Source organism: Lygodium microphyllum, chromosome 14 (assembly GCF_053477565.2).
Source record: "Lygodium microphyllum isolate KBCC chromosome 14, Lygodium_microphyllum_v1.1.10, whole genome shotgun sequence".
NCBI lineage: Eukaryota > Viridiplantae > Streptophyta > Polypodiopsida > Schizaeales > Lygodiaceae > Lygodium > Lygodium microphyllum.
In genome coordinates, this window is record NC_141148.1 from 139,220,316 (window position 1) to 139,364,494 (window position 144,179).

Here is a 144,179-nt window from a genome sequence, read left to right on the forward strand (position 1 = left end):
GATAATCAAAGGCTTGTAGGAATTCCCTTCCTTTTTCTTTTCCTTTTCTTATTCAGGGGTTGGAAACCTTTTTTATACATCTTTGTATTTTTTATATTTAGATATATTCAGAACTTTCTCTTCTTTGCTATTTTGGTAAGCTTCTCTAACTGCCTCACACTAGCAGGGACTCCTAGGGGACAGTTGCCTAGCAAGCAAGAATGACAAGGTCACAAGGACTACCCTCTATCACAAGTCTTTAATGCCTAACAATTTCCTAATAGGAGATAGATGAATACCCAAATCTCCCCTTGATATACCTAACCAAATCCTAGAACTTCATGCCTTGATTTTCAGTCCCCACAAACGAAAAGAAAATAACCCCCACATACACATATAACATTATCAACTTAAGAGAAAAACTAAGAAAGACAATGACACCATGTGGAATGGCCACAAGAAGCTTCTTTGCAGCAAAGGCTCCCTCCAAGCACTTCATCCAACTTGTGTGATGCAATCACTAAAACAAAAAACCATTAAACATATTTGCTCCAAATAAACGTATGGCCCTATTGGCCTAAAGAGATATAACATTTCACAACCAACATAATGGCCCTCTTGGCCTTATGAAATAAAACATTTTACTTCCATTCAGCATAACATATTGTTGGAACAATCCCTTGGTCCTAACATTATTCTACTAAAGCACAAAACCAACCAAGGATTAGGCCTCTTAGGCCCTACACTAAGTGAATCAAGTTATTAGCTAAACCCCTAGCATAAATAGTAAGGGGCATCCAATGAATATGATGATACACAATCCTATGTGTCCATGATAGAGTAGGAAGGTGCTTACTTGCTACTTGACTCATAACCCAAACTAACCAATGGTGGCCTAAATATGATGTGTCAGCAAGAAGACCCCAAAGTAATCTAGGGCTATTGTTAGGAGGGAATTATAAGGGCTCCCCTGGACTAAAATTGAAAAAGACATCTTCCACAAAAGCATAGTTAGCTAGGGAATCCGCAAAGTGATTCCATTTTTTAGGAACTAACTAACAAGCCATCGTCTCAAAGATATGCAACATATCCAAGGCTGCACAATGGTACATCCATAAGATGGGATCCCGCATACTATAGGTCCCATTTAGATGACTGATTACTAATTGTGAGTCACCTTTAACCAATCATTGAAAGTAGATACCACCACATCGGGCTACATTCAGCCCCATGATCAAGGCCTTCTTTTCTGCCATATTATTAGTAAGATAGGGTCCTAAATAAACTCCCATCTTCATGACAACCCTATGTTGGGGATCTTTAATGACCACACCAACGCTTGCGTGTTTAGTGGCCCCTCTGGAAGCTCCATCAAAATACAAAGTATAAACCCAGGCGGCTTCATTGATAGGCCATGCCATAATAATTAGATCACTCATATTTACGATAATCAAAATCAATCCGAGAGAGGGGATATATAATGGGCACAATCCTTCCTTCCTCGCTGAACTCAATAGAAAGGCTAGTTAGAAGTCGTTGGTAATGGTGGTAGTAGTCCTTAATTTTCTAGATTAAGGATCTGTCCTCGCACTCAGTAGCTTGATATCCTTTGCTCCACCACATCACTCAACCTTGGTGGTAATGTTGCTCAAGGTACGAATGCTCCAAATAGGGAATAATGTGTCCCATCCACTCATCTTGGTACCTACTGCACGTTGTCATGATGCTACTCGGACAGAGTGTGAAAAAGCATGGAATGCATCATCATCGGACTTCTTTATTGATCTAGAGAGTCAATGTGATTTGAGCCATTAGTACTAATGTGAGTTGCATGGATTATCTCCTCCGCAGCAAAGGCTCCCTCCAGCGACTTTGTCAATGTGTATGATGCAATCACTAAAATAACAAACTATTAAACGTATCTACACCAAACAGACATAAGGCCCTCTTGGCCTAAAGAAATCAAACATGACACTACAAAACTAATTGGCCCTCTTGGCCTATAGAAATTAGACATTAAAACGTTAAAGCAACTGGCCCTTGTGGCTTAAAGAAAGCAAACAAACCGGCTCATAAATATCCCTCATTGGAAGAAGGCAGATATAGGAAAATACGCTCTATTCCAAGGAACACAATATTAGTGAGTTTGGGAATCTCCCAATTCCCATATTTTAAAAACTAAAATGGTGGCACCCGGATAACATGCCCATAAGTTTATCAAAACCATATGATGTGACCTATCATTGAAAAGCGCATGAAAAATGGAATCTACTGAGCTATAGAGCGCTCGATTTGGAGTTATAGTGTTTAAGTTATGACAAATCCAAAGATTTGACCGTATGTCCCAAACTTATGGGAAATTCCCATATTCCTCAATATAGTGTTAAGGGGAAAAATAGGGCTTTTTGCCCTAGAATAAATGCATCAAGTTTTGACCCATCCCTCTTGCATATAGAGCAAGAGGTGTACGCATAACATGTTGCCTAACCAACCTATGGGTCCAAGATAGTAGTGGTTGATGGGCCTCGGCTACTCTTCGCATTACCCATATCAACCATCGCCTGCCATATAACACATGGTTTGATAAAACTCCCCACAAGTGACCAGGTCCTGTCTCATTATCAATAACAACATCCGGACTAGGACCACAATTGAAGAAGAGATCCTCCTCATAAGCAAAATTGGCTAATGAATCCATGCAAATTGATTCCAAGAACGTTGAATGAGCTGAAGAGATATGCTCTCAAATTCATCAAGTAGAGTTATAGCAGTTTGATGATACATACGAAGGATGGGATTTCAGACTATATATGTCCCATTTAATTGATTACAAGCAAAAAACTTTAATCTCCCACACAAAGGTACTATCTTCTTACTCAATCACTTTGTATCCTTTGCTCTCCACCAGATAAGCTTCCCCTGATGATATCTTTGCTCTAAATATGGGTGCTCCAAATAAGGGATTAACTGCCCCATTAACCAATTTAAGCTCTCATGTAGGTCTCAAATCAACCCCAGCATGGACCTGTAATGCATTTAGCGCATTTTCATACTAAATAATAATAAGGTTTAATCTTATTAAGATTAACCTTATTTTTAAGTTCCACTCCCTGTAGATTAGCTAGTAAAGCCATGGACTTATTTTTACCTATTCTAACTATCTTGTTTCAAAAGACACAACTGCGTGATCACCAAGACATGCACCTGTATTTCAGGTGAAACCTCACATGAAAGATAAAGTCTTCTTTACATATGCTCATAAACCTTCAAACCTATATGCACACAAATACTAAGGTATAAAATAGCAAATATAGGGTGGAATCTGAGCCCTAACACCTGGCACAGTCCGGTGGATGACTGGGACAGCCATGACTCCAACCCACAAGCATGTAACTAATGACAGAAAAGATAAACACTTGACTATGATGAAGACTAACTCAAAGAATACAATTATACCCTGCTAGAGGCCTTGCACCTCTTAACAAGCCACACCGAGCTACCATGAGAAGAGCCCCTCTAGGATATAGTCCTCTTATGTAGTTTCATAATTGGTCCTAAGTGTCAGTGAATTTAAAAAAATAGCTAAGTAAACATAACAAGCTTAGAACTCATTAAGTACAATGACATCCATACTACATCATAGAGAATAAAGATATAGAACCATGATTGAATCAATAAATCACTACTCCAATGGTAAAGAGTAGGAACAATAATCAAGAAATATGTCGATGATGCTCCAACATCTACATCATAATTAATGTATGGCAATGTACCACACAACTTGAATTTCAAACAAGAAATTGCATCTCCAAAGAAATATACAAGATAATCCAAGAAAACTGATAAAGACAACAAAATAGAACTGCATCTGCATCTACATCATACTCATTCATAGCTTCAATCCGAACCATACCATTTGAACAATATTTATTTGCATCAATCCTAATTGATAAAACCTGTATCTACTGAATTTCTAGTCTATTTTCAGGTTTCAGAAACTCCTGATCTTCATGTTGTTGCTGTACTTACTATTTTTCAGCTTGTTGTAACACTTATTGCTCCATTTCTTGTTGATTTGGTTGTTGCCACACGAAATCTTGCTTTAGGAAACTAGATTGCTAGCGTAGGAACTCAAGTTGCAAAAATTCAGGTTGCAGGGATTCAAGTTGCTGCAATCCATATTGAAATTTTGCCATTGCTAGCAAACTTGAATAATCCTGAGTTGCTGAAATCTACTCTGAACCTAAAAATTTCAGCAAACCTGAAAAACAATCTTATAGGTAAAGGACTTGAACACTTCTTGATAAAGAAAACCACAATATACTTTTGAAACTGTCATCTAACTCATCCAATATCCTTGTAGCCATACTCAAAAATTGATTAATATGGCCCATATCAACAATTTCTTTTATAGCATCAATTGCACAGATATCAACTACTGTAGGTACTTGGATGATTCTATTCACTTCAACTACATCTTCAAATTGACTAGAATACTCAAAAACTTCAAAAATATCAAACTGAACTGAGATATCAAAAACCTGATCATTATCGTGATCATTCACATCTACATTGTTCACTATAGATTGAGATGCTTCCATATCCTGATTTGGGATTTAGCTTGCTACTCAGTATAAAATTGTATAGATCCAAAATTCTAAAATAATTTATCCAATTCCATCCCTAAACTTCCCTGAAATTCAAATAGCTCTTGCTCAACCAAAAATTCTTCAAGATGTTGTCTTGAAGCATCATAAATTGTAGAAAGACCAATTTACTGTGTGTAGGAACTTTATTTTTAGCCATGTTGGGTTGCTCTTGATACCTCTGAATCATGATATCCACATCCATTCCAAACATTGGCACTATGCATAAATTTTCTTGAAGAAAAATATCCTTCTCATAAATACTCATTGTAATAGGCTTGCCTTCTTCCTGCTCATTTAGGTTAACCTTCCGAACTTCATCTTCAACTAGTATTATAGATCCTCTCTTAGTGTGCTCATATCTCTGCTCAACTTGAAGAATAACCTTTTGTATTTCCTCTTCTTGCATATCAGAGTTATCCATCCGCTTAGAATCTGTTGAATGCTGATTTTTAGGTTTCCTATTGAGTTTATTTTCAGGATAACTTGTTCTTAAGTCCTGAATAAATTTATTCTGCTCATTCCCTCACCTGTCCTGAAATTTAGGTTGCTCCTGATCTTCAGGAAAACTGCCTAATTGTTGTTTCTAATCTGTAGGAAAACTATCTGAATCCTGCTCCTGATCTGTAGGAAAACTACCTGCCTGTTGTCCTAACATGTTTTGGATTGCATTATGAACAGTTTGTTGTTCCAAAACTACATTTCCTTCAATTATGGGAAAACCCTGATTCTCTTGAATGATGCCCTCAACATCTATCTCCAAGATAGGGACTACGGAAAGATTTGATTGCATGCATAATTCTTCCTCATCTTCTTCCACTTCATCAATCATATTAACTGTTGTGCATATAGATCATCAAGAAGAACATCTTGACTCAAAATAGGGAATAAGCCAACTAAGTATGCAAGTTAGAAATTTCATTATCTTTCAGCAAAACAACTTTCTTAAGAGCATCAATAACCTCTGAACAATGAGAAACTTGCAAATCCATTGCATTCTTGATATGAGAAACCTCTTGTTGAAGCAATGCTTTCTGTACCTAAAACCGATGAATAGTAGACAAAGCTTCAACTACTGCAATATTTGCTGCATTCCTCTCCTTTTCCAACTCAGAAGAAAGCCATTGACTCATTTAGATCATCATGGAAACCACACAAATTGAGTGATCTTTGTAATTCCTGAATTTTAGCCTGCTATTGTAAACCTAGACATTGCTGAAGAAAACTATTTATTTGCTGCCCAAAAACTTACTAAAAGCTAATCACTTGTTGTCCTAAAGCTTGTTGTCTTGAAAACTGCTCATATAGGAAATTAAATTGAGAGTTTTTAGCAGTAATAACTTTTTGAATTTCTTCAAGTTGAATAATGATATGACCTGGAATAGTATTCAGCATGCTGTAAATATATGTATCCTGCACAAATACATCTTGAAATGATGGATTTTGTACTCTAGGTATAGTGGCATTTCAAGTACTTGTAAAGACTCATCGGTGAAATTTGACTCTTTGATTGCATAATCTTCCTCAAAATGAGTAAGAGAACCAAGAAAATCATCCACAATAGTATCCTCATTGAGAAAAACATTAGCCTCATGCTTGTCATCCATGACAACAACATCTTCTTGAATATGCAACTGATCTTCTTGAGTTGATCAACAGACTGATCAACTTCCTTGATGATAACTTCATCACTTCTTTCTTCTTCAGTAAAATAGATTTGAAATTGATTATAATAGTTAGCAAGACTCCAAAGTATGGAAAATACCTTTAAGTTGTCAATGCAAGGTGTGTGATTCTCCACTCTCCCATTGGGGGTAAGCTCCTGTGTTGGGTTGGGGGCACTAGAGGATCTATGGCTGCTTTGGCTCTTGTCCTCTCTGACTCCCTCAGCCTCAATCTCTAGAAAAACCATAGGTAAAGGATAGCAATCACGATCATCACTTGAACTTGAATCCTGATCTGAATCCAAAATATCATAGTACTTCTCCTTGAGCCTCTCAACTGCTCGAACCTGCTTCAAACTTGAACAAGACTTAACCTTTTGGCCTTCATGGTCATCATGCCATTCATAAGCATCATCAAGGACATTCTCAAAAGAACTCAAGTGTTTCTATCCTTTATCCAGTTTTGAACTAGAACCCTTCTTGATTCCTAAAGAGAACTTCTTACAAATACCATTGAACTATTGACATAGATCAAACATGTAGAAATATTTGCAGGACTTCTCACTTTCACAGGACTCATGGACATATGGACATCATTTGAAACTATGCCCATGCTAAAAGCAGACTTTGCATCTCTTTTTCATCATTTGAATGCTTTGTTGGTAAGAAGCATTATAGGAGAACTCTACCAATGGTAGATATTGGATCCTTTTCTTGGGTTCGCGACAGCAATAAGTCCTAAGGATATCTTCAATGACTTGGTTGACTCTCTCCATTTGGCCATCAGTTTGAGGGTGATAGGTTGTACTACTGAAGAAAAGTTGGGTCCCAATGGCCTCGAATATCCCTCTCCAAAAGTGAGATGTGAAGAGGGAATCACGGTCACTAATGATCCTTCTAGGTAACCCATGGAGTTTGAATATCTCCTTAATGAATAACTTGGCAATGTCTGAAGCTTTATAGTTTGTCTTGACCAGAATGAGGTGTGCAACCTTAGTGAGCATGTCTATTATAACCATATTTGAGTTGTATCCTCCTTGGACTGAAGATAGTCCAACAACAAAGTCCATGCTGATAAATTCCCACTTCATCTAGGGAATGTTAAGAGGTTGCAATTTCCCAGGTATCTTGACATGTTCTGCTTTAATGTGCTGGCAAGACAAACATTCCGTGACATATTTGAGCACATCTCCCTTAAGCCTTTCCCAATGGTATCTTTTCCTGACTGTGTTGAGGGTCTTAACATATCCGAGATGGCCTGAAAAGGGGGAATCATGTGCTTCTCAAAGTATTGTCTGTTAGAGCTTCGTGCTTGAGGGTATGCACAATATTGTCCTAAAGTAGAAAAGTCCCTCATTGATTGAAAATTCTTGATATTTGACCTTAAGTTTGGGGTTTTGGTCCTTTTCCAAAATCTCTTTCATAATCTTCAGATAATATGGGTCATGGCTAGCTTCCTCCTTTGCTAATTCAAGGATTGGGTTGCTGGGCATTGATACCATAGTTGCCAATGATTCTGCCATCGAGGGTTCCTCCATAATAAGAGAGTTGAGGAATGCTTTGCGACTTAAGGCATTGGCAACTACATTCTCCTTGCTAGGTCGATACTTGATCTCAAAATCATATTCTTATAGAACCTCAATCCAACGTCGTTGCCTCATATTGAGGTCAGTCTAGGTGAAGATCCATTTAAGACTCTTGTGGTCTGTGACCAAGGAGAACTTGTTACCAAGAAAATAGTGTCACCAAAGCTTGAGAGCATGAATAACTGCTAATAGCTCGAGGTCATGGGTAGCATAATTCCTTTCATAGGGTATTATCTTCCTCGAAGAATATGCTATAGGAGGACCTCCTTGCATTAGTACACAGCCTAGTGCAAGTGAACTAGCGTACGTGACAACTTCGAATTCCTTGCTCAAGTCAGGGATCTTTAGAATCGATGCTGTCACTAGACTATGCTTGAGTTGATCAAAACTTGATTGTTCGATGGGCGTCCATGCTATGGCAACTTGCTTCTTCAACAAATTTGTAAGGGGTGCTGCAATTAAGGAGTAGTTCTTAATGAAGATCCTGTACCAACCTGTTAATCGAAGAAAGCTACGTACTTCTTTAACAGTAGTTGGTGGAGGCCACTCTTGGACATCCTTGACCTTTGTAGGATCTACGGAGATTCCCTCATTTGACACAATAACTCCAAGGTATTCAATCGGCCTCTTGAGGAAGGCACACTTTTTCTTCTTAGCATAAAGCCTATGAGTTCTCATGGTCTCAAGGACGATGCGAACTTGGGATTCATGGTCCCCCTCTTCCTTGGAATAAACCAGGGTATCATCAAAGAAGACAAGCACAAAATCATCAAGATATAGTCTAAAAATGTTCTACATCAGCCTGTTAAAGGTGGCAGGGGCATTAGTCAATCCGAATGATATTATTGTGAATTCGAAATGACCATATCTTGTGTTGAATGCCGTCTTAGTAATATCTTCTTCTTTGACGTGGATCTGGTAGTATCCTGACCTTAAGTCGCGATCTTCGAGAAGATTTTTGCTCCCTGCAATTGATAAAGTAACTTTTCTATCCTTGGGATAAGATATTTATTTTTTATGGTTACTTGGTTCAAGCCTCTATAATCGATGCAAAGGCGAAGTGTACCGTCCTTCTTCTTTTGGAATAGGATTGGAGCAAGGAGAATTGCTGGGCCGCATATACCCTTGGTCCAAAAGCTGTTTGAGATGTTCCTTTAACTCAATAGCTTCAAGAATGGACATCTTGTAGGGCCTTTTTGGGACTAGTGCAGCTCCTAGTGCTAGTTTGATTTCATGATCCACTTCCCTTGGTGGTGGTAATTCAGTCAACTCTTTTGGGAACACATCCACATACTATTTTAGCCAAGATGGTTCTTCAATGGTGTCCTCTACCTATTCTAATTTGTTTAGCTTGATCACGTAGATGGGTAATCCTTTCCTTATCCCCTGAACTATTCACGTTGCCTTAGCTAGCTGGATTTAAGGTTTACCTGCTTCTCTCTGTGTTGTCACTAGCTCACCCTTAGGATTCCGAAAGGAGACTCGTCCTTTCCCTAAATGGATATGAGCATCATTGGGAACTAGCCAATCCATCCCGAGTAGGCACTCATGGACTTCTAGATTCATTACCCTGAACTTAATAGATGTGGGTTTGTCTCCAAGTAGGAATTCCACCTTAGCAGTTTGTCTTGTGCAAGTGATTTCTCACCCATTTGCTAATTCAACAAGTAGGTAGGTGTAGCTACAGTGGCTATTCCTAACCTTCTTGCACAAGCTGGTGAAATGAAGGAATGAGTGCTGTCACAGTCAATCAGGGTTTTGAATTTCTTACCTTGGTAATCTGATGGTGTTTGGATTACTGAGAATTGGTGGTTTGGTCCCTTTTTATGGAGAGTGGCATGAACAGATGCCCTCTCAATCTTAGCTTCCATGGACGGGTCTTTTTCTTCGTTGATTCCCTTAGTGGAGATATTGGAAGTTTTTGCCCTTCCCATTGCTGCGCAACCGCAACCACGGGTAGCTTTGGCTTGGCCATTGAATTCTCCTTGGCGACGCTCTCCACCAAGTTTGGGGCATTTCCTTTTGAAGTGTCCACGCTCATTATAGTGGAAAATTTGCATCTTTGATCACTTATTTGAGTGGGGACAAAGTCACTAATTGCATTGGCCCTTGGCTTCTTCCATTGGCCTTGACTTTGTCCTTGAGCCTTCTTAATTGAGATTTTAGCATTCCTGGGTTTTGGTCCTTGTAAGCCCATGGTCTATTACTTCTAGGCTTCGGTTGGACTTCTTGGGCAATGGGTCCTGCTCTTATCAATGCATCTTGCAAATCCGAGGGATGCATTGATTCCAATCGAGTGTTCCATGGTGGGTTTAGCCCATCATGTTGGGGGTAAAGGCGCCTCCGCCGTGCCGCCCCGTGTATTACTACACTGACAGTACCCGCCACTGCACACTGCAGGTGGCGGGCGCCCGTCACGTCACTTTATTCTTTATTCTTTTAGTGACAGTTTGAATAAAGGAAGGCCCGGTCACACATTGTGACTGTTGGAGTTCCCATTTCTTGTCTCTCTCTTTCTTGCTCTTGCTCTCCCGCCATAGCTCGCGTGCAAGCTTCGATCCTTCTCACCTTTCAACTGGTATCAGAGCTTGGCATTCTCTTGCTCGAGCTCGACTCGGTGCTTCCCGACCTTCGCATCGACTCGCTTCACGCATTGGGTCTCCATCCCGGCAGCCATAGCCGACCTCTTGAGCTCCCGACTCTCCCCGGCTTCCCGAGCTCCATCCTGGCCTTCTTGAGCTTCATCAGGGCCTTGCCCTTGAGGTATTGCTTCAGCATTTGCAGGCATTTGAGTGTATTCTCAGATTGAAACAGGGCAGGAACAAAGGGCAGCCACTCTTCTTGAGCTCCATAGCTCATATCTTCCCTCCCCTTTGCATTGGGCCTTCATGGCTTGGTATGTGCCTACCTTGGGCCATCATTGAGCCCCCCATTACCCCCTTTTCAGCCCATGTGGAGCAACAGCAAGTTCAGCACCAACAGGGCAGATTGCATCATTTTTTTCCAGGCTGTGAGCACTCATCTACTTCAGCTCCACACTTGGCCATTGCTTCTTGCTCTCTACCTTGATCAAGAGGGCTATAGACTTCATGTTTGATGTCATTCAAGCTTTGGGTATTGGTCTTGATCTTTCGGGGCTGATTTCTTCAGATTTCGGACTGTCATAAACTGTCATAACAGGCTGAAAACAGGGCAGCACCATTGGCATTAGCATTTGTTGCTTATACTCCATTCCGGTTGTGCTATTTGATGCCCGTATGCGGTCTACATGATGCCTAGTGCCTTGGGAATGTATGCACATGATTATGCCATGATTTTGGCTTGAAATATTGGCTGATTTGGGACTGTTATTTACTGTTATACAGTGCTGGAAACAGGGCAGCCACACTTGGCATTGGCATTTAATGCTTATACTCTACTCCGGTTACCTTGTTTGATGCCCGTATGCGGTCTACTTCCTACCCGGATGTATTGGGGATGTATGCATTTGGTTTGACCATGATTTTGGCTTGAATTTGGGGCTGAAATCTACTGTTTAGAACAGTAAATACATGCTGGAATAACAGTGGGCTGAAGGTACTTTACATGCTTTGGCACTTACCTACCGATACCGGATGTATGCTTTGAGCTTTGGCATGATATCTCTGACATTTGGGGACGACTTGGAGCATATGTATGAGATTATGGGATGCTTTTGAGCTTCGCATTAGCTCCGTCTTCACTGGCATTTGGACCGACTCGGCATGCTCGTGGACCGCCTATGCCTCATGTCTCTGCTTGACAGTTAGGCTTTTGCATTACATGCTTTGGTTCGTGACATATGCTATTTGGTTCGTGTATGCCATACCGACATTTGGAGCTTGGATTTGGATGTATTTGAGCATTCCCGGCTTACTTGATCACTGATCTTGGTTGCTATTTGGATGTCATTGAGTTGACCGAGAGCTTATTTGGGCTTATGTATTGCTTCATGGTTAATACGACCGGTGCTTCATGTATGTCATGCTCTCTCGGATGCGCTTGATGCATTGACAGGGTCACTTATCACTGGTGCTTTCTCTTGGGTTGTTTGAGCTTTTGAGCTCGCTTTGTACGCCTTTTGTGCCAGTGGGAGCATTTTACATGCTTTCTTGACCTTTGACAGTTGCATGCTATTGGAGCACTTACATGTATTTGAAGCAGTTTATGTCTTGAGCAGCTACATACACATTGAGACTTTGGGATCATACTCCGATCTTTATGGATATGCATTGATGTACTCTTGGTTCACAGGATGCTTATGAGCTGAGTCTCATATTTGGATCTTTCTCTTTGAGCAGATACCTATTTGTGTCAGGTTTTGGCAGTTACAGGAACACTTTGCCTAGAGTGTCTGGGGGTGTGCCTTTCACTGGCAGATGTTATTTTGACATGCTTGGTGTTGAGCTCATGTTCTTTTCACTGTCATTGGCCTTGCTTATGTCCGTTTCATGCCGGCTTTGGACCTAGCATTGTTTGCTTGACATTGGATCCTATTTTGGGACAGTTTGCTCTCTAGACTGCATACCTGCAATTTATTACAGCAAGCAGTTATTGGTGGACTGAGGTGTACTTTTCATGCTGAAATATCCTGATTTGGTGTACCGCACCTAGTACTAAGTGGGCAGCAACTTTTGGCACACTTTGCTCACCCTTTGGACCCCGTTTTGGTCATTTTTGGGCAGTTTCTGCAGTAAAACAGCAAGCAGTTTTTGGACTGTTTGGGCATTTCCAGCCTGCATAATGGCGTCATCTTCGCATGATAGTGCCATCTTTAACATTACAAAGTTGGATGGTACCAACTACTCTTACTGGAAGAGTCAAATATGGCAGGTTTTGGTGCAGAAATCTCAGATTAAGCCACTTCGGTTGAGTGGGGAGCAGCCTGAAACTATGGACATTGACGACTGGCTTGAACTTGATGAGCTATGCAAGTCCACGATTGTATTGTCTCTCACTGAACAGGTACATTATAATGTATTTGAGGAAGCACAGAGTGCATGGGATCTATGGAATAAGATCAAGAATCTTTATGATAAGAAAAGCCCGGCGAGTCAGATGTACTGGTTGAAGCAGCTTATGGATCTGCGCATGAAGGATAATGCGACTATGTCTGCTCACTTGAGCCAGTTCCATGCTATACTGAAGAACCTGACTTCGCAGGATATCACCTTTGGAGAGGAAGTAACTCCTCTTTTCTTGCTTGGAACTCTGAATGAGTCATGGGATGTATTCCGCACTACTCTTTGTGCCTCTAGTGCTACTCTAAAATTGGCAGATGTTGAGAGTGCTCTTCTTCAGGAAGAGGTGAATCGCAAAAACTTGGATGCCTCTCGTGGTAGTCATGCTTTGACAGTTAGAGGCAGGAATGACAGGTATGACCGTGGTAATGGCCGAGGCCGTGACTCGCAGAAGGGTCGGTCTAAATCTCGTGGTGGCAAGTCGCGTAGTAAGTCGCGTGGACGCAATGCAAATGTCACTTGTCATCATTGTGGGAAAAAGGGCCATATTAGACCACAGTGTCATGAGTTGCGCAATGAGAAGCGCAAGGATAAGGGGAAAGATAAAGTGCAGGAGAAGTCCTCTGATCGCAGCATAGTACCTGTGAAGTCCAACGTCAAGATTGAGGAAATTAATGTCACGCAGACTGAAGAGTCCGATGGTGGTGATGAGTTTATACTTGCAGCTAGTTCTTCTGATGCTTCACACTTGACTGAGACACCTAGTATGTATGCACAGTGCTGGTTATTGGATTCAGGTGCGTCCTTCCATGTGACGCCTTACCGTGAGTGGTTTCACTCTTACTGTACTGTATCTGGATCAGTCAAACTTGGAGATGACAGGTCTCTTGATATTGTGGGCTGTGGAGATATTCAGTTGCAGTTTTCCACTGGCAGTTCCTTTTTGCTCAGGGATGTACGTCATGTACCTGCGCTTACGCGTAGTCTTATGTCTGCAGGACAGTTGGATGATGCAGGATTTCATGTCTGTTTTGGGGATTCTACCTGGAAGATTACCAAAGGCAGACTTGTGCTTGCTAGAGGCGCCAAGGCTGGCAGCCTCTATCCTCTTGTTGTATCTGGGTCTTCTGTAGACCATGTTTTGGCAGTGGGCTCTATCCCACATGTATCACTTTGGCATGCCCGTTTGGGGCATATGTCTTTGAAAGGAATGAAAATGTTATCTGGTTTGCAGTATCTTCCGCCTTTGGATTATGCATGTTTTGACTCGTGTGATCATTGTCTTTATGGTAAGCAGAATAGGTCTACGCATAAGAAATCGGGTAGGCCACGCATGAGTGAGCCCTTGGCATTGGTGCATTCCGATGTTTGTGGGCCTATGCCTTGCATGTCTATGGGTGGCGCGAAGTACTTCGTTACCTTCATTGATGATTTTTCTAGGAAAGTGTGGGCTGAGAAGGATCGAAGCTTGGCAATTTTTCAGAGATGGCTTGCTCTTGTTGAGAACCAGACTGGGTATAGGCTGAAATGCCTTAGGACAGATAATGGGGGAGAATATGTCTCGCATGCTTTTGAGCAGTTTTGTGATGACAGGGGTATTAAGCGCCAGTTGACCGCCCCTTACACCCCACCCCAGAATGGTTTGGCTGAGCGCATGAACAGGACTATTCAGGAGCGTGTGCGCTCTATGCTTAGCCATGCAGGCCTACCCCCGAGTTTTTGGGCTGAGGCAGTTAGTACGTCAGTGCATGTCATAAACCGATCGCCTTCCAGTGGATTGGATTTCCAGGTTGCAGAGGAAGTTTGGGCTGGTAAGCCACCCTCTTATGCGCATCTCCGTGTCTTTGGATGTGAGGCATTCTGCCATGTGCCCAAGGACAAGAGGAGTAAATTGGATCCAAAGAGCATTAAATGCATATTCCTTGGCTATGGTGAGTCAGGAGAGATGGGCTATCGCCTATGGGATCCGCAGGCGCGGAAAATAGTACGCAGCCATGATGTCGTCTTCCATGAAGACAAGATGCACAGGCAGCCTGAGAAGGTGGTTGAGATCCGCAGAGTGATCTTTTAGGAGGAGCCTAAAGCTCCAGCACAGCCAGTAGTACAGCCTGTAGCAGTTCCTCCACAGGGCCAGGATGTTGGACAGGTAGTTAGACAGGCAGCAGAGCCTGCGGTGAGACGGTCTGCTAGAGATAGACGTCCACCTGACAGATTTCAGCCCTCTATGCATTATGTTTTGGTTACAGATGCAGGAGAGCCTTTCACTTATGATGAGGCTATGCGCAGGGGTGACAGTCACTCCTGGGAGAGGGCTATGCAGTCTGAGATAGACTCCCTGCATAAGAATGAGACTTGGGATTTGGTTGCCTTGCCTAAGGGCAAGAAGGCTTTGCCATGCAAGTGGGTGTACAAGCTGAAAAGTACCCCTGGACACCCCAAGCCGGCATAAAAGGCTAGATTGGTAGCAAAGGGTTTTAAGCAGGAACATGGTGTGGACTTTGATGAGGTCTTCTCTCCTGTGGTTAAGATGACCACCCTGCGCTTAGTCTTGGCTTTGGTTGCACAGCTTGACTTAGATCTATATCAGATGGATGTCAAGACGGCTTTTCTACATGGGGACTTGCATGATGAGATCTATATGGATCAGCCTAAGGGCTTTGCAGAACCTGGCAGGGAGCACCTAGTGTGCAAGTTGAAGAAGAGCTTGTATGGCTTGAAGCAGGCACCTAGGGAATGGTATCATAAGTTTGATGCCTTTATGCAGTCGCAGGGCTACAGCAGGAGTGCTATGGATCCGTGTCTTTACACGAAGAAAGCCCGTGATGGCATTTTGCTTATCTTGGTACTCTATGTTGATGATATGCTGATAGTAGGGAAAGCTCATGATGAGCTAGATGCTCTTAAATCTCAGCTAAAGAAGAGCTTTGAGATGAAGGATTTGGGACAGGCCTCACATATACTTGGGATGCGCATTAAGCGCGATAGGCATCAGGGACTTTTGTATCTCTCACAGCGGGAGTACATTCATAAAGTCCTTGAGCGCTTCCGCATGCATGACGTAAAGCCTATTGGCTGTCCATTACCTTCTTATGTGAAGGTATCACAGGCCGATTGTCCACAGACAGATGAGCAGAGGGCCGAGATGGCCAAGATCCCTTATGCATCAGCCGTGGGCAGTTTGATGTATGCCATGATAGCCACTCGTCCAGATATTGCACATGCAGTTGGTGTTGTGGCACGCTATATGGCTACACCTGGCAGCAGACATTGGGATGCCGTGAAGGGTATCATGAGGTACCTGAAGGGCACAGCAGATATGTGTATTTGCTATGGCAGCCAGGATACAGGGGTCGTGGGGTACACTGACTCCGATTATGCAGGACATGCAGATAGTAGGAAGTCCACTTCTGGCTATGTATTCACCTATGTTGGAGGGGCTATCTCTTGGATGTCCAGGGTTCAGAAGTGTACGGCTTTGTCTACCACTGAGGCCGAGTATGTTGCAGCCACTGAGGCTTGCAAGGAGGCCATATGGTTAGGCCGTCTAGTTGCTGACCTTGGGATTGATGCTACACCTACACTGCATTCGGATTCTATGAGTGCCATTCAGTTGGCTAAGAATCCGGTCTTCCATGCGAAGACGAAACACATTGAGGTGAGGTATCACTTCATACGTGGTGTCGTGGAGGACAGGTCTGTTGACCTTGTCAAGATCTCCACTGACGAGAATCCTGCAGATTTGCTCACGAAGAGCCTCACTACTGAGCGCTTTGCCTTCCTCAGGAGGTTGATGGGCGTTGGATGAGATGTCACCTTTCCTCACCTATGTACATTTGTACTGTCTTTTCTTTTTCTTTTCTCTCTCACTAGGGCAGATTCGCCTTTAAGTGGGAGGTTGTTGGGGGTAAAGGCGCCTCCGCCGTGCCGCCCCGTGTATTACTACACTGACAGTACCCGCCACTGCACACTGCAGGTGGCGGGCGCCCGTCACGTCACTTTATTCTTTATTCTTTTAGTGACAGTTTGAATAAAGGAAGGCCCGGTCACACATTGTGACTGTTGGAGTTCCCATTTCTTGTCTCTCTCTTTCTTGCTCTTGCTCTCCCGCCATAGCTCGCGTGCAAGCTTCGATCCTTCTCACCTTTCACATCACAAAACTTTGAAACTTGTTGGGGAATGCTCATGGTCAAAGCGTATTTCAGCAAGGAGACAATTCTCGAGTAGTATGCCTCTAGTGACTAGCCCAATTGTTTCAATTTGAAGAACTCATTCATCTTCTGAGTTCTGTATGCAGGTGGCATGTACTCTTCCATGCACGGCTTCCTTTAGCTTGTCCCAAGTTATTGTGTTTTCGGAGACTGCTTGGTCCTTACACCATTTCTTCCACGAGAGCATAGCTTCTCTGGTAAGTTTGATCTTGGCAATCATGGCCAGGTTTACAAGTGCTATTCCTGCTACACTGAAGTAATCTTCCATGGATTCAATCCATACTTTGGCATCAGCTTCAACAGTCTTCCCCGTCCTGTCGAATTCTGATGGTTTAATCTATTTGAGAAGAAACTTCTTCTCTTGTGCCTCTATTTAGCTTAGTGCGGAAATAAGACTCTAGTTCTGCGCTTGGGATTGTATCTGGTTTTGGATTAAGACCTTCACGTTAAGATAACATTTACATATCTCTACATGACTTGAATCAATGCACAATTTATTTTTCAGTGACTACTATGTGACAAATCAAATAAACATAAAAATTACTCTATATCCATAAAGAAGCATAAGCTTTAAGTACAATTATTTGGTAATAGATAAGGATTGGCTGGGATGAATTTATTTTTCAATAGATACATCAACGCCAAGTTAATAATTCCCTATTGGATTTAGCTACAAGGACAGAGTAGTAATATGGGTTGGGAGAATGGATTCTCAAGAAGTGATAAGTCATGGGAAGTTCAAGAAAACCCGGTTTTTGATAGCCATGACATTTGTTTTGCCCCATTACTTTAATTTGTCAAACTGGCAAGACTTTGACCACCTCATCATGGATGTAGTGATTTTGTTCTTGCCGAGATCTGATGTGTAGGATGGAATTTACACGAGCCTCATGGAAGATGAATAACTTGATAATCTTCAAGTCCTCCAACCATTTTAGCCTCTTCGGGTTGTTTTGAAGATAGGCGAGTCGGTTGGCATCTATATAGCAGTATCCCATGCTCCACATCCAATGCCTTTCCACATACGGTGTTGAAGGGTTATAGAGTCGATCTAAAATCCCCATCATGTCAGATCATCAGTGATAACTTGAAGAGTTCATAGCAGTCTTGAACATGTTGTGAAATACGAGAAACTTTCTCCATGCCTCGTAAGTCTAGAAGCGACAACAAATCATGAATGAGTAACAGAAAAATTATTGCCCTAGTGAAAGCATCACCTCTTCCTTCCTGATTTATTCTAGTCTTGGTTGTTTTATTCATTGGTTGGCTGTGATACCAATTGTAATGTTCCTATCTATCAACTGTCCAAGCATGTTTTAGCGGTCCATTGAGAAACAATTCTAGGCGTTGCTACTCGGCGCCCCCATGGAGCGTTTCAGGGTTTCTCGCCTAGGTTTTCCTGAGTTCACCTCGCAACGGAACGTCCACAACCAAACCCACTAGGATTGACTTGATATTTGGGTTCTTAGTAGACAAAGTCTCCTGGCAGCACCTTAGCATCAGGTTTTGGACATCCTACTTTACACAAAGATGCCCAATCTAAAGCAAATCCATACCACACTTGGTTCAAAGACAATGGGAAACGAGAGGGATGCACCGCTCAACCTTCCTGCCCATAAGGCCTAGTCCCATTTTGGTCCCCTAAAATGTCATGAATCAGGTTCTATTCTAATATTACTTTAGGTTGTTTGTCTATAGGACCTTGTGAGAAACCTCCTAGCTCTCTAGATCCACCCTTCCGTAGGGCAGACCCGTCAAGGGTTCGACCCACCCGCTTCCCTCATTGGGCGTTTCTTTAGTTACCTAATTAGGTCCTATCACATTTATGTGGGACATTTAAAAACAACTCCCTTAATTAAGCCTTTTAAGAAACCTGGTTCGTTTGCATAACTTATGGCACTAACACAAAAATAGTTCATATAATTCTTTGGAAGTAAACTTTATATTATCATCTTAACTAAAATACAAATTCTTGTCCAAAAGGAACGGATTCCGCAATCCGTGAGGATGCATCTTATTTCCTCTAAGTATCCACCCTTGCACTAGTAGCAGGGCTTCGATATTCTAACCCGAGTCACATAGATTGTTTAAGTAGGACCAAAGGTAGGAAATTTATAGCCAGAGCCCCCCTGGCATCCAAGCATCTTCCTACATTCAAACTAACCCACGGAGAGACCTTTCGTGGTGGGTTTGGTCCACGTTCCTGTCATGGTTATTTGGAACCCCCTTGGCTAGGGTTGGTGGCTAGTTGGGGGTTAGCTTGGCCCACCCTCCTTAAATTCAACCTGATTCATTGTTCAATTTTTCCATTGTGATATTGGGTCATTCATTCCTTTCATAGACATTGAACCTAGATGTACAAGCACACACAAACAATGACGGTGAGTGCTCTCAAGACATCTGCTAAGGTGGAGTCCTCATCTTTTATGCTAACGTTGCCTTTCTTGTTCATTCTTGCCTTGGTGTCATTTTCCATTATTTCTCGGGGGATGGAGAAAACCCTCTATTCGACCTCACTACTATGTATTACGGTAGAGCAATTACACTATAGTTTCAAATGATGGCTCCCCTCGGTTACTATCCTTTGGTCCTCCTATCTTAAGAATGCGATGCACGTGGGAGCATTAATTCTCTTTCCGTGGGCTTTATGCCCTTAATGGCTTTGGGACCCACAGACCGCTTATTGTTTCAAGCATTTCAAGCGAGCTCTAATGGCTATCTCTCACCTTGCCAACACGCTGTCAATCCTATGAGTGTAGTGAGCTTACCTTGATGTTGAAATGAGTGGCCTCCTCTCTCGCACACGTCGGTAGCTCCACGATCCTAGATGCTAGCTCAAGCATCCTCAAGCCTCCTCCATCTCCAAGATCCATCCACCATAGCTGCGTGTGCGAGAAAAGAGAAGAGAAGAGAAGAGAAGAAGAGAAGATGAGATGGTGAAGAGCTTCACCCTCTTGATCCCTCACTCCCACACACTCTCACACTCCCTCTCTCAAGAGCACACACATGCAAGGAGAAGAGAAGAAGAGAAGAAGAGAACTCTTGTTAGCCACACACCAGAAGAATGAGCTTCCATTCACTTTTTGAACTTTATATGCAAGCCCTAAAATCCCATGGGCACCCATCCCTTTTTTACATGACCGGCCATTGTGGCAAGGTCCTTTCTCTATTTCCCTCTTCTAGCCATATGCCTCTAGCCTACACCCATCTAATATTTTACAATTGGCACAGGAGGGAGCTTGGCGCTCTTTTACAAGAGTTTTTAGAGATTTTTGAAGCACCTTTCATTTAAAATTGCACTTTTTACCCTAGCTTAGCTTTAGAGGCCGCCTGCATGTCTTTGCTCTTTTTCCATCTTTTTTCCACTTTTTCCTTCATTTCTCCGCCATCTTTCTATGCCATCTCAACTTGGGGTTAACATTACCCCCTTCCGAGATGGATGCCAGTCCCATGGCACTTTTGGCTATTGTTGGGGAATGGTAGTCAGTTGACAAAATTGTTCGGGTGAGGGTAGGGTTACATGTAGACTCGGGTGCTTGTGGAAGCTTAGTAATGATGTTTGTTAGAGAAGCCAATTGGATCCCAAGTGGATGATGGGGACCTCCAAAGTTGGTGGTTTGTCACCTTTTGTAATGCCTGAAAAGGAGAAGGTGTGGTGCTCTACCAAAGGGGAGTGTCTACCTTATTGTGTGGTGCATCATGCTCGTGCTAGTGGAATGGGGAGGTGGATCTAAAAGCATGGGTGGTGACGCCTCACACTTGAGGACCCCATTCATGCAAAGAGAGCTGCAGTGCAAGTAGCTTAGGGTGACAGGTCTAACCATAGGTGAGTGTTACCTCCCTAGATAGGTCCTGCCCTTGATGGGCCCTAAGCATGAAGTGGGGGATCAAAAGGGCTAGGGGGTTAGGAGCAGAGCCGGCTAATCGAAACCACCGAGCACGCCTAACTTGAGGACCCCTAGGTGCAGTGATCGTGTTTTATGTGGTACTAAGTGCTTCTTCAAGTGAGTCATTTTTTCCATATCCTTGTGTGATGTTCTTCTTGCTTTTCCTTTCATGCTTTTATTTTTCTTCTTTTGCTTCTTCGTTTTTTTCTTTTCTTAAAAAAAAGTATTACACTAGTAAGATGACAGCCACCCTGAATTAGGTGGAGAAGGGGGTCGGATGGATTTGCTCAAAAATTGCCAGCTCTACATCTATCCTTTAAGATTCATGCAAACGTGGAGTGAAGTGGTAGAGAGGAAGGGATGATTACATTTGGTGAATTGGCTGTCATTCATGTATTCTAGGAGAGCTAGGCAAAAAGAAGGGAGGAGGCTAGCCCTCATCATCAGCCGCGCCATGGCACAGATGTCGATGGCATTAGGATCAAAGAAGAGGGGAGGTAGGCCACGTTCTTGCGGATTTGGGTCATGCTTAAGTAATAATTTAAGAATCCTAAGATAATTACATGTAGTTATGAAAGTTGGATTAGGGCAAAAAGAGAAGTTGGCAAGGAAGCGAGTCATGGAGTCATCCAAGCTTTTCGAGTTGAAGATGAGGGCATGTTCAAAAGAGACAAATTTAGAGTTGTAGGTAATGGAAAAATCATATCGCCCATGGAGGGTGGCATCAAAATTCACTCCTACCCTACGAGGGTATGCCATAAATGTGGGGTTGTTTCTCTCGTAGGGCAGGGTGTTGCAAAAAGCCATCTAGGCGAGCATGCTGATGTCACACACCCATCTCCTTCATAGGGGCTGGCAGTTATAACCTTGCACGGAATGTGGCACTTCAAACACTTTATTTTGCTAGAATTCAGCTTCTTCAGTTCCCCAAAGAGTGGGGCTCTTCTCTCTTTTTTCTAGCCACTTCTGTCCTAGTCGGCTACCAATCGCAATCACCTCCTCCATCACGTTGAGTGGTAAGACCCTCCGCAGGCTATTGGGCATGAGAAAGCTGAAAGTGAATGGCTCTTTTTCTCTTTCTTGTCGCTCCCAAACTACCAGTTCTATGTGGAATCTTGCGGGAATTTCATCATGGCATGGTGGGAGGGGCGCGAACGGCTGCACGACTAGCTTGGCCCTTAGCTGCTTTCTGGTTTCTTCTACTAATATTTTCCTTCTTTCCCTGAGCGCGGCTTGTCTTTCCGCAGATGTGTCGACCGGTTGTTGCTCTTGGGAATGTGACGAGGGGGGCTGTCCGATCACCTCTTCTCTAAACCTTCCCATATCAAATTGAAGTTCAACTTCATCCGCCTGCCGGTCTCCTTGTTGTGTTTCCTCTTTAAACCCTATCACATCAATTTCCTAGGGGGTTAGGCCGGCCAGTAACAGGTACTTTCCTTGATCATCCAGGCTCAGCTTAACCTCCGTAGGTTGGGGTGGCATCTGCAGCTCTGCGTGCAGAGCTCTACGTGTGATATTGAGTTTCTTCTGAACCACCTCTAATGACTCTCCTTCTTTTGGGTGGGTGGTGTCCATCAGTGTATCTAAGAAGGCCTTTTGCTGGGTATTAAAGGCTACCTGGGTGGCTTCTGCTTTGCTCTCTGCAAGGATCTTCTCTTTCTCTACCAGAGTCACGTGCCCTGCCAGTGTCTTCACCCTTCTTTCATTTTTCCCTGCCCATTCCTAAGCTCTCTTCTTCATCTCTTCCATGCTCTCACCCTGCCTCTGGACTAGGGACACGAGTTTCTGCTCTTAGTCCTTTAGCTCTTTGCTCATGGTTTTCTATTCTTTCTTTCCTTGGTTCAACTTGTCTGTCATGGTTCCGATCTCTTTCTACTGTTGTTTTAACTTTTGCTTTCTTTCCTCATCCCTGGAAATAAACTCAGCCATAAGCTTTTCGATCTGATCGGTTTTTGTAGTCAACTCTTCATGTTGCACGATCAAGATCTTGTATTCTCTTTGCATCTTGACGAGTTCCTGTGTTTCATCCTCCAGCTGGCTGCCTCCAACCCTCTACCCTATCATCCTTAGCCTTCAGCTCCTATTTGAGATCACAGATCTCCCTTTGCTGCATGACTATTACTCGGGTCTTTTTGAGCTGAAATGCAGCCACTGACTATTTTTATGCCGCCAACTCAGCCACAGCTATCTTCTTTCCTCCTTAGCATTCTCCATTTGAGAGAGCAGCTCGGTGACGTACTTGTCGTAATTAGCTAGTGGTATCATTGTTGTGTGGATGGGAGTGGTCGAGGCCTCCACTTTCTGGCACTTCAGATCCTGCCTTAACTCGATGTCTGTGGCTAGCCTTTTCTGCCCTGTGGTTGTGGTTTCGCTACTCTTCCCTTGGGGTAGTTCTTTGTTAATAAAGTATGCATCCACACCACGAATTTTGAGATATTTGCGCTGGTGGGGATGCTCGGGGTGAGGGTTGTTGCTTCGGTGGGAGGCACCAAGAGGGTCGGAATAGGGTGGATGGGAGCCTTGCCTTTGCCCTCAGTGATGGCCGACAGTACAATTTCTGGCACCTATGTGCTAGAACCAGGCCCCTCCTCTCTGGGAGGGCTCATAGCCCCTAGGTCATCTCTGCTTTGTTGTTTGATTGACCAGCATGTAGCTTTAGCCCAGTCTTCCTCCTCCTTCATTCTTAGCTCCTCCTCTTCTTCAATAGCTCTTCTCCCACCTCTTCTATATGATACTCAGGCTCCCACTTACACCCTCTCTCTCTCTGAGAGGAACAGAGTCATCAGACAGGAGATATGGCATATTTATATACAGAGGACATGGGTCAGCCCTGCACAGCCACTGCCATCGAAAATGGCACATTATTATACACAGTTCTTGAGCATATCAGAGCAGGGATTCATAGAGATTCCGAGGTATATACAAATCTATATGCCACATCAATTGAGAGTTCTTATTGGACGGCTCAAGGTATCATCACATCAGCTTATGATTGAGAGTGGCAGAGCCAGTGGCATCCCACGGGAGGAGAGGATATGCCCCCTTTGTAGATCAGAGGTGGAGAGTGAGGAGCATTTTGTTCTCAGATGCACGGCATACTCAGAGTTGAGATCTAGATACACATTGAGCAGCTCACTTCAGGGATGTATGACTGATATGGATCAGAGATCATTTGGCCGTTTTCTGGGAGAGGCATGGCACATCAGAGAGCAGAGCACATAGCGGGTCCCAGTCAGAGAGGGGCCCACCCAGACGACTAGTACACAGTTCTTTCAGACAAACAGAGTGAGAGATACTGTACGAGCCTCCAGCCAAACCTCCGGGCTCACACTACAGCAGGCTGAGGACCAGTGTACCCAACGCCCACGAGGATCCATGGGTTTCGTACCCCACAGCCACACTGATAGGAGATCCGGAGGATTCTTGATCTACATCGACAGCAGATTGAGATTCGACGACACTCGACACATTGGATCTCAGATCTCTAGTTTGCTCTTTCTCCACCGCCGATGTACCATATCCTGCATCCAGGAGGGATCACTTGCTATTAGCGACTTCGACGACTGCTACTACATCCTAGGATAGTATATCTCCCTACATCTGTTACATATACACATCGCACCACTTTATCACAGCCGACAGTTGTTCCCCTATCACAGCCGACATTTGTTCCCCTTTTGTAGCCATTATCTGGAGTACCAGAGCTACATACGCACATACACATACACGACACTTATCACACTCACAGCACCGTATTTTCAGTTTCCAGTTTTTAGCTTTTCATTCAACACTTTTATTTTGGATAGCTGGACCTCATCAGTTGTATCACAGTTTGTCTCATAGGCCAGTTTTGGTCTTTAGAAGACATTAATATAACTTTCTTTCTTTCTTTCTTTCTCCCTCTCTTTCTCTGCTTTCCTAGACTCTTCTTCCAATCTATCTACTTCCTATTTTTTCTTCTTCTCCCTCTCTTCGGCCTCCTTGAGGGATTCCCTCTTTGACCTCTCTAAATCCTCTTTCTCTTTTTTCTGGCCTTCGTCCTGCTTCTTCTTTTGTGTCATCTTTTTAACAGGTTTCTTTGCTATCTTCTTGCTCATTTGTTCCTTCTATTCTTTCCCTTCTTCTTCACTCTCAGTTTTGTCACTAGATACCTCTTTGTCCTAGTGAGGAGGCAATCTCTCGGGTGTTTCTCCTTCTCCTTCCTCTACATCCTGAGCTTGTTTTACTGCCTCTTGAATGGGGGCAGTCAAAATGCTTCCATAGCCAATGAATGAGGCTTTGGATGAGGCCTTCTTTATTTCTGTGGTCTTGGACGCTGGGGAATCCCCACCTGCTGGTTTACTGCCCAAAGCTAGTGCTTTTGCCGCTTGGTCAATGGTCTTATGTACATAGCCATTCCAGTCAACTTCGTCCAAGGTGTGAGCTACCACATTCTCCAGCACATGCACGCTGATTCGATGCATCAAGGAGTTGTAGTGCTGGCTGGAGAAGAGCGCATGCACTAGCTTTGCTTGTAGATGGGCTTCCGCATCAGGAATGTCCTGGATGATGATGTTGTCATTGGTCAGCACTTCTTCCCTCTTCATCTTAAGCATGGCATAAACATCTCTCTTATGCTTTTTCTCTACCTTCGTCTCCAACCCCAACACCTTCTCCACCAAGGCTGGGTTTAAGTGTACCTACACCTGCTTAGCCTTTTCTCCCCTTCCCACCGTCTACGGTGCCGCACTCCTGGTCTGGGTTGTACGTCCTGAGGAACTCCACACACTTTGTGTGGTTAGGCTCTTGTGCAAACTTCTCAAGGTACTTTGTGAGGTTGCACTGCTTGACAACTCTCTTGGTTGTTTCCTCCTTGGACACCACACCCTCTATGTTATGGATGGTTTGAAATTTGAGCTGGTTATAGGTGTGGTTTTTTAGGGTGATGCGATATTGTGTCCTTTCCTCCTTCGTGAACGGGAGTTGGTGGGCACGGTCTTGCTGCAACATCTTTCATTCTTGTCATGAACCCAAGTTTTCATTGGTGCTTTCAAAATAATAATTTTCTAGAAAAGAAAGACTCTATGTATTTATTGAATGAAAGCATTAAAATCCAATGTAGATTCTTCCCTTCAGATCTAACTTTTTTTCCCTTTATTTCAAAGTTATCGTGCCATTTTCCCTACCTCACTTGTTTTTTATGTGTTTATGCGTTTGCTTGATTTCCTTGGTTTTGGTTTGATTCACCTTACCCCCCTCCCCTTCTAGCTTGAGAAGAATCCTTCCTAGGATTAAAAGTTAGGAGGTCAAGGGCATTCTACAATGTGGTCTAGGATTTACTTGCGTAGGAGCCAAGTATAGAAATTGGGATCATACTCTAACTGAGCTTCGCGGTCTAGATCAAAGGGTCGAATGCCTATGTGTGTGATGTATGTGAGAACATTTGTTAGGAAGTCATCGGAATTGACATGGCTAGCAATATGTAACTCTTCCTCAGTCACTAAGCAATCAAGGTAGGGGTGTCCTTTGATGTGCTCTTCCATGGGTTGGCCATGAGGAGTGGCTAACACTCTTTATGAGGTTGGCGCGACATAAGTGGAGTCGTACTCTACTGTTTTGATTATGCGGTGCTACTCAATGTTGGTCATTATTTGGCATCTTTCAACTTCCCATTGCAATTGAAGAGTATACTAGTGCCTTAAGAACGGGGATTCAGTATCAACAAGTTTTGATAATTCTATGATTTCTTGGTCAGTAATGGCAGAAGTGGTTCCTTTTTCATAGGATGTGATGAGGCGATGTTTGATGGCCTGCTCTTTGGATATCTCGCTGATGAGGAATTCAACAGCAGAGTTAGAGGCTTTTGCAAATGCAAATTCAAACATCTTCCAAGAACAAGGCATCATTCGAACTTCATTTGCAAAGGGTTCTTGCAGTAGGCCAAAATCCAAGCAAGCATAGCTCAGAGCTAATGACATGACAGTGGCATCGAGTCGTCTAATGCAATCAACAACATCCTTCTGTGTGTCCTCAGCCAGATCGACGGCCTTAGGTAGCCTTAGCCACAATGACGTATTTGGCCTATGAATACTGTGCAGCTGGGCTGATGGGTCCTATGAAGTCAATTCTCTATTTTTCAAAGGGTTGTCGTGCAATGATTGGAATCAACTTCATTTTATCCTTGCGAATCAGGACCTTTGTCTACTGGCACTCGTCACAATGCTTAATGAATCATGTTGCATCAAGAAACAATGTTGGCCACCATAGTTGAGACTGTAGCACCTTATGGGCTGTTGTGTCTCCATTAAACTGCCCACAGCGATTCCACTATGTGCCTCTGAGAGCACATCGTGCATCTCATGCTCGCACATACATCTATGCAGTAGTTCATCTTGTCCTAGTCCATATAGCTGGCCTGCTATCAACTGGTAGGGTTGGATCTTGAGGATGAGTCGCCTAAGTCTTATCTTTTCTATCAGTTGCTCAGGTAGTCCATGCTCAAGCACTTGGACTATGTCATCTGCCCAATATGGCGTTAGATCAGCCTTAAATAAATCTCTCTCGTCGCTGGAAAGGTTAAAGAGATGGGCATCTAGCAATTCATCGGCAATGCCTTATTCAGCGGCCTCTCCCGTGGGGATGTATGACATATGGTCAGCCATGTAGTGCTATTTTCCTTTCCGTACAACCATGGAGAAGTCAAACTCTAAAAGCAGAAGGAGCCACCGAGCTATGGGTCCTATAGAGCAAGGTTTATTCACTAGATATAGCAAGGCTTGATGGTCCACAAAGAAGGTAAAGGGTGTAGCCAATAGATAATGACGGAATTTCTTCACAGCAAACACCATGGCCAAGCCCTCTCTCTCTATCATCGAGTATTTAATTTCTATCTCAATGAGTTGTCTGCTAGCAAAGCTCACTCGATAGTCCAGGTTGTGTTTGCCAGGTTGGCACAACATTGCCCCCACAGCAAATTTCGAGGCATTGATAGGCACGTGGAAATGCACGTGGAAGGTAATGATCCAATCTGGGGCTTGTAGAATTAGTGTTGCAGTTAGAGCCTTCTTCAACTCTTCATATGCTCGTTGGCATGCTTCAGTCCATTCAAAGACAATCAACAGCTTGTATAAAGGTCTGGCAATCAACACGTAATTCAACACAAACTGTCGATAGTATCTCGTATGGCCTAAGAAGCATTGAATTCTCTTATAGTCGATTGGGGACGGAAGATCAACAATAACTCTGACTTTCAAGAAGTCAGTGGCAATAGCTTTCTTTGACACCATGTGCCCTTCACCCAAAACTCGCACTTTAGGGGGTTCAGGGAGAGACGATATAGGCGACACCGCTCAAAGACTACTCAGAGTTTTTCTAAGTGTTCTCTCCAGGTCGAGTGAACACACAAGTCATCTATGAAGACTTACAAGTCTTTGCAAAGCATGTCTTTAAATATGGCCCACATGAAGCGTTGAAAGGTGATGGGGACATTGGTCAACCCGAAGGGCATGACTATGTAAGCAAAGATGCCCCACTCAATGGCGAAGGCAATCTTATGCCTATCGGCATGATGCACTTGCACTTGATTGTATCGCGAGAGAATCCGTTCAAACAACTATAGGCTTCCTTGCCAGCCACTCTTTCAAGCATGTGCTCGGTGTATAGCAATGGATAGTTGTCCCTCTTAGTAGCAGCGTTCACCTTCTTGTAATTGATGCACACTCTGATTTTTTTGCTCTTCTTCATGACAATGACTATGGGTGATACCCAATCCATGTGCTCAATTTTGTAAATGAATCCTACTCTCATCAACTTGTCAATCTCTTCCTTGACCATGTGAGCGTGTTTTGGATTCATAGATATGGTCGCTGCTTGACCGGCGTAGCATCTGGCATCATGGGTAGGTTATGAGTCACTACACTCAAATCTACCCCCTTAAGCTCTTCTAAGGACCAAGCGAATAGTGACAAGACTCATTTCCTCTTCCTCAGTCAAGTCATCGGCAATGAAGTCAGGTCGGGGTGTCTCCCCTTCCTGGGCTCGGTTCACCTCCTTAACCTTGGCTGGTCCCTCGATCGGTTCACTCATTTGCCCTTGATATTTGGCACCCAATAGGATCACTACCCTATCCCCTTTCTTGAATTTCATAAATCTTTTAGGGAGGTTCTACGATTTTCTCTATTCTTTTGTTCCTATGTCCCTAGGTTTTTTTATCATTTCCTCTTTGAACCGTCTATGCCTCAAGTGGACGGGTAGGTCCCCCTTCGTGTGTCGGTCTTGGCCGGCCTAGGTATCTCTAGGTCACAATCTGAACTTACCTCCTACTCAGAGTCAAACTCCCCGTCTTCGCTAGAAGAGGTGGTCTCCCCTGGTGGTCACAACTCAGATGGTGACTATGTCCTAAGCACTGGTTTCGTATCGGATTGGGCTAGGCCTACTTGATTGAAATCTATGGCTCGTACGTATTCCAACTAGGCGTGATCACAATTGATGCGCATGACCCCTCGCTCTATCCTGAAGGCACTCTTTTTCTACGGCTTGGAGTCTGCCCGTATTTGTTTTATTTCTCATCTCTCAATGTTGTATTCTATGGTATCCATCTCACCCTCGCTTTCACCCACTGAAAGATCGACAGTCTTCGTATTCGTCGTTGGAGTCCTCTTCCTCAGACTGCTTGTCATCTCCTAGGTCTTGTTATATCTCTTGTCTTTGATTGGGGATTAGGGCCTAGTTGTACATGAGGTTCAAGTCATGCACCTTGGTCCATTGCCACTTGGATTCATCTAAGAGATCCTGGAGTGGTTTGAAGTTTGCTGCTGGATTGCCAGCTAGCTTGCCCATTAAATATTCCAGAATCTCTTGGGGTTCCCTCTTGTTATTTGGCCCGTTAAATATTCTAGAATCTCCTGCCATCATGCAAATTGGTACAGAAGGTGCGTCTTTAGACTTACCGATTGTCTTGATGGTTTGCTTCTATGCCTCATGATCCGAGAATAGCAGGTCGATTGTAGCAAGGACATGCATCCAATCTCGCTCGTTTTTTGGGCATGGAATATACTTGGTCAAGTGTCCATAGGACTTCTTATCTTGAGCATTCCCTTTAAGCATCGCGGAGATGGCATCCAAGTCGACCGGTGAGGTATTCTAGGTGTCCATCTCTACCCTCACGGCATCCGTTCTATTGCTAAGGAAGATTAAGCCGTTAACCCAATCTTTGATGACTCTGGAATTGCGCATCCAGGGTCGGCCTAATAGGATATCGTAGTCCACACCCTTCATGACTATAAAGTCAACCGAGAACTAGACACTTGCGATTTTCACTCCCCAGTTTTTTAGCACCCCAAATGGTTTCACTCTCATACCATGTGCTAGTGTGGCATTGAACTTAGTAGTCTTAATAGGTGGGTTTTCCCAAGTCTAAAGCACTACGTGGCTAAGCACACTAACCACAACTCCTATGTCTACGATCCCCTTTCTCGTTGTGTCACCTAGGGCTAGGACCAGTAAGATTGCATGCATCTCGATGCCCTCCCAAAAGGAATTAACATTCAAGGACTTTGGCACAGAGTGCAACATTAGAGTCGGTATTTGTGTCTCTGCATCATGGCCGTGCAGATCAGCATCTTTCTCTTGTGATCCTTCAACCTACTGTTTCAGGTCTTGCCATAGGGTGGGATGCTGCTTAAGCAGGTCTCTCAGACTTAGCGTCACAGGGGTGGTCATCAGCGTGTAAGGAGGTAATTGGCTGCTTGTCTCTCTCTTAATCAAGATTCTCTTGGCCAATGGCCGTGATTGATTTGCAGGCCTATAGCATCGAGACTTGGCCTAAGCGGTACTGCTTGTGGTGCGGTCGCATCCTCCGACTTTGGTTGAGGGGGTGAGACTGGTGTGCTTATGCTCAAGAGATCATCGACCTCATCTTCTAGGATGGGCTCAGTGTCCTTTAGGTGCTTTGGGCCTCTTTCACCCATTCCTTCACTTTCTTTATGGCCTCTAGTTGGTGCTTCGGATGCGGGTATTCCCCTACCTTAGCACTTCCCTTTTCGGCTATCTTAGGGACTGAAGTTTCTGCCTCTGCATCAGTGACCTTCTTTCCAGCAGGCATAGTAGTAGCACTCTTAGTTTTCAATGCAACCTTAGCTTTAGGCCTCTTCTTTCTCCACCTACGACTCTTCTTCCCTATCAATGCTACATTGTGGCTGCTAGGCCTTGGTAGTGATATGTCGGCCTACTTCGTCTGGACATAGGTCATGACCCGCAATGGGATAGGTGTGGCCTCCCCATCGAGGTTCTTGACACCAAACATCCCCAATGGGACAAGTGGCATGTTGGCTGAACTCAAAGATGATTTTCACTTTGGATAGTTGATGAAGAGATGAGTGATCCCACACTCAATGCACCTTAGGTCAGCTTTGTCTCTATTCTGCTGCTCCCTCTTAGGGCAGCGTGATGAGACATGCCCTGGGTGACAGATGATTGGATCCTGTGTCTGCCCTCCTAGGCCTCTACCTCATCCTCTTCCTAATGCCATCACTGGTACTGGTCGATAGTCCATAAGAACTGTGTTACCCTCGTCGTCATGCAAGATGTAAGAGTATATGTAAGTCTCTTCCTCATTTGGCTCTTCCACATAGTGGACTAGAGCATCACGCGTTGGATGGGCCACGTAGGGACCAGGTGGTCTAGGTATGCCTGTAGGGTTTATGTCCATCCTAGGAACAATCTACTTAATGTCGTTAGGCGTAGGAAGGGCCAATGGGGTTCCCATTCTGAAGAATGGTTGCGGCCTATTCGCTAGGTAGGACTGGCCATATGGTTGCGAGTATGGAAGTCTTCTTGGTAATCTACATTACGCGACGTCATGATCAAACCTACTATAGTTAGGACAAGGTCTTGACCTAGAGTCTTGACACTTGACTGGCAAGTGATTTCCACCATAGTACACACCTTGAACGTGTGGGCGCATTGGTCATCCCTGTGAAAGATGCGGGATCTAGAGCATGGCAAAGGCGGAAGCTATGGAGGATGGAAGATAAAGATACTACTCATGTTGACATGACAATGTAGACAACTATTACACAAGTGAATTAGGTTTCAAGATTGATACTTGAACTCATAAACACAATCTTGTGTAGGACTGACAATGACACAGACACTTGATAGAAAGAGACAAGTACTATTGCATTATCATCATATATAAAAGTGATAGTCAAGTACATCATTTTATAGGATTGCTTGGTAGCACACTACATCCACTATGCCTATGGGATCTGTCTCTCTTCCTAGAATGAACTGCATCTCCCTAGCCTAGTTGTTCCATACAAAGGGGCATACATAGGGTGTGATTGGCAGATTCTCAACAGTCCCAACATGTCTTCTAGCTTGGCTATCTCCATCTTTACATCAATCAAGTCCCGGTTTGTCTCGATGGCTTTCCCCTTATCTTGGGTGGTTGGGCTCGGATCGTTCGTTAGAGGTTGAATCTCTCATTGAGCTCTACGAGTTGGTTTCTTTTGAGTTTAAGCTCCTGGAGCTTCTCTCTTTCATCTATTCATCAAGTCTGATGGCTTCCTCAAAAACCCTAGCTAGCGCATCTCGTTGCAAGCTTGAGTTGCCTGCCAAAGCCTTATATAGTTCCTCATTTTGAATTCCACTGATGAATACAGTTGACATTACTCTTTCAGTTGGTCGTTCGCCCATAGGGATTCTCTTGAAGAGACTCCTCACATGGGTCACATAATCTCAAATTTCCTCCTTCTCCTTTTGCTTGACATTCATCAGTCGCACTAGCAGATTGTCGAAGTATCCAGGCTCGAAAAAATTCTTCATGAAGAGATTCTTGAGGTTGTTGAAGTTGGTTCACTCTACGGCATCTAAACTCGTATGCCAAGTCTTACCCTTGTCATGTAAGTAGAGCCCAAATGCTTGAGAGCATTGAGTCAAGTCGATGAGGCCGTTGGCTTTGCATAATTGCTCAAATTGCTCTATGAAACTGTATGGATCGTCATGGGGCTGGTACTTGTCGAGCTGCTTTGCAACGATTGGGATTTTGGACTAGCTCTTGGAGCCTTGGTTTGCTCCTAATCCTGCTAGCACTGATGTTGCTAGTGCTGCATCACTTTGCTCTGCTGATGTGTTGTCTAGCAGCCGCTTCATGAGAAGCTCGCTCAGCGTTAAGTCTCCTTCTAGGGCTCTCTCGTAATCAGTTTGATTTTTATCGGCTTGGTTCACCACTCACTCTACCTCACGCAATTATGTGCTTTGCCTTTGACTCCTAGCCTGTTGATCTCTGTTGTACTCTACTATGCTTTGCAGTGCTTTGTGGGCTAGCTTCCTCTCCTCTTCTAAGTCTATAATGATGGCATCTGCTATCTTGCTGTGGTGCCCATACCGGGCGTGCGCATCGTAGCTACTAACCAGCTACTAAATCACCTCTGAGAAGACTCCTAAGTCAAGTTTCTCGTTTGGCTTGCGGTCTAGGTTTTCTTCTACCATCGTTATGTTCTCATGCTTCACCAAGCTATCGATCAGGTTGAGTAAGTTTGTCAAATCCACCTCTATGGTACCGCTTGCTTAGTCCTACTCCGTGTGTCGATAATCCGTCTATGTCTTTGGGTCTTCTCCTATTGGTGGGTTCCTTGAGTTGTTTATCTGAGTGAGTTCCTTGACTTATTAAATACAATCCTCAATTTATCTCCTCTCAGTGTGTGTGTTCCTTCCCGTGCACTTGTGCTTAATCAGACTTTCAATTTTCCTTAAGTGTACTTCAAGTGCGGATATTCAAGGTGAGTGAGGCAAACAATATCTAAGCGTCTCACGCACTCTCGCTTTGTTTTGGGCCTGATAGGCTTGTCGATCATTCTCTGGCCATCTTGACAGGGTTTCGGGTTTTTCCTGCTATGTTGCCTTGCTCGTTCTTGGTTTGGTCAGGGTTTATGGCTTAGTGGGTTGTCTCTAGGACTCTAGGTCTCGCGATAGCCTACACAAGCTTCTAAGCGGCTGCGCCTTATCTATTTGCCTATTCCTTGTGCCAGAATTGAGTTCTGAGCATCAAGAGGACTGACGACAGGTTGTGCGATTAAGCTCTAGTTGGGTATAGTTAAATTTTTCAAAAATTATGAAAAGTCCACACTCGGCCCAACTTGTCCAAATTGCAGGGGCCAAGTGGGTGACTCGAAAGGGCCAAGGTGCACGGGCTGAGGGCCGAATGGACGACTCAGATAGGGTGGACTTGGACGAGCCGAGGTTCACGGGCCAAGGGCCGAATCAAGTTTGTCCGAGGGCTGAGTTTTGTGTGGGCCGAGGGCCGAATTGGGTTGCTCGGATGGGGGCCGAGGGCTGAGCAAGATGGTTGGCTGAGAGCTAAGTTTGTAAGTTGCCGTGTAGGGTTTTGGGCCGAGTCAACCAAAAGACAAAGGGCCGAGGGCCGATTCTGGGACTTGGCCCAGAAACCGGCCACTCGGATAGGTGAAGTTGCACACGATGAGGTAGTGCCGAGGCAATTTTGATCAAAACTGAAGATTTAGCTAATCATTTCACACACAACCTTCCAGATCACAACCAGGGTGCAAGGGGAAGTGATTGATATATTTGAAGCGATCGGTAGGCTCTCCGATGACAATATCGAATCGATTCTCCGCGGCTCTCTCTCTCTGTTTCTCTCTCTCTCTCTCTCTCTCTCTCTCTCTCTCTCTCTCTCTCTCTCTCTCTCTCTCTGTGCAAGGGTTGCAAATGAGCTCTCCCTTAGTCTCTTGGCTCTTAAACCCCTTCCCCTGTAAGGTTTGGACACTCCCAATCACTCACTTGCCAACATTAAGCATCCCAAGCAATCTTTTTTTCATTTTTTGCATGATTTGTGCCCTGTTTTGCCCTATTTTGCAACGGTAAACTCTACCCTTTTCTGATTTGATTTCCTAAACCTAACCTACGCTAAATGCAACTGATAGCCTCCAATTTTGTCATCAAAAAGGCTAAAAGCATGGGGCTCTACATCGACAAGTTATTCAATTTATCAAAAAAGTTTGTGATATTGTATCTAAGCTGTACTTCATTGATATATATTTTTACCATTGTAAATGCTTGGCTTGGAGCTATAAAAGCCATTGCATATGTTCTTTTATTTTAAAAACCTTAGGAATCTTGCCTAGAATGCATGCAACACATAGGGGCTTCAACTTTTGCTTTTGTATGGTCAAAATATTTGATTTAATAAAGGTTCAAAAGGGTGAAATTGGGGTTCTTGGAAAAAAGTGGTTGAGGAGGTTGGAGCACGGCAGATTGTGGTGCCTCTTTAACTTCCTTCTTCCCTCTTTTCCAAACTCTCTTTGTCCATCCTTCTTCTTGCTCTTCCTTTGGTGCTGCAACTATGGATCTTGAGTGTGTAGAGGAAGAGGAGGAGCCTCCTGATCTTGTTTCTTGATTGGTGAGGGTGTGTCTTGAGTCTTTTGTGTGTGTGTATTCATGGAAAGAGAGGCGTGTTTGCAGGTTTCATGGTGAGGAGCAAAACTCCAAGCATATACTTTGCTGCTCGGTACCTTGGTTTTATACTTGTTAGAGTGCTGGGTGAGAGCCAGTCAGCAACAAGAATTGAAAGTACAAAACTAAAATGATTTCTCCATGTTTTCCAATCATCAAACAAACAAATAAACCCAAAATACTTACTTGCTTCGAAGATAAAAAAACCCAACTTCCTACCTATCTCAAGCTTCGGTTCAAGGAGGAATCCCTTACTTCGATGCTCGATATGAGGCGCGCAAGTGCTCAATCTTGATTCCTTTAGTCCCGGCAATGGAACCAAAATGTAGAGGGAGCTCACGCTCAACCACCAAGACCCACGGACCGCTTATTATTTCAAGCGTTTCAAGCGTTTCAAGCGAGCTCTAATGGCTATCTCTCACCTAGCTGATGCGCCATCGATCCTATGTGTAGTGAGCTTGCCTCGATGCCGAAATGAGTTTCCTCCTCTCTCGCACATGCCGGTAGCTCCACGATCCTAGATGCTAGCTCAAGCATCCTCAAGCCTCCTCCATCTCCAAGATCCATCCAACATAGCTACATGCGCGAGAAAAGAGAAGAGAAGAGAAGAGAAGAAGAGAAGATGAGATGGTGAAGAGCTTCACCCTCTTGATCCGTCACTCCCACACACTCACTCCCTCACACTCTCACACTCTCTCTCTCAAGAGCACACACAAGCAAGGAGAAGAGAAGAAGAGAAGAAGAAGAGAACTCTTGTTAGCCACACACCACAACAATGAGCTTCCATTCACTTTTTGAACTTTATATATGTAGTGGGAGCTCACGCTCAACCGCCAAGACCCACGGACCGCTTATTGCTTCAAGCGTTTCAAGCGAGCTCTAATGGCTATCTCTTACCTAGCCGACTCACCGTCGATCCTATGAGTGTAGTGAGCTTACCTTCATGCCGATCGAGTTGCCTCCTCTCCCGCACACTCCGATAGCTCCACGATCCAAGTGCAAGCTTCAAGGAAGCTCGATCCTCCCGCTCCAAGCTCCAAGCTCCATTGCCGCGAGCAAGATAAGAGAAGAGAAGAGAAGAGAAGAAGAGAGGAGAAGATGGAGAGCTTCTCCACCCCACAATCCCTCACCCTCACACACTCACTCCCTCACACTCTCACACTCCCTCTCTCAAGCACAAGCTCAAGCAAGCAAGAAGAAGAAGAAGAAGAAGAAGAGGAGAGCTACTTTTGGCAATACACAAGAATGAGCTTCTCATTCACTTTTCAACTTTATATACAAAACCCTAAATCCCTTTTGGGTGGTCATCCCCTTTTCCCCTTTTTTACATGGCCGACCGTAGCCTAGGCCCTTTTTTCCATTGTCCTTCTATCTTCCTAGCTTCCTTTCCACCGCCCATCTACATTTACAAATTGCACAGGTGAGAGCCTAGTGCTCCTTGAATTAAACCATGATGCGTTTGTGCTCTTTTACAAAAGTTTTGACTTGCACTTTTCCTTGTGCGCCTTTCTCCCTTATTTAAGACTCTTCTCCTTGTGCATCTTTGTCTTCCATTTCTCTTTGCCTTGGCCTTTGTCTTTGTCTTCTGCTTTAGCTTTTCCAAATTTTTCACCTTCATTTGTTTGAGGGTGAACATTACCCCCCTTCGATACGAGTGCTAGTCCCATGGCACTCACCGTCGTAGAGGTAGTAGGCGTTAGCATGCACCAAAGACGTGGGTGGCAAGGACGTCCGTGGTTTCCATGGTGGAGTGTTGGTAGTGGTGAGGAGGAAGGTCTTGGGGGCACGTTGGTTGGTTAAGTGGTAGGTGGTAGGGCAATGGGAGTTGGTGGTAGGGCTGTTCTTTGGAGGGGTTGCACTGATGGAGTACAAGTGGCAGTTTGTTGGGGATTCTATACATGATGATTCTTGGCAGGCTTACAGGGTGATAAGGATAGAAATTCAGAGTTGAGTGTTGATGAAGAGCAAATTACACTTTCATTGGAGTCTTCAATACCTGCAATTGAAAACCTCTCATAGGTGGTTTCTCCCTAGGGGTAGTGCTAGTCTTCTTTTCGTGCACAAGACATATTTTGATTAGTTTGGGTGATAGGTCGCTCTAAGCAAGCTGAGAGTATTGTCCTGCACTTGAGGACCCAAACTGTGTATATACATGTACTTCGGTGCAGATATTATGTGAGTGCCCGTGCATACTTAGATATTACGTAGGTAGAAGACCGCAGGCTGGTTTCTCATAACGACGTGTGGATGAAGCAAAGTTGTCCATGGTGGGACGAAGTACACGTGAAGGTGTATGCAACATCATGTGCATTATGATTGTACGATGTAACATAATAGAACACAGGGATACTGCACTATCGGTAGCTAGTAGACATTGGGCCTGTGCGATGAGGACAATGTCCTTTTCATGGCCATTCGTGCAATGCTTACCACAATTGATTGCAGTGGTATTAAGGTAGAGTGCAAGAGGGAATTGTGTGAAGGGGTTAGGGTGATAGGTCTAACCACCCATAGGCGAGACAAGCTCCCTAGGTCTGTCTTTCCCTTGATGTGCCCTGAACTATTGTGGGTGATGCTAGGGGGCTAGGGGACTAGGGATGGAGCCAGCCGACCAAGGTCACTGGACGCACCTAATTTGAGGACCCCTAGGTGTGGTGCTGTGGTCGTGGGTGCTTCTTATCTTTTCGTTCTTTTGTTTTCTTTTTGTTTTGTTTTTTTTTTAAACTTTCCTGAGTACAACCATTGCAATATGTTGAGGCTATCAACCTTTCAATGGGTTGGGAAATGTCAAGCTTCGAAGGCTCAGAAAATGGATATGACAGTGATGATTGTGCCCTAGCCTCGTTGTTAGAGAAGCCGTTGTTGCGATGTTGGTTCGATTGAGGTAACAACCGTTGTGAGCTCACTGTAGAGCTTGACCCAAGAAGAGAGCCTAGCCCATGACTATGCTTTGGTTCATGCGATGTGGGCACTCGCAAGGGTGATTTTTCACATTTGGCAGCGTTGCTTTGTTACGGTTCTTTGTGTGGTTGGTGGTCTTGCGATGACTTGGGCATTGAACACGTTTGCATGAAGACCTGTGTCATCTTGCATCCACTTGTCACTTCATGAAAATATATGCAAGTCGCATGTGTCAAGTACAACGAACAAAAACAATCATGTCAAGATATAACTTTTCAAAATGCTATGATGTTGATTGCAATGTCTATTCCAGTGCTTGTTAAAGACATGGCATATATTAACGATAGGTAAAGAAAGTGTGTACAAGTGGGAGCCTGCCCCTTTAATCATCAAAAGACAAAAAGTTATGGCAGGATGGCTTGTTAAACTACTTGTATAGCATAGGGGCTACTCGATTTGCACAAGACGGGGTGAGTCTGGGTGGTTAGGCGACTGAAGCTTTGCTGGTGAGGGGCTCTTGTGAGGTTGGGCAGGGAAGATGTCGCTAGGGACCTGAATGGTGTAGTCTCTGGCTACGACCATTTCCAAGATGCTTCTGAACAATGCATTGAATTCTTCCTTGTCTCGAGCTGCCCTTTCAGCCTTTGAGCACCTGGTGCCCGAGCACCTGTTGGGGGCTTGCACAACTGGTGTTGCCACACCTTGTGTGCTTCTTTGAGCTTCTACTACCTTGACCTGGGGATTCTTCAGCCTACGACCGGGGCGGTGTCGCTTGGGACCTCATTTCTTTGCATACCTTTTGAGGGTAGGTACATAGCGCACCAACAGAGGGGCGTGTGCTGCATGTTCCCGTCGACAGTGGAGGGTGTCTTTGCAAGCCAGATGCCCTAGGTGCTCCATGTCTTCCTCGTAGGGGGACCTACAAGATGTGAACCAAGGATTAGGCCTTGATACTGGATAAAACCATTCGTATGTAAGGGATTATAGTGTGGGTTATCAAGCGCATATGACGAGAAGGGGAGGGGTGAGGCATGCAGTGCTTGTTGTAGAGGGATGGCCCCCATGATGATGCTCATTTAGCCTCCATCCATTAGCAAATCTTGGCTCATGCTAAGTTATGCGGACTGGTGGTCATGGATTGGGGCAGTGCTCATCCTCCGAAGGATAGACCGAAAAGGGAAAAAGGTGTATAAAAAGGGACTGCACCTTGTCTATACCATCAAAGATGTTGGTCAGGGCTTCCTATGGTGGTAATGAGGGGTGCATGCCTTCCACCTAGAGGTGGAAATGGTCACACAATTTCTAAATATGTGGTGAGAGGAGGACTTGACGAGCTTAGCCTGTTGACCCCAACTCTTCTCCCTATGCTTGACTATTATTGCTTGTGTGTGTTGATAGTGTGTATACAGGTCACAAAAGTCATTGTTTATTTACATACATATCCATGAATCCATGTCACTTCAAGAGGATAAAAGCCAATTGTAGAACTTTGGATTGTACTGGAGCATGGCACACACATCCAGTACTCGTAGCAGCTTACTCAATACCGATAGATATTTTGCAACATCGAGTAGCATGGAACCTTGTCCCAGTCTACTGGCAACATGTAACTCCTCCTCAGTGAGAACCTTATCAAATAGAGAGTTCTCTTGGCTAGGTTTAGCTAAGTCCATATCCTAAATGGCAGTCAGCACTCGAAGGGAAGTTGGTGCCACATAGGTTGGGTCTCTTTGAGACCGCCATTTGGCCAATCGCTCCTCTAAGACTCTCATGATCTGGGCTCCTAGTTTAGCCATTGCAATGCGATTTTCACACCAACGCTGTTCAAATTTACTTGGCCCTCTGATAGTCGCTTTAGTTGCTCTATCTCTAAGAGATTTGGTTGGTAGAGCGCATCATTGAATGTGACAGTTAAGCGCAATTCGTCGACTTCCTCGCCAGAGATGAGTCTCATGCGTTCATACAGGGGCCTGTTATAGTGCTCATCAAGATGTTCTTGCTCTTCCCAAGATAAGGGAAATGGCAAGTATTCTTCGAGCTGCTCTTTAGGGAACGCATGCATGTCTGCCAGGACATAGACACGTGCGAACACTTTGAGCTTAGCATCCAACTCAGTTAAGCACTCTCTGACACTTCTATGTTCAACGAGGGCTTGCTTGGTTGCTATCTCATGCAAGGTTCTAGGAGTTTGCCTGGGCTTTAGCGTAGCTGGGGGCTCAAGCCTAGACGTGCAAGTTTGGCCAATGCTAGGATTTCTTATGCTCTTGGGGTTTCCATGTTTCTCCTGAGGCTTTGTTATTGCGTCATGGTTCTCCTTGGATGTGACTGGTATAGGTTTCTGGTATAGGTTTGTCACCATGTTGTGACATCGTTATATCCACTCTTGATTGGTCAATGCAAGTTCTATTGTCAGTGGATTGAGTATTGCAAGCAGCCATTGATGGTAATGACTACTTTGATTTTTCAGAGCACACGAATGTGTCTAAAGTTTCACCGCTATTAGGAGAGGCATCAATGGGTTCATTGGTGGATGGACTCAATGCTTTATTCATCAGCTCTCCAACACTCTTCATCTCAATGTTCTTGGGGTCCACAACCACCTGTAACTGTTGTTGTTTTCTCTATTTTCTCCTCTTTTTCTTGGTCAGTGAAGTGCATCTCTCAGGACCCTGGACTAGGTCAACCGTTGATGTGCTTGGTTGGGCCTCAGCATTTCCTTTCTCTAGTGTGTCCTCATGGGACATAGCCATGGCCTGCTGAATAGCCTCGCCAGGTTGTGAGGGTACAACTGTCTCCCTTTTGGGAAAGTCTAGCTCTTCAGCCAATTCCCATGTGTCTAACTCCTCCAGCCTAGGCTTTAGGCACTTTGGAAGTGTTGGAGTTTTCAAGGAAGTTGGTTGCGACACCTCCTTCACAGGTAAATTGCTAAGGACATGTTCCGCAAGGGGTATTGTCACATCCAAGGGCTGTGACTGCTGTGATCCCTGATTGGAAGTAGTAGCGGCTAGTCCAGTGGGCTGGCTACTCTTGGTGGATTGCGGTGTCAGGTCCCTAGGGCGATCGGAAGTGGTCATGTCTTTTGTTTCCCTTTGAGCATTCATCTGTGTAGATCAAGCATGAGTTGATCTGGTCACATTGGGTTGCATAGGCATATCCTTAGGCTGAGAGCTACGGCTAGTGTCATGTCCCCCCTCTTGGATATTTGGAAGCTTTGATGGAGATAGAGATTGGGAGTGAGCAGTCGCCATTGACGACCACTGTTGTGCTTCCTGTGTCCGTTTGGAAAAAGAGGATGTAGGAGATCTAGGACTCTTAGGTGGACTTGGCACTGGCTAAATGATTTGCTCGAGGCTATTAGACGATTGTGCCATTTGCTTTGTTGAGCAATCAGCCTTGCCATGAGCAATGTTGTGCCTATGAAGCCTGTTATCCTCTTGGAAAATCAAAGGCTCTTTGGGCACTAATGGCTTTTGTGCACGCTCAATGGCTACATATGACATCTGCTTATTAAGCATGCTAGGCTGAGGTTCTTTCTTTCAAACACTCATGTGTGGTTTCTTACCTCAATACCTAGAGTTTCTCTTAGATTTCCTCCTGTGCTTCGTTGCTTTTGATGCAATCTTGCCTTCAGCTGATAGAGATGGTTTAGCATGGGATTTTGGTATCCAAATCCATCAGTTACTTGTGTAATACCCTTGAGCACGTAGCAACGCTTTGGATATCCATTGCGGCATTGTGCTGACCCTCCATCAATGCCTTCATCTATAAGGCTTGGGCTTCTTTTGGGGTCTTCTACGATATTTGTAAGTCCAAAGCCCATCCTTGGAATTGTCTCTTGACCTTCTTGTTTCAAGCATGGCATCACTCATGGTTCTCGTTGTTCGACCTGTGCTTGTATCAACTCTTCCAACAAGTCCTTGCTCTCGTTAGTAGGCTTGACTGTTACGTCATCACCTTCCTTGCCTTTCCCTCAAGGTTCGATGAGGTCACCCTGTTAGATATGATCAATGCCCCACCCTCATTAGGTGCTACCAATGATCCATGGTGCTCAAAGTTGTAAGGCCCCCATTATGAGGAGAAGCCAAATGTGAGCTCGGACATTGGTTGAGTCCTGACTTGTATATCAGATGAGGTCTATGTGACCGGATGGCAAAAAGGTGACTGTTGTGGGTCTAATCTTTGGGTTAGACGGAGTGGTTAAGCTTTTGCTCAACTCAAGGCACATTGCATCGAGTTGCGGTGTAAGCCCAATGGTAAAGGGAATATTCCCTGGAATATTTCCTGGCCGACTAGTGGAGGCTCATATGGTAGGTCGGGTCAGCAGGCCGACCTAACGACCTTCGCGGGCTATAAAAGCTAAACCCCTTCGCAGCCATCTTTCACCCAGTCAGAGTTGTTATTCCAGCTAGCCTTAAGCTCTTCACCTATCTTCTGTCTAGATCGCTATCTAAGCTTCACACAATGGAAGTGCACGGGTGGACAGAGCCATCTTTGTATCAGTTGTTTGGAGTTAAAGAATTTACTGATTCTCCTCTTATCTATTGTGTACTCTCTATCTCTTTCTCAGATTCTGTGCGCTGCGCCGTGTAATATTTTACACACCCTTGCTAAAGGTTGTGACTATCCTCACACCCGGTAGTGTTAGGTGTATCCTCTGTGCTACATAGTCAGCCTCACATTTGGTCGCCCTTTTGAAGGGTCTTCCCAGGAGGGTTTCCTTACCATATTTAGCACTATTTGGAGGAACATGAAATAGGATAGGTAAGCTTTCAATTTTAATTGTTGCAAGGATATTGCACTTCCCTATGAGTGCTTGTGGAGGTCCCCCATAAGGGCTAAGAGTTGCATTAGTCGGTGTTAGCTCTGGTTGGCCTAGTAGGGTCCATGCCTCATAGGTCGACATTAAAATATGCTCCTTCATCAATTAGAGCATCCATAGTATGCTCTCTTTTTGAGGTGAGTTTGACCCTAAGATAAGCAGCCCCTACTATGTCTTCATCTTCCAGGTCTTTGCTTGTAAATTTAAGCCTTTTGATAAATGCCCTTGAGTCCCCAACTGCACAACCAAATGTGGATTCTCCATTGATGTCTTGGCTCGTCAGTGCAGTGCTATGTTATTGCTTTCTGCTTTGACTAGATGCAGATAGAATGCAACACATATGTGTTTTTGCAGTTTGGCCTTTTTGCCCTTGTTGGCTAGATTGGCGCATTGAGGTTCTAGGGTCTCTGTTTCTCTCGGTTCGGGTATGGGCTTTTGGTTGCTCTTTTGTCAGTGAGAATCCATGTTCGTGTAGAGCCATTACTACACTAGGGTCTAATTTGGAGGACTTGTCACGGCACGGGTTTTCTCTCCAACCTACTTGGGGGAGGTGCAGAGGGGGCCCCCTCTACAGGGGTCCAGGGGGGGGGGGGAGTATCCCCTGGCCCGAAGGGCCATTACGGTAAACACCATGCGCAATTTGGTGGACCGTTTAGCCAAATTTTGAACTACTTACTCTAAGTTTCAGCCTAGTGATGGATCTGTGATGTGCCTTTAGCTCTACGTAGCCTTTGGGGTCAATTTCGGGGTTCAGATGCGTCAAAATTTGTGTTCTAGATACCTAACTGATTTTGACAGTTTTCTATCCGATTCTCAGATGTCCGAATTTCAAGAGTCCGATTATCAGAATCGGACGTTCAATTTTGGATTGGTCCAATCTGTCCAATGGTCCAATTTTGGTCACGTCCGATTCCTGTAGTGGTCCGATTATTCTAGGAATCGGATTGTATAGGGTGGTCCAATTCTAGTAGTCGGACGGTCCGATTTTGGGAGTCGGATCAAAAAAGTGGTCCGATTTTTACGCTAGTACCAATGGTTTTATTTTGACACGTGGTACGATCCTGGGTGGTTTATTTGAGAGAGTTCCTTCAATTATTGAATACAATCCTCAATTTATGGTCACTCAGTGTGCATGTCGCTTCTCATGCACTTGTGCTCAATTAGGCTTTCAATTTCCTTAAGTGCATTCAAGTGCGGAAATTCAATGTGAGTGCAGCAAACAATCTTGAAGCATCTTACGCACTCTCGCTTTGTTTCGGGCTTGATAGGCTTGTTGCTCAATTTTCTGGCTGCCATGATAGGGTTCAAGGTTTTTCTAATATGTTGCCTCGTTTGTTTTTGGCCAATCAGGTTTTAACTGCTCAGCGCTTTGCGTCTAGGTCTCTGGGTCTCGTTGCTGCCTACTTCAAGCTGTAAGCGGCTGCTCCCTACGATTTCTTCTATTCCGTGTGCTAGAATCAAGTTTTGAGCATCAGAAGGACTTTCGATAGTTTGCATTGTTGAGCCGGGTTAGATCAAATTTCTGAGAATTTGATAAAAATTTACACTCGACCCCAGCTGGTCCAAATTGCAGGGTCCGAGTGGGTCACTCAGACGGCCGAGGTACATGCCGAATTTGTGACTCAGACAGGGTAGACTCGGACGGGCCGAATGGTCAGTTCGGACGAGGTCACCCGGATGGGCCGAGGGCCGATCGAATATGACACGTGGCCGAGGGCCGAATCATATGGCTCGGATGGTTTGGCTCGGACGAGCCGAGGGCCGAATTAATCGATGGTCCAAATGGTCAACTCGGATGGGTCAAGTAGGTCTAAGCCGAGGGCGATTTGGGTTTCGGCCGAGTGGGCCGAACGAAAGAGAGCCGAGGGCCGATTCTGGGACTCAGCCCAAAAGCGACCGCTTGGATGGGTGGAACGCGGCGCGATGACGATAGAGAGAGGTCGATTTTGCTCGATTCTTGTGATTCAATCAATCATAGCAAGCATAAACCTCCAGATCCTATCTAGGGGGATAGGGGAAGGGATTCATATACCTAAATAGAGCGGTAGGCTCATCGATGGTGCTATTGGATCGAATCGTGCGATGGCTCTCTCTCTCTCTCTCTCTCTCTGTGAAATGGTTACAAATAAGCTCTCCCTTGGCCTCTTGGCTCTTATACCCCTTCTCGGGTATGTTGTTGATACCCCCAATCACTCACTTGCGATCTTAGGCATCACAAGCGAGCTTTTTACAATTTTTTGCACAATTTTTGCCATGTTTTGCAACAGTAAACCCTACCCTTCTCCGGTGCGATTTCCTAATCCTAACCTATGCTAAATGCAACAATAATCAAAAGCAAAAAACTGAAATAATTTCTCCATATCTCCCAATCATCAAACAAACAAAATATCCCAAAATACTTAATTGTTTTGAAGATCAAAAACACCCAAACTTCCTACCTATCTCAAGCTCCATTTCGGGGATGAATCCCTTACTTCAATGCTCGATATGAGGTGTGCAAGTGCTCAAGCTTGAATCCATTGGTCCTGGCAATGGAACCAAAATTTAGTGGGAGCTCACGCTCAACCGCCAAGACACACGGACCGCTTATTACTTCAAGCATTTCAAGCGAGCTCTAATGGCTATCTCTCACCTAGCCGATGCACCTTCGATCCTATGAGTGTAGTGAGCTTACCTTCATGCCGATTGAATTTCCTCCTCTCCTGCACACTCTGGTAGCTCCACGATCCAAGTGCAAGCTTCAGTCCTCCCGCTTCAAGCTCCAAGCTCCATCGCCGCGAGCAAGATAAGAGAAGAGAAGGGAAGAGAAGAGAAGAGAAGAGAAGAGAAGAGGAGAAGATGGAGAGCTTCTCCACCCCACGGTCCCTCACCCTCACACACTCACTCCCTCACACTCTCACACTCCCTCTCTTAAGCATAAGCTCAAGCAAGCAAGAACAAGAAGAAGAAGAAGAAGAAGAAGAGGAGAGCTACTTTTGGCCACACACAAGAATGAGCTTCTCATTCACTTTTCAACTTTATATACAAAATCCTAAATCCCTTTTGGGCGATCATCCCCTTTTTCCCTTTTTTACATGGCCGTTAGGCCCTTTTTCCCATTGTCCTTCTATCTTCCTAGCTTCCTTTCCACTGCCTGTCTACATTTACAAATTGCACGGGTGAGAGCCCGACGCTCCTTGAATTAAATCATGATGCGCTTGCGCTCTTTTACAAAAGTTTTGACTTGCACTTTTCTTTGTGTGCCTTTCTCCCTTATTTAGGACTGCTCTCCTTGTGCGTCTTTGTCTTCCGTTTCTCTTTGCCTTGGCCTTTGTCTTTGTCTTCTGCTTTAGCTTTTTCGGATTTTCCACCTTCGTTCGTTTGAGGGTTAACAATATACAAGCCCTGAAATCCCATGGGCACCCATCCCTTTTTACATGACCGGCCGTTGTGGCAAGGTCCTTTCTCTATTTCCCTCTTCTAGCCTTATGCCTCTAGCCTACACCCATCTAATATTTTACAATTGGCACAGGAGAGAGCTTGGCGCTCTTTTACAAGAGTTTTTAAAGCTTTTTGAGGCGCCTTTCATTTAAAATTGCACTTTTTGCCCCAGCTTATCTTTAGAGGCCGCCTGCATGTCTTTGCTCTTTTTTCATTTTTTTTCTACTTTTTCCTTCATTTCTCTGTCATCTTTCTCTGCCATCTCGACTTGAGGTTGATAGGTCGATTGGTATTTATCTCTTCCATCTTAGAACTCTATCGGGTTATTTACTCTTTTTTCTAGACAATGTAGACCAAGTCTACTTACCATTCCAAGATAGCTACGAGCATCAGATGTAGCTTGGCGAGTAGTCATTCTCCTTGTGGGTACTACATTCGAGGTTCCTTGAGTTAGTATCAGGGTGTTTCATATTTCGGAATTGATATACTTAAGCGTGTTTTGGGTTTATTGTAGTTGGCTATTGGGGTAGAGACCAATGAGCATGTTGGCTTCAAGTAAAAATATGGTCGTAAAGATGAGCCGATTCATCTTGTGACTAGGGTCCTAGGTGGGTCGAGCTAAACCCTAGTTCACTTATGGGCCAGGATGTTACTTACCAAAATATTCATTTCAAACGAGCTCAACAATTCACGTGCACATCCTAATCTACCTATTTAGACACATACCCCATCATGTTGTGCAATTGAAGCTATTCATGTTGCCATGCAAGTCACAATGCAAGTCTCCCCCTACGTTGTCAATGTGATGCAAGGTCCCTATTCATAGAAATCCCTTCCAATACATTTATGCAACTCAAAAGGCATGACTTAATTGTTGAGAATCTACCAATCACACCCTATGTATGCCCCTTTGTATGGAACAACTAGGCTAAGAAATGCAGTTCATTCTAGGAAGAGAGACAAATCCCATAGGCACAGTGATGAAATGTGCTACCAAGCAATCCTATATAATGATGTACTTGACTATCACTTTCATATGATGATAATGCAATAGTACTTGTCTCTTTGTGTCAAGTCCCTGTGTCATTGTCAGTCCTACACAAGATTGTGTTTATGAGTTCAAGTCTCAATCTTGAAACCTAATTCACTTGTGTAACAGTTGTCCTCTTTGTCAATGTCAACATGAGTAGTATCTTCATCTTGCATCCTCCATAGCTTCCGTCTTTGCCATGCTCTAGATCCCACATTTCTCACATGGTATCAAAGCCCAGTTGGGCATGGCATTGCTTCTCCAGCCTCTCTTGATTCCTCTCAACCTCTATCCAGCTCACATCCAACTCAATGTCAGCTCATGACTCCATTTTTTAACTTGACCTTCATCTTGAACTGTGTCTGCCATAGCCAGGATTGCACCTTGCCTCCTTGGAGCTTCTTGATCTCCTTCCACACTCAATATTTTGACCCGCTTTCTTCTGGAGATATCTTGCCTAGGTCAGGGCGCAGCCTCTTGATACATCACAGTCCAACATTGCGTGAATTCGAGATCGCTGTTAAATCTGCGCCTCTGCCCGGTCGTACACGCCATGGAGCCCGTCTGTACTGCGCCTTGTCCTGCAACCATAGGGCTTTGTAAGCCCATGACCTAAGCTACCTCCAGCTCGAGTTTGACGCCGGATGATTGGGTTTATGGGCTGATGTAGCAGAAAAACCAGTCAGGCTGAAAACCCTAACTGTGGGACTCCATAGCTATTTTGTCTCAAGCTTTCATTTCACTTGATTTTTCCTCATTGGCTTGAGTCAAGCTAAACCCTGCCACTTTGATTCACTGATTTGATTAGTCTCTAACAACATTTGTCCATTAAATCAAGGAGGGGAGATCTCTGAAGCACTTAAAGACCATTGAAGATTTGAAGACCTCTCATAGACTTGAGCTCCAAAGCTTCATTTTCTTACTCCTTTCACTCAACTGAAGGTTTTGCTAATCTGATCTGAGTATTGTTCATCAAGATTTTACTAGCAAGGAGGGGACTCAAACAACGGGTTCATCAAAGCAAAGGATCGGCATCAAGAATCACCATCTTCAACTCTAGTATCCCTTGATACTTAAGAGTGTTGATTTAACACTAACTTCACTTGTGTTTTTTGACACATTGAAGATCAATTTGGTTGCCACTTACTCACAGATTTAAAGTAGATTCTTGGACATATCTATGATAACCAAGAAGATTTATATGTGGATACACTTTATGAAAAGTAACATGACTTATCTACACTACATAGAAGATTTTTGTGATCTACTTAGACACGGAGTTTCTCATACTAAAGTGCAATCAATGATTCCATCTAAAGTTTTTGAAGACACTCCAGTTACATTGGCCATCATGAAGAATGAGATGTCTTTGCTTGAGGGGGACAAAGACATGGACATGAAAACTAAAGTTGCAAGCAAAGTCAAAGAAGAACCAGACCAAGAAGACCATAAGATCAAAGAGCAAAGGAAGAAGGACAATAAGAAGATCAGTCATGAAGACCAAATGATCACATCATTCAAAGCTGAAGAACCAAAGATGAAAGACAAGAAGATTTTCCATGCTGACAAAGAGAAATCATATGCTGAAAAAGACCACAAGGGCCTATCGGTCCTTGTCTCTCATTTTCTGTTTTAAAAGCATTGTACCTGCCTTAATGTTCCTTTCATAAGCTTTGTAAACTCCTCATGTAGCCTTGTACTACAGCCTCTGTACACTTTGTGAGGCCCCTGTTACAGCCTCTGGATGTTCACCATGTTTATGGTACCCACACTTAGCCTTTTCTACGACAGCCTCTGGTGTTTTGCCATGTTTGTTGTATGCCCACACTTTGCAGGTGCAGCTCTCACTAAAGCCTCTACACACTTTGTAATTCAGGTTGTGATTGAGAAGGGGTGTTGAGAATCTGCCAATCACACCCTATGTATGCCCCTTTGTATAGAACAACTAGGCTAAGAAGTGCAGTTCATTCTAGGAAGAGAGACAGATCCCATAGGCACAGTGATGAAATGTGCTACCAAGAAATCCTATATAATGATGTACTTGACTATCACTTTCATATGATGATAATGCAATAGTACTTGTCTCTTTGTGTCAAGTCCCTGTGTCATTGTCAGTCCTACACAAGATTGTGTTTATGAGTTCAAGTCTCAATCTTGAAACCTAATTCACTTGTGTAACAGTTGTCCTCTTTGTCAATGTCAACGTGAGTAGTATCTTCATCTTCCATCTTCCATAGCTTCTGTCTTTGCCATGCTCTAGATCCCGCATTTCTCACATTAATTACTCAAATGCGAGTGTGCATGCATCCATTGACAATGCAAGTTAGTTCTCTACGATGGTCTATGGAGTATAATTGACCTAGACTGAATATTTATGTACTTCAATCATCTATGATGCATCTGCGGAAGTTGGATCTTATTTCTTGACTTGTTTTCACTACACCCGTAGTTACCCAATTTATTTTCGACATTCCATGATTATTAAACCCCTTTTTTGGCTACCTTTCAAAATATGAAAACTACCCAATGCAAAGCGTGACTTTATTTCTAATAGTCCCTATGCTTAAAATTTTCGATTCCAGTTTCTAACATGTTAGCGGTACCTGGTTTTGGGGAGGTGAGTTAGCATTTTCGTGTGACACACTGTTCGTGTTGATAGTGGCATCTTTGCCCGATCCTTCTCTCATAGTCGCGGCTTTCCGATTACTTGGGAGAGCTTACTCTTTGGGGCCATTTTGGAGTTGGAAGTGACCTTCACTTTCGAAGGAATCCTTGGTGCTAGAGTTACCTGTGCTCTCCTTGACTCTTGCGGTCTCTGGAGGCAATCAATGGAGTGGCTACGCGACCTGTGGCGAGGAGAAGTAGTACTCGGGCCTTTCCCAATAGGGAGTTCTCTTGAACCACTTCTCTCCCTCCCTCGCCCTTCTTTACTCTAGATTTCCCTTCCCTCTCCTCTATCTCTCATTCTCTCCTTCACTACCTCCCCCTCTCCTTCTCTTACTCAAAATTAGGGTGACAAAGAAAGGGAAGGAAAAAAGAAAAAGAAATAACGGTCTCCTGAAGGGAAAAGGGGAGGAAAACGAGTTATATTGGAGGGGGTGTTGGTTAAGGGGGGCGAAAGAAGAGGATTATCCCCCTTGTCAGGGGAAGGGGATTTTTTATAGGGAGGGGGAGAAGGGTATTACGGGGAGGGGGTGTGACACTAGGCCCCCTTCCTCTTCCTCCATTCAGATGGCCAGAACAACCATTCTACCATGCAATTGCCAGTTGTGTCAAGCTTCCTCCCTTGTCTCGTAGTTCAACTCCTTCTCCACTCAACTTTTCCTGCCCTCGTCAACGTGCAGATAAACTCCTTCTCCCTCTGCGAACTAGATGGCATTGACAGGGAGGGGTGACAAAAGATAATTTTTTTCTTACTATTATTGTTATTGTTTTCTAATAAAAGAGAGGGGGGAAAATTTGATGGTGATGGCGGTGGAAAAAGAAAGGGAAAAAAATTATTGATGACGATGGAGGGATAATTAGGGGGGGTCGTCATCATGGCGACACGTCACGATGACATGTTACATTAGGCCAAGAGGGCCATGTATTTGTTTTATGCAGGTGTGATTAATTTTTTCTTGTTTTCGTGCTATACCAAAAAATTTTGGCGAAGTACCTAGAGCAAGCCTCTTACTGTGAAGACCCTTCTTATGGCCAAGTCGAAGTGATATCCTTCCTTCACGAGTTCTTTCCCTTTTTGTTGAATGGTTATGTGTATGTGGGGATTTTTTTTTTTTGAAACTAGCATTCAAGGCATGAAGTTCCAGGTCTAGGTTATATGTGTTTGGGGAGGTCTAAGCATTCTTCTACCTCTTGTGAAGACATTATTGCGCACTCTAAGAATTGTTTTAGAAGGTAGTCCTAGTGACCCTGTTTTGATGGCCTACTACGAAGCTATTTCTAGGAGTTTCTGTTGGTTGTTCATAGGTGGATAGAGAACCTTGCCAAATAAAATAAAGAGAAGAAATAATGCCTATATTTGAAGACTATAGTATACGGAGGTGTGTAAAAGGGGGTTCTAACCCTTGAACCAAAGAAAAAGAAATAAAGTGATAGAAAAATCAAAGAGCAGATAATCACCACCTTATAAGGGCTTGGTAGGTTTCTTAGGATGAGTCAATACCTTGTCTTCTTGAAAGTGATATCTAGTTAGACAAAATACATAAGGATGGTTGGAATGAAAATAAAAGTGAGCGGAAGTTTTAAAAAAATATTTAGTATCGCCTTGCAAAATGGCTTAGTAGGTTCTTGGATACTCAGTGAGGACCTAAGGCCGATGCCTTGTTCTCCTTGGGTCACTACACTCAACCCCCTCCTTTTTACATGATGCCGAGTATTAAGTTGTGAAGTACATAAAATATGGTGAATCAAAAGTATTTGGAAATGAAGGATCAAGCTATAGGAGTCCTTGCCTAGTAGGAGTTCTTGATCTAGTTGTTTTAGGGGAGGCAAGTAGTTTAGACCACTAGTTAGGATGACTTCTTTGATAGTTCTTTTCAGCCTATCTATGTTGGAGTAGTTGGTTAGCGACTAGCTCTTGATCTCTATTATGTTATACTTAGCCTATTCTTTGTGGAACTTCATGCCTTAAATTTGGTCAGGGGGAACATTGATAGCTGTGGTTGTGTTTTGTTGTGTATTCTTCTTTGAAGGATCTTGATGCTCTTTATATTTTCTTAATGTACAGATCAGTTCATGGATTCAACAAGTTGAGTCACCATGTCCCATGGTCGCTAATCAGAGTAGAATTTAAACACTGAGAAAATGCCAAATAAGTGCCAAATCACAAGAATTTACAACGGGATTCAAAGCTTGAAGGAAGCGGATCTGATAGTTTTAAGTGGTCATGGAAGACATGAATTCAATTCACTTTGAAAGCCAGACTTCACAGTGGTTATGAAATTTTCATAAATTTTTCAATGTGCCGGATTGAAGTAGGACAAGTTCTAAGTAATTTGGGACTTTGAGACAAATATGTAGACAATTTTGGAATTGGAATTGAGTACCAAACATGGGAGAAGCCAAAGTCAGGGCAAGAGGAGAACCAAATTCTATGTGTGAAATGACTTGGGGGAGGGGGGGGGAGACATGAAAGTGTGTGACCCTTAGAGGACCCCCAATCCCCCAAAAATTTGACGCGATGGGGGGGAGGGCTATTTTTTTTTGTTGGAAAAAACAAAGTATAATTAGACTAGTCTTAAGTATAAATATAGACATACTAATTTAGATCTAATAAGAAATTTTAAGTCGATGGTATGCATAATCTAGTACCTATGTAACCAGTTGGCACCAAGCAAAGCAATGCATAATATACTTTAAAATACGATCATGCAATCAATGTAAATTTGGAAAAGCAACTTGTGAGGCTTGCCAAAACCATAATACTTTGCATATGAGAAGCCAATCTAGGATTTTTGCATCATTTACAATCTCTAAATGAGGGCACCTCTAAAGGTGAACAAATGTTATATGTAGGTACCAGGTACAAGGCCAAGAAAGATCAACTGCTTGCAAAAGGATCGGGCACACAAAGAAATTTTGTCATGCCAAGAAGAGGTCCCAAAAGGGCTTTCTATTTTCTATTAAATAAGAAGAAGACCATGGAGCAAAAGAAGAAGAAGAAGAAGAAGAAGACCACTAGGAGAAGGACAAACTTCATCAGTCCTTCTATTTTGATAGACTTTTTAGCCTTGTACATCACCCCCCCACGACGTGGTGCACCTTCCCCCTATAAACCTTGCTCCACCCAACCCCCTGCGCCCCCCTTCCCCAAAAAAAAAATCCCCACTCTACCCAAGACCGTCATCCCAAAAAAAAAAACCCACTCCACTCAAGTCTGTTCCCCCCACCCCCCCCACCCAAAAAAAATCCACTCCACCGAAGGCCCCCTCCCCCCCGCACCTCACCCCCCCATGACACAGCGCATCCCCCCCACCCCACCCCCAAAACCCCGCTCCACCCAAACCACCCCATCTCACCTCAAAAAACCCTGCTCAACCCACCCCACCTCACCTCACCCCCCTACGACATAGCACACCCCGTGTCCCACGGCACGGCACACCCTCCACCCCACCTCGAAAAATCCCGCTCCATCGACACCACCCCACCCCACCTCAAAAAACCCCGCTCAACCCACCTCACCTCATCTCACCTCCCCACGACACAGCACACGCGCCCACGACACGACACATTTGCCCCCCCCACCCCACCTCAAAAAACCCCGCTCAACCCACCCCACCTCACCTCACCCCCCACGACACGGCACACCCCTCCCATCCCACCTCACCCCCCCCCCCCCCCCCCCGGCGTGGCACATCCCCCCCCACACCCCACCTCGAAAAACCCCGGCCAGTTTTCTCGCTATAATAATACAGCACTACAACAAAAAGGCCTCATAGACGCACTTTTAGACGCGATTTTTGAATATAGAAAAAATCTTACGGGTGCATCTATCTGCCCGTCTATTTGTGCGTCTACAGCGTCATGTCTATAATCGCTTGTATAAACTAATTTACACGCAAAAATGGACGCGCAATAGATGCACATATACACGCGTGAATACAAGCACATAATAAATCAAAATTGCTATTTATTTAATTTATTCTGTGCGTCTATTAGCACGTCTATTTGGCAATTAGACGGGCATATAGACACGCCTGTAGACGCACTTTTACAAGCACTCATAGACACGAACGAAAAACAAAAAATCTCCTTTTTTTAAAGATATTTAATTTATTTTTTAAATTTGAATTATCTAGCGCATGTACTCTGCATTGTAGACGCGCTTATAAACGCACATTTTCTGCAATTTAGACGCGGGGATAGACGCGCAAAATAGAACTGGAAAAAAAAAACTAGAGAGCAAAGCAACCACATGCTCTCTGGTTTTTTTTTCCTCCCATACATCAGATTGTGCATTTGGGAAAAAGACAATGGATCTAAGAGCACAAGAATTGAAAATAAAAGTCCATGTATTCATTATAGATCAAAAGCATTTACATGGGAAGTTTAAGTGCTTGCGACCTAAAGCATGGCCGCAAGCAGTAGGCTCAAAGATGGATAATACATATACAAGAAAACTAGGCCATAGAGGAGGTACAGTGCTCCTCTACGAATCTGAAGAAGAAACATCTTTGCTAGTACCACCATGGCTACTAGCGTCGCTATCCCCCTTCTCGCTATGCTCCACATCCGGGTTCGCCTACACACACAAGACATCAAGGTTGCTTACGTAGACATGGTGGAGAAAAAGTTATAATTAACTATACTTTTAATAGGAAAGTAAGAAAAAAATACCTCCTCTGGCTATCAAATCCTCATAGCTCGGTTGTATTGGTCCTCAGTGATGAGACCCTCCTCATAGAAGTGAAGCCATGTGGCTGCGCGGTTATGGCCTCGATGGTAACCTACCTCTCTAGGAGTAGGTATCCTACCAACGATAGTAGTCTGCAAAACAATTATGATATATACAAACAATTATGAGACAGAATGTATTAGAACAAATTATATAAAGAATTGAAAGAAATATAAATTTTAAAAAACTAGAAATCAAAATATACTTACAAACTCTGCCTCCCACGACTCTCTGCTGCTCGATCCGTAATGCGACGATCCCATGGTTTCCATTTGGATCCGTCGCACCTCTGCGTGCTAGCGACTCTTCACTTTCTCTGTTGCTTTCTTCTTGGCTTTCTTCCACTCTATGCAGTGGCACATAGGTGGTTGGCTATAGGCTCCACGCCCCTCCTCCTGCCTCAGTAGTGAGTCCTTGGCGCGTGTCATGAGGTGGGATCTTTTGTTGTGAAGCAAATCCCTCACTTTTATGCATCCCCAATCATCCGAGAATCACTGACCCTCAAGATTTGGGTACCTCCTATGGACTGCCCTCAACCCCTCTTGCCACAAGCCGCTTTTCTAATTTTTGAAGTAGATGGAACAATCTTTATACGTCTCATGCACGATGCTCCTCATGTACGCCATTACATCCCTTTCTTCATCATCATGGAAGATGCCACCAGTATCTATAACTCTATAGTACTGGCATACTGGCTTCTCTACATGATCTACTGGTGAGGGTGATCGCTCGCCACCTCCTAGGCAACCCCCACACAAGCCTCATCCTCCCCCTCGACTCTCCCTCCTCCCTCTCTGTCGACTACCCTCTGCCTCGCTGGATGCACATGCTTCTGCAGATGCACGTGCATCAGCTGACGCTTGTGCTTCAACCGATGCACATACAAGTGTTGCACGAGGAGTACCTGCATGTGGAGTACCTGCAATTGGAGTTTGGGAAGTAGTGCCAAGCAAAGATGTCAGAGGCGTTCCAGACATGACGCTGAACACCTCGTCTGCTGTGGGAGAGCGGCCAAGGTGTCTGGTCATCTCTCCCATGAAGTCTTCCCTACTAGGAAAACCTCCAAAAAATGCATTGACCCCCCTGCCGAACGAGGTCAATGTATCATTCATGCGATCCAAATCCGAGTCATTGCTAGATGAACCAGGATATGACATCTACAAAAAAACATAGGAAAAAGACAAATTTGTTTGTATACAAAAAATCATATATTACCTTCATCCATACCTAAACATTTTCAAAGAGCTCTTTAGACATTGAGCATAAAACTTAAGTGCTAATGCTTCTCATAAACAAGAAAACTGATAAACACAAACATGGGATTGGTCACATTCATCATATCAAAAATATATTATTTTTTATCAGAGCTGGCACGTGTATAACCTCGTCTAAATTGCAGGTTAGACGTGCTCTCAGACATGTTCCTAAAGTCAACCCTCTGTCCAGCGCGTCTATATTCGCATCTGAGATGCAGTATAGACGTGCTGTCATACGCATATTCCAGGTCAATGCTCTGGCACGCGCGTGTATCATCACGTGTAGACTGCAGAGCACATGTGCTCTAAGACACATCCTCAGACGCAATGAGAGAAAACATTTATTCGCGTCTATACCTACGTCTACACTGAAATGTAGACGCGCTAGGTCAGTTGATTCTAGTCCGACGACCGCCCCATTGATGATTTACAAAATGCAATACATAATGGAATCAAAAATCCTAATACACAGATAGAGCAGATAGAGAAAGAGAGAGAGAGAGAGAGAGAGAGACTCACCTTGGGTGTTTGGTGTGGCGGGTGGTGGCACTTCTTCCTTCTCCTTCTTCCTCTCCTTGGTAAGTTACCCTCCCTTGATGCTTGCTTGCTTGCTTGCTTGCTGCTTCTTCTTGTTCTCCTCTCTCTCTTGTTCTCTCTTTCTTCCTCTCCTTGGCTTTCCTTTTCCCTTCTTGTGTGTTTGAAATGAAAGAAGAGGTGAGTCATGAGGAGGTGAGGCATGAAGAGACTGCATGTCGGCTAAACTCAAGCTTCAGAAGTGCAAAAAACGCAAGAAAGGAAAGACGAAGTTTGAAAAGAAATTATTTAAGTATGGTTTGAATTTTGACGTGTGCATCTATTTTGGCATGTATATGCGCGTCTAAGGTTCATGTAAACACGAGTATAGACACAAACATAGATGCGCAAATAGATGCAAATATAGACGCGTACGTAAACGTGGATATAGACGCGTATTTAGGCTTTATCATAATTTTTTTAAAAAAGATAAGCTTTGATAGTGAATTCTTATCATAAGTTTTAATGTATTTATGATGAGTTTTGTGTATTTAAAATTGACATCTTAGAATAATTAATACGTTAGCTTGAAGTTTTTATGTAAACATATGAATGACAAATATTTTGATGTTGTCATGAATTAGATTTAATCATGTCATCCTCATCACCTAGTGCAGTGCATGCTGATGAGTCAATGAGGACATCCTCAAGTGAGGATAAAACATTACGTCTTCATAATTGAGATGCATGGCTACGACAAAAAATTAAATGCATGTGTGATTGTTGTCGAGGGTGTATTTTTCGAGCACGTCGAATTGCAATGTCACACCTCAGCTTGTATGGAGAATGGGACCGAGAAAAATCATCGGTATTCATTGTTTTTTTTTTACCACTAAGATTGCTAGTCTATGTTTCTCAATATATATCAACGTACATGAAACTCCCTCTTATGGTTGAGCAGGATGCAGTGCCACATCCTCAGATGCTCCCTCTCAGGCGTCAAGAGGCTGCAAAACGTCGATGCGAGGAGGCAGAGTCTTCAAGAAGAGTAGAGACTCACGACCATGATAGTAGCCCTCATGAAATGCCCCATCAAGTCATAAAGGATGAGATTTTGGACAACATGGTACACCATCTATTTTCACAACCGGTTCAGGGAGAAGGTCACTCTACGAAGCCAGATGATCCACTATACGTAGCATCATCTACTCCGTTGTATGAAAGTTGTATGTACTCCGTTCTTCGTGCCTCCCTCAAGATACTTAACTTGCAAACAATTTATGGATGGAGTAATGTCTTTTGGATGCGTTATTGAAGTAGGTATCAATTCAGTTTGGCTTATGAATCATAATATTAATTGTTTTATTTTGAAATCAGACAGAAATATATGTTGGTGGTTTTTTAACTCACTTTTAAAAATATATGTAGGTTATTATCACAAATGCTTCCAAAAGGAAACAAATTGCCAACTAAGAGAGAGCAAGCAAGACATTACTTGACATCGCTGGGAGGCCTCGATTATGTCAAGATCCATGCATGTGTCAATGATTATGTCTTATTTTGTGGGATTCATGAGTTCGCACGAGAGTGTCCTGTTTGTGGCGAATCAAGATACGAAGTGGAGATGAAGTCAATGGATGTGCCTCGTAAGGTTTTGCGACATTTTCCGATTGTTCCATGTATAAAACTTATGTTCAAGTGTAAGTCTATTGGAAAGCTCATGTCATGGCATGCTAGTCATCGTTCAAGTGATGGAAAATGGAGGATCCGTGCAGACACACCAGCATGGCAACATATAGATAATTTGTGGCCCGTTTTCAAAGAAGAGCCAAGAAATTTGAGATTTGGTTTAGGTATGGATGGAATCAATCCATTTGGCATCAAAAGCACATCATACAGTGTATGGCCATTGGTATTGGTGAACTATAATATTCTTCCATCCATGGCAATTAAAAAGGGACATGTAATGTTGTCCCTTCTAATTCCTTGAAAGCACAAGTTAAAAAACATGGACATTTACTTAGAGCCTTTGATTGAAGAGTTAGAAATGTTATGGTAAGGTATTGAGGTGCAAGATACAAGTGCATCTGCATCCTCTAGAGATTTCACATTGAAGGCCATGTTGTTGTGGACCATGCATGACTTTCTAGGATACGGAGAGTGTTCAGGTATATGTATATAACTCTATATTTGAAATTGAAGACTTGAATCAATTGCATTTTATTAATTCACTTGTTTGTTCAGGTTTAACCACATCAGGATATCATGCATGTCCTATTTGCGGTCCCTCTCTAGTTTCCTCTAGGCCGGCACGTTTAAAGAAGGTTATCTACAACAATCATCATCGATTTCTTCATATTGACCATCCCAAATATGTTCTCCCTACTAATGGAATGACTCCACAATCTCTAACCATTCGAGTTTGGAAGGAGAGATGGATTAATGCCGACAGCCACCCTCTACTCGGCATGAGTCGGTAAGAAGTGCATTTCTCTCGATTGACTTTAAAGTATTTAGCATGATGAATTGTTTACATAATATATTGTTTGTTTGTTAGGTTCTCTATATTTTTTCGTCTTTCATACTGGACTGAACTCAAGATTAATCACCTATTGGACCCCATGCACATATTCAAAAATGTTGCATCTACATTATGGGATCACTTGATAGGGGCTCGTGATTCAGTCAATGTAAGGGAGGATTTACATAACATTGGTCACATGAGACGAGCCTGGCCACACATTGGACCCAGAGGAAAGATTGAGCTACCCCATGCACCTTGGATGTTGTCAAAGAACAAGGAAAAAATAATGAAGAAACAAATATGTAGCTTTCGAACACCCACAGGATGTATGAGATGTCTCAAGGGAGCCTTCATAAAGAAAAAGAAAAGAGGTGTGGAGCAACTATCTGGTTTGAAGTCCCACGATTGGCACAAAATGATTCAAGTAAGGATATCTCTAACCATGAATATAGTAATTAGTGGAGTAACTATGTGTAAACTTTGGGATATGATGACTTTTTCCTCAACTAATCATTTGATCTATGAATATTGTTTACATTCAGTTCGTACTTCCTACTAGCATATCCCATTGTGTATCCAAAGATGTACATGATATCATTTACAAGATGGGAGAGCTTGTGAGATGTGTATACATTGTAATTTTTCATTATATATCTTTGAATTTCTACACAAAAATAAACAATTCTCAAATACATCCTGACAGATACGTGAGCTCGAAGGAAATTGATCCAAACACATTGCAATATGCTCAAGTATTATCTGTTGAGGTGGTTTGTTTGGTGGAGGAAATTTTTCCTCGATCCATTTTGACTACTCAATTACATTTACTCATACATTTGATTGATGAGATCGCACTTTGTGGGGTAGTTCATGTAAGGTGGATGTTTTTTCTTGAGCGCTTCATGAAAACCTTGAAAGATTTTGTGAGGCAAAAAGCACGGCCTGAGGGAAGCATGGCTGAGGGTTGGTTAGTGCAATCATCCCTTGTTTATATCTCTGAATATCTTGCTGAAGTGGATCCCTCTCAACCACGACTATGGAAAGATGATGAAGACTTGAGGATGACCTCTATAATACCTCAAGGAAAAGGAATGAGTAAAGTGCTAACAAAAGAAGAACTTCGTAAGTTAAATAGTTTTTGTGTGCTCAATAGTGATGTAATGAGTAAATGGGTGACACTATATAATGAACCAATGGCAAGAAGAAAAAGCGAAAGACAAGCATTTCACACCAGATATGGACGTAATGTCTCATTTCCAGATCATCTAAATGCGCTTCCACATCATATTGATATAGATTGGTTACATGAGGAAATGGAGAGAATGGAAAAAGAGGAGGAAATTAATATATCTCAAGAAGAGTGGGAATACACACGAGGTTGCTTATCAAAGGTGATACATACTATCAATTCATTTGTTTCTATAAGTTATATTTTATATAAATAATTGACATGTTTGATCTTTTATCTTTTACTACTAGTGCATATTATTTAATGCTATTTGGTGTGAGGGTAAACATCTTCGAACTCAATGTATAGATGAAAAGAGGAATACCCAAGATTGTGGTGTCCTTGCTCACTTCAAGGATGCCAATGGTACCATGGAAGGTTATTGTGGCTTGATCCAAGATATTCTGAAGCTTGACTTCAGACGATTCTTTATATATGTACTAGATGTGAAGTGGTTTAAAGAAGTGGTAACAAATGGTGAGCATTGCACAATCAGACGTCATCCAAGTGGTTTTGTAATCATTGACTCTATAAAATTTCACCAAAACAAGAATGACACATTAGTACTACCTCAACAATGCAAGCAAGTATATATGCAAAATCTAATTTTTAAATATGTATACATGTAATACATATACACAATATAATAAGTATTTAAGTTTCTTGCTTTTGTTTTTCAAATACAGGTTGTGTATCATCCAATGGTAAACAATAACCGATGGTGGTATGTCATCCTTATATCTAATTGTTCAAAACCAATATATGGTAACATTACCGACATGGAGATAGCAGATGACAATCCAACAATTAATAATGATGTGCATGATGACACCATAATGGATGACATGCGTGATATAGTACAAGATGAACCTCGTGAGGATGTTCAAGGAAATGCAGAAGAAGACAATAATGTGATTGTCGATGATAGTGATGAAGTTATTGAGCAATATAGCAACACATCTGATAGTGGGATAGACTTATTTGTTTTGTTGCCTCTTGGTAACATAGACCTAGAAGTAGATAGTTTACCAAGGGCTGATCTCATTGAAGATGAGATGGATCATTCACTGTAACATACTTAATTTGCTTAATGATTCAATGTGTATTCTTAATTCTATGGTTTTTACCATGCGTACACGTGCATACTCAAGAATCAATAGTCAAGTTTAAAGCTAAATTGAATTTTCCATAATAAAAAGGAAGTATTTTTTATTATCTTCAAGTAGAGAAATTACGAGATACATATTGCAATGCTTGCTACTAATTGTATAATAAGGTTTCTGTCACTTGCCGCTAATTACTTATATCAGGCTTGTCAACTGGAGGAACTGCCATTCATTAGAGAGCAATGAAAAAATAATTATTAACTCTGGTTTTTTAATTCAATGATTCAATGTGTATTCTTAATTCTATGGTTTTTATTATGCGCACATGTGCATGCTCAAGAATCAATTTCAGGTGGTTAAATAATTATTAACTTTGGTTTTTTAATTATATAATTCCAATTTTAGGTGGTTAAATAATTGCGCGTCTGGTGGTGCGTCTATATTGGTGTCTATTTACGCGGATATATAGACGCAAAATTCGCATCTATTTACACACTCTTTTACACGCACATATAGACGCAATGATAGACACGCCCGACTTTGCGTGTTTAACATGCTTGTCTATGCCTCGTTTCTGTTGTAGTGCAGTCCCATGTGTCTTGTTCAAAGGTGTTGAATAGGCTATGGTGGCCTCGGGTTTCGGAAGTGTAGGTAGCTTGTGCATCTCACTTATGATTAGGGTAGATTCCGGTGGGACAGAGAGATTTTGGGAGAAAAAAATTCCCATGGAGTAGAGGAGTTGCCAATAAGACCTCACTTTTATAGAGGGTCAACCTGCATACTGATAAAAAACAACAAAACCACCACCTTGCATTGATTGTCTTGTATAGAGCTTAGATTGAGCTGCCAAGGGCCCTGACAAGCTATATCTCAGAATTGGAGATGCATTCATTTGGTTGTATGCATAATTAGGTACACAGTTTGGACCCTTGCTGGAATTGTTAGAGAAATGGTACCTCTCTGTGAACTCATCATCCTCTTCTCCTACTCAGATTGATTGTCTCAGACCAATCTCTTGAAACTTTTATATGATTTGCGACTACTAGGTAAGCTCTCCTCATCTTCATTCTCCAAAATTTCACCACCCATCTCCACATAAAAGCTGGTCTCTTCTCATTAGTCTAGATAGCCCTTATATTATCAATCAAACAACTTTAAATCAACAAACCAAGCTCCACTCCAACCATCCTCTGGAAGAGGCAAATCCATCTTTGAAATCTTGAAATAGAATGCTAGCTTGTATTGCTAATAATGATCAAAGAAAGAGTGGTCTAGAGGAAAAAACTCCAGAAACTGCTCAAATGAAGACCATAATAAATCCATTCTGGATAGAAGTCTTTCCACCTTGGCTTGGAATAAGGGGCATAGGGTAGCATTTCTTTAAAGGATCAGAAAATCCATAGGGGATAATGAAAGAATTGGTAGTACAGTAGGACTCTATAAAGTAGAATGGAACTCAGCCACTTGTTCCTTAAGTTGTTGAATCTGAGTGTTGCTTTGTTCTAGGGTGGTATTAGCTTATTTAAGCTCTTCTATCTAGGCACCTATCAAATCTTTTAGTTCTTGAGACTCTTTCAACAATCTATCCCTCTCCTCAATCACAATAACCACTTGGGATTTAGTGACAGCCAACTAAGTTTGCAAACTAGAAATCTCCACATTCTGGGCATCAATAATCTTAGTATACTACTCCATTTCGTTAGAAAGATCAAAAAATATTTCTTCAGCAGAAGCTAGCTCATTATTTGTTTTATTCAACTCTTCTTTGGTTTGCTAAACTTCTTCATAACAAGAAGAAAAAAGCTACTGGATATAAGCAGTAACCAAGTGTTCAATAGAACTCTGGATATCTTTGCATATGAAAGGAATTGCATCTCCTGTCACCAAGCATTGTATATAGAGGGAATGGAAATCTCTAGAGTACCATCTCAATGTGCTCTGAAAAGGTTCGGTGTTGTGAGGAAAGCTGAATCAACAGAAAGAGAGATTGGAGGAGGAGAAACTGGGGCTGATTCAACCACTCGTTTAAGTCACTTTCTATGAATCAACACAGGTGGGAGGGGATCAATATACTCAATGATAACATCAGTGCTTTCAGTGGGAGGAGGAGGAACCTCTAGAGGATCAATTGGTAAGGTAGGAACTTCCTTTGCGCAGGGGCGGCATATGCCAAGAAAACAGAAAGATAAAAACCAAGTGTGACATTAGTCACATTACCCCTTATTGCTCTAACAAAATGTTGATCCATCTTGCCAAGAGATATGAACTCCAATCAATAGTAACTTCTTTCAACACCATTCAAGAAGCTGAGAATAACTCCTTTGAAAGGTAATTAGTGTCAAGAATCGCGTGGTGGGGGGACTTGCTCAAGATGTTGCGCCGAACACACACAGAATGCACAAGGAGAAGCTCGCTCAAGAGACAAGAAGAGAGGTGGAGGCCAAAACGTTTTCTTGATGGTTTCTTCTTCTTCTTCCACACTCTTTACAATGTGCACAAAGTATAGATAAGATACAACATAAAGAAAAGTGGCCTACTAAGTCAAACAAAGCATAACCGACTACACTAGTTGACTGGCGCTATAACTATGCCAGCTATAAATAGCTGTAACAATCTGAATATAATAAGTAATGAGTCAGTGGCCATGTGAGAGTCATAATGACCACCGACATGCTAAGTGTAGACGTGTGGACCCATCTAACCAGGTGGTCCATTATTAATGTCCGCATGTGTTGAGCTTGTCATCTCAACACTCCCCCTCAAGCTCAACTCCAAGTAAGCTTCGAAACTTTTGAAGCTTCTCTATACCCAATCCCTTTGTGAAGATGTCAGCTATCTGATCCTGTGTGCTGACATATACCAAGTGAATCTCACGTGCTAATACCTTATCTCTCACAAAGTGGAAGTGTACCTCAATATGTTTTGTCCTGGCTTGGAACACAGGGTTCCTAGCCAACTGTATACTACTCAACTGGACCTTCCACCTGCACATCTAAATCAGCCAATAACTTTTTTAGCCATACTATCTCACATTCTGCAACAACAGCACCTCTATACTCAGCCTTTGTACTCGACAAAGTAACTGTAGATTGCTTTTTTGTGCTCCAACTAATTGCTCCACTACCAAGAGAGAACATGTATCCGCTCGTAAATCTTCTATTAGACATACTACCAGCCCAATCTGCATCTATGTATCCTAACACATGTACATCTACACCTGCCTCGTAGAAAAGTCCATAATGTAATGTGGACTTCACATATCTCAATATGCGTCTGATTGCATCCAAATGTGGCTTTCTAGGTACTTGCATAAACTGACTCACAAGACCAACAGCGTAGCTCAAGTCTGGCCTTGTAATGGTCATGTAGATCAAACTCCCCACTATCCTCCTGAACATAGTAGGGTCTTCTATCTCATCCCCAACATCAGCACTCAACTTTACATTCTGCTCCAACGGGACTGAAAATGGTTTGCATGCTGTCATACCATACTTGGACAACATATCCAAGCCATACTGTCTTTGGGACAGCCATATACCATCATCACATCTGATCACCTCAATGCCAAGGAAGTACCTTAGCTCACCTAAATCCTTCATCTCAAAATTCTTCTTCAAAAAATTCTTGACTTCAGCAATCCCACTATCACTATCACCTATAATAATCAAGTCATCCATGATGACCAAACCTGCATCTCCCTTTCTCACATAAAGTGAGTGATCAGCATCAGAAACATAAAATCCATTATTGACAAGATACTCTCCGATCTTGTCAGACCATGCTCTAGGTGCTTGCTTGAGCCCATAGAACGCCTTCTTCAACCTGCACATATACGTGGGATGCTCTAAATCTTCATAACCTGCTAGCTGATCCATATACACTTCTTCCTGCAAATCACCATGCAAGAAGGCATTATTCACATCCATTTGCTGCAACCTCCAACCTTTGGTTGCTGCCAAAGCAATCACACATCTGACAGTTGCTATCCTAGCAACTGGACTGAAGGTTTCATTATAATCTATGCCATATGTCTGGGCATAGCCTTTTGCAACCAGCATATCTTTGTACCTACTAATAGAACCACCTGCATTGTGCTTAATCTTATAAACCCACTTACATCCAATAGATTTCTTGCCATTGGTCAATGATACTAGATCCCAAGTCTTATTGGCCTCTAATGCAGCCATCTCCTCATCCATTGCTGCATCCCAATGAGTATGACCAACAGCATCCTCAAAACAAGTGGGCTCAACATCCTCAATCACTTTCACCATATAAGCATAATGGTGAGCTGCATAACCTTCAAAACCAAATATGTTAACAGGGTATCTCACCCTGTGCTAGACCTGCATACCACTGGATCACTCAATGGGGTCTTTGCATTAAGACATGCTCTCTGCACACCTGGAGTCCTCACTGAAGGAATGCCAAGCTCATCATCCAAGCTCTCTGAGCGACTGGAGTCTCCATGAAGAACTACATCAATGCCATTTGACACTTTATTCTTTCCTTTGTCTTTACCTGTAGTGCTATTAGATGCACCTGAAGATATAGAGCTACTCCTTAGTCTCCCAAACCAAGGACTACCAGATGATGTCTCTGCTCCACTAAGAGTCCGTGATTCTTGCTTTTCAACCTGCACATGAGTTTCATGATCATCATCATCATCTAATGCATCACCACTAGATGCATACCAACCGCTCATTTAATCAAAGATGACATCCCTGCTCACTCTGAACTTACATGTGATAGGGTTATAACAGCGATACCCTTTTTGCTCTAAAGAGTATCCAATAAAGACACAGTTTTCTGCCTTTGGATCAAGCTTCTTCCGTAGCTCATCTGGCACATGAACGTATGCAACACAGCCAAACACCTTCAAGTGCAATACATCAGGCTTCTTGCCAGTAAAGCATTCTTCAGGAGTCATCCCATGAACTGCGACTGTGGGAGTTCTATTCATGATATAAACAGTAGTATGAACAACCTCAGACCAAAAATTCTTAAGCATATTCTTTTCAGCCACCCATCAAGGCGCGTGCAACTTCTACAATATGCCTGTTTTTCTTTTCTGCAACCCCATTTTGCTATGGAGTATACCTACATGTGAACTGTCTCTTTATCCCATGAGACCTCAGCAAATCACTGAACTCATTCGAGAGGTACTCTCCCCCTCCATCTAACCTCAAGCACTTTACTTTCAAGCATGTTTCTCTTTCAACTGCAGCCTTGAAAGTTCTAAAGTGCTCAAACGCTTCACTCTTTTCCTTCATAAAATATACCCAGAGCTTTCTAGAACAATCATCAATGAATGTGACAAAGTATGAATTGCCTCCAAGAGATACATTTTGTGTAGGCCCCCAAATGTCTATATGCACAACATCAAGGATATTTCTGCTTACATCTCTGTCATGTGAAAAGGGTTGTCCTGCCTGCTTACCAAACTGACATGCTTCGCATACCTTATGAAATTCTGCAACTCTAAATGTAGGCAAACCTACCCTTTGGACTGTATTAGTTTCAGCATTTGTACATTTGCATGTCCAATGCGCTTGTGCCAAATTTTAGTATCTGCAACAACACCTTTTCCTTTAGCATACATAGCATCATTCATAGTAGGAATTTCAGCATCCAGAGTAAACATATGTCCAACTTCACTTCCCTTTGCAACCAACCTGCACTTGTCATTGAAGTCTTCTACAAAGCAGGGCTTTGCATTAAATCTGACTTGCAGCCCTTGCTCTACCATTTGACCGCCGGACTGACACCAAATTCTTTGTAATAGATGGCACATGTAATACATATGAAAGACTCTTTGTCTTACCATCATGTAAGGACAAGGGAACTTTTCCAATGTGTGAAATTGGGTGGCATGAATCATCACCCGTCTGCACATAACCTGTATTTTGCAAATCCTGCATCTCTCCAAACCATTCTGCATGGCTGGTCATATGATTGGATGCACCTGAATCAATATACCAAACATCATCATGTGTTCCCTTTCCTGCAACAGCATTCAGCATATGCTGCATAACAAATAGACATTCATTTTTATCTTCATTCTGTCGTGAAGACGATGCATAGTTTCCTTGCTGCAACTTATCACTGCAAATATCATCTTTCTTAGCATAACATTGGGCTGCAATATGACCTATTTTGCCACAGTAGTGACACACAATACCAGAGTTGTTAGAACCTCTGTTCTGCCATCCACATTTTCCTCTAAAGCTCCCCCTACCTCTAAAGTTACCACCCTGAAACCTGCATATCGCCAAATTGCTGATTCAATCTGTTTTGTTGGTTGTCACTACCAAGTCCTGTACCACGGTCTCTTGAAGAAAACCTGCCACGTCCCCTTCCTGAATTGGAGTAGAAAGCTTGGACCTGTTCACCACTTCTTTCAGATGTCTCACTCTGCATGTTGATCTCTTCAATGATCATAAGGGATACCAACTCATCGAAATCTGGAAATGGCTTTCTGACATATATGGAAGTTACAAAAGACTTTCAAGCCTTTTCATTGTTAAGTCCACCCAAGGTAGACGACACCAAATCATCATCATCAAGCATTGCATCAATCATTGCAAGGGCATCTGCAATGCTCCTTACCTTCAGTGCATACTCATTGATAGACATATTCCCTTTCCTCAATATATTCAACTCTTGCTTGAGTTGAATCTTTCGTGCCTTTGTATTTACGGAAAACATACTTTCAAGTATGGTCCAAGCTGCATATGAATTCTTTGCATTTCTGATATGTCTGAACATATTATTGTCAATTACTGTAGACAGCCAATACATGACCTTTTTGTCTTTTGCATTCCATTCCTTCTGTGCCTTTGTCTCTTCTGCAGTTGGAGGATCACTCACCTCTGACTCCTTTTCTTTACCTGACACAAACTCGTAGAGGCCTTTTCCAATAAGGAAGTTCATAACACGGAACTTCCATGAAGGGTAGTTGTTCTTGTCGAGCTTCTCAATGATGGGGTTTCCACTGTTCTCTTTCATTATCGCAAAACTAGTACCAAACAGCAATCAAATCTTCTACAACCCTCGACCTGTAGTGCACAGCAATACACTAGACAGCCTTTTTAACTGTCTGCTCAAAAATACATGCGATCTGCAACCATTTTGCAGATAAACCTTGTGTTTATTCATTCGTAAACACCTTTGAACTTACAGACTTGAAATATGTAACCTGTGCACATGTATACGGCAGACACAGCTAAAATTGCAGGGTATCTCGAACTGTTGTCTGCAACCTTGTGTCTCTAAAACGGGGCCTGAAATGACCTCGGATGGCCAAAATAGTAGCGGAAAGGCCTAAAGGGCTTGTCTACAGAATACACAACGCTCTTCGCGCACACCAAATCTCACTGCAATCTGAGATTTTTTGCTCTGCCCTACTTTTGGTGCCTCCACAAGCACTGTCCAAGAGAAAGAGTGGGAGAATGGGAGAGCTTCTTACCCGTGGCTTGCTTGCTTGAACCTTGCTTCTTCTCCTTCACTTCAGCCTTCGAAATCAGCCTCTCTCAGTGGCGCGGCTCTGATACCATGTCAAGAATCGCGTGGTGGGGGAACTTGCTCAAGATGCTATGCCAAACACACACAGAATGCACAAGGAAAAGCTCACTCAAGAGACAAGAAGAGATATGGAGGTCAAAACGTTTTCTTGATGGTTTCTTCTTCTTCTTCCACACTCTTTACAATGTACACAAAGTATAGATAAGATACAACATAAAGAAAAGTGGCGTACTAAGTCAAATAATGCATAACCGACTACACTAGTCAACTGGCGCTATAACTATGCCAGTTGTAAATAGGTGTAACAACCTGAATATAATAAGTAATGAGTCAGTGGCCATGTGAGAGTCATAATGACCACCGACGTGCTAAGTGTAGACGTGTGGACCCATCTAACCAGGCGGTCCATCATTAATGTCCGCATGCGTTGAGCTTGTCATCTCAACAGTTAGAAGGGGTTTTGGGAGGTATAAACATTTTCTGAAGGAATTGGTATAATTGTTTTCAAATAGGATTGGAGATCATGGAGACACTAATGCTTGAAGTAGTAAAAACCCTCTTAGGGTCCAATACATCTTGGGTCTACTTCTGCAACAACTTGAGAATATCCTCGTTAGAGAACAGTTGTGGAGCAGTAGAAAAAGGTTCTCCTCGATATGGTAAGGATAGCCCATGCTTTTAAGCGTCATATGAATAAGTGTTCCCCTAATAGGACCAAATCTCTTATTGTAAGAGGCTAAAAACTAATCACAAACATCATTATCCTCTGAGATAAGTGGCAATGAAAGTGCTGCAAACTTGGTTAATCCTACCTTACTAAGAATATCCAAGTCGAGCAATGAGTATTCATGAGATACCAAAGAAACATATTGGACTGGGGGAGAAGTACAAGGCACCATTCAGATGGTTTACACACACCACACTCACACATTGCAATTTAACCAACTGACTAACCACCCCAAGAAATCCACATCCTAGAAAAATTTTGGCATGACGTCTACACTTATGCGACCAAAATCTTCATGCAATGCATATATACAAGCACCCAATATCCCCGTATCAACAGGCAAAAAAGAAAAAGAAATACATACTGTATCCCTAACTCTAATTAAATAACCAATAAAAATACCAAACCAAAATCTAAATCAACTGTTGACCAAAATTCAAGTGATCAAGACAACTAATAAGGACTTTGACTAACTAGAACATAACCCACCCCACATAAAGCTTCATTGAAAAAGAGAATGTGCAATGTGAGGGGAAAGGGAGATTTAATTATATATTCATTGTATAAATTAATTAGAAAAGGGTGAATTTTTATTAGGTGATAAACCTTAATAAGAAAACAACAATGTATTTTATCCATTAAAAATGTATTAAGTTCTACAGTGCTGATTAACATGCCCAGACTACGTCCTTGGACTTTGGATCTCTAAATGCAAGTTCATTTCACAAATTAATGTGTATGTAGCATTTTTTATTTAGTGCTTGCACTTGTGATAATGGATTTATTTTATTACAAATTAAGAATGTGTGTTTAGTGCATGAAGCATGTGTTTCGTTAATGATTGTTTTTTTAATTAATTAATTACAATATGTGTTTAGCGTGAATGCGTGTGAAAAATGATCAAGTGGTTAGTTTTTGTTTTGTTTTTTTTTATGCTTGTGCAAAAAGAAAAACAAGAAAACTAAGAAAAGGAATGGAGTACCCAGAGGAGGGTGTGTATGCAAATAAAGATTGAACGCGCAATCAGTATAATTGAGATCATGTAACCACAAGGGAATCCAAAAAGAAAATCCAACAAGCTGAAAATTTTTGCCAATATAAGCTTAACAGGCCAAACACCATAACCAATATTTTTCAATGAATTGTGATGTGATTTTTTATGTCATGTTTTCATTCAATTTGGGATTTGTCTATAAGTTTTTATATTTCTTCTTAATCGGTTTTAATATGGATGTGTGATTAATATTTTTATCTTTTGTTCATCCAACAATGTAGGTTGAAAACTAAGCACAAAGGTCAACTACATTTTTTTAAAAAAATCAAAATTTTTCTAGCCATTTTTCAAAGTTAAAAAAGATTTTTTTCAAGAAGTTACATGTCTAATAATGATTTATTATTCAAATAATTGGTTCTTAATTAATTTTGATAATTTCAATACATATGAATTATCCAAAAATATAAAGGGCAAGTTAGTATGATTTTTTGACATTTTTTGAATTTTTTCTTGATGTTTAAACCATTTTTAAAGAAATTTTGGTAAATTTTCATGAAATTGAATTTTACTTTTCTACTTCTTGTTGGCATTTTTAGTTGAGAAAATTCTTAAATTTTTTAACAATTGTAAAATTATATTATTATTTTTTTCCAAAAAATTCCATATTTATTTGGAATTTTTATGGTTTTGTATAGGTTTTGTGTGTTTTAAGGATTTTTTGGCTTTGAAAGATTTAAACATTCAAATAAAAATACCCAAAAATGGGTTGCGCATCAACTGCATGTGAACAACAGCAAGCTCTCCGCCTCGTGGAAAAAATTGCACACACATCCTTACGCATGAATGATCGCAATCACAAATGTGCTGTCGTATTGCTGCGCATTCGAGGTGTGTAAACCACCCAAAAGTTGTGCATGGGATTTGGTACTTTGTACATACTTAGTTGTTGTGATTACATTTATTTAATGCGTATGAGTATAGTGGGGAGGAGTTGGAGACAAAAGTGGCGAATATGATGAGATGCTTTCAGCCTATGTTGAGCAAGGTTGAGTGGAAAGCACAACTGATGCTGGTGAACATGTTAGGACTTTGTCTTCTCCTTCTCTAGCTACATCAAAAATACCTAATGATAATAACCCTCCACATCCAGGAGTTGGAAAGAAGGAGGCTAAGCATTGAAATGTGCTATGAGAAGCATGGAGTTATCACTGTTACAGTGTGTGCTTGTTTTGGGTTACAATGTGTTGTTTACATGGGCGCCAAAGATATGGAACGACAAGCTCTTAAAGTATTCAGAAAGAGACTTTTTGGAGTTGAGGTACGTGCTGTCCAGTTTGGTACAGGTACGTTGAAAGATGTGGCATCAAAAGCAATAAGATACTTGGTTATAAATGAAGAGACTACACATTATATTTTAAGGTCCGTAATTGGATCTCATCCTTATCCAATGCTGGTGAGAGATTTTCATGCCATTATTGGCAAAGAGACTAGACGAAAGTGTCGCTAATGAGGGATTTAAAAAGCTAAGAAGGGAGGGAAAAGAGGAGCGTGTGACGAAAAGGAAGGAAGGGGGCAATGCTAATTGGGGGAGAAAGGAGAGAAAAAGCGGGAGGAAGTTACGAACAAGGGGAGAGAGAGAGGAAGATGGCACTATGCAGAGTAAGTGCAGAGAGAAGAAGAAGGACCAAAAGGCCTCCAGTAGAAGAGCCAATGACTGGGAGCTCTCCTTTGCATCATCAAGGTTTTGCAAGAATTGCAACATGTGCCATACCTTGAACTCGTGGTCCATCGAGGTTGTACGTCAGGCACTGTGAAGAGCACTTTGGATTTGCAGTCGAAGGTGGTGCACAACGATGAGCCGAAGGAATTGACAGGTTTGGGGCAACGGCAGTAGTAGGAGTGAGCACAATGGCAGAAGCAGGGGTTTCGGCTTCGTCACCATGGGCTCGGTTGATGATGCAAATTCAGCAATAGAGAAATTCGATGGCAGGGAATTCATGGGGAGAAGGCTGAGGGTAAGCTTTCCTGATCAGTCCAGGAGTGAAGGTCCTCGCTCTCGAATTGAAGACAGTCCCAACAAGTTATTTGTTGGAAATTTACCATGGGGCCTTGATGATATCTCTTTGGAAAATCTGTTCACAGAGTATGGGCAGGATGGAGGCAGAGGAAGGGGAATAACACTCAGAGCGACGGAGGAAAGAGTTTTTTTTTTTACTGATTTCTTGTTTCTGTTTTCATGAAGAGATGGATCGATTGATCAAAAGAAATCACTCTCTGCCTTCGAACATCATCAGAAGAATTCACGCAGAAGAAGAAGACACAGAGGGAACGAAGGCTGCGTTGAAGCATTGACGATAATCAGAAGAAGGCTAGAAGACGGTGCGAACTAGGAAGTTGTGACGAAGATTGACAAACCTGCAGAAGTCGAGTGAAGGTGAAGGATGAGTTGACGCAGGATATGAAGGTGAAGAAAGCATGATGAGACAGCTGAAGAGGGACTTCGGTGAGCTCGGGACGACGAAGCTAATTCTCGAAGAGCATCAACGATGACTGCAACAAAGGCATTGAACGAGAGGGAAGGAAGTCGACAATGATATTGCTATCAAGCGGCTACCTTTGGACAGCGCATCAAGGCAGGGGTCGAATCGGCTGCTTTGAATGAGAATGCACTTCTCTTGTTTAGTGGAGGTGAGACCAGGAAGGATGCAGGACCTCGAAGTGAAGCACAGAGCTACTGGATTGTTGCAGAATCGGCTAATTGGTTTGGTAGAAAGCGTGAGGTTAGATGGAGGGATTTGACCGAAGAGCATGCAAGAGACAGCTTTGAAAACTTATTGTTCAGTATTTGCAGATTCAAGGAACTTACAGGAAAATATCCTTATAATATCACGGTTGTGAGTTATGATTTCAAGGAATATCAATTTGCAAATCTGCACAGATTGGCTGTCAGGTTTCCTGCCTCGCAGTTTTTCTACAAGGGTACACCTGCCTCCTCATCCTCTGCTGCAATGGCAGAAAAAGGGGAAGAAAGTGTTCTGATGCAGTTTCATGAAGACCCTTATGGTTGTGCTGAGTCTTTGCGTACAAAAAGAATGGCTCGAGATCCTTTTGTTTGAGTAATTCCCTACCCGGATGGATGCCCCGAACTCAGAGAGTTTTTTTTCATATTGCGGAACAAGTCCTTTTTCTGGGAAACTTCCATGGGATAACCCTGAAGGTACATATATGCACTGAGACATGCTGCTTGAGTGCTGCAGCTTTGTTTCACTCTTCATCATTCTACAAGAACTTTCTGCAGTTGTGACAGGCATTTGATTTTGGTCTTGAGCTCCTTCTACGCTCCACGCTGTCCAATCTCAATTGTCCTAACAAAGATCAGAGAGAAAAGATGACCTGAAGTCACAGGCAAATGCAAACAAATCAGACTGAGGAATAAGTGGAGAATGACAGAATGTTGGGCATATTGGGGTTGATGGCTCAAGAGAGATCTTAATTGGGCTGATCGGATTTGCAACAGTAGAGGTTGCTGAAGTACTACAGATGATGTCTGTGAATATTTTGGCGAGAGTGATGAAGACTTGCCCAATGGGACTGATCAGCAGATCAGAGTGATCAATGGAACTGATCAGCACATCAGAGTACTCAGTTCTTAAGTCTTGCTCAATGGAACTGATCAATAGATCAGGGTGTAGCTGCTCAATGAAATAGAAAATGCGACAGAATCGTATCCAGCAAATACAGTATCTATTCCATTGAGCAGTACTATGGTTAAAACTAGGCCAGAATAAGCAATGCCATTCATAATAAAAACAGATCTGCACTGAACTTTTCAAGTCACTAGAAAAAGAGGGCCCAATATCAAATAAGTGCATCCTTTCCTCTTCTTTGAATGCTTGTAAGTCACTAATACTGATCAGCTGACGGCCCTTGATTGGTTCTTCCAACCTCCTGGTACCTGTTTAAGAACGGGCTGCACTGCTTTGAGATCCCATATATTACTGGTTTTTCGTATATGAAAGAAAACTCTGAGAGCATCAGAAATCAGATGTGTTATTCAACAGCTGGTTCTCTCATTGTCGTGCATTAAGGAACATGCTTGACTGGATTATTAGAGAATACTCATTATTCTGTTCAATGTACCTGTCATCATACACCTGAACGCAGAACAGTTAATGAGATACTTCAGATTCTTCTAAACTTGAACCTCATGTAACTCACTTGAGAAGGAATATAGTGAACTTTGGCATCAAAAATTCGATTTCTTCTTGTTAGTCTCTTCCCTTGTTGCAACTTGAACTCCGTGTTCAGCAGCCCTTGCACGATCTCTTTGACATTTCTGGTGAACCCGACGTGAAAGTGCTGCGTCATCAGCAAGATGGGAGACTCGCAAGAAGAGATGACAGATGATAATGTCATGAAGAACCTGTTTCAGTCATTTACCATGTATATGCAGCAGCAAGCTCATGCAAAACGTGACAGTGATGCTATGGATGCTTTGAAAGCTGTCCAACAGGAGATGAAGCAGTTTAATGGCCAGCAAGTGTCAACTTACCTGCATTTGTATGAAGAAAAGATGAAGTTTTTTGGTGTTTCTCAAGATGTTTGGAGCCGCTACTTCTTGCGGATCGTGGTGCGCGCTCTTGAAGGTCGAATTGCAGAAATTCAAGAGGCACATGCAGGTTGGGCTGAATTTAAAAAGGCATTAAAAGATGAATATTTCCTGGAAGATACAGGTCTTATGAATCGCAGGAATTTTTTAGCATGGGTTTCTATGCCTAATAAGGGACTTTCTGTTACCGCTCTTCTGCGAGAGTTTGAAAGCCGTTATGATCAGCTGGATGGGACAGAACAGCAAGCTTTGGAGATGCAGAAAGTGGAGTTATTTTTGCAAGCTGCAGATGCTGATTTATAGGAAAAGTTGGATGATCTTTTGGAAGATCAAGCTACTGATTCAGGTTTAAAGACTGAATGGAGACATGTCATTGATGCTGTGAATGCTCTTGTCAAGAAGCAGCGCAGGAGAGTCAGATTGCATCGAAATACAGGATCAGTTCCTGAAAAATCCTTGGAGACTTCTTCTTCTACCCCTGCTGTTTCTTTGCCTAAGCCTACTCCTCCTGTTATGAATCCACCAGTTCCTGTTGCTCCAGTGCCCTTATCTGTAGATGATGTTATTAAAGGCTTGGCGGATTTGACAATTGAAGCAGTCAAAGCTGAAGTTGGTAAGTTAAAGGAGCAACTTATGTCAGTACCTACTGTAGCACCTGCTCCAGTGACTGCTTTTCCAGCTGGTCAAAGAAAAGGGCGACGATGTATTTGGTGTGACAGTACAGAGCACCAACACTGCAGAGATTGTGATGCTTTTCAGGAAGCACGTAAGAAGAATGTAGTGTTCTGGGGACAAGATGGAAAGATATGGCTGACAGAGACTGGCGTTCCTCTTGACACGAACTTTGGTAAGGGAGGTATGAAGAAGCTTGTTGATGATATGGCTGCGCGATCAGCTTATGTGAGTGTTAGAGGAGATGCTTCAGCTTTTGGAGTCCAGCTTGAGCAAAAATCTGATGGAGACTCTGCTTTATGGTCTTCTGCCTTGGAGATAGCGAGAAGAGGGAAAGTTCAAACTTCTACTATGACTTGTGTGGGCTCTAGCATCCGAGGAGAAACAGGATGGGATTCTCCTGTTGACAGGTATTCTATTTTTGCTTATATTGCTAAAACGCAGGGTTTAGATGCCAGGGTTGAAGAAAAGAGAAGAAGAGATGAGGAGGGTCCTAGTTCCTCCAAAAAGACTAGAGGGGGTGACTTTGTTTCACCACCTGTTACAGCTCCACCTATGTCAAATTCTCCAACTCAAACAGGTTCCGATCAACCAATGGAAGACAAGCAGAAGGAAAAGAGGCAACCAAGAAAAGAGGCACACCTGCCTCCTCATCCTCTGCTGCAATGGCAGAAAAAGGGGAAGAATGTGTTCTGATGCAGTTTCATGAAGACCCTTATGGTTGTGCTGGGTCTTTGCGTACAAAAAGAATGGCTCGAGATCCTTTTATTTGGGTAATTCCCTACCCGGATGGATGCCCCGAACTCAGAGAGTTTTTTTTCATATTGCGGAACAAGTCCTTTTTCTGGGAAACTTCCATGGGATAACCCTGAAGGTACATATATGCACTGAGACATGCTGCTTGAGTGCTGCAGCTTTGTTTCACTCTTCATCATTCTACAAGAACTTTCTGCAGCTGTGACAGGCATTTGATTTTGGTCTTGATCTCCTTCTACGCTCCACGCTGTCCAATCTCAATTGTCCTAACAAAGATCAGAGAGAAAAGATGACCTGAAGTCACAGGCAAATGCAAACAAATCAGACTGAGGAATAAGTGGAGAATGACAGAATGTTGGGCATATTGGGGTTGATGGCTCAAGAGAGATCTTAATTGGGCTGATCGGATTTGCAACAGTAGAGGTTGCTGAAGTACTACAGATGATGTCTGTGAATATTTTGGCGAGAGTGATGAAGACTTGCCCAATGGGACTGATCAGCAGATCAGAGTGATCAATGGAATTGATCAGCACATCAGAGTACTCAGTTCTTAAGTCTTGCTCAATGGAACTGATCAATAGATCAGGGTGTAGCTGCTCAATGAAATAGAAAATGCGACAGAATCGTATCCAGCAAATACAGTATCTATTCCATTGAGCAGTACTATGGTTACAACTAGGCCAGAACAAGCAATGCCATTCATAATAAAAACAGATCTGCACTGAACTTTTCAAGTCACTAGAAAAAGAGGGCCCAATATCAAATAAGTGCATCCTTTCCTCTTCTTTGAATGCTTGCAAGTCACTAATACTGATCAGCTGACGGCCCTTGATTGGTTCTTCCAACCTCCTGGTACCTGTTTAAGAACGGGCTGCACTGCTTTGAGATCCCATACATTACTGGTTTTTCGTATATGAAAGAAAACTCTGAGAGCATCAGAAATCAGATGTGTTATTCAACAGCTGGTTCTCTCATTGTCGTGCATTAAGGGACATGCTTGACTGGATTATTAGAGAATGCTCATTATTCTGTTCAATGTACCTGTCATCATACACCTGAACGCAGAACAGTTAATGAGATACTTCAGATTTTTCTAAACTTGAACCTCATGTAACTCACTTGAGAAGGAATATAGTGAACTTTGGCATCAAAAATTCGATTTCTTCTTGTTAGTCTCTTCCCTTGTTGCAACTTGAACTCCGTGTTCAGCAGCCCTTGCAGGATCTCTTTGACATTTCTGGTGAACCCGACGTGAAAGTGCTGCGTCATCAGCAAGATGGGAGACTCGCAAGAAGAGATGACAAATGATAATGTCATGAAGAACCTGTTTGAGTCATTTACCATGTATATGCAGCAGCAAGCTCATGCAAAACGTGACACTGATGCTATGGATGCTTTGAAAGCTGTCCAACAGGAGATGAAGCAGTTTAATGGCCAGCAAGTGTCAACTTACCTGCATTTGTATGAAGAAAAGATGAAGTTTTTTGGTGTTTCTCAAGATGTTTGGAGCCGCTACTTCTTGCGGATCGTGGTGCGCGCTCTTGAAGGTCGAATTGCAGAAATTCAAGAGGCACATGCAGGTTGGGCTGAATTTAAAAAGGCATTAAAAGATGAATATTTCCTGGAAGATACAGGTCTTATGAATCGCAGGAATTTTTTAGCATGGGTTTCTATGCCTAATAAGGGACTTTCTATTACCGCTCTTCTGCGAGAGTTTGAAAGCCGTTATGATCAGCTGGATGGGACAGAACAGCAAGCTTTGGAGATGCAGAAAGTGGAGTTATTTTTGCAAGCTGCAGATGCTGATTTATAGGAAAAGTTGGATGATCTTTTGGAAGATCAAGCTACTGATTCAGGTTTAAAGACTGAATGGAGACATGTCATTGATGCTGTGAATGCTCTTGTCAAGAAGCAGCGCAGGAGAGTCAGATTGCATCGAAATACAGGATCAGTTCCTGAAAAATCCTTGGAGACTTCTTCTTCTACCCCTGCTGTTTCTTTGCCTAAGCCTACTCCTCCTGTTATGAATCCACCAGTTCCTGTTGCTCCAGTGCCCTTATCTGTAGATGATGTTATTAAAGGCTTGGCGGATTTGACAATTGAAGCAGTCAAAGCTGAAGTTGGTAAGTTAAAGGAGCAACTTATGTCAGTACCTACTGTAGCACCTGCTCCAGTGACTGCTTTTCCAGCTGGTCAAAGAAAAGGGCGACGATGTATTTGGTGTGACAGTACAGAGCACCAACACTGCAGAGATTGTGATGCTTTTCAGGAAGCACGTAAGAAGAATGTAGTGTTCTGGGGACAAGATGGAAAGATATGGCTGACAGAGACTGGCGTTCCTCTTGACACGAACTTTGGTAAGGGAGGTATGAAGAAGCTTGTTGATGATATGGCTGCGCGATCAGCTTATGTGAGTGTTAGAGGAGATGCTTCAGCTTTTGGAGTCCAGCTTGAGCAAAAATCTGATGGAGACTCTGCTTTATGGTCTTCTGCCTTGGAGATAGCGAGAAGAGGGAAAGTTCAAACTTCTACTATGACTTGTGTGGGCTCTAGCATCCGAGGAGAAATAGGATGGGATTCTCCTGTTGACAGGTATTCTATTTTTGCTTATATTGCTAAAACGCAGGGTTTAGATGCCAGGGTTGAAGAAAAGAGAAGAAGAGATGAGGAGGGTCCTAGTTCCTCCAAAAAGACTAGAGGGGGTGACTTTGTTTCACCACCTCTTACAGCTCCACCTATGTCAAATTCTCCAACTCAAACAGGTTCCGATCAACCAATGGAAGACAAGCAGAAGGAAAAGAGGCAACCAAGAAAAGAGGCACACCTGCCTCCTCATCCTCTGCTGCAATGGCAGAAAAAGGGGAAGAAAGTGTTCTGATGCAGTTTCATGAAGACCCTTATGGTTGTGCTGAGTCTTTGCATACAAAAAGAATGGCTCGAGATCCTTTTATTTGGGTAATTCCCTACCCGGATGGATGCCCCGAACTCAGAGTGTTTTTTCTCATATTGCGGAACAAGTCCTTTTTCTGGGAAACTTCCATGGGATAACCCTGAAGGTACATATATGCACTGAGACATGCTGCTTGAGTGCTGCAGCTTTGTTTCACTCTTCATCATTCTACAAGAACTTTCTGCAGCTGTGACAGGCATTTGATTTTGGTCTTGAGCTCCTTCTACGCTCCACGCTGTCCAATCTCAATTGTCCTAACAAAGATCAGAGAGAAAAGATGACCTGAAGTCACAGGCAAATGCAAACAAATCAGACTGAGGAATAAGTGGAGAATGACAGAATGTTGGGCATATTGGGGTTGATGGCTCAAGAGAGATCTTAATTGGGCTGATCGGATTTGCAACAGTAGAGGTTGCTGAAGTACTACAGATGATGTCTGTGAATATTTTGGCGAGAGTGATGAAGACTTGCCCAATGGGACTGATCAGCAGATCAGAGTGATCAATGGAACTGATCAGCACATCAGAGTACTCAGTTCTTAAGTCTTGCTCAATGGAACTGATCAATAGATCAGGGTGTAGCTGCTCAATGAAATAGAAAATGGGACAGAATCGTATCCAGCAAATACAGTATCTATTCCATTGAGTAGTACTATGGTTAAAACGAGGCCAGAATAAGCAATGCCATTCATAATAAAAACAGATCTGCACTGAACTTTTCAAGTCACTAGAAAAAGAGGGCCCAATATCAAATAAGTGCATCCTTTCCTCTTCTTTGAATGCTTGCAAGTCACTAATATTGATCAGCTGACGGCCCTTGATTGGTTCTTCCAACCTCCTGGTACCTGTTTAAGAAGGGGCTGCACTGCTTTGAGATCCCATATATTACTGGTTTTTCGTATATGAAAGAAAACTCTGAGAGCATCAGAAATCAGATGTGTTATTCAATAGCTGGTTCTCTCATTGTCGTGCATTAAGGGACATGCTTGACTGGATTATTAGAGAATGCTCATTATTCTGTTCAATGTACCTGTCATCATACACCTGAACGCAGAACAGTTAATGAGATACTTCAGATTTTTCTAAACTTGAACCTCATGTAACTCACTTGAGAAGGAATATAGTGAACTTTGGCATCAAAAATTCGATTTCTTCTTGTTAGTCTCTTCCCTTGTTGCAACTTGAACTCCGTGTTCAGCAGCCCTTGCAGGATCTCTTTGACATTTCTGGTGAACCCGACGTGAAAGTGCTGCGTCATCAGCAAGATGGGAGACTCGCAAGAAGAGATGACAGATGATAATGTCATGAAGAACCTGTTTGAGTCATTTACCATGTATATGCAGCAGCAAGCTCATGCAAAACGTGACAGTGATGCTATGGATGCTTTGAAAGCTGTCCAACAGGAGATGAAGCAGTTTAATGGCCAGCAAGTGTCAACTTACCTGCATTTGTATGAAGAAAAGATGAAGTTTTTTGGTGTTTCTCAAGATGTTTGGAGCCGCTACTTCTTGCGGATCGTGGTGCGCGCTCTTGAAGGTCGAATTGCAGAAATTCAAGAGGCACATGCAGGTTGGGCTGAATTTAAAAAGGCATTAAAAGATGAATATTTCCTGAAAGATACAGGTCTTATGAATCGCAGGAATTTTTTAGCATGGGTTTCTATGCCTAATAAGGGACTTTCTATTACCGCTCTTCTGCGAGAGTTTGAAAGCCGTTATGATCAGCTGGATGGGACAGAACAGCAAGCTTTGGAGATGCAGAAAGTGGAGTTATTTTTGCAAGCTGCAGATGCTGATTTACAGGAAAAGTTGGATGATCTTTTGGAAGATCAAGCTACTGATTCAGGTTTAAAGACTGAATGGAGACATGTCATTGATGCTGTGAATGCTCTTGTCAAGAAGCAGCGCAGGAGAGTCAGATTGCATCGAAATACAGGATCAGTTCCTGAAAAATCCTTGGAGACTTCTTCTTCTACCCCTGCTGTTTCTTTGCCTAAGCCTACTCCTCCTGTTATGAATCCACCAGTTCCTGCTGCTCCAGTGCCCTTATCTGTAGATGATGTTATTAAAGGCTTGGCGGATTTGACAATTGAAGCAGTCAAAGCTGAAGTTGGTAAGTTAAAGGAGCAACTTATGTCAGTACCTGCTGTAGCACCTGCTCCAGTGACTGCTTTTCCAGCTGGTCAAAGAAAAGGGCGACGATGTATTTGGTGTGATAGTACAGAGCACCAACACTGCAGAGATTGTGATGCTTTTCAGGAAGCACGTAAGAAGAATGTAGTGTTCTGGGGACAAGATGGGAAGATATGGCTGACAGAGACTGGTGCTCCTCTTGACACGAACTTTGGTAAGGGAGGTATAAGGAAGCTTGTTGATGATATGGCTGCGCGATCAGCTTATGTGAGTGTTAGAGGAGATGCTTCAGCTTTTGGAGTCCAGCTTGAGCAAAAATCTGATGGAGACTCTGCTTTATGGTCTTCTGCCTTGGAGATAGCGAGAAGAGGGAAAGTTCAAACTTCTACTATGACTTGTGTGGGCTCTAGCATCCGAGGAGAAACAGGATGGGATTCTCCTATTGACAGGTATTCTATTTTTGCTTATATTGCTAAAACGCAGGGTTTAGATGCCAGGGTTGAACAAAAGAGAAGAAGAGATGAGGAGGGTCCTAGTTCCTCCAAAAAGACTAGAGGGGGTGACTTTGTTTCACCACCTGTTACAGCTCCACCTATGTCAAATTCTCCAACTCAAACAGGTTCCGATCAACCAATGGAAGACAAGCAGAAGGAAAAGAGGCAACCAAGAAAAGAGGCACACCTGCCTCCTCATCCTCTGCTGCAATGGCAGAAAAAGGGGAAGAAAGTGTTCTGATGCAGTTTCATGAAGACCCTTATGGTTGTGCTGAGTCTTTGCATACAAAAAGAATGGCTCGAGATCCTTTTATTTGGGTAATTCCCTACCCGGATGGATGCCCCGAACTCAGAGAGTTTTTTTTCATATTGCGGAACAAGTCCTTTTTCTGGGAAACTTCCATGGGATAACCCTGAAGGTACATATATGCACTGAGACATGCTGCTTGAGTGCTGCAGCTTTGTTTCACTCTTCATCATTCTACAAGAACTTTCTGCAGTTGTGACAGGCATTTGATTTTGGTCTTGAGCTCCTTCTACGCTCCACGCTGTCCAATCTCAATTGTCCTAACAAAGATCAGAGAGAAAAGATGACCTGAAGTCACAGGCAAATGCAAACAAATCAGACTGAGGAATAAGTGGAGAATGACAGAATGTTGGGCATATCGGGGTTGATGGCTCAAGAGAGATCTTAATTGGGCTGATCGGATTTGCAACAGTAGAGGTTGCTGAAGTACTACAGATGATGTCTGTGAATATTTTGGCGAGAGTGATGAAGACTTGCCCAATGGGACTGATCAGCAGATCAGAGTGATCAATGGAACTGATCAGCACATCAGAGTACTCAGTTCTTAAGTTTTGCTCAATGGAACTGATCAATAGATCAGGGTGTAGCTGCTCAATGAAATAGAAAATGCGACAGAATCGTATCCAGCAAATACAGTATCTATTCCATTGAGCAGTACTATGGTTAAAACTAGGCCATAATAAGCAATGCCATTCATAATAAAAACAGATCTGCACTGAACTTTTCAAGTCACTAGAAAAAGAGGGCCCAATATCAAATAAGTGCATCCTTTCCTCTTCTTTGAATGCTTGCAAGTCACTAATACTGATCAGCTGACGGCCCTTGATTGGTTCTTCCAACCTCCTGGTACCTGTTTAAGAACGGGCTGCACTGCTTTGAGATCCCATATATTACTGGTTTTTCGTATATGAAAGAAAACTCTGAGAGCATCAGAAATCAGATGTGTTATTCAACAGCTGGTTCTCTCATTGTCGTGCATTAAGGGACATGCTTGACTGGATTATTAGAGAATGCTCATTATTCTGTTCAATGTACCTGTCATCATACACCTGAACGCAGAACAGTTAATGAGATACTTCAGATTTTTCTAAACTTGAACCTCATGTAACTCACTTGAGAAGGAATATAGTGAACTTTGGCATCAAAAATTCGATTTCTTCTTGTTAGTCTCTTCCCTTGTTGCAACTTGAACTCCGTGTTCAGCAGCCCTTGCATGATCTCTTTGACATTTCTGGTGAACCCGACGTGAAAGTGCTGCGTCATCAGCAAGATGGGAGACTCGCAAGAAGAGATGACAAATGATAATGTCATGAAGAACCTGTTTCAGTCATTTACCATGTATATGCAGCAACAAGCTCATGCAAAACGTGACAATGATGCTATGGATGCTTTGAAAGCTGTCCAACAGGAGATGAAGCAGTTTAATGGCCAGCAAGTGTCAACTTACCTGCATTTGTATGAAGAAAAGATGAAGTTTTTTGGTGTTTCTCAAGATGTTTGGAGCCGCTACTTCTTGCGGATCGTGGTGCGCGCTCTTGAAGGTCGAATTGCAGAAATTCAAGAGGCACATGCAGGTTGGGCTGAATTTAAAAAGGCATTAAAAGATGAATATTTCCTGGAAGATACAGGTCTTATGAATCGCAGGAATTTTTTAGCATGGGTTTCTATGCCTAATAAGGGACTTTCTATTACCGCTCTTCTGCGAGAGTTTGAAAGCCGTTATGATCAGCTGGATGGGACAGAACAGCAAGCTTTGGAGATGCAGAAAGTGGAGTTATTTTTGCAAGCTGTAGATGCTGATTTACAGGAAAAGTTGGATGATCTTTTGGAAGATCAAGCTACTGATTCAGGTTTAAAGACTGAATGGAGACATGTCATTGATGCTGTGAATGCTCTTGTCAAGAAGCAGCGCAGGAGAGTCAGATTGCATCGAAATACAGGATCAGTTCCTGAAAAATCCTTGGAGACTTCTTCTTCTACCCCTGCTGTTTCTTTGCCTAAGCCTACTCCTCCTGTTATGAATCCACCAGTTCCTGCTGCTCCAGTGCCCTTATCTGTAGATGATGTTATTAAAGGCTTGGCGGATTTGACAATTGAAGCAGTCAAAGCTGAAGTTGGTAAGTTAAAGGAGCAACTTATGTCAGTACCTGCTGTAGCACCTGCTCCAGTGACTGCTTTTCCAGCTGGTCAAAGAAAAGGGCGACGATGTATTTGGTGTGATAGTACAGAGCACCAACACTGCAGAGATTGTGATGCTTTTCAGGAAGCACGTAAGAAGAATGTAGTGTTCTGGGGACAAGATGGGAAGATATGGCTGACAGAGACTGGCGCTCCTCTTGACACGAACTTTGGTAAGGGAGGTATGAAGAAGCTTGTTGATGATATGGCTGCGCGATCAGCTTATGTGAGTGTTAGAGGAGATGCTTCAGCTTTTGGAGTCCAGCTTGAGCAAAAATCTGATGGAGACTCTGCTTTATGGTCTTCTGCCTTGGAGATAGCGAGAAGAGGGAAAGTTCAAACTTCTACTATGACTTGTGTGGGCTCTAGCATCCGAGGAGAAACAGGATGGGATTCTCCTGTTGACAGGTATTCTATTTTTGCTTATATTGCTAAAACGCAGGGTTTAGATGCCAGGGTTGAAGAAAAGAGAAGAAGAGATGAGGAGGGTCCTAGTTCCTCCAAAAAGACTAGAGGGGGTGACTTTGTTTCACCACCTGTTACAGCTCCACCTATGTCAAATTCTCCAACTCAAACAGGTTCCGATCAACCAATGGAAGACAAGCAGAAGGAAAAGAGGCAACCAAGAAAAGAGGCACACCTGCCTCCTCATCCTCTGCTGCAATGGCAGAAAAAGGGGAAGAAAGTGTTCTGATGCAGTTTCATGAAGACCCTTATGGTTGTGCTGAGTCTTTGCGTACAAAAAGAATGGCTCGAGATCCTTTTATTTGGGTAATTCCCTACCCGGATGGATGCCCCGAACTCAGAGAGTTTTTTTTCATATTGCGGAACAAGTCCTTTTTCTGGGAAACTTCCATGGGATAACCCTGAAGGTACATATATGCACTGAGACATGCTGCTTGAGTGCTGCAGCTTTGTTTCACTCTTCATCATTCTACAAGAACTTTCTGCAGCTGTGACAGGCATTTGATTTTGGTCTTGAGCTCCTTCTACGCTCCACGCTGTCCAATCTCAATTGTCCTAACAAAGATCAGAGAGAAAAGATGACCTGAAGTCACAGGCAAATGCAAACAAATCAGACTGAGGAATAAGTGGAGAATGACAGAATGTTGGGCATATTGGGGTTGATGGCTCAAGAGAGATCTTAATTGGGCTGATCGGATTTGCAACAGTAGAGGTTGCTGAAGTACTACAGATGATGTCTGTGAATATTTTGGCGAGAGTGATGAAGACTTGCCCAATGGGACTGATCAGCAGATCAGAGTGATCAATGGAACTGATCAGCACATCAGAGTACTCAGTTCTTAAGTCTTGCTCAATGGAACTGATCAATAGATCAGGGTGTAGCTGCTCAATGAAATAGAAAATGCGACAGAATCGTATCTAGCAAATACAGTATCTATTCCATTGAGCAGTACTATGGTTAAAACTAGGCCAGAATAAGCAATGCCATTCATAATAAAAACAGATCTGCACTGAACTTTTCAAGTCACTAGAAAAAGAGGGCCCAATATCAAATAAGTGCATCCTTTCCTCTTCTTTGAATGCTTGCAAGTCACTAATACTGATCAGCTGACGGCCCTTGATTGGTTCTTCCAACCTCCTGGTACCTGTTTAAGAACGGGCTGCACTGCTTTGAGATCCCATATATTACTGGTTTTTCGTATATGAAAGAAAACTCTAAGAGCATCAGAAATCAGATGGGTTATTCAACAGCTGGTTCTCTCATTGTCGTGCATTAAGGGACATGCTTGACTGGATTATTAGAGAATGCTCATTATTCTGTTCAATGTACCTGTCATCATACACCTGAACGCAGAACAGTTAATGAGATACTTCAGATTTTTCTAAACTTGAACCTCATGTAACTCACTTGAGAAGGAATATAGTGAACTTTGGCATCAAAAATTCGATTTCTTCTTGTTAGTCTCTTCCCTTGTTGCAACTTGAACTCCGTGTTCAGCAGCCCTTGCACGATTCTCTTTGACAGCGCGCAATGAGGTCCAAAACCCCACACGCTAACAAGATTGTATAAAATATCGCCACGCACGATGGCGGAAAAGGGGCGTGCACATGCTAAAGGGGGAAAGGGAAATGAGGAGAGGTTTTTTTTTTTAAATGGAGGGGCAAATGTGAAATTGTGTTAGCATTATTTTGTTTAGTTAGTTTTATTTTGCTTTAAATGTGTTTTTTTTGCTATTTTTTGTTAATTAATTAGTTATTATTTGTGTGTGTGTGTGTGTGTGTGTGTGTGTGTGTGTGTGTGTGTGTTGGTTTTGTTTGTTAAAGGTAAGTTGAGGTGTGTGTGTGTGTGTGTTTTTTTTCTTTTAAAATTAATGTTAAAAATTTTGAATATTGTAGGGTTTTGTCTAAGAAGGTAATGTGTTAAAAAAAGAAAACTATGGGGGGGGGGGGGGGGGGGGCAACATGGCGGGTGCAACGTGGCGAAGATGTTATATGTGTGGGAAAAGGATGCCAGCACAGATGCAACAACGTGTGGAAAATTGCAAAACACAGGTGTTCGCGCCAAAACACGTTCTCATGGGAAAAAGGGAAAAAATGCACTCAAAAATGGGAAAAAAATTTAATACGGAAAAATATGATGGTCCAAATAAGAATGAATGAAAACAAAAATGTCCATAAGGAAGTAATAGATAGGATGGGTAAGGTAGAACACGGGTCCGAGGGCAATAGGGCACGTTCAAAAAATGGCAAAAAGACAAATAAAAACGGAGTCAGAAATTAATATGAGAAAATCTGTGTATCAAAACGAAGGGTAAAAAAGAACAAATGTTAGGCAAAACCTATGGGACAAGGTTGTGAGGTTATAATGCAATTCTAGGGGGGTTAATTATGATGGTGGGTGCAACATGGCGAAGATGGTGTATGTGTGGAAAAAGGATGCCAACACGGATACAACAACGTGTGAAAAATCGCAAAACACAAGTGTTCGCACGAAAACACATTCACATGGAAAAAATGAAAAAAATGCACTTGAAAATGGGAATAAAAATTAATACGGAAAAATATGACAGTCGAAACAAGGAAGAATGAAAACAAAAAATTTACATAGGGAAGTAACAGATACGATGGGTAAGGTAGAACACGTGTCCGAGGGTGGTAGGGCACGTTCAAGAAAATGGTAAAAAGATAAATAAAAACGGAGTCAAAAATTAATATGAGAAAATCCATGTATCAAAACGAAGAGAAAAAAAAGAACAAATGTCACACAAAACCTATGGGACAAGGTTGTGAGGATAGAATGCAATTCCATACATATTCACAACTTTTCATTCTTCTTGGGCACTACCATGATGGGAAAAACCCATTCACTATTTTCCACTAGATAGATAAACTCGGCTTCAAGGAGCTCCACCAATTCAACTTTCATAAGGGTGGAGTAATTTGGATTCATGTGCCTCTGTCTTTGCCTCATAGGCTTAGTATTAGGCTCTAGATTGATATAATGTTAATACACCATACGATCAATCCCCTTCAAATCTTTGCATGATTACACAAATACATCCAAGTTCTCTTTCAGTAGGTCATGCAAAACCAATAGTTCTTCCTATGGAAGGCTGATTCCCATGTTTAGGTGACGTTCTATATGCTCCACTAGAACCAACTTCCTCTTTTGGTGGAGACTTAGCTTGATCCTTGGGAAGCTTAAAGGGTATTGGAGTGGTTTTGGATTTGGTTTGAGGATGAGTTACTTCTTGGCGTGAGGACTCATCTTCCAATGATGCATCCAAGAACTTCACATAACAAGAACCTTCTAAGTTCTGTTTGAGCTATCGGACTGGTGGTTGTTGGCAAGGTGCATCTTCATCATCCTTGCTTGAGAAGGGTAACTTTGGGAGATAAAAACCACTACTAAAGGAAGGCTTATCCTTCTTAATCTATTTCTTATGGATATGTTGCACATGATGTAACTCATTAGCCAGTCCAAAGGGTACCAAAGTCACTCTATTTAATAGCATGGGATTTTTTGCTTTTAAGGCTTCTAGAGCTTCTTCCTCATCTATGCCTTCTATAGGTAGTATAGATTCTTCTAGCTCATTTTCATAGTCTTCTTCTTCACTATCATTGTCATCCTCTTCAAACTCTGTTTCTATTTTTATAGGGGCTTTATAAGAGAAGAACAGGCTCTCTATTATATCTTCTACCTCTACTTCTGTCTCTAGCTCTACTACGGCCATGTAACAGGGAGAACAGTACATCCATACTTCTATCTTATTGTCATAGGTGAGTTTAGGAAAGAGGTATTCACCCATTGTCAATGACTTTTCTTCTTTCGACTATTGGCTTATAGTACCCACTATCAGGGACTATGCCTCTATTTTCTTGGGAAAGATTTGTTTGACGGCCTCTTCATCTCCTGATGTGTTGTCTATTACTTTATTGGAGGAGTCTATTATGACTTTGATGGAAGTGGATCCATTGCCTTTTTGTGATCTATACAACTTTAGTACCCCCTTGTTGGGTCATTTGCCTAGGGTTAGAGTTCCTTTGAACCAATCCGTTCATGCCCTTGCTTCCATAAGCCATGGTCTTCCTAGCAGCAAAGGGTATGAAGTCCCGTAGGAATTTGATTTGACCACCAAATATGTTAGTTAATAATCTCTTCCTACAAGGGTTGTCTTCACATATGGGAAAATGCCCAAAGGATTAATTCTGCTTTGATCTTCCGATCTGATAGGCCAATATGTAGATTGCATTCCTTGCAAGCCTAGATCCTTCATTGCATTCCTTGCAGCCTAGATCCTTCATTGTCACATCTGTCATTATGTTCACTGATGAATCTCTATCAATCAATGCATCTGGAATAAAGCATCCTTCAATCAACACGCCGATCTTTGGGGTACCAAGATCCAAGAAGGCATTAGCAGCATCCACTTCTTTCACAGGCTCTAGGGCTTTGTTGGATTTGGTTGCTATTGAGGGAGTAGGCATTTTGCCTCTTCTTCTCATCAGTACATTTTTGAATTTCTTTTTACAGATAGGAGAGAACATTAGTGTGGAGGTGAGCTCAACCACCACAGACCGCTTATTGTTCAATAGTTCCAAGCCGAGCACTAATGGCAACCTCTCACATAGCCGATGCGCTATCTCTCTTCAGGAGTGTAGTGAACTTACCTCCATGCCCAATCAAGTTTCCTTCTCTCCTGAGCACTCGAGTAGCTCCATGATCCAAGTGCAAGCTTCAAGCCTCAAGCTCCACACTCCAAGCTTCATTTCTGCAAGCAAGAGAAGAGAAGAGAAGAAGAGAGGAGAAGATGGAGAGCTTCTCCTCCAAGATCCCTCACCCTCACACACTCACTCCCTCACACTCTCACAGACTCTCTCTCAAGCACTGACAAGCAAGCAAGAACAAGAAGAAGAAGAAGAAGAAAAAGAGAGCAACTTTTGGCCATACACAAGAACGAGCTTCTCATTCACTTTTCAACTTTATATACAAAGCCCTAAATCCCTTTTGGGTGGTCATCCCCTTACCCCCTTTCTTACATGGCCGGCCGTGGCCTAGGCCCTTTTTCCCATTGTTCTCCTATCTTCCTAGTTTCCTTCCTACCGCCCATCTACTTTTACAATTTTCACTAGTGAGAGCCCGGCGCTCTTCAAATAAATCATGGTGCATCTTGCACTCTTTTACAAAAATATTGACATGCGCTTTTTCTTGTGTGTCTTTCTCCTTGATTTAGGACTTTCCAATACTTATTGTATTTCCATATTTTTCTTGGTGTGCCTTCATCTTCCATTTCACTTTTTCCTTGGCCTTGTCTTCTAAGGGTTAACATAATCTTCCTCCTAGATGAGTGCCAGTCCCATGGCACTCACCCTCGTAGGTAGATGTGGGTGGAAGGGACTACTGTGATTTTCCGTGGAGGAGTTTTGGTGGTGGTGTGGATGAAGGTCATTGGTGGTAGTTTGTTGGCCTAATTAGCTGGTGATGGGGTTTTTGTAGTTGGTGATAGGGTTGTTCTTTGTTGGGAGTTGCACTCTTTGCAGGCATTGGTATTGGTGTTTTGGGGATTCTACGCATGAAGATTCTTTGGTGGGCTTGCATGATGAGAAAGAACAAGAGTTTAGAGTTGAGTGTTGATGAAGAGCTGACAATACTTTTGTTGGAGTCTTCAATACTTGCAATTGAAAACCTTGCATATGGTCTCTCCCTAGGGGTTAGTGCTAGTCTTCTTATCATGCACAAGACGTAGTTGGATTAGTTTGGGAGATAGGTTGAACTCTAAGCAAGTCGAGAGTATTCTCCTGCACTTGAGGACCCAAACTGTGTATAGATTGTGATGTAGATATTATGTGAGTGCACGTGCATACTTAGATATTACTTAGTTAGAAGACTGTTGGTTTGTTTTCTCATAACAATGTGTGCATGAAAGCAAGGGTTTGATGGGGTGGAAAATTTTATTGATGTTGAGGAGAAGTACACTCGAAGGCTTCTTGAGACATCTTTTGTGATTATGACAACACGATGTAGCATAATTAAGCTCATTGACACCTGACATTTTAGTAGATGGTGTCTACATGTATTCTTTGAAGAGTACAGTGTACTTTCCATGGTCTTTCATGCCTTGCTCACCACTATTGATTGCAATGGTATTAAGATGGAGTGCGAAAAAGAATCATGAAAATGGGTTAGGGTGACAAGTCTAACCATAGGCGAGACAAGCTCCCTAGGTATGTCCTACCCTTGATGTGCCCTAAACAGTTGTGGGAAATGTGTAAAGGGCTAAGGGACTAGGTTCGGAGCCAACTGACCAAGGTCGCTGAACGTACCTAATTTGAGGACCCCTAGGTGATGTGCTGTGATCCTGAGTGCTTTTTTTATTTTATATTTTATTTTATTTTATTTTTGTTTTCTCTTCTTTTTTTGGGATAAAATGAATACAACCAATGCAATATATTGAGGCTATCAACCTTTTATTTGGATTGAGAAATGTTGAGACCCAAAGGCTCTGAAAAATGGATATTACAAACATGATTGTGTTACTAGCCTCGATGCTAGAGGAACAATTGTTGAGATGGAGAGATACACTTGAGATTTTGCAAACCTCTTTGTAACATGTGAGACATCGATACAATTGAGGTAGCAACTGTAGTGAGCCAGTTGTAAAGTTTGACTAAGAAAGAGAGAGTAGCCAATGACTATGCTTTAGACCATTCTCAAATGAAATGCATGCTTTCTGTAGAGGTGATTTTCTCTTCCCGTGGGGATTTCGTCATGGCTCTTTCTTGGTATTTTTGTCGCTTTCTCCATAATGGTTCTTTGTGAGGTTGGTGATCTTGTGGTGATTTGGACATTGAATGCTTTCGTACAAAGACATGTGTTGTCCTGCATTCACTTGGCAACTTGTGAGAGTACATGCAAGTCATGTGCTTCAACCATAATGAACAGGTGCAGCTCAAAGAGGCATCACTTATCTCAATCCCATGGTGTTGACTTCAATGCATATCACCTACGCTTGGTTATCATTGCTTGTGTGTGTGATGGTTTTTCTTTTTTTTGGTATTATCTATACATAGTCACAAAAGTCATTTTTTATTTATGTACACGTTTATGAATCCATGTCACTTCATGACGATAAAAACCAATTGTAGAACTCAGTATTGTAGTGGAGTGTGGCACACACATCTAGTACTCGTAGCAACCTACTCAATAACAACATATATTTTGCAACATTGAGTAGCATGGTACCTTGTCCGAGTCTACTGGCAACATGTAGCTCCTCCTCAGTAAGAATTTTATCAATCAGACAGTTCTCTTGGCTAGTTCTAGCTAAGTCCATATCCCAAATGACAGTTAGTACTCAAAAGGAAGTTGGCGCCACATAGGTCGGGTTTCTTTGAGACCACCATTTGGCCAATCGCTCCTATGAGACTGTGTCATAATCTGGGCTCCAAGTTTGGCCATTGTAGCATGGTTTTCCAACCAACATTGTAGCACGGTCAAGCACTCTATGAATCTTCTATGTTCAATGAGGGCTTGCTCAGTTTCTATCTCATGCAAGGTTTTGGGAGTTTCCCTAGGCTTTAGCATAGCTAGGGTTCATGCTTAGATGAGCAAGAATGATCAATGCTAAGATTTTTTTATGTCCTTGGGGTTTTCATGTCTCTCCTCCTAAGGCTTTGCTATTATTATGTCATGGTTTCCCTCGAATGTGACTGGTATAGTTTTGTCAACCTGTTGTGATAGTGTTGTATCCACTCTTGATTGTCAATGTAAGATTTGTTGTTGGTGTATTGAGAATTGCAAGAAACCATTGATGGTAATGGTTTCTTTGATTTATTAGAACACATGGATGTATCTGAGGTTTCACCATTGTTAGGAGATATGGCAATGGGTTCCTTGGTGGGTGGACTCAATGCTTTATTCCTCAGCTCTTCAACACTCTTGGTCTCAATCTTCTTGGTGTCTACAACCACTTGCAACTGTCGTTGTTGTTTTTGTTCTTTTCTCCTCTTTTTCTTAGGCAATCAAGGTGTATCCCTTGAAGATTGGGACCCTAAACTAGGACAATCGTTGATGTGCTTGGTTAGGCCTCATCATTCTCTTTCTCTAGTGTGTCCTCATGGGAAATAGATACAACTTACTGAACAGCCTCGCTAGGTTGTGAGGGTACAATTGCCTCTCTTTTTGGAGAGTCTAGCTCTTCAACTAATTCCTTTCCATTTAGCTCCTCGTCTGATTGCATTGGCAGTTGCTCTTGGTTGGGCATTTGCTCTAGAATCTTTTCCTTACCTATTGGAACATGCCTTGGATGAAACCAGCTGAAGAAGTCAAGGTTGTATTGATGGGAAGCATAGAGATCTAGGATTGCAGGGTCTTGAGTGAGGCAAAAGACATATGCACTAACATCAAGAACCATGCTCCCTACTCCTAGCCTGCTAGCCACATGTAGATCTTCTTCTAGAAGCAGTTTATCATACAAGGGATGTTTTTGGATAGTGGCAAAAAGCTGGACCTCATGGACCATTGCCAACACTCTTAATGAGGCCAGGGCAACATACGTGGGATCGTGTCTTGATATCCAAAGGGCTTTCCTTTTCTCAGCCAGTGTCATTAGTTGGTGGTCAATTTTGGCTGCCAAACTCTAGTTGGAGTACCATTTTTGCAAAAAGTTACCTTGTCCTTTCCCTTTTTGTTTGATTGCTTCAAGATTTCCCTTGTTTGTCTCACATTGAGAAATATGGAGTGAGGGTATCAAGCGCAATTCTCTAGCTGTGGCCTTTGGGATGTCCTTTATGACTCCTAGGTGGACTTAACACTCTGGCTGGAAGATTTGCTCGTTGCTGTTTGACAATTCTGCCATTTGCTTTGTTGGGAAATTAGCCTTACCATGAGCAATGTTGCGCATGTAGTGCTCATCATCCTCTTGGGAAGTCAATGGCTCCTTAGGCACTAGTGGCTTTTGTGCACACTTGATGATCACATCCGATGTCCACTTGTTAAGCATGCTAGGATGAGGATCTACCTTTCCAACAGTCATGTTTGGTTTCTTGCCTCGAGACTTGGATTTTTGTTTAGATTTCCTCCTATGCTTCTTTGGTTTTGATACAATCTGGGCTTCAGCTGATAGAGGTGGTTTAGCAGGGGATTTTGGTACCCAAATCCATCAGTTACCTGCATAATACCCTTGAGCATGTACCAATGTTTTGGATATCCATCACGCCGTTGTGCTGGCTCTTCATCGATACCTTCGTCTCTAAGGCTTGGGCTTCTTTTGTGGTCTTCTACGATATTTTTAAGTCCAAATCCTATCCTTGGCATTGCCTCTTGACCTTCTTATTTCACATATGGCCTCGCTAACTAGTTCTCTCTGTTCAACGAGTGCTTGTATCAACTCTTTCAATAAGTCCTTACTCTCGTTACTAGGCTTGCCTATTATGTCAAAATATTTCTTGTATTTCCCTCGAGACTTGATGAGGTCACCCTTGCTAAAGGTTGTGATTATCCTCACACCCCGCTAGTGTCAAGTGTATCCTGCCTCACACTTTGTCGCCCTTTTGAAGGGTCTTCCTAGGAGGGTTTCCTTTCCACAATTAACACTATTTGGAGGAACATGGAATAGGACTTTGGTAAGTTTTCAGTGTCAATAGTTACAAGGATTTTGTATTTTCCTATAAGTGCTTGTGGATGTCCCCCGTAAGGACTAAGAGTTGCATTAGTCGGTGTGAGCTCTGGTTGGCCTAGTAGAGTCCATGCATCATAGGTCAAGATATTAAAATATGCTCCTTCATCGATGAGAGCATCGACACTATGCTCTCTTTTTGTGGTGAGTTTGACCCTAAGGTAAGCAGGCGGTACTATGTCTTCATCTTCTGGGTCTTGGCTTATAAATTCAAGCCTTCTGATACAAGCCCTTGAGTCCCCAATTGCACAACTGGATGTGGATTCTCCACTGATGGCTTGGGTCATCTATGCAGTGTCGTTCAAGGTACATCCATCGTAAGGCTTGTCATGTGTAGTCATCCTCCTAGTTTTAGTTTGATGTTGTTGCATTCCACTTTGACTAGATGCAGTCTGAATGCAACCTATACATGTTTTTGTGGTGTGGCCTTTTTGCCCTTGTTGGCTATATTGGCCCATTAAGGTTCTAGGGTCTCTGTTTCGGCATGGGCTTTTGTTTGTTGTTTTACAAGTGAGAATCTATGCTTGTGCAAAGCCATTACTACACTAGGATCTAATTTGGAGGACCTATCGCAGTGCGTGTTTTCTCTCCACCCTACTTGGGAGAGGTGCGGAGGAGGTAGAGCCCCCTCTATGGGGATCCGAGGGTGGAGGGGGGTAGTCTCCCCCCTGGCCCGTAGGGCCGTTACGCTAAACACAATCCACAATTTAAAGGGCTGTTCGTAGCTAAGTTTTGAACTACTTGCTCTAGATTTCAGCTCGATAATAGATCTATGATGATGTGCTTTTGGCTCTATACGGTCTCTAGGTCAGTTTCATGGTTTAGACATGTCAAATCTATACTCTATTCACCTGTCCAATTTTGACAATTTTCTGTTTGATTCTTAGAGATTTGATTCTTACGAGTCCGATTATCAGAATTAGATGGCTGATTTTGGGTGCTGATCCGATTGGTCAATCAAACTGTCTGAGTCCCAGTGGTCCAATTCAGGTAGTCCGATCCGATTTTCGTGTGTCCAATTTTCATGCGTTCAATTCTGGGAATTGGATGTCTGATTTTGGAGTGTCTAATTCTAGATGGTTCAATTTTTGTGTCTGATTCTTGTGTGTCCAATTTTCGTGCATCCGATTCTGGGAGTTCGATTCTAGGAATTGGATATCTAATTATGGGACATCCAATTTTCAAAATCGGTCAGGTTATGTCCAATTGGACAAGATGGGTTGGTCCAATTCTAGGAATCGAACCGTCCGAGTCCGATTTTGAAAATCAAACTCTGGTAACAATTTTCGATTCCTACGGACGAGTTTCAGGGATGATGAAAAATCAACTCACTTCGAATGATTTTGATTATGAGGGGTTGTAGAAACTTCTAGAATGTAAAAATATGCCCTAATGAAGGATTGTGTATACCTAGAATAGCAAATAAGCTCCAAAATACAAATTGGCAACAAATCAAACCCTCTTGACCTATTATGACAGCAGAAACCTTGATGCCTACTTTCTTCTTTTTTCCTACCCTAATGCATCCAAATCACAAATCAAATACCTACACTACTCCAACCTACCTTTCCAAATCCAAAAAACCAAAAACTGACTTGCTATGGAGATTGAATACATCTTCAAACTCCCTCACTTCCTACCTATCTAGCTCAAGCACCAGTTTGGGGAAAACCCTACTTTAATGCTCAATTCGAAGCGCGCAAGAACTCAAGGCTTGAATTTGTTGGTCCCGGCAATGGAACAAAAATGTAGAGGCGAGCTCAAGCTCAACCGCCAAGACCCACGGATTGCTTATTGTTCAAGCATTCCAAGCTGAGCCCTAATGGCTACCTCTCACATAGCCGATGCCCTATCTCTCTTTACAAGTGTAGTGAGCTTACCTCCATGCTCAATCGAGTTGCCTCCTCTCCCAAGCTCTTTGATAGCTCCACGATCCAAGTGTAAACTTCAAGCTATCTTGATCCTCAAGCTCCACACTCCAAGCTCCATTTTGGCGAGCAAGACAAGAGAAGAGAAGAGAAGAGAAGAAGAGAGGAGAAGATGGAATGCTTCTCCTCCAAGATCCCTCACCCTCACACACTCACTCCCTCACACTCTTACACTCCCTCTCTCAAGCACTCACAAGCAAGCAAGAAGAAGAATAAGAAGAAGAAGAAGAGAGCTACTTTTGGTCACACACAAGAATGAGCTTCTCATTCACTTTTCAACTTTATATACAAAGCCCTAAATCCCTTTTGAGTGGTCATCCCCTTATCCCCTTTTTTACATAGCTGGCAATGGCCTAGGCCCTTTTTCCCATTGTCCTTTTATCTTTCTATCTTCCTAGCTTCCTTCCTACCGCCCATCTACTTTTATAATTTCATGGGGCGCTCTTAAAATAAATCATGGTATACCTTGCACTCTTTTACAAAATTATTGACTTGCACTTTTTCTTGTGCACCTTTCTCCTTGATTTAGGACTTTCTAGCACTTCTTGTGTTTCCATATATTTCTTGGTGCACCTTCATCTTCCGTTTCACTTTTTTATTGGCCCAATCTTTCGCTTTAGATTTTCTAGATTTTCCACCTTGTTCGTTTGAGGGTTAACAATTAGCAACGGTCAAAATGTTGGGTTTGGTTTAAAGGTGTCTAGATATTTGACCAAGTCATATTCTTTAATAGGATCCACAGATTTCTCCAATTGGCTAGAAAATTGGGCAATGCCCACTTTTATCTTTCCTTTTTGCTCCAAGAGATGCAACATCTGCACTTCTTCTACTTCTGGGAAGTACTTCGATATCCTCTATCTCTTGCACTTCTGGTTCTGTCTCTGAAACTGTCTCTATGGCTTTTTGTTGCTCTGTCGTGCTGTGTACTACATTTTTCTTCTTTGCACTATTCTATCTCTCCTTAGGGAGGTTGAACTTCACTATTTTGGTAGAGGAAATGTTTTGTTTTAAAACTATGGGTTCTCCTTTCTTAGTGCGTGTTATTAGTATTGAGATATCAAGCTCCACTCATGATATGCCAGGGTGACATTGTGCATTTATGTCACCAACTTGTCAGTTTGCAGATGCAGTTGGTACACCGCCCATGAATAATAGCTAGATGACAGCTATCCTTATCTATTCTAGTTCGTAGCTCAGTTAGTATGCCACCTTAGTTATTTGAGTTTGGTTTGAGACCCATATATAGGGTTCTTCTATTTCTTTGTATAAGAGTTTTTTTTGGCTTACACAACTAAGAAGAGGAAAACTATTTTCAGCCTCCACCCTTGTGTATATTGCCGCATTGTGCAAGCAAGAAAGCTACAAGTGAGACTCCTTCCTTCTCTCCCACAATCTTGACATGGTATCAGAGCCTTTTTCGTGGTAAGGAGCTTAAGAAAGCAAGCCAAGCTCACGGTGTTCTGGTAAGAGGAGTAGTGTTGCTTTCATTTTCTATTTTGGGAGCAGATCTCTGCAGGTAGCATAGCCGGAAATTGCAAGAGTGCATTGTCTCAGGTTGAGACGCCCTTTGCGATGAAGCAAGAGGGCAGTATATGCTGTGGGCAAGGGCTTTAGCCCTTGGCGACCCTGTTTTTTTTATTTGAGGCCATTTCGGGGCCTGTTTTGGAGGCGGAAGTTTTCTGCACGCACTCAAGAAAAGGCCCTGTTTTATGCTGTGCAGCCACTATTCTACAGGTCAGTGGAAAGTTACTGTAGAAATTGCATCGAATACCTGTGCGCAGAGACATTGGGAGTTACAAAATCATCCCTGTTGCCTGTTGATGCGAAATCGTCACTAGGAAGTGACTGTGTGGTCAAATACCACTTTCGTCAATTTTGCAGATTTGCCCTTGTGAGGCTGAAGTTGTGTTCTTTGCAGTGACTGAATTTTTTGCAGTGTTCTGTAATGGCGTCTGATTCTCTTTCACAGATTGTCACTGAAAAGCTTGACAAGAACAACTTCCAAGCATGGAAGTTTAGAATGAGGAATTTCCTTATGGGAAAAGGATATTAGGGATTTGTTGCAGGAAATGAAGAAGAACCAGTTCTTCCTGATGTTCCCAATCAACAGCAAATGTAGGCATTTAAAGCATGGCATGAGAGAGCCAGGAAACTTATGTACTGGCTGTTTATTAGCATTTCAGACTCTATGATTGTGCATATTCAAGATGCAAGTACGCCAAAGGAGGCATGGGATACTTTGTCAAAAATGTATAGCACAAATACACAAGCCAGGAAAATGCAGCTCAAGCAAGAGTTGCACAAGGTGCAAAGAGAAAGTATGAGCATCAATGACTACCACATGAAGGTGAAGAAGATTGCAGATGCACTTGCTTCCATTGGGTCGCCAGTGGAAGATGATGATTTAGTCTCAGTGACCTTGAATGGTCTAGGAAAGGATTATGCACAGTTCCGAACATCCATTTCCGTCCGTGAAAGATTTCCTGATTTTGAGGAGTTTATTGCTCTTCTAATTTCTGAGGAGCAGAGAAATGGTGGTGCATCTTCTTCAGGAGGAACTTCAAAAGAAGCTGTCTTCTACTCAAATGCTGGAAGAGGTAGAGGAGGCCGATATGGAGGCCGTGGTAGAAATCAGAATATGCAGCAAACTCAAGAAAACCAGTCCAATGGAGGAGGACGTGGTAACTCTAGAGGCAGGGGGAGCCAAAGAGGTCGTGGTGGATGGCAAAGAGGCCAAAATGCAAACAGTAATATTGAATGCTACTACTGTGGTAAAATGGGTCATATGGCTAAAGACTGCTATAAAAAGCAGAATGACATCATGAATGGAAAACTGCAACAAGGGAATTATGCATCTTCTAGTAGACAGGGTGATGACAGAAATGAGCATTTGTTTATGGTGCAGCACATGAACAATTCTGTGACAAGTGCAGAAGAAAGCAATGACGTATGGTATGTTGACTTAGGTGCATCAAACCACATGATAGGTCATGCAGAATGGATGGAGAATGCAAGGAAAATGGAAAAACTAGGATTTGTGGAGACTGGTGATGATACTGCACATCCTATTGTGCAGATTGGAAAATTTTCTTTGTCTATGCAGGATGGGAAAAAGAAATACCTGTCCGATGTATTTCATGTCCCGAATATCACCAAGAATCTGGTTTTTGTTGGTCAAATGGTTGAGCAGGGCTTGCAGGTCAGATTTAATCCTCATGGATGCTTTGTTGAGGATATGAAAAATAAAGGTCGCTTGATAGCAAAAGGAAAGAAGAAGGGCAGAATGTTTACGTTGGATGCAGACATGCCTGAATTAAGTGCAGCAATGTTTGCACATGGGACTGGTGTAGTTGCAGATATTGATATCTGGCATAAACGCATTGGTCATGTTAATGTACATCGACTTAAATCAATGCATGCCCAAAATATTGTTGCAGGATTGCCTAAATTCAAGGTTGCAGAAATGCATAAGGTATGTGAAGCCTGTCAATTTGGAAAACGGGCAAGGAAACCATTTCCTAGACATGTTCAAGAGAGTGAAAAGCCATTGGAATTAATCCACTCTGATGTGTGGACTACTACAGCTGCATCTCTTGGAGGCTGTCATTATTTTGTCACTTTTATTGATGACTATAGCATAAAAGTTTGGGTGTATTTTATGAAAAAGAAAAGTGAAGGTTTTGGGCATTTCAAAACTCTTAAAGCTATTGTTGAAAAAGAAACAGGCCTGCAAATAAAATGCCTAAGGTCAGATGGAGGGGGAGAGTACCTCTTAAATGAGTTTGCAAGGTTCTTGCAGGAGCATGGCATAAAGCAACAATATTCATGTAGTCATACCCCACAACAAAATGGAATTGCAGAAAGGAAAAATAGGCATATTAGAGAGGTATCTCGTGCCATGCTCAATGAAAAGGACTTGCCAAATTTTTACTGGGCTGAAGCAGTTGCTACAACAGTCTACATAATGAATAGGACTCCCATTGCAGCAATACATGGGATGAGTCCAGAGGAGAGGTATACTGGTAGGAAACCAGATATTTCTCATTTGAAGATTTTTTGTTGCATTGCCTATGTTCATGTGCTAGATGAGTTGAGATCCAAGTTGGATCCAAAAGCTGAGAAGTGCATCTTTATTGGTTACTCTCTGCAGAGTAGAAAGGGTATAGATGCTATAACCCTTCTACTCGTAAGTTTATAGTGAGCAGAGATGTTGTTTTTGATGAGATGAGTAGCTGGTATAAACCTGTAAATGTAATTGATGATGTAGATGCACAAAATGGTAATGATGCACAGAATTCACAGCAGCAGTTACAAAATATTAGTGGACCTGGAGTGTATCTAGCAGTGATTCATATTCTTCGCCATGGACAGGCAGATTGAGATCATGAGAATCTCCTCAAAACAATGCAGATAGTGGTATGCAGGTTTCACGAAAAGGAAAAGAGAAGGTAGATCAGCCCATGTTTGATGTGAATGCAGGTCACTCTTATGTGGATGGTGAATCCAGTGGCTCAGAACAGAGCATTGATGATGAGTTGGGTATTCCTTCTATTGTTACACCTAGAGTAAGGAAGACCAGGGATGTTTTGAGAGCACCTGGGAGTGAACCTATTTTGCGCAAGTCTACGAGAGCTAGGTATCCTGTGGATAGGCTGAAATATGATGGATTTACAACCATTCACTATGCATATATGGTCAAAGTGATACAGGAACCAGAACCCACTTCTTTTGAGCAAGCCATGGGAAAAGAAAAATGGGAGAAACCCATGGATGAAGAAATGGATGCCTTGGAAGCAAATGCTACATGGGAATTGGTACCTTTGCCTAAAGGTAAGAATGCAATTGGCTGTAAGTGGGTTTATAAGGTGAAGCACAATGCAGATGGTTCTGTGAACAGATACAAGGCAAGATTAGTAGTCAAGGGGTATGCACAAACATATGGCATTGACTATGAAGAAACATTCAGTCCGGTTGCAAGGATGGCAACCGTAAGAGTAGTCATTGCTATGGCTGCATCAAAGGGATGGTCTTTACATCAGATGGATGTAAAGAATGCCTTCTTGCATGGTGATTTGCAAGAAGAGGTCTATATGGAGCAGCCACCAGGTTATGTGCATGATGTTCATCCTGATTTTGTTTGCAGGTTGAAGAAAGCCTTGTATGGCTTGAAGCAAGCACCTAGAGCATGGTCTGACAAGATAGGATAGTATCTTGTCACTATTGGCTTTCAGATTTCCAAGGCAGATTTCTCACTTTATGTGAGAAAAACAGAGAAAGGTATTATGCTACTTGTCATTTATGTTGATGATTTGATTATAACAGGTGACAGTGATGAAGATATCCTTCATGTGAAAATGCTATTGAAGCAGAAGTTTGAGATGAAGGATTTGGGAGAGCTGCGTTATTTCTTGGGCATTGAGGTGATTAGATCACCAAGTGGGATACAGCTCTTGCAGAGGCAGTATGGATTGGACATGCTGTCCAAATATGGGATGACAAGCTGTAAGCCTATTTCAGTTCCTTTGGAGCAGAATGTGAAGCTGAGCACAGATGCAGGTGAGCTTCTAGAAGACCCTACTATGTACAGACGCATAGTAGGAAGTTTGATTTATATGACTATTACCAGGCCAGATTTGAGCTATGCTGTTGGATTGGTAAGTCAGTTTATGCAGGATCCAAGGAAACCACATTTGGATGCGGCTAGACGCATACTCAGGTATGTGAAGTCCACATTGCAGTATGGACTATTTTATGAGACTGGGGTTCAGATACAGTTGCATGGATACATTGATGCTGATTGGGCTGGTAGTATTTCTGATAGAAGATCTACCAGTGGATATGTGTTCTCTTTTGGGAGTGCTTCAGTCACTTGGAGCAGCAAGAAATAGCCTACAGTTGCCTTGTCGAGCACAGAGGTTGAGTACAGGGGTGCAGCAATGGCTACATGTGAGGTAGCTTGGTTGCATAAGCTACTTTATGATATGCATCAGTCTCTACAGATGGGCCAGTTGTCATTTATTGTGACAACATGAGTAGTATACACTTGGCAAATAACCCAGACTATCATGCTAGAACAAAGCACATTGAGGTGCATTATCACTATGTGCGAGAGAGGGTTTTACTAGGTCTTGTTGATCTAGTTTATGTCAGCACAGAGGATCAGGTAGCTGACATATTCACAAAGGCATTGGGCGCAGAGAAGCTGTGCAAATTCAGAGACCTGCTTGGTGTGCAGGAATTGGGATTGAGCTCGAGGGGGAGTGTTGAGATATCAAGCTCCACTCGTGATATGCCAGGGTGACCGTTGTGCATTTATGTCACCGACTTGTCAGTTGCAGATGCGGTTGGTACACCGCCCATGAATAATAGCTAAATGACAGCTATCCTTATCTACTCTAGTTCGTGGCTCAGTTAGTATGCCACCTTAGTTATTTGAGTTTGGTTTGAGACCCATATATAGGGTTCTTCTATTTCTTTGTATAACAGTCCTTTTTGGCTTACACAACTAAGAAGAGGAAAACTGTTTTCAGCCTCCACCCTTGTGTGTATTCCCCCATTGTGCAAGCAAGAAAGCTACAAGTGAGACTCCTTCCTTCTCTCCCACAATCTTGACAATTAGGGCAACTCCAATTCCACCGAATTGGAAGCAAGTTCTTGGGTATTTTTTTGGGTATTAGGAGTATCTTTCACAGGAGCTAGACTTGGATAGTCTTTTGCAATGTGGCCTTCTCCTTTACATTGACTACATAAGGACTTTTAGTCCATGGACCTTCTAGGGTTGGACAATTTGGTGAGATATGTCCCTTTTCCCTACATTTGTAACACTCAACCTCTAATCTCTAGCCACTGCTAGAATATCTTCCTCTGTAACTTTGAGAGGGAAAACCTCCTTGAGCCAAAATTTTGACCAAACTCCCTAGGCTTTGGTTCAATATCCTAGATGGTCATCCTAGATTCCAACAAGTTGAATCTTGCTTCTTCATCTTTCTTTCTTCTTTCATGCATCTCCTTGAAAGATCAGATATCTTCTGTATGGTTTTTTCTTACACAGTATGAACAAAAGGCTCTAGGGATAGTTGGTTTTCGAATACATTGAGTGGCTAAATGTTCCCTTTGTGGCATTTTCCACACCATATATTAGATTGCATCACATCTCTCCCCACCTCCTACAAGAGTGGATATGTTGGATGTATTCACCTTCAGCATCTGTAGTTGTTTTGTAATCACTTCCATAAGTTCCTTCTTGATGCTTGTGATTGAGGTAACCAGGTAGTCCTTCAAATTTTCACCTCCTGGAGTACTTGTAGTAGGGTTTTAGGAAGCCTCTATAAAATTATTGCATACATTGGTTGGATTGATCTAGAGGGTCCTCTATTCTAAATCTAATTTAGAGCTCCTATTGAGACTGGGGATTGTTGATTCCAATTGGTAGGGCTCCACTGTTGTTGTTGAGTCGTCATTGGGGGAACTGTTTGAGGCCATTGTTGTTGTGGTTGAAGCATCATTTGAGGTACTTTTGTCTGCGGCCCCACATTGGATTCGGTGCACTGTACTGTGGCACTGTTTGCATCAGAGGGTAGGGGTAGGGAACTATTCCTGGGACTACATCTGGTGGGTATACCATTCCTGGAATGGGAGGAGGTAGGACTCCTCAGCTTGAGGTCATTGACATCCTTGCTTCAACTTCATCATACAATCTTGAACCTTCCACTCTATGGCTTGCAGGTTGAGCAGTCTTCCAATTCCACAAATTTGTGGACTTTTGGTTGTAGTTCTCTAAGGAAAACTCATTTTTGGATGCCTTCATCTAAATGATGGTTGGTCCATCTTTTTAGTATGGATTCCATTCGAGAGACATCGGCCTCCACCCGTTCACCAGAGGACTTAAGTTTATAAACTCTTCTCGCATCCACTCTTCAAAACCTTCACGCTGAACTTAGTGAGCAATGCTCATGGGACCTAAAATGGGCCGGCACTGGCTATGGCACTAGCCGGATCTCATGCACACAACAGACAACCCCCACCACACGGCCTCATGGGCCAGGAGCTTCTAAGATTCACTCTACACTAAATGCTAATGTCGATTCTGCAATTGTATTAGATAATAGCCCAACGTTTACCATCCCTTCTCCTCAGAGGGAGATCCCATAACAAATAGGCATAGGACCTCATAGCACAAACATAGGGAAGCACCTCTCAGCTAACTGCTGCGACTCCACTCCAACTCTCCTACACCTCAGAAATTGGCCCCAAGATGCATCACACCAACATAAAGTACACACGATACAAGCTTCACTCTTTCATTTTGAATGTATTCTAAGAGATACCATGTGTCCTTACCAAACAATTCTCAAAAAATGATAGACTAGCCTACAGATTAGGTTGTCTCACACACTTAAGCGTAGGTCATCATAACGGAAAACATGTGCTATGCATCTAATTCTTCATATTCTGATACCATGGTTGATATGCACATGCAAAAGTGGATGACCCTAATGTGCTCAAACATAATTTTCAATCATAAACTTGTCGTGCACAACCAGGCTTTCCAATTCTCATTTACTAACTCGTTACAGCGATGTAAGGATAGCACCGAGACAACGCTCATGCTACTATCCTCTTAATTAAAATACTGTGAACCCTATATCATGATATGCATAAGCAAAATCAGCAATAAACAGTACCCAAATTGCATCATTCAAAGATTCCACCCCCTACTTTTAGGTAGTGCTTCCATTGCATAGATGTAAGGGTTCATTTTGTCATGTTTTGATGTATGAAAAGCAATAAATCACGAACTTTGACAAAGAGATAGGTCAAACTCAGGCTAAACCTTATGCTCCGCCACTACCATGCACTCCCAAACACTCATTATATTTTTCCTTATTTTTATGAAGAGTATTTCTATTGTTTTCCTATTTTTTTTCTTATTTTTAACAATTATTTGACAATAATCACTATTATTTTTTTATTTTTCTTATACTAATTATTTTAGGATACTAAAATTTAATTTTATTTTCCATTTATAAGAGCACATTTCACTACCTGAAACAACAAAACCATCATTTTACCCTTTAAAATCACAATTCGGGTTTTGCGAGATTTAAATAGCGCATGTAAATCATTATGAAATCAAAAATTTTTTATAGGCAGCAATTAAACGTGATGCAACCAGTACTCAAACAAATTTTCATCACATAAGAACATCATTTCCATCATAAAATATCAAAAAACCTTCATTGACGCTTCCCTCTATTCGACAATTTTTTCATTAGTTTCAAGGCTTTTATTAAGCCTAAGGTTTAAAACATTAAAATAACTAGTTCATCTTTTTGTGTTCACATTGTCGCGTAAGTGGATATTTCGGTTTTGAGAGGGCAAACAAACTTTGATTTGCAATCCGACTAGACAAAAGGTTTCCTAGCGTCAAATTCCATCAACCTGGCCTCTCCCATGCACTTTACGACTTCCCGATCCAATAGCTACTTTATAACGCCGAACCTTGTGGGGATTAAATGGGGGGTTAAACAACCTCCGATTAAGGAACCAAGACTTGCGTTGGATTCCTGATGTCGAAATGCATCTAGGAAAACTCTAGCTAAATCATCCGCCATTGTTTGATTTTTCATGAAAATTGGCTTTTTAATGCCTCTCGGGCACTTTTTGGCTCCAAAACAAGCTTCAACACTTCAAGAATGGGTCCAAATTAAGTCCTAAAATCTAGCTCTCATTCAAGAACAGGCTCAAATCGGGTCCTAAAATCTAGCTCTCATTCAAGAACGAGTCCAAATTGGGTCCTAAAATCCAACTCTCATTGGTGACCATGGGATAGGGCGACTCAGCACATCGAATCCCACGAACAAATCTGCACATGCATAATCATAAAGAGTATCAAGATTATACAAAATAGATACACAACAAAAGACATCACAACTCTCACCCTACCCCCTATCAAAACCAAGGCATGAAATCCACGAGGAGTAGGCCTAGCATCATCTGACAGAAAGCCCAAAGCTAGTCACTAACCGACTGCTCCAACACGGCCAAGCTAAAAAGAACTATCAAAGAGGTCATCCTAAGTGGTGGCCTGAATTACCTACCTAACTCGGGACAACTCAACCAAGAGCTCCTCCTAGTAGGCGAGGAATCCTATAGCCTAATCAAGAAATATTATCTTCTAGCACACTTTCCTTTTAGGCCTTTATTTTCCATACTCAGACGTGTAAAAAGGAGGGACCTGAGCGTAGTGACCCAAGGAGAACAAAGCACGGGCCTCAAGTCCTATCTCGGTACCCCAGAGTCTACCAAGCCCTCGCAAGGCAACACGTAATCCTTTTGTAACACTCACTTTTATTTTCGCTCCAACCTTCTTTTATTCTTATTTTCAGCTAGATGCCACCCCTAGGAAGACAAGGCATCGACCCTGGGTCTGACTCATCCCTAGAAAGCTACCAGGCCTTTGCAAGGGATGAACAACTGCTCAAGGATGTTTTTTTCTTTCTTTTGCTATTTTTAGAGGGGTTAGGACCCCTTTTTACATACCTTTGTATATTTTTATTCTTCAGCTATTCAGGATTTGCTTCTTTGCATATATTTCTTCTTGCAAGCTTTTCTAACAACTAACAAAAACTCCTAGAACGGTCACCTAGTAGGTGATCAGAACTGGGTCACTAGGATTGTTGTCTAAAACAGGTCTTTCAATGCTTGATAATGCCTTTGCAAGAGGCAACAACTGCACAGACCTCCCACAGCCATACTAACCTATACCCGAGACTTCATGCCTTGCTTGCCAGTCCCCAACAAGAAAAGAAATCCCTCACAAGTAACCAAACATATATAGTATAAAAACAAGGTACTCATAAAGGAAAGATATCACCTAGATTGGGCCATGAGAAGCATTAGCACAGCAAAGGCTCCCCCCACGTTCCATGTAATCTGTCTAGCACAACACTAAAACAAAAAATGTTAACCGCGCCCGCACAAAACAAACAAATGGCCCTCTTGGCCTAAAATGGATAGGTCATTCTAATCTATGCAATACATGGTCTTCTTGGCATATACACCACATCCTATCAAACTAACCAAGATACCAAGGATAACATAAAATATGAGGACTAGCCTCATGCTACTCATGCAAGTCAACTAAAAGCTTGATATGTGCCCTTTGTAGATCCACTAGTCCAAGCCTTTCTACTGATATCTCAGTAATAAGGGCCATCTCTTCTTGGGTACTATGAGCTAAATGAATGACATAATTAGGTTGATGTCACTCATCTTCTTGGTCATCATTCAAACGGATCACTTGTCCCAACTTTTCAACAACTCCTCCTATAGGGAGAATCATGGATTTATGATCATTCAACTCTTCTCTAATTGGACCCTTGTATATGTCAATGATATGATCCAAACTAGATAGAGATTCAAGCCTAGGTACATCATATGGATGCAGCTTAGGATGGTGCATATTGTCAAATGTAGCATTATGGCCTTTAGTCACATCCTCTTGGGAATCCATCAAAGCATGTCCACATGTAATTCCTGGCCCTTCATCTGACACACCAACCATACATTTAGAAATTTTGGGTCTCCAAACCCATCTCATATTCCTTTTCATATTCTTAAACTGCCTCATTTTGCCACATTGGTCTAATGGACTCAATGTGGACTTATTGCTATAGCCAGATGGCCTCACATCCTTAGCGCTTCTACTCAGCATAGGTGGACCTTGGGCATGGTATACCTTCTTCATATGAGATGTCTTTACTTGCCTTTGTCCACTCTACAAACAACTGCTTATTCATAAGAACCATGATTTTACTAAAAGGAATAGTACACCTTCTTCATATGAGATGTCTTTACTTGCCTTTGTCCACTTTGCAAACAACTGCTTATTCATAGGAACCATGATTTTACTAAAAGGAATAGTATCTACTCGAAAGCATGATTCATCCATAAATTGAAAAGGCTTCCCAAGAGCCTTACTAGCAACACAACTAGGACCACTCATAGCACGCTTATCCATACTCATAGGCCCGATGGTCCTATCAATGCCATCATCGCAACTACCTCTCATGGAACTGTTGCAAGCCTTGATGGGACTTGCTGGGCATGGAATCTTTTTATCCCCAAGAGGCATATTATCACTACTCATCGAATTGCCATTTTCTGCTTGCAGATTCTAGCTACCAAGTTCCCCTACCAAGATTGTCTTGGTATTATCAAAAGGATTTTCTCTTTGCAAATTGGCTAGATATTTGGATGCACTTGGAACGACCGGGGGAAACTCCAAAAGTTTTTCCAACATCCTCGAATATACTACTCATAGTCAATTGCATGCCCCTTGGCTGCATTTAATGACTTAGGATCTCGCATTCTCACTTGGATTTGAGTATTAATCCCTAAGTTGCTCATGAATAGCCTAAGAATATCGTCAAACGCTTTAGCGTATCCTTTAGCAGAAGGGTAAGACTCTTGTCTTATCTGCATAAGCTGCCCTAAGACCTGGGTCATAGGCACCTTCTTTTCATATTCATCTAAAAATTTGTCGTACAGCTCCTCAAATGATTTAATTGACCCTCTTGGGAGGCTCCATTACCATTTCCTAGCTTCTCCCTTCAGGGTGCTAGAAAATACTAGCATCTGATGAATATCATTGAACCCACTTGCAAGGCAAGTTAGGCCATATTCTTTTAAGTGCAACATTGGGTCCTCATTTACCAACCCATGAAATATTGGGAGATCCATATAAGGAGGAGGGCATTTAGTCCTCTCCTTTGGGATTCGCACTAGGCCATTAAAATCTTCATATTCATGACCTAACTCTAGTGTCTTAGGGTCTCCAACCTCTTCCATTTCCAGCTTTATTGGTGTAGGAGGTTAATATTATCATTGCCATCCCTTTCTGCCAACTCACAAAGTGGTCTAGGGAGTCCTATAGCTCTTAGCATGTCATTTAGATCCTTTCTTAGAGGATCTTCCATAACTTGCCCCTTCCTAGGAAATTCCTTGATGGCTTTATCTAGGAGCTTCTGCCCCTCATCAAAAGCAAACTTATCCTTAGCATTTAGGACCTAGGGACTGTGCCTTTTAAGCAATGGTTTTCCCTTTATAGCTAGGGATTCCAGCATCCTTGTGATACCTAAAATTTTGCCATGATGCCCCACCACATGGGATGTTTCAGCCATAACTACACTCCACTGTATGTCGAGTTTTTCCCATGGCACTACGGCTTTAACATAATCACTTGTTGATGCCATGAGTGCCATAACTTCCAGCATACTTGTTCCATGCCCTCTAGGTTGATGGATGGTTATACATGAATTCTCTTGGATAGAGACCAAACCTCAACCCATGCCATCGCATTAGAGGATGGGGTAACCACTAACTGGTTACTCTTCTCATCACCTAAATTTTCTTCTGTAGAGGACTCATGCTCTACATAACTAACTAAATCTATTAGTAAGTTTTGTATAGGTAAAGCCAAGGTTTTCCATCCTTGAATGAACCCCATTTTATGGGCAGCTTAGCACACTACTAATGGAAATTATAAACTTAGTTCCCTTTACAACCTAGATTTGGAAACTGTCACTTGTAGGAAGCTCATGGAAAAGGTACCACTAATGGGACCTAAAATGGGCCAGCACTGGCTATGGCACTAGCCGGACCTCATGCACACAATAGACAACCCCCACTGCACGGCCTCATGGGCCAGAAGCTTCTAAGATTCACTCTACACTAAATGCTAATGTCTATTCTGCGTTTTTATTAGATCATAGTCCAACGTTTACCATCCCTTCTCCTTAGAGGGAGATCCCATAACATATAGGCATAGTACCTCGTAGCACAAACATAGGGAAGCACCTCTCGGTTGACTGCCATGGCTCCATTGCGACTCTCCTACACCTCAGGGATTGGCCCCAAGATGCATCGCACCAACATAAGGTACACACGATACAAGCTCCACTCTTTCATTTTGAACGTATTCCAGGAGATACCATGTGTCCTTACCAAACAATTCCCAAAAAATGATCGACTAGCCTATAGATTAGGTTGTCTCACACACTCAAGCGTAAGTCATCATAATGAAAAACAAGTGCTATGCATCCAGTTCTTCATATTTCGATACCATGGTTGATATGCACATGCAAAAGTGGACGAGATCCTAATGTGCTCAAATATAATTTTCAATCATAAATGTGTCATGCACAACCAGGCTTTTCAATTCTCATTTACTAACTCATTGCGGCAATGTAAGGATATAGCACTGAGACAACGCTCATGCTACTATCCACTTAATTAAAATACTACAAACCCTATATCATGATATGCATTAGCAAAATCAACAATAAACAGCATCCAAATCGCATCATTCAAACACCCCACCACCTACTTTTAGGTAATGCTTCTGTTGCATAGGTGTAGGGGTTCATTTTGTCATGTTTTGATATATGAAAAGTGATAAATCACAAACTTTGACAAAGCGATAGGGCAAACTGAGGCTAAACCTCATGCTATGTTACTATCATACATTCCCAAACACTCATTATATTTTTTCTTATTTTTATGAAGCATATTTCTATTTTTTCTTGTTTTTTAGCATTTATTTGATAATAATCACTATTTTTTTTTATTTTCCTTATACCAATCATTTTAGCATACTAAAATTCAATTACTTTTCCACTTTTTGCCCGTAGGAACACATTTCACCCACTCGAAATGACAAAACCATCATTTTACCCTTCAAATTTGCATTTCGGGTTTTATGGGATTTAAATAGCGCATGTAAATCATTATGAAATCAGAATTTTCCAATTAAGCATGATGCAACTAGCACTAAACAAATTTTCATCGCATAAGAACATCATTTCCATCATAAAATATCAAAAAATCTTCATTTCCTTCATAAAAAATAGTCATACCGTGTTTCTACGAAACCCAAGACGCATTGAATGACTGTGTGACTAGTAGATGGAGCCTCCATTGCTCTCAATTCCATGCTGCACATCAATCTTCAACATCTCCATTAATCTCAATCATCATTTTCTTCAATCTCCTTCTCGATTCTTCCTTTCAAGATAATGCGCATGAATAACCCATAGAGGGGAGAGAGAGGGAGGAGAGAGAAAGAATAAAAAATGAGATTTTTAAATCCTCCATTAAAATGGAAAACCTTACAACCATCTTGTTCCTCTCTCTACCCTGATCGAGAATCTTCCTTTCTCTCTCCAAACAGGTTTGAATCGGAGAGGCATCAAGCAAAAATGAGGAGGCGCATTGACGCTTCCCACAGTTTTTTCATTAGTTTCAAAGCTTTTATTAAGCCTAAGGTTTAAAACATTAAAATAACCGGTTCATCTTTTTGTGTTCACATTGTCTCGCAAATGGATATTTTGGTTTTGAGAGGGCAAACGAACTCCGATTTGCAATTTGACTGGACAGGAGGCTTCGTGGCATCGAACTCCATCAACCTAGCCTCTCCCACGCACTTTACGGCTTCCCAATCCGGTAGCTACATTTGCAGGGATTAAATGAGGGGTCAAACGACCTCCGATTGATGAATTGAGACTTGCATTGGATTCTTGATGTTGAAATGCATCTAGGAAAACTCTAGCTCGGCCATCCGCCACCATTTGATTTTTCATGAAAATTGGTTTTTTAATGCCTCTCAGGCACTTTTCGGCTCCAAAACGAGCTTCAACACTTCAAGAATGGGTCCAAATCGAGTCCTCAAATCCATCTCTCATTTAAGAGCGGGTCCAAATCGGGTCCTAAAATCTAGCTCTCAAATGCCAACTTCAAATCATCCCATGAGCCAAAAGTTCCTACTACTTGTCTCTTGTACCACTAAAACACTACGCCTTTGAAAGTGGCGGGGAATATCGCCAACCAATGCTAGAGGGTTCTTGCATTATTAGCTACACATGCTACCATGAACTCTACTACATGGAGATCAGGGTCTTCATTGTACTCTCCCTTAAAGATGGGCAACGGGACTACATTTGATGACCTATTGTCAATATTTCCAAGACGGATCTGACTAGGAAGGGGACCTTGTGTCGCGATGGGGACTTCTGCAAAGAGTCTCGCTAGGGCGTCAAAGGAGAATTCTGCTCTACTAGCTCATTCTCAGCTTTGATTTTTTCATTCTCTCTTCTCACATACATTTGGACTCCTTATAGTGCTTGCCTCTTGATTGCATCATTCATCAGGGAGTTAGTTCCACCTAGTTGATTTGTACTCCACAAAATAAAAAGCAAATGAATGTTTATCAGAGGCAACTGAAGGACTTGAAGAAGGAGCTAGAAGAAAAGAAAGAGGTGGAGGTGAGAAAGAAAAAAGAGGGCACACAAGAACTCCAATTGCAAAGGACAGAAGAGCAGGCTGAGGAGCTCTAGTTGGAGAAGGTAGAGGATGAAACAAGCTTGGAAATGGATCTTTCAAGTCTCATGTAGGGATAGAAGGACATGGAAGAGGTCCTTAAGCGATTGAAGAAGACTGCGGATGAGCTCACAAGGAGGTGAAAAGAGTGAAGACTCAAGCTCATGCACAATACCATAAAGAGAGAAGGAAAAAGGAACAACTGCTCAAGGAGTTGCAAGAGGCTAAGGCACAAAAGGACAAGCAGTCAACCAAAAAGCTGCTAGAGGTAGAGAAACGAATCCTTGAGACTCTCCAAAAGCATGAAAGACTACGAGAAGAGCTGAAATGCCATAAACAAGACAAAGAAAAAATGCTTGATATCTGGAAAGAACAGGAAGTTGTGGTGGTAACATCAGGGTGATAGTCAAGGAAGGATGGAGGAGAAGGCCGAAGGCCTGGGAAGAGAGAAACCTTGAAAGGGTTAGATACCTGGTCAAATGATTTGCTCTAGTAGAAAAAGTGGATGGATCATGGTAGAGGCAAGGGCTAAAGTAGAAAGCATGTAGTAAGATCCAACAAGATCCTTTAAAGTTAGACCTATACATATCCAAAAAATTATAGGCATATTTTGTCGCTATGGTGCTTGCTTGCAAAGTAGGTAACATAGAGATTTTTGACTATTGTAAATAAGTGGTGTTGCTACTAAAACTAAGTGTGCAAGGACTAAGAGTAGTCACATTGAGGCTACTAGTGGATAAGTAATATTTTTTGGATGGCTAGAGAGTTAGGGGAGTTGTTTACTTTGTCAAGGGCCATTGGCTAGAGAGTTAGGGGAGTTGTTTACTTTGTCAAGGGCCATTGGTGATTGATACTTGAAGTGGTATGTTGTTTTTGAACCAAGGGTGACATATGTTCAGGGTATATATGACAATGAATGTTTAAATTTCTCCAATTATGGATTGTGAAGCATCATTGGTAATGACATTGCCTGTGAAGTTTCTCTGAGGTGTTTAGCTAATGCTCATAGGAAGGGTGTTAATTGATCCACCTAGTGAGGATCTAGCCTTTATATCAATTGTTACCATTGTGGTGAAGCACTTTTCTTCTTCGAATGCTCTTCCTCTTGCACTATCGCATCTGGACTGACATTCAAGATGGACTTCACTACAAAGTAAATGGGACCAAAAAATATTTGGGATCCTCAATTTCTTGATAATCAATTGCCAAATGAGTGTAATGTTGGGGGTAAAGGTGCCTCCGCCTAGCTGCCTATGTATTACTACATTGACAGTACTCATGCTTGCACATTGTAGGCGACGGGCACCCATCACCATTGTTATGCGAGAGGTGATCACGACCAAGCCTCACTCACAACCCGATAATGAGACGTTAAGGAGTGCCGGTTGGGGAAATTGACTTTGTTAGATGCACAACACAACACAAAAAGTTTAATTATTTTGACAAGCACCACACAAACCACACATGAAACCAAACGCCAAACAATGCCTCTTGTAGCTCAAAACAACTAAAAACCTGAACGTGGGTGGAGTATCACACAAACACAACACAATGTTCAAAACAATCCTCGAAGATAAATCCAAACAACATGAAAATTTCGTACCTTGATAACCTTTGGCTGACACTCGTCGCTTCAACTTCCAAGTTCTCTGACTTCACAAGTTAGTACGTCAAGAGTTCACGCTCTCGCATGTGACCTTCCTCTCACCTCTCCCACAAGACATAATTGGAATTGGGTGGAGGGAGATGTCATTCAGACTATGTGGAATAGTACCCACACACACAACAACCAGAAAAAGAGGATGTTCCTACAAAACCCACACGGTCCACCATGAAGACAAATATTAGGAAGAAAACCAAAAGATAAACATGACTAGACCAAATTTCCCCAAGCACACTACATCCTATGGAAAAAATTCAACATGACCTATGCACACATATGATCAAAAGCTTCATATTATGCAAACATGCATGCACCCTAAAACCCTATAGTGAAGCACTCGAATCAAATATAATCTCATACGTACCACATTCTTGAAATTGAATAGATTAAATAGATCAAAACCTTGACTCGATTTTGATTATGGGTCTCTACTAATGCACTTCATTGTTACAATTTACATGATGTTTGGTGAAAAATGCATACATGCATGATGACGAGGGCTCATTTTTAATTATAAATAATGTGTATGTAGCACATGTGCATGTACATCGTAAACACGGGGTAAATTTTAATTTACAAAATTATATGGGTTATTGTGCCATGTGCTCGTACAACTAAGAGGATTCATTTTTACAATTTAATTATTGGGTGGATTTTCATTTAAAATTTTACAAAGTGCATTCTGTTAAGTTGTATGTACAATGGTCAGATTAATTTTATTTACAATTTATTTGTGTGTTATGGTGCACGTGAAGGAGAGAAAGGAAATGAAACTTGATGATGTATGGACACTCGCCAGGTCTAATGACATGGTGGCAAGAAGTGCAAATCCCACATCCAAAAATCCACAGTAATAGAGGATCCAAGAGCACAAGAACAATAGGTCGACTAGCAGCAGAGAGTCAGCCTCCTAAACAATTAAAAAAACAACTAATATTAATGCAAGATGCAACAAAAATATGAAAATTTTATAAGTTTTTCAATTTACTTACTTGCTTGTTTGTGGTTTTTTTTTTATTTTTTCATTTTTTTAAATTGTGACTTTTAGGATTTTTATTTTGTTGTTTGTTTTATTGTGGGTTTTTGCTTATTGTCTTAAAAATAAATAAAATGATAAGTAAATATGTAATGTGGGATGACTAAACAAAAAGAAAAATGACTAAAATTTACAAAGAAAAATGGTCAAAATATTTAGAAAAATTTAACAATTTTGATATTTTTTTTAAAATTTGAAGGATTTTTCATGGAATTTCTAAATCTATAATTTTTATTTTTTTGTACCATTTTTCAACTAAATTTTTACATTTACTTGAATTTTGTGGGTTTATATTGTATTGTTATTTTGTTTTTTATTGATTATGTTTTTACTTTTAATTTTAATTTTGTTATTTTATTTTTAAAATGAAATATATGGAAAAAAGATCGGTACTACCCAGCTGCGTTATGTGCAAACCAAGCGTGGCATGGCCAAGACCCCATACGTGGCCTCGCATGTGAATGACAACTTCAAAACATGGGCACACGGGAACCATAAACATGAACATGTGAACATCAATGAACAAGGCAAAGCGGGAAACATGTAAGTCATTGCATGTGAACAACAACCAATAAAATGGAGGATGCAGAGGCATGTGTGGGTGCAATGTTGGTGTGTGACCAAGGGCTTACAAGGGGCAACAAGGGGGGCATAGGGGGAAATGAGCTAGTGGGGTAGAGGGAATAGGGGATGCATGTAGGGGAAATGGGAGGTTGCGTAGGGATAACAGGGGTCTGCATATGTATGTGAGGAGGGAAGGGAACAGGAGCAGGAAGGGGGGCTAAAGGGGGGAGGGTGGGGGAGGTTTGATGGGGATGGAGGTGGGGGGGAAGGTGGTGGAGGTAGGAGGGTGGTGGAAGGAGGGGGGGAAGTTGATGGAGGAGGAGATGGAAATGGGGAGAAGGGGAGGAAAAGAAGAGGAGGAGGGGAGGTGGTGAAGGGTGGAAGGGGAGAAAAGGAGGAGGGTAGGGCGGCAAAGGGGTAGGAGGGCAGGGTTGGGGAGGTAGGGCAGTAGGGTAGAAGAGAGGCATGCAAGGTAGGCGAGGGAGGATACCATGGGGCAAGTACGGAAAGGAGGAGGGGTAGGGGAGGGAGGGTAGGGTGGGATGGGTAGCACGGGTGGGGTAGGAAGGGGATAGGTGAGGGAGGGTAGGGCGGGTATGGGCAGGGTAGTGGGGATAGGGGAGGGAAGGTAGGTATTGGAGAGGGGGAGGGAAGGGTTGGGGGGAGACAGAAGGAGTAGAAGAGGAGGAGGAAGTAGGGCAAGGGTAAGGAGGATGGAATAAGGAGTGAGGGAAGGGAGAAGAGGAGGGAGTCGGGGAGAGAGAATGAGGCATAAGGAGAGAGAAAAAAAGAAAAACATAAGAAGAATAAGAAGAAGAGGGGAGAGAGAGAGAGAACATGGTAGGGGGAGAAAACATGGTGGGGGGGAGGTATTTGGTTTCTTTTTTTGTTTTATTTTTTATTTTTTGTTCAGAAAAATAAAGAGATTGAAACCTCCTCATCCTGTGTATGAGTGCAGGGCGGGGTAAAAATTTTTTGTTGAGGAGAGTGAATAGAAGGGGGAGGAGTACAAGTGGGCTAGTCGTGATACATTAGATCCAACATCTTGATGCAAAAATTGGGTATTTGCTTAGACACGTAGGGGCAACAAGACCTAAAATTCATGAAAAAAATAATTTAAAAATATTTGGGCATGACGAAAACACGCAACAAGTAGTAACGACCAATGCAAGCATTGGAATGACAAGTCCTAAAAATGAAAAATGTCTAAGGAAAGGGGAGAATCAAGAGTATAAGGTCAAATTGCAGTTCCGGTGCAAAAATTTTGCATTCGCATGGAAACACAGTTAATTCACAAAAAAATCCATCAAAACTTAATAACTTACGAACCATCACTCGGAATAGAGGATGGTAAAATAAAAAATATCCAATTCAAAGGGATAAATAGGGATATAAGGTCAAATTTGAGGTTCGATGAAGATAGGATACATTCGCAAGAAAATATGTCCATAAAGTGTGAAAGAAGTCAAAAATTAATAATGAATGAACGATAACCCAAAACAGGGGACTATAAAAGGAAAAAATGTCCAAAAATCAAGGGATAAACCTGGTTATGATATAAAAGTATAGTTCTGGTAATAAAGCAAGGGAGGAATCACATGGAAAGACGATGAAAAGAGAGAAACTGCTATATTGGAAAGTTTCTCTCAATGGAAGATTAATTAATACTTGATTTAGAAATCGACAAGAGGGATGGTGTAGAGGGAGTATGCTACTATGCACAATTGATGGTACATCAATACATCCCACCCCATCTCGCATAGATGCAAGAAGGAAGGCCAAGGAGCCTTGTAAGGCAATACATAGAATAGAATGATGTGTTCTATTATGGTCATAGAGGCCTATCCTATGTGTGCAAAGGGAAACATGAATGTACCTAATTGCTAGACGTCATAATGTCCCTCCATCCTCACCTCTCATTTGAACTGAAGGGAACAAGACTAGTCACTCACCCCACCCTCTATCTCATGTTATATTGATGAATACAGAGGATAGCCCATACTCACATCCCCATTTGGTTAGGATGAAAGATCACATCATTCAAGGGGTTGTCGATGAAGATCGGCTTCATCTTGTCAATGATATCAAACATGATATGCTGATGAAGAGGTGTACCTAGGGAGGTAGCCAACAACATCGAGGAGATTTAATCTGTTGTAGAAGTCAAACGCACTATGGAATCATAGGACATAGTGCACCAAGGGAGGTGGCTTCGAAACTGTAGCAGCCTGAAGATTGCAACGAAGGCTTCAATTGTTCTGAACTATTGGGTGTCACCTTCTTTTCCATAGTTAGCTTCCCGCCTAAGGGTGTTTGCCACCTTTTCCTGGAGCGAGGCCTGTTATGATAGGAAATTTCTTCATTTTCTCTCAAAAAAATTTATTATTTTTTTCTATTTTTTCTCGCTTTTCTCTTTTAAAAAAATAAATCTTCCTACCCCCAAGAGTGTTTCCACCTTTTCTCAAAGAGTACGTTAGTATGGCATGGATGGAAGTCCTTTCCTTTCATAACTCTCTTTTTCTTCTTCTTTTTTTTCAAAAACAAAAATCCCAATGGTTAGAACCAACCCGCCACATTTGTTAGATTGGAAGGACAAGAGACACAACAAGGATAGGAGCTGAAACTAAAGGTACAATAGAAATCATTTGTTTCATCAATAGCATCTACATGATGATGACTATTAGAAGCAGCATGAGGAACATTAAGAAGTGACACCAAAGGGAGAAATAGACTATTGACAGTGATTGTCAAGATCCCTAGGGAGCATAATACTTCTTCAAGTGATAGCCATTGATAAGTAAGGGATCATTAGAGGCATCTGCATCCTAGATGTGAATAGAGCCATTAAGGTTGACTACAAGTATCTTGTAAGGGCCCATCCAACCGAGAGCAAAAATTAAACACTAGGGAATGCTAAATATGTGCCAAATCACAAGAATTTAAGGCAAAATTCAAAGCTTGAAGGAAGCGGAGGATGCATATCCGACAATTTTAAGTAGCCGTGAAAGATAAGAATTCAAATTACTTCGAAAGTCGGACTTCATAGTGGTTATGGATGTTTCATAAAAATTTCAAGGTGTCAGATTGAAGCAAGACAAGTTCCAGGTAGTTCAGGACTTTGAGATAAACATGCAAAAATTTCAGAATTGGAATCGGGTACCAGACATGGGAGAAGGTAAAGGGGGGGGGGGGGGGAGACATGAAAGGGTGTGGCCCTTAGAGGACCTCCAACCCCCAAAAAATTGACATGACACGGGGATTAATGTTTTTTTTTTTTGGAAAAAAAGAGGCCGCATGTTGACAATGATGGTGAATTGAGGGGGAAGGGGCTATGGAGGTTATGAAGAAGCCTATAGTCTGATGTTGCAAGCCTCCTTCTTGATTTGTTTACCCACCAATGCCGGTCTCTTATCAAAAAATAAAGAAAATGATGCACTGGAGAGGATGAAGAGAAATTGGTCTTTCTCTCTTCTCCCTCTTTCTCCTCTTGAAAGCAGTTCATGTGCAAGTAAATGGAAATCGATTCGAATGAAGATTGGTTCTCTGGCTTGCACCAGATCATGACAGGATCATGTTGTTGCTGAAGAATGATGGCTAGCGTAGTTTGAGGATCAAAGGCAAGTCTAGTGGTTGCCTGAAAATGGTGAAATTAATTCCCAAAACTTAAGAAAAGGTGGTAAGCCCTTTTCAATGAAAATTCAAATCTTTTTTGACAATTGTGATGCAATTCTCATTCATGTGTGACAAATATTGATTTGATTTTTGGTTGCACTATGTTTGAGGATTGTGTATTGTGAAATTTAGAATCCGTGCTCATAATCATGAGTTATGAATTTTTAAAAACCTAAAAAGCGTATTTTTAAAGGAAAAATTATGCTCTCATCATTTCAAGCAATCAAATTGTGTTCATGTGGGGTAAAGTTAAATGTCAAGATGGATTATAATGTGTCTTAATTTTTTGACTTAGAAAAATTGGAGAAATACAACAATTTATTTAATATAAATCATGGCAAGATAAAGAAAAATGGATTTTATATGGGAAAAAAATATTTTATGCACAAAAATTTTATAAATATATTTGTGGATGTATGATAGGCCTAAGGCATGATGTTTAGACTTAGCTTAACCCCATTTCCATGTTATAGCATGTGATTTATTGCTTTCTAAACAAGAAAATGACATGATAATATTATCTACACCTACCATGGCAAGCATAACATTAAATGATAGGGAGAGAGGGAAATATAGTGCTACTATGGTATTAAGTCTGATTTATTTTTTGCATTTTGCATATAGGACTTGATTATTTAAGTGCTAAAAGGGACAGTGGCATGGAATAGTCTAGCACTGTCTTAGCATCGCAACAAATATGCTAGTAGTAGAAAATGATGAAAAGAATTGGTTATGCACATCCACGATTCTAATTTGATTAGGTAAAATGTTTGTGAACTTAAGGACATTCACTTTTACATTGCACTACATATACATATGGTATTAGAAAACCAAATCTTGGATGCATTGCACTTGATTGTTATAAATATTAACCCATGTTGAGAGCATAAGGAGTCCCATGCTGTAGGATAGTATGTTTGTTCTGTTTGGGGCTTGACTTGGTTAGGATTGAATTATCTCCTAGAATGAACATTAAAAGAGTGTACCATGTTTAACATGTGTTATATGTTTGAATGGCGCATCTTGAGGCCAATCCCCAAGGTGTAGGAGGGCCATAGTGCGGCCATAGCAATCTGCTAGGGGATGCTCCCTGTGTATGTGATACGAGGTGTTAGACATGAATCTAGTTGGGAACTCCAATTGCTTAGAGATGGGAAGAGATTCATTAAACTATAAAGAGTACAAAAGCATGTCTAAGTTAGTTCAGTGTGTGTAGCCTCTAGACGCTCCTAGGCTCTGAGGCCGTGGGGTGCTTTGGTTGAGCATTGAGACACAACTAGAGCCTTGGAGCTAGTGTGTTGGCCCATTTCTGGTCCCGATAGGTGGTGCATTTTTCTGGAGCCACTAATAAGTGGCAGTTTCCAAACCCTAGTTAATAGGGACCAGTTGATTAATTTATGCCAAACAACAGTTAAATAGATTCAAAAGACTATCAAGCCAAGATTCAAAAGAAAAAAAGAGCCAAAAGGGCTAAACGACGGGCTGAAATCATTAGGAGGTATTCTCCTCAGTGGAGCAACTTGATATCCCTACAAGGGAGGGATCTTAGTGATCCTAGTTCTACGAGCAATTCTTTAGGAGGAGGAGGAAGCTCTAGTACTTCCTCTATCCTAGTAGGTCAGTCCACTTTGAGTGGGGTAGTAGTCTCACTAGTCTAGAGATCCTTAGCAAATCCGATTATCATCATGGTGCAACCTATTGCGATTCCTACAAGGACATAAGATTTGCTAGCCTTAGGATTCCCTCTATCCATTTTCAATGGGTTAGTAGAGGAAGATGTGGAGCTTCACATTAGTGAGTTCCAAACGTTAATGTTCAATTGCCAAACTCAAGATGAGGGACATTGTTGAGGGTTGAGGCGACTTGATTTTTTAGCTGATTTTTGTTGTTTCTATGGAATGAATGGTTGATTTTTTATGGATTTCAAATGATGTTTAGTTATTTTAGAAGTATTTGGGAGTGTTTTGGATGAGGTTGATTAGGTTTTGGAAGGTCATGATGTTTTATAGTGGAGATATGATGTTTTGACATGTTTTATTAATGTCTTGTTAGTGTCTGATTGGTTCTATTTGGGTCTATTGAGCTTCTGTTTTGCTCTTTTTTCCTTCTGTATGAGAGCTTGGAGTAAGGATTGATGAAGTTTGACAGTGTTTGAAATCTTATTGATTGGTTCTTGATGGTTTTGAATGATTTAAGTTAAGCTCACAGCTTTCTGATGACCTTTTGTAAAGTACTGCAAACCTTCTGTTGAGCTTTTGTAGAGCCTCTGTCTCTATTATGTTTTGTTCTGTATGCCTCTATAAGTGTGATGATGGATGAATGTGTAGCTTGGGGAAGTTTTCCAACCTTGGGAAAATATGAATATAAGTTCAAAATAGCTCAAAGAAGTTGAAGAAGTAGTTGCTAAAGACTAAAAGCAAAGATTGAAGTGACAATGAGTCTATTGAGCTACGAAGGGACACTATAGTGGTCTTGGCGACCTTTCATATCAGACATACCTATTGGGAGGGGTATCCATGACTAAAGAGGGGTTATGAATGATTATTCTTGATTATCCCATTGTACAATTGAGAGAGATCATGAGAGAGAGAGAGAGCCAAATTTATGCAAAATAATGTATCTATGAGTGAGAGATTGTGAGAAAAAGCTATGGAACCTTTGAAGAAGAATAATATATGATGATTTCCATTCAAAATGGTGTATTCTCTTACATCTTTGTGGTTTCTTGATGAATTCTAGGAAGAAAATGAAGAGCATAATCAATTTTGGTTCAAGTTAAAGCTATGGGAGAATTGTTTCTATGAAGTTGCGTGAAGATTTCTAGTTCCTGGTGTTCTTTTCCTTGTTGTGGTCACATCAAATATGAGAAAGATGTTTGCTGATGATACAATATATACTTTCTTGCAATAGATTCTCCATTTTCTTGGTGTTCCTCTTGGGGTTCCATGTTTTTGGTGTGTGCAACTGGGGAAATTCTACTATCAACAAGTATCAGAAGAGGTTGAAAATAAAGGAAATGTCATTGCTAAGAGGGGAAGAATTCAATGGATGATTGCAAAGTTCCTTTTATCACTGAAGAATTGGAGATTCTCATTTCCAAAGCTACTTTCTACAAGAAGTTTATCCCACAATGGTGGAAACATATTACCATCTTGATGCAAGCTCTATGTGGTGGACTATTCCCTCTTGCTGAAGCAACAAAGACGTGCATCTTGGTGGCAAATTGTATGGGAGCAATCTGAAGTGCATAAATAGAGAGAATGATCATCTATGGAAGATTTAGCATTCATTGAAGAGTTTCTAGATATCATCAAGTGGGAAATTGTGAAGAAGCTTCACGAGTCGTGGTGAGTGGAAGTTCACAAAAACAAGAAGGAAAAGAGTTGGAATTTGTTCGTGGATGCTCAACAGCAGGATACATGGGATGCATGGTGAATTGGCAACCTTCTGTTTGTCCAATTAGCAACCCACTGGAAGTTGGCGGACAGAGTGTTCTTCACAACATACACAGTTGAAACCATTAGAAGCTGGCATTACTATGATGATGGCACCACAATGATCCTTAGAAGAATGAGTTTTGACACTTTTAGAACTGAATGCTTACCCCTCTATAGCGGACTGAAAGCTAAATTCAGAGATGTTGAAAAGAAGAAAGTAGAAGAAATGTTGGCAAGAGAGCCCCCCAAAGACTAAAGTCTTTGCAATAGCGGCCTTTCTTTCCTCTTTCATCTTTTTCAATTGTCATTGGAGATCCTGTACATATTCATCATAATTAGTAGCTGGTGGCCAAGGCTAGCAGCATGGATGTTGTTGATGTTTCTACTTTAGGTTTCTTTTTGGGTCCTTTCTAGATTCAATGTCCCATGTGGCCGATCTCCTTGTCCTTATCACAGGAGCTCCACCAATGTGCACTAGGCCTAGCTACTTTGAGCTTAGCAAGTATATTGCACCCATACCACCATGTTACTTTGGTCCACTTGGACTTCTAAGGTCTCTTGAGTGGCAGAAGATGTGATAGCCAAGGCTAAAGATGGTGGGTACATCACAGCCTTTCCCTTATCCATCATCATGACATGTTGTTGAGCCCTTTCTTTTGCAGTGGTGCTTGATCCTAGTTCTTCCCTTGGGCTTCTCTTTGTTAGCTCTCAAGGGCGGGAGGCCTCCTCAATTGACAGCCTCATGGCTAGGGCTCATCTGCTATTTTCAACCTCTCCTCCTCCTCTAGCTACCTCCACTTTCTTTTTGCTTACTCAGCTTCTTCTCTTTGCACCCTTGTTGCTACTTCTTCATCTTCTAGGTGAGAAGGAGAGTGGCATATGCAATTGTAGTGGTGATTGAGCTAGTGATTCATGGGCAAGGGAGCTCTTTGGAGTATCTTCCACTACTTTTGGTTTTTCCAAGTCTCCAATGACCTCTTGGATAATTTCAGTGAGCATGACCTCCAAATCTTATGCTTGAGGTCCTGGCTGAAGGTTTCTTCCATGCCTTCCCCGCCTCATTGCTTGCAAGGTTAGGAGTCACCCAGGGCTCCAAGAGCCTATTAAAAATCCTCGAAGTCACAAAGCAGCTAGACAAATACCAATCAGGCAATGACCCGTACAATTTCATAGAGCAGTTTGAGCAAGTCTGCATAACGGCCTCACAAATCTTGCCCAATGCTCATAAGCCTTTGGCCTTTGCCTAGGTGACAAGGGTAGGACATGGTACACCAGCTTAGATGCAGCAGAGCACAACAACTTCAACAACCTCAAGAATCTCTTCATCAAAAGGTTCTCTAAGACTGGGTATTTTGACAATCTCATTGTTAGGCTGATGAACATCAAACAGAAGGACAAGAAGGACATCAGGGATTACATTACCCATGTGCAAAGTCTCTTTAAGAGAATCTTGACTAACGAATGACCCATTGAGAGATGGTCTCCACGTCTTTATAAATGGAATTTGCAACAATAAGGAATGCTACAAGGCCTTGGCAGGAATGCTAGCTTGCTGAAAGACATACTAGCTACGGTCTTTGAAGAGACTATACAAGTGGATGATCAGCTCAAAGAGAGAAGCTCTAGGAACTCGAACCAAGATGATGCTAACTCTAGCTTAGAGAGAGCTATGACATCTAGCAAACGGTTAGTCCCAAGCATCCAAGATAAAGAGAAAAGCATTGACCAAAGCCATGACCAAAGCCAAGAGCTAGTAGAGATGATGGAGCTAGCAAGGCTGCAAGCGATAGTGAGGAGACCTATGCACCCACATGTCCAATGCATGCATTGCATAAAAAATCACCTTCCAATAGAATGTTAGGACCCTAGGTCTTGATCTTGCACCAATTGTGGTAGCTTTTCCCATGATGCCATGCATTGCAGGCTACAAGGAGGCTTCCATACTTGCAATCGTACAACCAGCCATACCTAGGGAATAGGACACCAAACTTCTTTGGAAAGGGAGTCCCATTGACTCTTCCAGCACCTAGTGACATGAAACCGTCCATCCCTAGAATGGAGATTAATTCCACAAGCATCCCTAGGCCACTTGGACCTTTCATAACCCACCCACCAAGCGATGCTCTAGTCCATTATGTGGAGGAACCAAATGATGAGGAGGTATATACATAAACTCTTACGTCCCGTATGACAAAGAGGGATACCCCATTCTCATGGACTATCAACCAGTGTTGGTGATGGCACTAGGCAGAGCTAGAGGTAGAGGCTTGGAGGGAAAAACCAAGAGCCAATCCAATGTTGGTGGACTTTCCCCCAAAGCACATTTCTTCACATGTCCCAAGAGGGAGCAAGCCAATATAGAGAAGGCTGAGCTTAGATGCCTAGAGTGTAGAACCACCCATCTATTTGATGATTGCCCTAGAAGAAAACCATTCTCTAGTTTGGCAATTGTGCCATTAGTGCCATTGGGATTGTTTAGAGTTGAAACACTTGATGAATATGACCCAATCATAGACGAGTGAGCCAACATATCACTACTAGGGCCTAGTAACCTAGACACAATCTCAATAGGAAAAAAGAGCCAAGGCAAAGAATGAAGAGAACTGAGGCAAAGGTCACGCTTAAGACAAAGAGTGCCACGATACTACCCACAGGAAAAAGAGTCATAGATGCAGAGGCAGAAACATCCGCTTTGAAGACTCCAGAAAAAAGGAGTGCTAAGGTTGAAGAGTACCCTAACCCAAAGTGCCAGATTTTGAAGCCATAGATTAGGTCAAGGAGTGGGTGAAAGAAGCCCAAGAGCACTTAAAGGATGTAGAGCCCATCTTAGAATATGAAATTGATGGGCTCTCTAGTGTGAGCACACCAATTTCACCAAGTTGACTAAAGCTAAGAGATGCATCTGCACCATGACTAGTACTGCATATACAAAGCTTAAGTTCCACTAGTGAGCAAACTAGCCAAGACCATTGGCCAAGAAGCATGGAATTAGGAGGGAAGCATGCAGCTCACAACCTTCTTACAACGCTAGTGTCAACCCCTGTGACTTTGTGCTTAGAATATCTATTTAGGTAGCACTCAATGATGTGGCAAGAGTTGAAGCAATGGGTGGGTAGAAGGACTGATCGGGAAGGGGGCAACTAACCTACATGACCTCGATGCAATGACTCAGATACCGATCTTCACACTGCACTCAATACCCAATTCCTTACATGTTAATGATTTTTGGGAAGGCACTAAGATGCATGCATTCTTTCCTATCCTAGCGCAGGAGTCTATTTTTCAGTGGATTTTATCATCTTGAAGGGGGTAGACTATGACATCTAGCTAGGCTGACCCTAGGTGTGGAACGCATGAGTCATAGAAGACTAGGACAATGGTATGATCTTCTTGGGCAATCAAATACAAGAGGTAATGGTAAAAATGGATAATTGGAAGACCACGCTAGTCAACCTAGATACCATCTCCACCATGATGAAGGGTGATGCTCAAGTTAGGAAAATCTTACGGGCCACTAACGAAGTATATCCCTTTCCCTGAGGATGAGGGGGATTGGATGCACTTGCTAGCCACAATCAATCTTCTCAGACAAGGAGGAGGAATAGGAGCAAGCCACTAAGGCAGCTGATAAGCCCATGAATAAGCCCTTAGTACCTTTATGCATGATGGCTAGAAGCTCTTGTAGCCAGCCCACCCCTGCCACATCCCACGTCCAAAATAACAAGCTAGAGCTCCATGAGATCTTAGAGTACTTACTGAACAAGCTAGGTGGCAATCGAGTCGCTAATCTTAAACCCCTCAAGGATCTCATGGACAAACCCAAGTGGAAATGGACCAAGGTACATGATCCGAACCTGATGTACAATTGGGCCTTGGTCACGAATGAGAAGAAAGAGGAGTGTAGAAACCTAGGAGATAATGAGCAATCAAACAAGGATAGTTTAGATGACAAGTATGAGGACTGTTGTTCCTTCAGTGAAGAGAGCAAAGAAGTGATTGACACTATAGAGTATGATACTGATGGAGATGAGATTGAGCAAATACGCGTAGATTCCAAGCCATGAAAAGAGAGTACCTTTATAATAGAGAGAGGAATCATGCAAATGGAGTGCGATTACATGTGGTTGGTTGGAGCACATAGGAGTGATTGACTATGAATGGGTATTCACCCAACCAAGTGTTGCACCGTTACTTAGGACAAAATCACCTTCAGAGCTACAACCACCAAGAGAGACTCCCTCTTCTAGCAAAGATGGAGAGTTTGACTCTGAGTTGGAAGGAAGCTTACATAGCAACCTTGAAATACCTCAACTCCCTAAAACCAAATGCACCAAGGGGGACTTACCAATCCACCTAAGGTGCAAATGGGTGAAGGAGGAAAGAAAGAGGAAATCTAGGGAGTCCAAGGCTCATGAGCAGAAAAAACCACAAGATCTATCAAAGCGATTCACAAAAGTTAAGAAAGGTGATAGAGCAATGATCTTGATGGGTGCGAAGAGGCAAGGAAAAGTGAATGAACTCGTACAAGGTCCTGCCAAGGTCAAGGAGTTCAGCTTGGCTAGGTAAGGGGAGAAGCCCCGACTTGTATTCATAGCTGACAACCTGACCAAGCAGAAAGAAGCATATCTCATTGCACTATTACGAGAATACATAGACATATTCGCTTGGTCCCTTGATGAGCTAAAAGGAGTAGATCCGAGTGTAGTGACTCATAACATTCACATGACACCAAACGCAACGTCGATCAAGCAATAGCAACCACACCCTATGAATCCCAAGCATGCTCATATAGTCAAGGAGGAAATAGACAAGCTATTAAGAGCGGGATTTATCTATGAAATTGAGCACATGGACTAGGTTTTGCCCATTGTAATCGTCCTAAAGAATAACGAAAAATTAGAGTGTGTGTCAATTATAAGAAAGTCAACGTTGCTATGAAGAGAGACAACTATCCACTACCGTACACTGAGCATATACATGAGAGAGTGGCTGGCAAAGAAGCCTACAATTTCTTGGACAGCTTCTCAGGTTACAATCAGGTGCAAGTCCACCCTGATGATAGGCATAAGGCTACATTCACTACTGAATGGGGTGTCTTCACCTACATAGTCATGCCTTTTGGGCTAACAAACGCACCAGCCACATTTCAACAGCTCATGTGTGTCATCTTCAAGGATATGCTTAGGAAAGAGTTAGAAGTATTCATTGACAATTTTTGTGTTCACTCGAGCTAAAGGGAATACCTAGATAAACTCCGCACAGTCTTTGAACGATGTAGATTGTATCATCTCTCATTGAACCCCCTTAAGTGCCAATTCTGAGTGAAACATGGATGCATCCTAGGGCATGTGGTGTCTAAGAATGGCATTTCCACCAACTTCTCAAAAGTCAAGGTTATTGTCGACCTTCCACCACCAATCAGCTACAAGGGAATTTAGTGCTTCCCAAGACATACAAAATACTATTGGCAATTTGTGTTGAACTATGTGTTAATTGCTAGACCATTCTACAAACTATTGATAATATTTGAATGGACCGAGGAATGCCAACATGCATATGAAGAGTTGAAAAAGGCTCTGACAACTACACCCATTCTACAAGCCCTAGACTAGACCATCACCTTCCACGTACACATTAACACCTCGAAGTTTGCCATGGGAGCTATTTCGTGTCAGCTTGGAGAACATAACTTAGACTTTCTTGTGAGTTTCGCTAGCAAATAGCTCACGGATACCGAGATGAACTATTCCATGACTGAGAGAGAGGGTTTGGCCATAGTGTTTGCCATAAAGAAATTTTGGCATTATCTTCTGGCTATGCCTTTCACTTCTTTGTTGACCATAAAGCCTTGCTTTAATTTGTGAATAAACCTTGCACTACATGACACATTGCTCGATGGTTACTTCTTCCTTTAGAATTTGACTTCTCCATGGTTGTACGCAAAGGGAAGTAGCACTACACGACTAATCACATGTCCCGCATACCCACAAGAGAAGCCACTGGACATCAGAGTATAGTAGACGACTTGCTGGATGCACACCTTTTCAACGTGTCTAGCAAAAAGAACTTTTTTAGAGCCAACTTGATGTCATATTGAGTGGATGACATATTCTAAGTACTAGATCATGGATTATCTAAAAGTCCTATCAAGAAGGCCCAGCTTAGGCACCTTATCCTCAAGATACAAGCCTATCAATTGATAGCCAGACAGCTCTATAGGTTAGGACAAGATGACTTACTATAATGATATGTGTGCAAAAATGAGATGAATGACGTACTTGTGGAGGCACTTGGTGGAATCGCGGGAGGACTCTTAAATGAAGACACAATAGCATGCAAGGTGATGCAGTCTTAACTATGGTGGCCCATGCTTTTCTATGATGCAACACAATTCGTGAAGCACTGTACCAATGGACCAAGGTCCCTATTCACAAGGACAAGATGGAGCTCACCCAATCATAGAAAGCCATCCATTGGAAAAATGGGGATTGGCTTCATTGGGTTGATTAGTCCTATAGCACAATACTCGTAGGCCAAGTACATCATAATCACCACAGAAGAATGCCTCACAAAGTGGGAAAAAGCACGAGCTAGTAGGAAAATCAATGCTAGGACCACGGCCAAGTTCCTTTGGGAGCAAATAATCTCATGATTTGGCTGCCCTATTAAACTAGTCAGTGATCAAGGCACACACTTCATTAATGAAGTAACTACCCACCTCTTGTCTACCTTCCTGATCATCCATAGGAAATCTTCATTCTACTACCTTCAAGCTAACAACAAGGGTGAATCCACAAATAAGATCTTAGTGAATGTCTTGACCAAGGTAGTCTCTGTTTCTTGCAATGACTGGGACAACAAGCTCACGGCAGCTTTATGGGCCTATCAAACAGCCTATAAAATGGTTATGGGCTAGACTCCCTTTAAGCTGACCTACAGAACTAAAGCCATTCTACCAGTAGAATTCTTTGTCCCTAGACTAAGAGTGACCATCCAATAAAGATGGGATAGAAAGGAGGCATGGACGAAATGCCTAGTTGAGCTAAAGCACCTATTAGAGACTCAACTTCTAGCCACCCATGCCTTGATTTGCGAAAAGGCACGACATAAGAGCTAGTTTGACAAGAATTTCAAGTAGCAAGACTTTGACCAAGGAGATCTAGTGTTGTTATACTCAATAAAGGCCATAAAAAAAAAGATCAAGTTTAGGGGATTAGGGCCTTTCAAAGTTGACACTATTAGCCAAACACCAACAACCTAGATGGAGAGGGCATAGACTTCTTCAACGGTAGCCATATAAAGAAGTACTGCCCTCCCACACACCCATCACACAATCCCTGATGCTAGAGTCCCTTGTGAACATATGAGCTGCCACAATCACAAAGATTGAGGATGAAGAGGAGGAAGTTGTAGCACCTGCTTACCTGCACATAACAGTCACTTCCCAACAAACGCATACCTTTGATGCCTTGATCGATGAGGGGTGCATACCTTCGATGCCTTAATTGTTGAGGGAGCCGATTTTAATATATTAACTCACAATCATTGGACTCTAATTGGTCAACCGCAATTACAACACATGAATGCTAAACTCAACCCATTTGGGGGTCAATCATAAGTGCTTTTGGGAATGTGCAAAGTTGTATCCTCTATCGAGTATTAGAGCATACCCATGGTATTTTATGTGTTGCCAAACACAAAGGATGATGGCAGGGAATCACTGTTAGGAAATGCATTTAAGAAGCAAACACATTGCAATGTCAATTACGAGTCACAACGCATTCACCTTGCCATAGACAATGTACAAATAGTGACAGCTTTCAGCAAGGGCAGCACAGCCACACCAAATCCCGAAAATCCACCAATAGAGAAACCTACAACCAAGTCTAAGGAGGAGGTCTATGACTTGTCACAACCCACCAAGCCTCAACACCAGCATCATGCGATCGAGAGTGCAACCAAAGCCAATGAGCCCAAATTCAAATGGGTGCCTCAACACTAAGGACTCGCTTAGAAATAAGTAAACACGATCTTGTGATGCTAGAAACTCATACTCAAGACCTAGGAGGTGAAAAAGGTGTTAGAAATCAAGCTCACCGTCAGTGTGTCTTTATCTATGACCGACATCTATGACAGCTAGAGTGTGCAGCTATCTACATGTGACTACATTAAATAAGTCGGGTTAGTAGTCAGTTAGTGACCTGACTAGAGTTAGTCTGTCTAGTCTACACTTACACTAGGTCACTTTATCTTTGTATTGTGTGCTTTTCAGTTTGTGAGTGTGGAACATGAAGAAATGACTTTTGAGAGCCTGAAGGCTCATGGATATGGTGTTTCCCTGTCTCTCTCTCCTCTTTGAACATGGTATTAGAGCTTTGCCAAGTTGAGCTCTCTGGAGCAAGAGGGAGTCAAGAAGACTTGAAGAAGCTGAAGAACAAGGTTTTTTGAAAACAAAACATGCTGCCATTACTCTGTCAAGGTATGCATTTGCTCATTTTTGACTCTATGCTTTATCACAGTGGTTGAGGCCTTTCTAGGAGCCTTGGTGGGCATCTTTGAGCATATGTAAATGATCATTGAGCCTCATGATGAGGAGGACCAGCGATCAACTAGATCTGGAAATCAGCGTGAACTGCTCCTGTTGAGCTGGGTGGACTGCAACCTGTCAAACTTCAATGGGGCACTTGGACAAGACTCATAGGGCATGTATGCTCACTCTTGAAGGTATCTGAAGTGTACAAGAGGTAAATGCTTGTGTGGGAGCTCTGTTATGAGCTGGAGTAATAGACACAAATCTGTAATCAGTTTTGAACTGCTATAAACATGAATGGACAGCATGCATTCAGTCATTATTGACATACGGGAGCCTTGTACTACACTCAAAAGGCAACTTGGAGCACAAGAATGTGTCAAAGCATGTATACATTGGATCAAATGTCTTTGTCATACACAGTCAATGACAAGCATTGTGTATTACTGAAGCAATACAGGTCATCTTGACACAATCAATGACAAGCATTGTGTATTACTGAAGCAATACAGGTCATCTTGGGGGTTCCATCATCTATATGAACTGACCTATACATGCTGAATGTACGGAGGATTGAAGCAAGCAATGAGCATCATTGAAAACTGAATTTTGAAGTTGAAGTAAATGCAGTCACACTGTCTTGGTTAATTACAAACAGTTCATGAAGTTTATGCCATTGGTCAATGAAGACAGGTTGTCTATGCCTACTCAGATGCTCATGTATTGAACTTGCCACTACAAAGTAAATGTATGACATGATTGGAAGACATTTTGGAGATGCTTGGAGCTTGTTATGCTGAATTTTGGTTGACTGCAACCTGCAACTAAATTTGTTGACACTTGTATGTGCTGGTTATGCACTGTTCTGTGCCTCTATGCTCGTGTCTTGACTACCAAATGTACTAGCAGCTATATGGAAGGTTTTGGAACATGTATAACATGAATTTCCACTCAATTTTGGACTTGAAATTATTGTTGGTTACTCACAGTTTATAGTTTTCAGACTGCATGTATGTACCCTGGTAGTGAGGTTACAGAAGCTTAAGTTGAAGCAAATACATAGCTTATGTATTGACAGTTATACCTACATTTGAGACCACTTGTTTGTGGGTGGTTTTGGGGTGTCAATGGGCTGAAATACCCTTTTTTTTTTCTACAATTTAGTGCAAAAAACTGTCATAAACTGTTACAGTCAGTCATACTTATTGGTCTGCAGGGAGTCAGGCACTTGATAGACAGTCTATTGCATCATGGCTAATGCACATGGGAGTGACAATATCACTCAGATAGTTGGAGAGAAGTTGGAAAACAAGAACTTTGCATTATGGAAATTCAGAATGAAAAACTTTCTGGTTGGCAAAGGTTATTGGGATCTATGTACAGGAGATGAGGCTGCTCCTGAGTTGCCTGCACACAATCCAAGAAATGAACAGAAAAGAGCTTACAGGCTATGGAATGAAAGAGCATGCAAGGTGCTGCATTGGTTTTCTTTATGTATATCTGATGCTATGGTAATTCAAATCATTGGATGTGAGACTCCGAAGGATGCTTCGGACATACTGATGAAAGATTATGGTACCATGACACAAGCAAGGAAGATCCAGTTGAAACAGTAGTTCAACAACATGTCTAGGAATGGCAAGAGCATCCAGGTGTATACCATGGAGATTAAGACCATAGTTGATCAACTTGCTACCATTGGCTCAAGTGTATCAGAAGATGATATGATTGCTGCTGCCTTGAATGGCTTAGGCAAAGAGTACAAAGCTTTTGACACTTCCATTTCTGTCAGAGAAGAGCCCCCTAGCTGGGAAGAGCTAGTTGCCTTGTTGCTGCATGAGGAAGTCAAACTTGGTTTGAATACAGATTCTAGTGCATCTCAGAGTAGAGACACTGTGTTATACTCTAGCCAGCGTGGCAAAGGATCTAGAAGTCGTGGTTCATTTCAAGGTCGTGGCGACACTCGTAATGCTTATGGACAGCAGCAGCAGCAGAGTAATTGGCATGGTGCAAATACACAAGGCCAGCGTGGATCTGGCGGGTTTAGAGGCAAGGGGAGATCACCCCGAGATAGAGATGGTGGATCTGGTTCATGGCAATCATCTGATCAGTCCAACAGGGACAAGGATTGCCATTATTTTGGCCGGTATGGGCATATTGCAAAGGATTGTTACAAGAAGCAAGGAGATATGAAGGCAAAGGGCAGACAGCATGGGCACTATGCATCTTCAAGTGGTGCTCATGATGAGCCAGTTGATAGACTCTTTGCCATGTAGCATGTATCTAAAAATGCATCGAGACATGATAGAGATGACAGATGGTACATTGACTCTGGAGCGTCAAACCACATGACACCGCATGGAGAGTGGTTTGATGAGATGGTTGCAGGTACACATGGTCATGTATGTACTGGGGATGACACCCAACATGACATAAAGCATAAAGGTATTGTTCCTCTTATGATGCCTGATGGCAAGAAGAAAGGCCTGCATGATGTATTACATGTACCGACCATAACAAAGAATCTGTTGTCTGTGGGTCAAATGGCAGAACAGAATTTGCAAGTGAGGTGTAACAAAGATGGGTGTTTCATTGAGGAGTATGGAAATGGCTGCAAGTTAATTGCCAAGGGCAGAAGGGATGGCATGATGTTTACATTAGATGCGACCATTCTGGGACTTAAGGCAGCCATGTTTGCTCATGATGAGAGTGCCATTCAGGATATAGAGATTTGGCACAAGCGGATTGGACATGTCAATGTACAAAAGCTGAAATCTATGCAACAGAAGGTAGTACTTGGATTACCTAAATTCAAGTATAATGATTTTGGTCATGTATGCCCTGCATGTCAGTTTGGGAAGCAGACATGGTTTCCTTTCATGAGACATGTAAAAAATAGCACTAGGCCTTTACAGTTGGTGCACTCTGATGTCTGGGGTCCTTCACATAATGCTTCTTTTGGTGGTGCACAGTATTATGTCTCATTCATTGATGATTTCAGCAGGTACACTTGGCTTTATATTTTGAAGCATAAGGATGATGTGTTTGATGCATTCAAAGACTTCAGGAAGCATGCTGAAAATGAATTGGGCTGTTACATATCATGCTTGAGATCAGATGGAGGAGGTGAATATGTCTCAAATTACTTTGACAGGTATCTTGCTAAATATGGGATCAGAAGACAGCTCACATGTAGTTATACACCATAGCAAAATGGTGTTGCAAAGAGGAAAAACAGGGTTTTGATGGAGTCAGCTAGAGCTATGCTGAATGAAAAATGTCCGCCAAATGGTTATTGGGCTAAAGCAGCGATGACTACTATCTATATGCTGAATTGAACCCCTACAGCAGGGATTCATGATGTCACTCCGTATGAACGGTTGTATGGTCATAAACCTGATATTTCACACTTGAAGGTATTTGGCAGCATTGCATATGTGCATATACCAAATGAGAAGAGGAAGAAATTGGATCCTAAGGCAACAAAAAGTGTGTTTATAGGATATACACAGGAACGGAAAGCTTATAAGTGTTATGTACCTTCTTCGCATGAGACATTCATAAGCAGAGATGTGGTATTTGATGAGTTAGCATCCTGGTATGGGAATCCTGTTGCAGTGCCTACTAATGGCTCACCCAGTATGAGTCATACTGAAAATACTCTTGCAGAGAGTACTTCCATGAGTGGTCAGACAGGTGATGTATCATCTACAATGAGTCCTTGGACAGGACGATTGCAAAGTCGCACTACTGCATCCACTAACACGGATATGTCATTGAGGGGGAGAACAGATAAGGGAAAATAAAAGGTTTTTGAAGATGTAACAGGTCCACTCACTGCAGGTTATGATTCATCTAGCAGTGACAGCTTAGACAGTGAATTGGGGATTTCGTCTGTTATGACGCCAGGTGCTAGGCAGAGCCGTTATGTGCCGCCTCGTGAGAGGCAAGCTCACAGTGAGCCACAACTAAGGAGATCAAAGAGGGTCAGACCACCTGTTGACAGGTATACTTACACTGGATATTCAGCCCATCATTATGCTTATATGACGAAAGTAACAGGTTTTAGAGAACCAAGTAAGTTTGATGAGGCAGTTTGCAGATGAGAATTGGCGTGCTGCTATGGATGAGGAATATTCAGCTTTGGCTGAAAATGGTACATGGGATTTGGTACAGTTGTCTGAGGGCAAAACACCTATTGGATGCAAGTGGGTGTATAAGGTAAAATGTAAATCAGATGGATCATTGGAAAGATATAAGGCCAGGCTGGTTGCAAAAGGGTATGCGTAGCAGTATGGTCTTAATTATGAGGAGACTTTCAGCCATGGCTACAGTGAGAACTATGATTGCTTTGGCAGCAGCTAGAGGCTAGAAACTATAGCAGATGGACATAAAGAATGCATTTCTCAATGGATAATTACAAGAAGAGGTTTACATGGAACAGCCTGAAGGCTATGTACATCCAGAATTTCCAGCACATGTATGTCGGCTAAAAAATGCATTATATGGGCTGAAATAGGCACCCATAGCATGGAATGCTCGCATCAGCAATTATTTGCAACAACATGGTTTCCGATTGGGAGATGCTGATCATAGTCTGTTTGTGAAGAAGACAGATAGTGGCTATGTTTTCCTAGTTGTCTATGTTGATGACTTGATCATTACAGGAGATGATCACTGAAATAAAGACATGTTTACAGGCTGAGTTTAAGGTCAAGGACCTTGGAGAGCTGAAATATTTTTTGGGGATTGAGGTTGTCTCTACACCTCAAGGCATATGGCTGCTACAAAAGCAGTATGCTCATGACATGTTACAGAAATATGGTATGACTGATTGCAAGCCTATGGATACGCCTTTAGAGCAGAATGTCAAGTTGCAGATTGATGTTGGGACAGAGATTGAGAATGTTACTATGTACAGATAGATGGTAGGCAGCTTGATCTATCTCACAATCACTAGACCTGACTTGAGTTATGCTGTGGGGTTAATCAGTCACTTCATGCAGAAGCCTCGCAAACCACACTTGGATACAGTCACCACGAGAATTCTGAGATATGTAAAGAGTACCACAGATCATGGGCTGTTTTATGCATATGGGAAACCCCTTGACTTGATGGGGTATACTGATGCTGACTGGGCTGGTTGCATGTATGATAGGAGGTCAACCAGTGGCTATGCATTTGGATTGGGTAGTAGCATGATCAGTTGGCAGAGTAAGAAACAACCTACAGTTGCATTGTCCAGTACGAAAGCAGAGTATCATGGTGCGGCCTTAGCGGCTTGTGAAGCTAAGTGGTTACAGAAGTTGCTGAATGACTTGGGAGTACACTTGGACAGCAAAGTCAAGCTGTTGTTAACCCCAATACAAAGAAAGAAAAAGGAAATAAAAAAGATGCAGGGCAAAGGCGGAAAAAAGATAGCCCGACTGAAGAAAGAATAGGAGAAAAGGCCAAAAGTGCAAGGGCAACCTTAAAAGTCCAAGGCAAATGCTCCCATGGAAAGACGCATTTTAAAATAAAAAGGTGCACCCTGAAATCTTGTAAAAGAGTGCCGGGCTCTCACCCGTGGAATTTGTAAATGTAGACGGGCAGTGGAAAGGAAGCTAGGAAGATAGAAGGACAATGGGAAAAAGGGCCTAGGCTACGGCCGGCCATGTAAAAAAGGGGAAAAGGGGATGACCTCCCAAAAGGGATTTAGGGTTTTGTATATAAAGTTGAAAAGTGAATGAGAAGCTCATTCTTGTGTGTGGCCAAAAGTGGCTCTCCTCTTCTTCTTCTTCTTCTTCTCCTTCTTCTTGCTTGCTTGAGCTTGTGCTTGAGAGAGGGAGTGTGAAAGTGTGAGGGAGTGAGTGTGTGAGGGTGAGGGACCGAGGAGGAGAAGCTCTCTATCTTCTCCTCTCTTCTTCTCTTCTCTTCTTTTCTCTTGTCTTGCTCACAGCAATGGAGCTTGGAGCGTGGAGCTTGAGGATGGAGCTTGCTTGAAGCTTGCACTTGGATCGTGGAGCTACCGGAGTGTGCGGGAGAGGAGGTAACTCGAACGGCAAGGAGGTAAGCTCACTACACCCGTAGATATGGATGGCGGGTCGGCTATGTGAGAGGTAGCCATTAGTACTCGGCTTGGAACGCTTGAAACAATAAGCAGTCCGAGGGTCTTGGCGGTTGAGCGAAAGCTCCCACATTTTGGTTCCGTTTGCCGAGACCAACGGATTCAAGCCTTGAGCGCTTGCGCACTTCGAATCGAGCATCAAAGTAAGAGTTTCCCCGAACTGGTGCTTGAGATAGGTAGAAAGGGAGGGGGTTGAAGATGGTATTCGATCTCCTTGGCAAGTAGTTTTTTTGCTTTCTTGAGATTTATGCTGTGGAATGAAGTAGTGTAGGTATTTACTTTATGATTTGGGTGCATTAGGGTAGGAAAAAACAAAGAAAAAGAAGAAAAACAAGCATTAGGGTTTCTATTGTAATAACAGGACATGAGGTTTTGATTCGTTTGCTGATTTGCATTTTGGAGTTTAGTGGCTATCCCAGGTATATAGATCTCTTCCCCATCACTCCAACATTATTCTATGGAATCTTGTAGCTTACAATAAGCAATACCTTAAGATTTTGGACGAATTTATGCTCAAAAGTGCGTTTAGGCCGGCGGACTTGGACACCCGACTCAGTGTCCGATTCCCAGAATCGGACAACCGATTTTGAGAATCGGATGCTCGTCGGGCCGATCGGGCCATCCTGTCTAATCGGACCACTCGAACACTCGGACTCAGTCCACTCGGACACTCGGACTTGGACCACTTGGATCAACCCCGTCCGATCGGACCAACCCATCTGACTCAGACTCGGATCACTGGGACCAACCTATCCGATTTTGGAAATTGGACCACCCAGAATCGGACCATCCAGAATCGGACTAATCAGAATCGGACCCCCCAGAATTAGACCAATCTGAATCGGACCAGTCCAGAATCGGACCACTCTGTCCGATCCGATTCCTAGAATCGGACCATTTTTTTGATCCGATTCCCAAAATCGAACGTGACCAAAATCGGATCACTGGGCCGATCGGACCAACCCAAAATTGGAAGTCCGATTCTGATAATCGGACTCCTGAAAATCGGACATCTGAGAATCGGATAGAAAACTGTCAAAATCGGATAGGTATCAAGAATACAAATTTTAATGCATCTAAACCCCGAGATTGACCCCAAAGGCTACGTAGAGCTAAAGGCACATCACAGATCCATCACTGGACTAAATTTTAGAGCACGTAGTTCAAAATTTGGCTATAAACGGTCCTCCAAATTGTGCATGGATTTTACCGTAACGGCCCTGCGGGCCGGGGGGAACTCCCCCCCGCCCTAGACCCCCGCAAAGGGGGCTCTCTCTGCACCTCCCCCGAGTAGGTTGGAGAGAAAATGCGCGCCGTGATAGGTCTTCCAAATTGGACCCTAGTGAAGTAATGGCTCTACACAAGCATGGATTCTCACTTGCAAAAGAGCTGCCAAAAGCCCATACCCGAATAGAGACAAACAGAGACCCTAGAACCTCAATGGGCCCATCTAGCCAACAAGGGCAAAAAGGCCACAATGCAAAAACACATATGTGTTGCATTCGGACTGCATCTAGTCAAAGCGAAAAGCAACAACATCAAGCTACAATAGCAAGAATGACTAGATATGACAGTCTTGACAATAGATGCTCCTTAAATAGCACTACACTGACGATCTAAGGCACCAATGGAGAATCCACATTTGGTCGTACAGTTTGGGACTCAAGGGCATTTGTCAAAAGGCTTAAATTTACAAGCCAAGACCCGGAAGATGAAGACATAGTACCACCTGCTTATCTTAGGGTCAAACTCACCCCAAAAAGAGAGCATACTATAGATGCTCTGATTGATGAAGGAGCAGATTTTAACATCTTGACCTATGAATCATGGACCCTACTAGGCCAACCAGAGCTCACACCGACTAGTGCAACTCTTAGCCCGTATGGGGGATACCCACAAGCACTCATAGGGAAGTGCAAAATCCTTGTGACAATTGAAACAAAAAGCTTGCCTATCCTATTTCATGTTCCTCCAAATAGTGCTAGCTGCGGGAAAGAAACCCTCCAACACAATATTAGTGAGTTTGGGAATCTCCCAATTCCCATTTTTTGAATACTAAGAAGGTGGCATGTGGATAACATGCCCATAAGTTTCTCAAAACCATATGATGTGACCTATCATTGGAAAGTGCTTGAAAAATGAAATCTATTGAGCTATAGATCACTTGATTTGGAGTTATAGTATTCAAGTTATGATAAATCCAAAGATTTGAACATGTGTCCCAAACTTATAAGAAAGTCCCATATTCCCCAATATGGTGTTCTCCTAGGAAGACCCTTCAAAAGGGTGACCAAATGTGAGGCCGACTATGTAGCACAGAGGATACACCTGACACTACCGGGTGTGAGGATAGTCACAACCTTTAGCAAGGGTGACCTCATCAAACCTCAAGGGAAAGGCAAGGAAGGTGCTGACGTAATAGTCAAGCCTACTAACGAGAGCAAGGACTTGTTAGAAAAACTAATACAAGCACAGGTCGAACAACGAGAACCAGTGAGTGAGGCCAGGCCTGAAAAAAGAAGGTCAAGAGGCAATGCCAAGGATGGGCTTTGGACTTACAAATATCGTAGAAGACCCCAAAAGAAGCCCAAGCCTTATAGACGCAAGCATCGATGGAGGGTCAGCACAATGCCGCGATGGATATCCAAAGCGTTGCTACGTGCTCAAGGGTACTACGCAGGTAACCGATGGATTTGGGTACCAAAATCCCTTGCTAAACCACCTCCATCAACTGAAGGCCAGAATGCATCAAAAGCAACGAAGCACAGGAGGAAATCTAAGAGAAACTCTAGGTCTCGAGGCAAGAAAGCAGACATGAGTGTTCGAAAGAAAGAGCCTCAACCTAGCATACTTAATAAGCAGATGTCATATGTAGCCATTGAGCGTGCACAAAAGCCATTAGTGCCCAAAGAGCCTTTGATTCCCCAAGAGGATAAGGGGCACCAAAGGCACCACGCTACTTGTGAGATGGCTAATTGCTCAACAAAGCAAATGGCACGATCGTCTAATAGCCTTGAGAAAATCATTCAGCTAGTGCCACGTCCACCTATGAGTCCTAGATCTCCTACGCCCTCTTCTCCCAAATAGACACAGGAAGCACTACAGCAGTTGTCAAGGGCGACTGCTCAATTCCAATCTCTATCTCCATCTAAGCTTCCAACCGTCCAAGAGGTGGGACATGACGCCATCTGTAGCTCTCGACCCAAGGATATGCATGAGCAACCTAATGTGACTAAATCAACTCATGCTCGATCTACACAGATGAGTGCTCAAAGGCCAACAAAAGACACAACCACTTCTGATCACCCTAGGGACTTGACACCGCAATCCACCAAGGGTAGCCAGCCCACTAACCTAGCTGCTACTACTTCCAATCAGAGATCATAGCAGTCAAAGCCCTTGGCCGTGACAATGCCCCTTGTGGAACATGTCCTTAGAAGTTTACCTGTGGAGGAGGTGTCACAACCAACTTCCTCGACAACTCCAGCACTTCCAAAGTGCCTAAACCCTAGGTTGGAGAAGTTACACACAAGGGAGTTGGCTGAAGGGGTAGACTCTCCAAAAAGGGAGGTAGTTGTGCTCTCACAACCTAGCGAGGCTATTCAGCAGGCCATGATTATGTCTCGTAAGGACACATTAGAGAAAGAGAATACTGAGGCCCAACCAAGCACATCAACGGTTAACCTAGTCCAGGGTCCTGAGTCGTTGAGAGATGCACCTTCATTAACTAAGAAAAATAGGAGAAAACATCGAAAAAAACAGCAGCTACAGGTGGTGGTGGACCCCAAGAGCATTGAGACCAAGAGCGAGGGAGAGCTTGGGAATAAAGCATCAAGTCCATCCACCAATGAAGCCATTGATGTCTCTCCTAATAGCGGTGAATCCTCAGACACATCCGTGTGCTTTGAAAAACCAAAGCAACAATTGCCATCAACAATTGCTTGCAACACTCTATCCACTGACAATAGAACTCACATTGATCAATCAAGAGTGGATACAACGTTGTCACAACAGGGTGACAAATCTATACCAGTCACATCTGAGAAGAACCATGACAAAATAGCAGTAGAACCTCAGGAAAAACGCACAATCCCTAAGAGCATAAGCAATCCTAGCGTTGACCAATCTTGCTCATCTAGGCCTGAGCCCCCAGCTATGCTAAAGCCTAAGGAAACTCCTAGAACCTTGCATGAGATGGCAACCGAGCAAGTCCTCGTTGAACATAGACGTATTACAAAATGCCTAGCTCAGATCGATGTTAAGCTCAAAGTGGTCACACGTGTCTACGTCCTTGCGGACATGGGCACAATCCCCAAGGAGCAGCTTGGAGATTACTTGCCCTTTCCTCTATCCTGGGAAGAGCAAGAACATCTTAACGAGCACTACGACAGGCTCCTGCATCAACGCATGCGACTCATCTCTGACGAGGAGGCTGACGAACTGCGCTTAACCATCACGTTCAATGAAGTGCTCTGCCGATCGAATCTCATAGACATAGAGCAACTAAAGCAACTGTCAGTAGGCCAGAGTCAATTTGAGCAGCGTTGGTGCGAAAGCCGTGTTGTAATGGCCGAACTAGGGGTTCAGACCATGACAGTCTCTGAGGAGCGATTGGCCAAATGGCGATCCCAAAGGGACCCAACCTATGTGGCACCAACTTCCCTTCGAGTGCTGACTGCCATTCGAGGTACAGACTTAGCTAAAACTAGCCAAGAGAACACTCTGTTTGATAAGGTTCTCACTGAGGAGGAGTTACATATTGCCAGTAGACTCGGGCAAGGTTCCATGGTACTCGATGTGGCAAAATATCTATCGGTATTGAGTAAGCTGCCACGAATACTAGATGCATGTGCCACGCTCCAGTACAATCCTAAGTTCTACAATTGGTTTCTATCCTCGTGAGGTGACATGGATTCGTATATGTATATATATATATGTATATATAAACAATGATTTTTGTGTCACCCTGTATAGATACTATCAACACACACAAGCAATGATAGTCAAGCGCAGGGAGAAGAGTTGGGTTTGACAGGCTAAGCTCCTCAGGTCCTCCTCTCATCACACTTAAAAGTCGTGTGACCATTCCCACCTCCAAGTGAAGGGCATGCAACCCTCATTACCGCCATAGGAAGCCTTGACCAATGACTCTGATGGTGTAGATGGGGTACCGTCCCTTTCTATACACCTTTCCCCCTTTCTGGTCTATCCTTCCGAGGAGGAGCCCTGCCTAAATCCATGACCGCAAGCCAATGTAACTCGGCGTGAACTAAGATCTGCTAATGGCAGGAGGCTAAATATACATCACGGGGGCCATCCCTCTACAACAAGCACTGCATGCCCTACCCCTCCCCTTCTCGTCCTATGCGCTTGATAACCTGCACTATAATCCCTTACATATGAATGGTTTTATCATGTAACAAATCCTAATCCTTGGTTCGCATCTTACAGGCCCCCCGCGAGGAAAACATGGAGAACCAAGGGCAGCTAGCTTGCAAGGACACTCTTCGCAGCCGATGGGAACATGCAGCACACGCCCTCCACCAGTGCGCTACGTGCCCACTCTTAAAAGATACTCCAAGAAACGCGGCCCCAAGCGACACTGCCCCAGACGAAGGCCGAAGAATCCACGGGCCAGGGGAGCGGATGCTCGAGGAGGTGCACACAATGTGGCAACACCAATGGTACAAACCCCCAACGTACGCTCGGGCACCAGATGCTCAAGGGCAGAAAGGGCAACTCATGATAGGGTAGAATTTAATGAATTGTTTAAAGACATTCTGGAAACG

At 42.4% G+C, this 144,179-nt stretch overlaps 1 pseudogene; it reads left to right on the forward strand.

Moving 5' to 3' along the window:
* Positions 1-72,778: 72,778 nt before the first annotated feature.
* LOC148026162 (uncharacterized protein C57A10.07-like) lies at positions 72,779-74,153 on the forward strand (annotated as a pseudogene).
* Positions 74,154-144,179: the final 70,026 nt, after the last annotated feature.